The following is a 141055-nucleotide window of genomic DNA, read 5'->3' as shown; positions in this document are numbered from 1 at the left end:
TCTTGTGCTGTTGGAAAAGAGTGTTTGCTATGATCAGCGTGTTCTCTTGGCAAAACTCTATTAGCTTTTGTCCTGCTTCATTTTGTACACCAAGGCCATGCCTGCCTGTTATCCCGGTGATTTCTTGACTTCCTACTTTAGCATTCCAATCCCCTGTGATGAAGAGGACATCTTTTTTTGGTGTTAGTTCTAGAAGGTGTTGTAGGTCTTCATAGAACTGATCAACCTCAGCTTCTTTGGCCTCAGTGGTTGGGGCATAGACTTGAATTACTGTGATGTTGAATGGTTTGCCTTGGATTCGTACTGAGATCATTCTATCGTTTTTGAGATTGTACCCCAGTACTGCTTTTCCCACCCTTTTGTTGACTATGAGTGCTGCTCCGTTTCTTCTAAGGGATTCTTGCCCACAGTAGTAGATATGATGGTCACCTGAATTAAATTCGCCCATGCCTGTCCATTTTAGTTCGCTGATTCCCAAGATGTCGATGTTCAATCTTGCCATCTCATGTTTGACCACCTCCAGCTTACCTTGATTCATTGATCTGACATTCCAGGTTCCTAAACAATATTGTTCTTTACAGCATCGGATTTTCTTTTCACCACTGTTGCTTGCTTTATTGCAACAGACCAACATGGCTACCCCTCTGGGAAATATATAGGATTGTGCTTCACCTGGCAAATGCTTTGTACATTTCAATAGGCCGTTGCGTTGGCCCATAGGAACAAAATTCACTGGAACCATAAAATAAAGCAATCTTTATTAGAGCCAACCAAGATTCACAATAAGGTTTGTGAACATTTGGTTTACAGAGAACTCTTCCCCATGCTGTTTTTAAAAAATAAAGGAGGAAAAGAGAGAAAATATATCTTCTAGAAACATTGCCTTTTAAAAATAATTATTAATAATATCCAACTGGAGAAGAATTCTGTGTGGTAACCTTCTGTATGGGAAGAAAGCTTGCACATTCCTTTGTGAACCTTGGCTGGTCCTAATAAAGTTTCTGTGGGGTGGTCCCGTTGCAATGTGCATGATGAAGACTGGAATTGGCACAATTAGCAATTATAAATGAGATTACACAGAAGACACCACCTAGCCTAATGAGTTCTAGAGAACTTGAAAACTTGCACATTTTTGAGGAAGTTTGGTTGTTCCTAATAAAGGTATTGCCCATGTGTATCCTTCCCGACTTTTCTGCTTCTGTTTCTAATTAACCCTATTCAATGTGCAAAGGTACTTTGCGATAATTATCATGCTTGCTCTCCCAGCAGCCTCTTTTTCAGGGGCAGGATTCTGTTGTCCCCATTTCACAGGCTGGAAACACGGAGGCGGAGAAAGACATCAAGGCCCAAGACTACTCAAGTGAACTCAGAGAAGGAAACGTTTAGAAGCCAGGTCTCCAGAAATGTCTCATTTTGCTCCTTGACAGACATGAACCTGCCTGCAGCCCCTTGACTTGTAAGCCCATATGACTGGGTACAAAACCTTGATCCTTATGACCCTTCCTAGTTTCATTATCCTTTAGAAACTGACCCCCAAGGCCGCATAATCTGATATGGTATTTTGACCCTTCCAAGCCCATAGAATGTCTACAATTCATGACAACTTCCTGTTCCTTTCACACAACCTCCTTGACCTTTAGGATTATGTGCACACAATAACCTTTTGTGATCTGATCATGTATAATGCAACATCACCCCCCCCCCCGGCCCATTTTCCATATGTTGTTCTAATTTAGTCAAGATGGTGCTTAACTAGCTCCTTCTATGTATCTCAATGTACTGATCACCCTACAGTACATTACTTTCCCACCCCAAAAGGGTTGATTTTAGAGGACGTAAGAATAAGCATTCTCCAACTGTACATGGTGTGCTGGACTTCACAGTTTGAGAATTACTAACAGTGTTTGCCAGCAGAATATGATGTGGAGAATCCCTCGCCCTCAGATTCTGGTACTCAGATATACTACGTTTGTACCAAGATCTTCCATTCTGTCCACCTGTGTCCTCAAGGGATTCCCACCTTTTGAGGGCACATGGCATCTGAACACCCCCCTGCTGTACCCAACATGTCCTGCAGGGGGCACTAGCAGCCCATGCCATGGTGAGAGGGGGCATCTGGGAGGGATGTACGAGAATTTTGTACCTGTGAGCAAATCATGTTTTCAAAAAGTGAGAAGGAGCATAATTCTCTGGAAAATGTTGCAATGCCCTGACCTTGTGTTCACATTCTAAAATGTGCATGTCTCCCCCCCAACTGCATTTTCACGCTCCAGCCTATGGGGGAAAGTGCACATTTGGGATGCGTGCTTAGAAAAGTGTGCATTTTCCATGTTAAAAAATGCACACTTTTCCTGTTTGGGTTGTGTATGCAGGGGGAAGACGCTCGCATTCGGAAGTGAGAATGAGGCAAGGCAGGCATTGAGGTTGAAAACGGAGAACTTCAACGAGCTAGAACACCACCTGATCTTCCATCCTTTGGTAGAAGGCTGCCTCTTGTGCCAGTTGCTCAAAGTATTACCCACTGGTTCCTTCCTTCCTTCCTTCCTTCCTTTCTTCCCCTTCTCTCTCTCTCTCTCTCCCGTCATTCCTTCCTCTTTCTTTTCTTTCTTGTTCCCTTCCCTTCGCCCCCCTTCCCTTCCCTTTCTCCCTTCCTTCCTTCCTTCCTTCCTTGTCTTTCCATCCCTCCCTTCCTTCCCTTTCCCTTCCTGCCTGCCTGCCTTCCTGCTTCCTTCCTTCCTTCCTTCCTCTCTTTCTTTCTTTCTTTCTTTCTTTTTCTTTCTTTCTTTCCTTCCTCCCCTTCTCCCCTCATCTCTTTTCGTCCTCCCCTCCCCTCCCCTCCCCTCCCCTTCCCTCCTTTCTTTCTTTCAAAGCATTTTCTGCTCAAGCTGTTGAGGCAGTGGCTCTTGAGACAGGACCGCCAATCAGACTAGTCTAGTAGTTCTTGGTATTTGAGTGGTTTTGCTTTTCCACACCCCTGCTTCCAAAATATGATGCCTGGCTCACTTACTCGGGCTTTCTACATGCTCTGGAAACTGCATGACACTCAGCCTTGCTGTCTGCTTGTGATGTGCTGGGAGCTAGACCCAGGGACTTGCGCTTGGCTTGAGCTGGCAGGGCTGTCTCCAGGGTCTTGAACTGCCCGCCTGAAATCCCTCCATCCAGATCAGGGCCATTGACATGTAAATGTGGAGGGGCTGTACTTCGGTGGGTAGAGTGCCCGCTTTGAATGAAGAAAGTCTCCAGTTCTATCCCCTGCATCTCCAGTTGCATCTGCATCTTGCATCTTGCATCTTGCATCTGCATCTTGCATCTGCATCTTGCATCTTGCATCTGCATCTTGCATCTTGCATCTGCATCCAGTTGCATCTCCAGTTGCATCTGCAGTTGCATCTGCATCTTCTATCCCCTGCATCTCCCTGCATCTATCCCCTGCATCTCCAGTTGAAAGAATCAGGGAACAGCTGATGGGGAAAATCTCTGTGTCTGAGACCCTGGAGAGCCACTTCCTACTCAGAGTAGCCAATACTGGGCTAGACAGACCAGTAGACTGACCTTGTAGAGGCCAGCCTTCTATGCTATAAAGCAGCCTCCCCCAAGCCGGGGCCCTCCAGATGGGTTGGACTACAAAGCCCATCACTCCCAGCCAGGCTGGAGTGATGGGCCCTGTAGTCCAACCCATCTGGAGGGCCCCGGCTTGGGGGAGGCTGCTTTATAAAGTGTATGCTCTACCCACAGAGGCATGGGTGCATAAGCCAAGCTAAGCGAGAGGGTGTTATTCACTGCTGCTATTCTAGTATTTTTTTTGCTTGCACATGGCCATTCTCCACTCCCAACGTTCAGTGAGGAGTGACCTTGGGAAAGGGTCCTGGTGTGGGGGAGGTTGACTAGCTGTCCCTCCAACCCCCCACCCCCAATACAGGGACTCTCTAAATATTGACTTATCCAAGGTTAGGGGACTAAAGTCCACCTGGAAATCCCAAAGCCCAGCTCCAGCACCCATTCCTGCGAAACGTATGCCCAAACGTCCTCATGTGTCCTGGGTTGCCCAGAGAACAAGGCAGCTGGGATTTGCCCCAAGGATCCCTCTTATTTCAGAGGAAGAGCCCTGCTGGATGGGACCAAAGGTCTGGTCCATCTTATCCTGCATCCTGTATCATAGTCTGGCCTCTTGGATGCTTCTGGAAAGACCACAATCAACGCATTCCTGTCACTTGTTCCTTGCAGCTGGTGGTCAGAGGTATACTGCCTCTGAACATGGAGGTTCTGTTTAGCCATCATGGCAGAGCCGGCTCCAGAAGGTGGGCAAAGTTGGGCATTTGCCAGGGCCTCAAGACCAACAGAGGGCCCACCACCCTGACAGTGCTACCATGTCCACTTGGTATCCAAGAAGATCAAATGCAGCTTCTTTTTTTGGCAATGCCTGTGGCCACGCTAATCCTGTCTGTACAGAGAAGAGGGCTGTTCACACAACACACTAACCCACACTCAGTGGTTGAGTGTGGGTTTATTTATTTATTTATTGCATTTATACCCCGCCTTTCTCCCTCTCGCAAGGAACTCAAGGCGGCTTACATTATCCTCCTCCTCACCGTTGTATCCTCACAACAACAACCCTGTGAGGTAGGTTGGGCTGAGAGTCTGTGACTGGCCCAAAGTCACCCAGTGAGCTTCCATGGCCAAGTGGGGACTAACCACCCTGAACAACCCAGCAACAAACCTTGGGTTCTCAAGGTGGTTTGTTCAAGAAAATAAGCCACACCGCATGGTTAACAAGTCGACCTGGCTGCGTTCAGACAACACGATAACCCACAGTTCAACAAGCAACCCATGGTTCAAAACAACCCACACTCAACCACTGAATGTGGGTTAGTGTTTTGTGTGAACAGCCCCAATGACTGAACAGCAGAGGCTGACTGGGTGCCTGGTTCCTACTCAAATTACGGGGGCGGGGAGGAGGGTTCCCCCCTTTACCTTTTGTACCAGCTTCCCCTAGCTAGTGGATGTAGAAAGCTTGGGGGGGGGGATGATTTCGCTTAAATATGAGCCTGCTGGTTTTGCACGCCATCAAGGGTTATCTACACACACACACCGTTTGAATATTGCCTGGCAGAGGATAGAAGAGTATTGTGTGATCCCATCAAGGGTGTGTCGTGGGGGCTAGAGAGCAGCGAATGCCCCCCACTCCCCCCCCCACAAACAGGCCAGAGAAGAGGGGGAGTGAACCACACTAGACCAGCAAATACTGTATGCCAAAACAGAGGCTGCGAACACAGAAATGGATGCAGACAGGCCCCTTTCTAAATAGACCAACAAAATATATTAGACATATATGGTAAAGAGTACTGTGTCCAGTTCTGGGCACCACACTTTAAGAAGGATGCAGACAAGCTGGAGAGGGTTCAAAGGAGGGCAACAAAGATGATCAGGGGACTGGAAACAAAGCCCTATGAAGAGAGACTGAAAGAACTGGGCATGTTTAGCCTTGAGAAGACTGAGGGGAGATAGGATAGCACTCTTCAAGTACTTGAAAGGTTGTCACAGAGAAGAAGGCCAGGATCTCTTCTTGATCATCCCAGAGTGCAGGACACGGAATAATGGGCTCAAGTTACAGGAAGCCAGATTCCGACTGAACATCAGGAAAAACTTCCTGAGTGTCAGAGCAATACGGCAATGGAACCAATTACCTGGGGAGGTGGTGGGCTCTCCCACACTGGAGGCCTTCAAGACGAGGCTGGACAGGTATTTGTCAGGGATGCTCTGACTTGGATTCCTGCATTGAGCAGGGGGTTGGACTCGATGGCCTTGTAGGCCCCTTCCAACCCTACTATTCTATGATTCTATGATTCTAAGAAACTTTAACCAAAAAAAAAAGATTGAGTAAAATATGTAAATGCTCAGTGTGTCTAAATTTAAAAAAAACAGAGGATCACCAAAAAATATTATAAAGGCCACCCAGTCGTTCTGAATACAGTCGTTTCAAAGGCAGCAGTGCCCCACCGTATGCAGTCTGTGATGTTACTTAACCATATACGTCTAATCTCGACAGTCTGTTTTCAAGGGTCAGTTCAGGGTCTCTGTTTTCAGATATTTTCAGTCACAAATCGGGGTTGCCACCTCGCCTCCCACCAGCTCTGCTCCTGTGCTTTTTGGGGGTGACCGCCACCCGCCATGCAGAAATGTAGCTTTGTGAAGCTTTCTCTCACCATGGTCAGGAAAAACTTCGCCTGTAGAATTTCTGCATGGTAAAAGCTGCTTGCTTTATTTATTTATTTATTTATTTATCGTATTCTTATCCCACCTCAGCCAAAAAAGTCTCCTGGAACAGCATACAATCATTCAGCAAACAAGACAGTCTCTGCCCCACAGGCTTACAATCTAAAAACAAAACAAAAACCACAACACACAAAGAAAAAGGGATAGGGAGGGAAGAAGAAAAAATTAAATAGACTTTTGGCAGGGCTGGTGGAATAGCCCTGATTACCCCCTCATTGCCCAAGGTGGGTGGGTGGGGGAATTCCAACTGGAGCAGGCCCTGACACTCCTTTGCCTGCTCCTCTCCCTCACTCCAAGAAACAGGAGGAGAGCCTGGAGAAAAGATGACAGTAATGGCAAGCCGCATCCACCAAGAACTTTGGCCATACAATTCCCTCCTAGAAGGACATCCACCCCCAAGGGAGGCTGGTGGGATGAGGAGAGTGTCTTACATATGTGTGTAGCATGTTATTCAACCTCCATCAACTCCGAACTTTACCTCCTTTTTCAGTAGCTCCTAGAAACCTAGCCAGGGAGGAGAAGGCACGGGTGGGCAGCGGGGAACAGGTTGACTTTTTGACCGCCAAATCAGCTGCTGGATGGACAGCCAAAACAATCCTGTGGCCTGTTTGTGCATAGATAGATAAAGATGGCACTATTGCAACATTGCAGAGAGGAACTGGAGAGGAAGGCTTTGAGGTTACGAACAGGGTGGAGAGAGAGAGAAAACATTTTCACTGTGTGTCGTCATAAACACTAGAACTCCTCAAGAGACACCACGCATGAAACGGAAGGGCAGTAGATTCAGGACACAGGAAAAAGCAAAGTCCTCCTTTACACAACACACATAACTTGACTTAACGGCATTTGCTGCAGGAGCCACTAGCTGAAATGGTTGTTAGAAAGGACATGGACAAACACAGGGAGCAGGGGTGCCAAACATCAGCTCTGGGGTCCAAATCCAGCCCTGTCTGGGGTCCTCCAGTGGCCCTGCCCCCTACCCCTGCCTCCCCCCTTTCTCCTGACCACCGATTGTTTTTTGTGCAATTTCCCCCCATTCTGAAAAGCCAAAATGCCTCTCCTACGGCGTAGCAACTGGCAGTAAAAGCTTTAAGGTACAATTCGCTATTTTTGGCCCCTCTCCTTTTCCCTTCAGCCCTGCCCACCACTGGAATGTGGCCCATGAGAGCGTCTCTGAAATGGAATTCAGCCCTCGGGCAGAAAGAGTTTCAACACGCCTGGCATGGAGGATCATTCTGCAACAGCTATATAAGCCACAATTGCTCTGGAACCTCCATCTGAAGACGCAGTGTACCCCTAAATACCAGACGGTGGGGACGAACAGCCTCAGCAGCAGGACCTAGCATCCTATGGTGGCTGCCAGGGCCCCAGCAGGGCCTACCCATGCTGACACTTGTTCTGGGCCTGCCACACTGGGCCGCTGGATCTCTGAGCCTCCATTTTAATGACCCACAATGCTCTGGAATGACATTACATTGGGGCATTGTGGGAAAATAAACATTCAACTCCTAGACACCACCGCCACCCAGTAAACCTGAGGAGGCCAGTCAATGTAAGCAGGGCAGTGCCCAGGTCCCCCTCAAGCCCTTGGGACAAATAACAGAGGAGGGTGGCTATTGCCTTCATGAACTGCTTGCGAGCTTCTAGAAGCATCTGGTCAGACACAGCTGGAAGGAAGTGGGGATGCTGAATGGAGTATCAAGTTCCATCCCAAGCTCTGGGAGAGAAATGTGGTACTATGGCTAGAGTGAGGGAGCCTGGGCTCCCTAGGAAGCTAGGCCAGTCTAGTCTCTAATTTGTGGCTCCTGGGCAGGGCAGAGCAGGCAGCCGGGTACCTGCCAAGGGCCACACCCCAGCAGGGGCCCACAGACAAGAGACCCCTGGACTTGCTGCTCCTCTTCCCCACGGCAGCCTGCTTGTTCAGCCGTCTCTTGCTGTGGCCCAGGCAACGGTGGTGGTGGTAAGCAGCAGATGCCACTGCTGACTTGCTGGCCAGCTCTGTGCCTGTCAAGCAAGCAAGTGGGAGCCAGGATGAGGAAGAAGATGAAGCGCAAGAGCAGCTGGTGACGATGGTGGTGAGAAGGGAGACTCCCTCAGGGAGGGGGCCAAGGGCCCTCCGAAACCTGGAGCCTGCACTAATCCTAGGAGCTGGGGAACCTGAGCCCCAATTTCAGGCCCTTGGATGGGAGATGTATGGTAACACAGTCTGCTGAAGCAACAGGGTATTGTTCTCCTCAGTGTTGGGAGGGGAGTGGGTACAGCGGTCAAAACACAGCTGGAACACAGCCTCCATTGACCCAAAATAGGGCTGAATTGGAGATGGGGGCAGGCTTAGCTCCAGAACCTATGCTGAAAGCTGGGGCTCAGTGTGAATGAAGCTACAATCACTGAGCACATGCAGAGTGCATTTCCATCACACTACTGAGTTTTCAGCCCAATCCCACACAGGCTCAGGATTCAAAGCCTCCAGATCAGAGAATGTGTGGCTCCCAGACAGGGAAGGCTTTGAGCCCCGGCACCTCTCTGTTTAAAAATAAAATGCTGAGCCTGCTCTTGCGATGGGCCCAGCTGCCTGTTCTACCAGTCACGGGCGCTCCCGAGATCACACACACACACACCAGCACGGCCTGGGGAATCCATGTAGAGCGGCACGTCTCCGACTGGCAGTGCCAGCGCTGGGCATGGCTGGGCCCATTCAGGCAGCCTGGGAATGAAAGGAGCGACTCAGCAATTCACAGGGCTTGGAAAGAGAAAAGGGGAAAATCGAGCTCCACCGGCTGCCGGCTGGGGAGGGCCGGAAGGATGCTGTGTAGCAGTAGCAACAGCAGCCAGAGCAGAGCAGCAGAAAGAGCTAGGCTCTTTTTAAGGTGGCCGTGTGTCCTCTTTCACAGAGGATAGTCCTTCATTTGAAGGGCTGCCCCGTCCAAGGCTGCCTTTACTCTAAAGAACCCCCCCCCCCGCAGTCTTCCCATTCTGGAGCCTTGCTGTGTTCATCTCAGGCTCCCAGACAGTGACCACATGATTGCTGAGAGGGGAAGCTTTTAATTTTCAAGGTTCCATAGAACACGATGAAACAGCGCCATCCAGTGGCTGTTTCAATTGTGTTACATTCCGACTGTAAAAAATGGTTCATTTGTTCTGGATCTTTTTGGAGTGAAATAACCAGGAAACACCTCTGGATGTGCCCTGGAGGTTGACGACGGCATGAAAAGGACCCACAGACTTCCGCGAGTCAGCAATCTCAATAGCGGGATAAAAGCTCCATGTGAACGAGCCCCAATTCCGGTTTAAAGATAAGAAGTGTTGCCCATCCACAATCCCATGGATTTCTATTTAAATTCTACTAAGTATTTCGGAATTTGCGTCTCTACATACTAATGAGCGTATGCTGCATTTATGCAAAGCTTATGCAAATCACTGCCCTCTTTTGTGGTGGTGCGTCTCCTCTCTTCTGGCAATTCAAAAGTGGCCGCCATACTCCCGTGTCCTCGCCCCCATCTTGCCAAGCTGTACACCACTTTGCATTAGCCACAATAGCTAAAGAAAACAGAGGAAAGCACATTCACCACAATAGCTGAAGAGAAGCTCTAGATCTGTTTTCCCTGATTTGGCGCCAGTGGTGCAGCTGGGGGGGCTGGGGGGGTCAAAGCGCAGGGCCTCACAGCCGGGGGGGGGGGGCGCACACGAATGTCCACCCAGAGAGTGGCAGGTGATGAGAGCAGCAGGGCAGGCGAAGCAAAGTCCCAACTGATTCCAATAGTCCTGGTGGTGCTATGATTTAAGTCGAGTTGAAAATGCAAAATTGCACCTGCTCAAAGATGGTTCCCCCCCCTCCAATACATCAGGGTCGGCAAACGTTCTAACACAGCAGGAATGTAGAAGCAGTTTTAAAGCATGAAATGGCAGTGGGAGGGCGGAGAAATGTGAGTTGTATGCTTTGCAAATGAAGTAATACACATGGCTGTCTATCCTCTGTAAGACCGTTATGTCCAGTGTCTAAAATGACCTAGCTGCACCACTGTCTGTTGCCTTCCAGATGTGTTGGACTACAACTTCCATGCCCCCCAGCAAGCCATCTGGAGGGCAACAGGTTGGGGAAGTCTGCTCCAGATGTAGAAATTGTGCACCAATGAAGACTAGGGGAAGGCTGTTGATTTTGGATCCTGCTTCTGGGCTTCCTGGAAGCATCTGGCTGACCTCACCGGTGGAAACAGGATACTGGGGCTAGATAGACCTTTCGTCTGCTCCACTAAAAGGCTCTTCTTCTATTCTGAAAGCTGCTGGGTTTTACATCTCTGTTGCCACTGGCCTCTCTGGACAAAACAGGCATTTCCCCTCCAGATGCTATTGCTTAGAATGAGGCAGGGTAGAGTAGCTCAATTTCCTCCCACCGATGTCTCCCACCCCACAACTCCACCTCTGGTCTAAATTTAGATTGTAAGCTCCCAGGGGCCAGAGATCTGTCTTTTGCTGATGTGACATGGTCAAGGGCCTGCACGCACTACCAATGATGCTATACAGATGAAGGATAAATCTGGGAATGACGTTCTGAGAGGTGAACAGCAGATACGCATTGCCCCGTGGCTGCATCTTAAGAGGGAGATTTTTTTGGATATGAATATCAATAGGAATTTTCCTTATAAGAACTGCAAGACAGGAAGAACAAGCAGAGATAATGTTGTCACCATCACCATAGCTTAGAAGAGTGCCTTTTCTGCGTCTTCTTCAGCCTGGAAGGGGGTGGAATCTTGAAGCTTTACTACCACCTCCCCAATGCAAATAAATGAAGGAAATGAATGTAAAAACAAACAAACCCCAAATTGCGGGTGGTTGGGGGAAAAACGGCAAAGATCCCTAAATGGAGAGAGGCCATTAAATTAAAAGAGACATGGGTAGGCAAGGAAGAGAAATAAACCCCATTTAGGGGTTTTAAATACGGACGGAGCATTTCTCAACGTCTCGAGGCTGGGGGAGGCCTTCATGCCTTCGGCGGGAGTGTGGTACAGCTCTGTGTGACACAGCCTTAGCATGCTGCAGAGAGAGGAAATCCAAAGTGGCGTAGCCAAGGTTGTTATGTCATGCATCTCTCCTTTCCTAGCATCCAACGGAGTCCCCTGGACGAATCACCCATTCCATTTCCAAATCACAGAGTGAGCTCATCGCCAACCAAGAGGAGTCTGAGATCAAAGTCCTTTCCGTCCTGGGTTCCAATCCAGCTACGGTGCGATTTTCGTTCCCCTGTTGGCTGATCGTCTGCGCAGTCCCATGCACCTATGATGAGATGGGGGAGGGGGGAGGCACTGTTGTTTAAAACTCTTTGAAAATGTGCTTAGGTTGGTTTAAGCTGGTTTCATCTGAAGAAGGCACAGCAGGTACAAAAAAAATCAGCAGTGCATCTGCATACCAAAAGAGGCTCCTTTCAAAATGGAACCAAGTTGCCAATGAGAAAAGCAGCATTGTTGGCTTGAGTCCAGACTCTCTAAAGCAGGAGTGGGCACAAAGCTGATCTCCAGATGTTTTGGACTGATTGCTGGCTGGGAGTTTGAGTCCAACAACATTTGGAGGCCCGCAGATTCCCTTCCCCTGCCTTAAGAGTAATGACACAAAATTTTTTTACTATTTCTATACTATTTTCTATTTTCTATATTATTTTCTGCTGGTCAGGAGGTAACACTTGCATGGAAGGGAAATTACATTTTTCATACAGATGTTGGAATTACCAGCGCATTTGAAGCTTAGCTCCAAGACGAGAACTTGACAGAACACATTTGTGCAGCCAGTAGTGACGCTCGTCCAGAGAACTGTGTAGCTCAATCGTTTCATTCAATAAGGATTCCTCAGCACAACATCAACTCAAGGCTTCACAAATAACCCTGGAGTGATCTGATCGCCATGAAATATTCGTAGCCCACCTCTGCTGAAATGCCACGAACGTCCCTGAATGCTGTTTCCTCTTGGCATCGTGTCACTGGCGGCACTGCAAACTCTCCCATTTGTCTGTCCCGTTTGGCTTCTTGACTTTGTAACATTAGGAAACCTAGGAAGCTGCTCAACACTAAGTTAGATCATCGGGCCATCTAGCTCAGTACAATCGGGCACTGACTGGCAGCAGCTCTCCAGGGTCTCATTCAGACAGAGAGGGCTCTTTCCCAGCCCCACCTGGAGATGCTGGGGATTTGAACCCGGGACCTCCTGCATGCAAAGCAGCTATTCTCCTTGTCCTTCACCTTCAGTGCTCTCTGTGGGCTTGCCCTGAGCTTTCTCTCTTCCTCTCTCTGCTTTATGTGTTATGTTCTTGTATTTTGGGGGGTTTCGTTTTTGTGAACCACCCACAGAGCTTTGGCTATTGGGTGCTATAGAAATGTAAGAAATGAATGAAATGAATGATATCCTGCTGATGACATTCTCCCCTCCGACTCCACTGCCCTCAGCCAACCTGAAGTCCTCCCGGCTAGCAAAGAGAGGTTTTTGTGAATTAGGTGGGCTTTGAAACTCAGAAGAGCTTTTAAGAACAACCTATTATACAAGCCAGTATGACTTTCTGCTGCTTACCCCATCCATGAAGCTCAATATTTTCTACACCAGCCTTCCCCAGCCTGGTACCCACCAGTTAGGTTTGTTTCTTTGTTTGCCATTTGTTATTTACATCCCGCCTTTTCTCCAAGAGCCCAAGGCAGCATAGATCAGAGGTTCTCAACACAGCACCCATAGGCACCTCCAATGGCACCCACACAGCTCTTCACTCCCTACTCCCTTAAAAAAAAAACTTTGAATAATTAACTGAAAAATGTTAGGCCACCAGGTTCTCCTTCCTGTTCCTTGAACCTGCTGTGGATCATCTGTTCAGCGGGCAGAAAGAGAAAGCAAGGCAAAGGGGGAGAGGGGAAAGAAGGAGCAAGGCTAGGGGCTAGGTGTGGGGAGAAACAGCGAGGTAAAGAGGTGGAGGGGAGAGAAAGAGCACAGGCTAGGAGCTAGGAAGGGAGAGAAAGAAGAGGGCTAGAAACAGGGAAGGGAGATAGACTGCAAAGCTGGGAGTGGAGAGAGAACAAAGGGATAAAGTCTGTGTGGATGGAAGAAGATTGGGTGGGCTGGGAAGAAACTCTTTCCATTTCCCCCTCCCTCCCAGCCTCGCTATTTCATTCTCTGCCCGCACCTCTTGACTAGCTAGGCCCCCACGGCAGCCATTATGTGTCTAGCCACATCCTCCATGGAAACCATTTTGTGGTGGTGCCCATGGCAGTTTCTCAAATTCCCAAAATGTGCCCATGGGTCCAAAAAGGTTGGACCCCTGGTCTGGATAATCCCCCTCCTCTCCATTTTATCCTTACAACTACCCTGTGAGGTAGGTTAGACCAAGAGCCAATGACTGGCCCAAAGTCACCCAGTTAGCTTCACGGCCGAGTGGGGATGAGAACTTGGATCTCCCAAGTCCAACGCTCTAACCACTACACCTCTCTCTCTCTCTCTCTCTCACTGGACTATATCACCCAGTGTCCCCAGCCAGCATGGCTGCTGCTGATCAACAGGGATGATGGGAGATGTAGCCCATCTGGAAGGCTGCTTTACACTGACTGGAAGCAACTCTCCAGGGTCACAGACAGGAATCTTTCTCCCAGCCCTATGTGGAGATACCGGGGAGTAAATCTGAGACCTTCTGCACTACTAAGAGGCAGCTCTTTTTAAAAATGTGAAATTCAGAACACTTCAATTAAAAAAGAAAGGAAGAGGCAGGTCACTAATTTCACACCATCACCAGACTGATAACAGCAAAATCACTGATCAGTGAGGAAGTCAATAATGGTGAAAACATTCTCTGAACGACAGCATTCTCCACCGCTACGCATCTTCACCCACAGCCTGCATTTTAGGGCACACTCTTGATCTATACAAGTTGTCAGCGAGGTGCTCCCCAGCTCGCATGGACAATGTGCTACGGAACATGTCCCAGAATCCTTTGCAACGCTCTGGCCTTCCACAGCAGGTATGAAGGGGCTTTGTCAGAGGATGAGCTGTGGGAAGTATTCCCTGAAGAGAGAAAGTGTGAAAGCTACAGCAGAAGGGAGGACATATGACGTTAGGGCAGGGGGTAGGGGAGCCCCACCTGCAGGTGGCCTTGCTGAGAACCAACCCACGGGCCATACAATGTTCGGAGTCACGCCGCCGGCAGACGCATTTGCACGTTTGTAGGTTGAGCTGCTTTTTCCTGTTCCGACAGGGTGCACAGGAACGGCTGGTGGGAGATTAGAATAGCAAATGAAGCAAAATTCCTTCCCCTTTCTCCATTCCTACAGGTGTTTGGCAAATTTGTGGGGATGACCCACATTTGCCGTCCTTTTCATAGTTTTCTTTTTGCGTTCCCATCTCTTTAACAGTGTGTGCGTGTGTGTGTGTGTGGGGAGAATGACCTGTGGCCCCGGCCTAAATTCGCACAGCCCTCAGCCAACGCTAGGGGTGGCCACTGATGAGCTACCCCAAAAGAGGGCAAAAGAGGAGTGTGATTTGCATAAATTTTGCATACGCTAATTTTTCTGTATGGACGCAAATGTAGAAATAATTATTGTAATTTAAATAAAAATACAGTACATGTCATCATTGTGGAGAAGACTTTGACCAGGTGACCTGTGTCCCTGCAAGTTCAGTGTGATGCCCAGCTGCTAACTGGGGATGGATAAGAGTTCTTATCATTCTTTATCTTTAAACCAGAATTGGACAGGAAAGCCCTCCAAACAGAGGATGCCTTCAAACAGAGGACAGTCCTCTGGCAACCCTGCAAGTAGAGGACTGTCCTCTGTTAAAGAGGAGACATGGCCACCCTACAGAATGCTGGGGGCCCACTCTTGCTTTCCTATCTCCCCCTCTGGGAATCACATCTCTTCTACACTGTGGAAAGCTCCTGTTGGCCCCATGGTGATGGTGGGAGTGGGGGAATGACATAGAAGTACTAATCACAGTCAAAACCCACACAGAGGGCATCTCTACACAGGGCTTTTATCGTGCGCTTGTGATTGGTCATTCACGGAAGTTTGCGGGTCCTTTACACGACATCGTCAACTTCCAGGACCTCTCCTGTGCTTTATAACCTTTATCCCGTTTTGTTTTGTTTTTTTAAGATCAGGGCAAGTCAGGCATTTTTTTCTAGAAGTGCAATGAAGCGCTGCAACAGTTGCTTGCACTTCTGCTATTCCACTACGTCACAGCACCATCTAGTGGCTGTATAATGAAACATATAGAACTTGCAGAGAAAGGAAATCCCCGAAAAAAGCATGTGTAAGCTTGTGTAAAGGACCCAATCTTAATCCTGCAAAGAATCTGGAATCAGGAGCCCTAGTAAAGGTGCGGGATAAAACCCTGGTGTAGAGAAGCCCATAGAGTCAGGATATCTATGACATGGCCTTTGGTTGGAACAATAAAACTCCTTAATTGAATGCCATGTGATCCGATAAGAGGGCAAAGCTTGTAAGCTGGGGTGGACCCCAGAACCCCCCCCACCTCTATTTTAGAAACAACCTCACAGTGTTGTTGTAATAATGATGTATAATAATTATGTGAAACGTGTTGAACACTCTGATAAGGTGATCTAAATGCCAACCATTATCATGGGTTGGACTCGATGGTCTTATAGGGCGCTTCGAACCCTACTATTCTATGATTCTATGACTAGGTTGGCCATTGGCTTTAAGCACTCCTGAGCAAACTTGTTGATGTGGTGGTGTTGGGGGGAGTGATGGATGGAGAATTCTCTTACCTAATTGCACTGGATCTCAAAAATGTCATCTTTGGTCTGAAAAGTACAAGGGAGAATAACAGCATTAGTATCTTGTGGTTGTTTGGAGATTCAGCTATACACACCAGCTTTAAATTGGTTCAACAGCTGTGCCCTCTTCCCAGGGAACCCTGGGAAAAATAGTCCTGTGGAGGGATCTCTGATCGAGAATTTGCAGCCAAACTACAACTCCCGGAATTCTTTGGGGGAAAGCTAGGAGAGTTAAACTGGTGCGAAACCAGAATATATTTGTAGTATGCAGACACATTGTGGTGAGCCCTATAATTTGAACAGACCAACAGTCTGTCTCCATTAAGAGGGTGGCTTTTACTGGGCTCAGATTTCTTAGAACCATCTAGCTAGGTGACCAAAGATGCCCTCTTTCAGAACATCTTCTCTGTAAACAATTCTGAAACCCCAAATGCTGCTCAAGTGGGTAAAATGTAACTAACTAAGGGTGCAATCCTATGAATGTTTAGACTGAAAAAAGGCCTACAACTCCCAGCATGCCTCAGCCAGCCATGCATAGGACTGTGTCTTAAGTCAGATTGATTTTATGTCATTATTTGCAAGCATGTGTATGTGAGACTTTGTGCCTTCGTTTTCCTTTTCCATCCTTTCCCCCACTTTCCCAAATAAACTTCTTTTTATAACTCAGCATTTGGCTGCACGCATTGTTTTAAAAGGGTATTTCTCTGGAATTTCTTGCTAATAAAACCTTACCCACGTGCTAAGACTGCACAGGTGTTAAGACACACACCCTGTGTTTTGCAGACATTCCTTAAAGTTTTGTGAAGTTTTGCATCATCTGGACTTTGGGAAAGTAAAGCCAAAGCTCTTTACTGTTCAATATTTCTAGAGCTGGACTTCAGGGAAGGGTCTTTGGCAGTACAACACAGAAACTCCCCAAGTTGCTGGACAGCCTATAGCAGGGCTGGGCAGAAAGTAGATCTCCAGATGCTTTGGAAATCTCCCCGCATTCCCTGGCCACTGGCCATGCTTCCAGGGACTTCTGGAAATTGAAGTCCAAAACATCTGGAGAACTACCTTCTGCCCACACCTGGCCTAGAGTGTACAGACTAGGATCAACCTGTGGGGGGAGCCTAGTGTGTGTGCATGTGTGTGTGAGTATCTATATATATCTATGATAGATTAGAGACAGACAGACAGGCCGATACAAACACACCCACATATCATATCATATCATATATATGACAGGGTGCCACCAGGTTGATCCTAGGAAGTACATCTAGGATACGGGTGGGCAGAAGGTAGAGCTCCAGATGTTTTGGACTTTAACTTCCAGAAGCCCCTGTCAGCATGGCCAATGGTCAAGAATGCTGGGAACTGAAGTCCAAAACAGCTGGAAATCTACTTTCTGCCCTCCGCTGCTCTGTATCATAGGCCTGCCTCCAGGCTGAGACATATTTGCAGCAGCACTCCCAAGACAACTTACAACAATAAGATAGGCCGATAAAGTCATAAAACAACACAAATGTCATAAAACCAACAATCTAAAAAAGCACACCCAAAACACACAATCAGGGAAAGGCCAGGGAAAGTCTTCACCATTCTCCAGATCCATAGTTTATTGTGAAGGTATTCATAAGAATGTAAGAACATAAGAAGAGCCCTGCTGGATCAGACCAAGGGTCCATCTAGTCCAGCGTTCTGTTCACACAGTGGCCGACCAGCTGCCCACGAGAAACCCACAAGCAAGACACGAGTGCAACAGCACCCTCCCGCCCCTGTTCCCCAGCAACTGGTGTGCATAGCCATACTGCCTCTGATACTGGAGGCAGCATATAGCCACTGTGACTAGTGGCGTGAGCTCACTGAATTGAAAAGAAAAGAAATACATGCTGGGGGCCAGCCCTGCCATCCGTCTCTCCGCCAAAGGTCTTCCCCCTCCTGAAATTCTCACCTGCATGCACACTGAGCGTGCTCCACAAAAGTCAGTTGCTGTAGATGGGTCTGTGAAAACCGGATGAGCATCACCTAAAGAATGGAGGAGGGGGGCGGGTGAGAGGAAGAGCACAGCTGTCCTGCTGGGGAAGAATGTAAGAACGTCAGAACAGCCCCGCTGGATCAGGCCGAGGTCCACCCAGTCCAGCGTTCTGCTCCCACAGTAGCCGACCAGCTGCCCCAGTGGGAAACCCACAAGCAGGACAGGAGTGCAACAGCACCCTCCCGCCCATGTTCCCCAGCAACTGGTGTACACAGGCAAACTGCCTCTTACTGGAGATGGCATATAGCCATCAAGACTAGTAGCCATTGATAGCCTTCTCTATGATCAAGAGTCCATCTAGTCCAGCTATCTCCAACTTCTGAGTCCCCAGAGGTTGGGCTACAACTCCTGTCGTCTCCATCCATCCATCAGTGCTGGCCAGGGATGATGGGAATTGTAGTTCCACAGCAAATGGGGGGGCAAGGATGGGGAAGGTTGATCTGGGTCCTTATCAAACAGTGGCAAACCTGGGAAGCCCACAAGGCCCACAGCCCTTCCTTCCCCTGTTGCCTGCCACCAGTGTCTGTTGTTCACAGGTATACTGTACCTGAACAAGGAGGTTCCATTCCTAGCTACCATAACTTGGCCTTCCCCAGCTTGGCGCCCACCAGACGTGTTGGGGAAAGCTCCCCTGCTGAAATGGTGTTTCTGTTTCTTGCCCCCTTTCAATTACCTCCATGAGGAGTTTATGAGTCTGGGCAGGCACACAGGCCAGCATGTCGTCAGAACAGCAGCCGGCGCAACGCTTCAGAAGCACACACGAGGGCACTGCAATGTGGCTGGCCAGGTGCGAGTGCTCAGCGGCCACAGACACCATCGTTTCCCTGGGCTGGCAGCTGCTGCGGTTGTACACATCTAAGAACGGGATCACTGCAAGGGAGAAGGCACCAGCATCATCAGCTGGTTGGTGGGGACACAGGAAGCTGCCTTAGGATGAGTCAGACCTGAGGTCCATCTAGCCCGGTATTGTCGATACTGATTGAACCTGGGACCTTCTGAATGCAAAGCGGGGGCTCTACCACTGAGCTACAGCCCTTTCCTGGGCCCCAGTACCAGAACCTGGGCCCCAATTCTTTTGCAAGGGCACATGCCCTCAGCAGGCCCCTCACCCAATGGCCCCCACTCCTCCATGCTGCCCATGTCACTTGCCTTTGGGCCCGGTCTGCACAACCTCACCTAGAGGGAAGGAGCAAACTAGGGGGCAAGCTGCAGAGAACCATGGGCCACTGTGAGGCTGCACCCACTGCCTCCCAGATAAACATCAGGGCAAGGGGGAGATCAACCTAGCCCTACACGTAGGTCAGAGAAGGGACAGTTGCAGGAAGCTTGTTTTGCCCTTCTCTACCAGAAAGTACACTTACAAGAGCTTTGAAATGAAGAACTGGTACCTGAGTTTTGCTTCTTTTTTTCCCCTCCTCCCTCCGAATCCCTTTTCCTTTTGTGTCATGTCTTTTAGATTGTATGCCTAAGGGCCAGGACAGTCTCATTTTTAACCTTTATCAACTGCTCTGGGATTCCCCCCCCCCTTTTAACTAAAGAGCAGGGTAAAAATACTGTAAATAAATAAAAGGCATGAATTGGTGATGTAGTGGTTAGAGTGATGGACTAGGACTGGAGACAGCTGGGTTCAAATCCCCACTCAGCCATGAGGCTCCCCTTCAGCCAAGTCACTGTCACCATCTCTCAGCTTGACCTACCCCATAGGGCTGTTATGAGGTTAAAAGGGGGAGAAGAAGGACGTGGTGGAAGTGGAGGCAAATAATGTAATTAATGAAAATAATTAAGGCATGGAACTTTGGTCTAGTGCAGGGGTGGGCAACACAGCTGTTTTTGCAGGCCCCCTGTCCCTGCTAATTTTGCGGCAGTAGCATCAACCAAAAAAGTGGTGTTTTTGCAGAGAAACAAGCCGTGTGGGGAGTCCTGGGTAAAATCGAGTATAAGTCCTACTTAGGCTTAAGTCCCATTCCTTTCAGTGGGTCTACTCTAAATAGGGCTTACATTGGATTTTACCCCTTCTTTGCAAGCAGAATTGTGCTCCCGCAACATTCCCCGTGCGCCTTGTTTCCTTGCAAAATCAGCACTTTTTTGCTGTTGCCGCTGTGGGGAAACAATTCAGCAGTGATTTTTGGTGGCGGCTGGGTGCACCCCCCACCCCAACTGCTATATGTTGCCCACCCCCAGTCTAGTGGTTACATCAGAATGGACATGAGGACTAGGGAGCTGGACTTAATAAATAATCAGTAATGTGGAGTATTTGCATAAACACATTCAAAGCACTTCACATACACTTCCCCCTACAACAGCTCCATAAGGTAGGCCTTTGTTATATCATCCTCCTACGGCAGATTGGAGAGCTGAAGCAGAGAGAACCAGGGCCTGCCTGAGGTACGAGCGAGCGTGTGACTGAAGTGAAAATCTAAAGCTCTTTATGCCGCTTTGCCACTAAGCTACACCAGCTCTTTCCTTTGGCTTTCTCCTCTGGAGACGGGAATTCCAGACATAACTTGCGATTACTTGGATTAACAAAGGGAGGTTTGAAATACAATAACACAGAGGCCAAAACAGAGGGGTGTGGGAGACCCTGTTTCTGGATGGCTGGGTAGACCCGTTCCTTCTGCAGTTCTGCTTAAACTTTGTTGCGTTGTGGGATCATGCATCTGGACTTCCACGCCATACGCTCAGCTAAAGACTGCTGCCCAGGTAGCCTGGCTGTTTTTGGAAGCTATCTTTTTGACTGATGATGCCATACTGGGGTGAAACCGTTGCTCCTTCCTCCAGATTGACTCTTTCCTCATCCTCATTCGAAGGCGTTTCTCCGAGGAGCAGATCCCCTGCCACAAAGTGCTGCTCCAATCCAGAAGTGGCAACATCACCACCACGACTCTGACACAATCATTTTTTCTTCACAGACAAGGAACAGACGTGACAACGATCACATCAAAAACCAACGGCTGTGTGGATTGGGGAGGCTGTGTGGATTGGGGAACACCAGGGGTGTTCAACCTCTTTCAGCTCGTGGGCTGAATTCCATTTCGGAGAAACTCTTGGGGGCCGCATTCCAGTGGCGGGCAGTTTAATCTATGGATCGTGTTTTTAGCATCTGTATCTGAAATATCTTAGGCTATGTTTTATTCAGCAAAAAAATCTTGTCTTGTGTTTACTGGGCTCTACAACCTCTTTTTAATAAGGGTTTGTCTAATTTGCCTAATTACTGGAGATACAATACACCTAATTCTTCTTTCAACCACATGTTTTGACAGTGCCCAACAGTCGCCTCCTTTTGGCAGGAGGTCATAATACGGATAAACTTTGCACTGGGACACTACTTAATATTTAATGATGTACATGTTCTCCTAAACTATTTTCCGGTTTCCTGGAAGTTAACATATGGTCAGATTTTTCGAGCCCTTTTGACAGGCAAAAGACTGATATTACAACATTGGATGGATAGATGCTCTCCTCCTGTAATGCAATGGATTGAGGACCTAACAACGCTATCAGCATTTGAACAGGTGGTATATATAGGCACCACTCGTGAATGGACAAATATGCAGACATTTGCTCTGCTTTTGTTGAAGCTTATGCATAATCTCCTGTCTTTTGTAGAAAGTTATACTTAATGTAATATTGATATTTTTATGGATGTAATTTTTTGCTTTTTTTCTTCCTTTCCCCCCCTTTCCCCACAATTTTTGTTTTCTTAAAACCTATTCTTTAAAAAAAAATCCAGTGGTGGGCGGGGCCAATGCCAAAGGGGGTGGGGTGGGGCCAGAAGAGGAGGGGCCAACCCCCCCAAGCATATTATAGCTTAAAGCTCTTACTGCCAGCCACTCAGTCTTAGAAGAGCATTTCAGTATTTTAGAAAGGGGAAAAAACTGCACCAAAATCAGTTCAGCACCAAACGGTTGGTGGCTGGGGGAAAGGGGGTGGGGCCAGGGGAAGAGGCGTGGCCACCTGTGGAACCCCAGAAGTCTGGACTGGGACTCCAGCAAGGCTGGATTTGAACCTGCAGTTCCCTACCCTGAGCTGCAGCATCCCTCCCCTAAAGGCCAGCTTTCATCACATGGGTCCTTAAAGCCCTTGGTCTATCTTGCTCACTCTGACTGGGCTCTCTGGGGTCTCAAGCCTGCTTTTTAACTGGAGATGCCATGGAGTGAACCTGGGGCATTCTGTGTGCAAAGCATCTGCTTTGCCACTAAGCTCTTAAACAGCCTTCCCCAACCCAGTACCCCTCAGATGTAGAATCAGAGAATCAGAGAATAGCGGGGTTGGAAGGGGCCTACAAGGCCATCGAGTCCAGCCCCCTGATCAATGCAGGAATCCAGGTCAGAGCATCCCTGACAGGTGGCTGTCCAGCCTCGTCTTGAAGGCCTCCAGTGTGGCGCACTGCCTCCCTAGGGAATGGGTTCCATTGTCATATTGCTCTAACAGTCAGGAAGTTTTTCCTGATGTTCAGCCGGAATCTGGCTTCCTGTCACTTGAGCCCATGATTCCGTGTTCTGCACTCTGGGAGGATCGAGAAGAGATCCTGGCCTTCCTCTCTGTGACAACCTTTCAAGTACTTGAAGAGTGCTATCATATCTCCCCTCAGTCTTCTCTTCTCATGGCTAAACATGCCCAGTTCCCTCAGTCTCTCTTCACAGGGCTTTGTTTCCAGTCCCCTGATCATCTTTGTTGCCCTCCTCTGAACCCTCTCCAGCTTGTCTGCATCCTTCTTAAAATGTGGTGCCCAGAACTGGACACAGTACTCCAGATGAGGCCTAACCAGTGCTGAGTAGAGGGGAACTAGTACTTCCCAGGATTTGGAAGCTATGCTTCTATTAATGCAGCCCAAAAGAGCATTTGCCTTTTTTGCAGCGACATCACCTTGTTGGCTCATATTCAGCTTGTGATTTTGTGAACCACCCAGAGAGCTTCGGCTATTGGGCGGTATAGAAATGAAATAAATAAATAAATAATAAAAATAAAATTGTGATGTACAACAATTCCGAGATCCTTCTCGCTTGTAGTGTTGTTGAGCCACGTATCCCCCATCTTGTAACTCTGCATTTGGTCTCTTTTTCCTAGGCATTTAACTTGGCATTTATCCCTGTTAAATGTCATTCTGTTGTTTTCTGCCCAGCGCTGCAGTCTATCCAGGTCACTTTGAATTTGGTTTCTGTCTTCCAAAGTATTAGCTATCCCGCCCAATTTTGTGTCATCTGCAAATCTGATCAGCATTCTCTGCACCTCCTCCTCCAAGTTATTAATAAAAATGTTGAAGAGCACTGGGCCCAGGACTGAGCCCTGCGGTAACCCACTCGTTACCTCTCCCCAGTTTGAGAAGATCCCATTGATAAGCACTCTTTGAGTCCGATTCTGTAGCCAACTGTGGATCCACTGGATCGTTGTTTCAGATGTGTTGGACTACAAGTCTCAGCATGCTGGCTGGGGCATGCTGGGACTTGTAGTCCAACATATCTGCAGGGCACCAGGTTGAGGAAGGCTGCTATAGGATCTTCCCTTAGCGAGAAAGGATGCGGGACTTATTGCTAGACAAGGATGGCAGTTGGGTAAAATATCTTCCCTCTGCCCATTTTTCAACCAAGTCGCCCCTAAGCTTCCCATGTCCTCCTTTGACCCTCACCTGCCTCTGATCACACAAAGTCATTCCTCACCATCTATGTTTCTTTCCCCCCACTCTCAAACCTCTGGTGCCTAGATCAGGGCTCTGGTTTATATGCATTTTTGCTCAGGCTGCTCTGTAAAATACCAGGCCCACTGATACTGCTGTATGGTTTTTATTAGGTATTTCTCACAAGGCAGTATTACATGACAATCTTCCCTTCCTATTTTATCCCCACAACAACCCTGCAAAGTAGGTGAGGCTGAGAGATAGTGACTAACCCAAGGTCGGGAGTTAGTCTAACCTAGTCAGTCCTAGTCTGACACATGCACACTCTGCGCAAGTCACAAATTGGGGTGGGGGAGATTTGGGGATGATTATTCCAACTGGTCCCCTTCCCCCCCACCTCCAGCAGCGGCCCCCAACCACTGTCTTCCTCCCCCATCCCATCCCACCCCACCCCACCCCTTACCTTCCCCAGATACGTTTGTCTTGTCACGTGGCAGAATCACGAGCTGTGAATAAGTCAGAAATAGAATCAGATCAGAAAGAAAGAAAGAAAGAAAGAAAGAAAGAAAGAAAGAAAGAAAGGGAGGGGACCGGTCTCCAAACACACACTTTGAAGGGTCCATTCCAAACTTCTCCATTCCTAGTTCTCTGGTGGGCAAACATGGGGTGCCTGTACTGCTTTAAGTTTAGTCTGGCCTGCTTGTTTTTCCTGCACACCTCTCAGAGTCAGCATACTTGGGCCCACGGTGGTGGTCCACACACCAATAGGGTCCCGCTGATGAGAACCCCTCGGGCTTGCTCCTCCTTTTCAGCATTGCAACATGCTTATTCACCTGTCTGTCGCTCTGCCCCAGACACCAGGGGTGGTGAGGAGGAGGAGCAGGAGATGCCCCACAGCCTGTTTGCTCCCTGGCTCTGTGCCTCTCAAGCAAGCAAGCGGGAGCCATGATGAGGAAGAGGAGGAGGAGCAAGGGAGCTGGTGAACATGGTGGTGAGAAGGTGGACCCACTGAGGGAGCGGGACACTGGGGGTGCCTGGCCCAAGGGCCGTCTGAAATCTGGAGCCAGCATTGACACCTGTGCTCTGTTTTCAGCGTCACTTTGTTTTGTGTTTTTATTGTATTGTATTTGCGGCATATTTTTGTTCTTGCGCTTCTGATGGTACCTTGGGATGAAGGGCAGGTTAAAAAAATACTTTTGAAAAACAATAAACAACGAACTAGGGAATGCCCTCCTAAGGGAGACTCCACAGGCCTCCATCTCTTCTACTGAGAATAAAAACAAAATCCGTAGCTTTTCCCCACGTTTTGAGATGGGCCCATTTGACGGTAACCGTGCTGCGCCTTTGAACGGGATGTACTTCTTTGCCACGTTGATTTATTCTCTTTTGATTTCTCAGTTTATTGCATTTTAGGGCAAGAACTTGCAGTCTTGGAAGAACATAAGAAGAGCTGTGCTGGATCAGACCGTAGGCCCATCTAGTCCAGCATTCTGTTTAGGGCGGCCACTGACGAATCGCCAAAACAGAGGGCAGTGCTTTGCATAAGCTTTGCACAAGCTTTGCACATGGGAATTTATAGGTACAGATGCAAATTTAGAAATATTGATTAGAATTTAAATAGAAATACAGTACATCTGTAGTAGGGAACACTATCAGCAGGTGACCTGTGTTCCTGCCTGTTCATTATGGTGACCAGGGGCTAACGCTTGATGGGCAACCATTTTTTAGGGTTCTTTATCTTTAAACCAGACTTGGGTCTGTTCTTACAGTGGCCAGTCAGATGCCCCAATGAGAAGCCTACAAGCAGGACATGAGTGCAACATGTTCCCGCCCATGTTCCCCAGCCACTGGTGTATGTAGGCATACAGCATCTGATCCTGGAGGTAATATATTGCCATCCTGACTAGATACATATATATTGCATATATATACAGGTAATATATTGCCATCCCGACAGTTACCACAGATTAAGCTGCCCCCGTGACTGACCACAAGGTAGTTTACTTCTGAGTAAATGTGCTTGTTAATGCTTGATTGTGGATGTTTAAGTTGATGGCCAAACACCTTTGATGTGTAAGGGTTTAAGTATCTTAATTAATTAGTACAATAATAAAAAATACATGAAGCATATGGATTTCTGAGTGTGGCCATTTTAATTATGGTGACATCCACAGTCACCAGAAAGGCACTAATGTGAACTGCGGTAGCATGGTCAGAGTGGCTTTAAAATAAATAAATTTCATTTCCTTTAAAACATCAGCATTTTATACCAAGGTTAACTGTGGCCTGCCTACAGATTTCCCAATCTGATGTCTTCCAGATGGGCTTCTGCTCCCATCATGCTGGCAGGGGATGATGGGAGTGGTAGTCTAACACATTTAGAGGGCACCAGATTTGGGGAAAGCTGGCCTAAATTATGCAAATCAAGCCTGATTGCATAATTTCTCTTATTTCACATAACTTATTCTACACTTGGTATTTAAGCATAATTAATACTGCTTCTGCTAGTAATGAGAGGCAAGGAGCTTGGATAAAGGACTTTGGAGTGCCACCTCCGTCAGCGCTAGGAATTTTGTTCACCAACTCCTCTGGTTTTTAAGCTTCACCAGGCATTGGCTACCTTAAGGGCTAGAAACTTGCTCTCCTTCAAAATGAAAGTTGGGATTCTCAAGATGACCTTCAAACAGAACTTCACACCCGTAAGAGCTAGAAGCTTTACTCTGTTTAAGAATGAAAGCAGAGATTCTTAGGAGGCTGGATTTGTCACATTCTCTGTGTTTATCATGCTCCTCCTAGAATTATGAGATACACATACGGCCCTAGTAGCAACGTCCCGCTGAATTGGAGAGACTGAAAATCTTGTGGAGCCAAGAGTCCAAGTGAGCTGAAGATAAGCCCCCAAATCCCCAACCTTTTGAACAAGCATTCCTCCTACAAATTGCTCAGATGACAACATAAGAGGAGCCCTGCTGGTGCAGACCAGTGGTCCTTTGCTCTGTATTTCACTGCACACCATGAGCCATGCGCTGTTCAGACAAATACAAACCAAATCCGAGTTACTACAGATCAGAGATTCCAACACAAAATGCTCAGCGTGGCCTGTAGAGCTGCACAAAGTCCTGGCCAAAAGGCAGCCAACCAACAGTGCCATTTTACAGGTGAGGAACACCTAAGCTAACGAGATGTGCAATTAGCACAAGGCCAGCCATGGCAGAGATGTTTTTTTTTTTTTTAAAGCTTTCAGTTTCACTTGCTCTCATGTTACAATTGGGAGCCAGCAAATCCTTACTGATCTACTGCAAATCTAGATCTACCAGTAGACCCTGATCTACCTTCTGCCCACCCTGGATCTAAGCCAGTGGCCATTGCTATATCTCGCAGCAGCGAATTCAGGACACAGAGACCACGCAGTGTGGAAAGAAGTGCTGTCTTTCTAGCTGGCACTGAAAGATCCCACATGGGGGCAGAAGAAATCCAGGATAAGGACAGTGGGGAAGGGAATTGCCACTCGATCGACCTCCACCGAGAGCGATTACGTTGGAGGCGATGTCAGCTATGTCCTGGATGATGTTGGATCCGTGGCTGCCTGCATACATCACCACTTTACCCATGTGCAAGGACAGAAAATACAGATCCACGGTTGCACGGGGGCCCCTGCTGGGATGGAAGAGGGAGTGAGGCGAGAGAACCAGTCAGGAAGCAGCATTCACTTGTGGGAAACCACGTGGCCACAATCTACAGTCCTTGAATGACAAACATGTACGTTGCCAAAACCCTCAGATGGCTCAAGCTGCCAATGTTCCTGAGCTGTGTGACCCAGGACATGCCGATGTCTGTAGTGTGGGGATAGCTATTAGTGGCTTACCTTACAGGGCTGTTGTAAAGTTCATTCCACATGTAATGCACTGAGCATTTGAAAATGTTTCATAAACACTGTCTTTATGTCACACTACCCCACCTCACCCCCTTCGAAGGTTCAAAGAGCATAACTGCTTATTTTATAACAGTGAAATCCTTAGCTACTATGCAGACATCACTGGAGGGAAATCCAGAAGAACAGGGAGAGAAGAAGAAGACTGCTAGAGTGGAGGGGGATTTTTAAGGATAACAGAAGAATGGGTGTAGAAAACTGGATTAAAACAGGGACCCGGAGGGTTGAGAACCAGTATTTTTTGACCACTGCAACCAGGAATATGGAAGGGTGGTAAATTTATGCTGCGGTTCAGTTTCAGAATTTGGTTTCAGAACCAGGGCTGAATCTTGAAAGGCCTGCGAATTGCCTCTGGGCACATGCAGAGCACAACTAGTTCACTTCAACAGTAGATGACCACTTTATTAGCTGTGCATTCAAAAGTGCAAAAGGATTCTCCTGTTTTGCCCATAAGCTCCCACCCGAAGTGGGACACGCGCACACAAATAAAACCACACTTTGCCATTTATTCCTCATCCTCAAACCATTATTACAAGTGAACATGGACAGCGCGGTAAAGCGCATCCAGAGGCCATGAAGCCGCTAGCAGGTGACCTTGAGCCCACTGTCTCTTTCACAACAGAAACTTTATACATGCAGGCATGTAATGAGTTGGAGGGGGTGGTTACTCTAGGGGTCCCCAAAGCCCAGTGAACGGCGAGGGGCACCTGGCAACTCTTCAGGTGTGGAGGGGCGAGCACTAAACTTGAACTGCAGGAAGTTGGATGACTGATTATCTACCTATCTAAAATTATTTCTAGGCCAGCCAGGACTGATATTATTATTATTATTATTATTATTATTATTATTATTATTATTATTAGAGGCGAGTAGGAGAAATGCCATGCAATAAACTCAGCAGCTGAACCACGGCCAGCTGCAATATAGCTTCCATGGTCCCATCCTAAAAGGTGTCACCTGCACCCAACATTTGGGGCCCCAGACTCCCCCTACTCCAGGAAGGATGAACCACATCCCTGCTTGACATCCCATCAGTGCCCCTAGCCTCCCCCCCTGCCCCCACAAGAATCCCTCTCTTTGCTCCACCCCATCAGATGCTAGTCCAAAAAACCACCCAGCCCTCTGCACTTTATTTATGAAATGCATTCCCTGCTTTACGTGATGAAATCATCCCAAAGCACAAAACCATTAAAACACAGTAAAAATATCAACACACATCATACATATATGTCTTTGTCAACGGCAGCCCCCCAAGTGACAGCCAGAGTGGTGTAGTAGTTACAGTGTTGGACCGGGACTCCGGAGATCCAGGTTTCTTGTCCCCACTTGGCCACGAAGTTCACAGGGCGGCTTTGGGCAACTGACTCTCAGCCTCACCTACCTCACAGGGTTGTTGTGAGGATAAAATGGAGAGGAGGGGGAGGATCATATATGCCAGGAGGCGGGCAGAAAGCAGATCTTCGGATTTTTTGGACTACAGCTCTCAGCACCCCTGACGTTTGGGCATGCTGGCGGGGGCTTCTGGGAGCTGAAGTCCAAAACTTCTTCTGCCCGCTCCTGACGTACCCCACCTCGGGGTCCTTGGAGGAAAAGCCTGGATAGAAGTGTAACAAATAATAAGCGTGCCCACCGGGGCCAGCTTCCCTGTGCCTCCAGGGAGGTGCTTCCCCTGCTGCCGGCTCTCTCTCCCCCCAGCTCTGCCCAGTGCCAGACCCTGCTCAGCGCCGGCTCCCGGCCGGCCCGCACAATTTGCCCACCCACCTACCGTCGCGGCGCAGCACTGGAGCTGCAAGGTTGTCGCCAGGAGGAGCGGAAGGGCACGGCAGGGGGCGTTCATGGTGGTGCCAAGGTGGCTTCCGCCGGACAAGAGGCTTTGGGGGCCGCCCGCCGCCCCGAGCGGGCTCGTCCGGACCGGAGGGAGGGCGCGCTTCGCCGCGCGAGCTCTTCAGACTCCGCGCGCGACGAAGGCGGGGGGGTTCCAGCCCAAGGAAGGGCAAGTCAGGCCAGCCGCCGTCGGGGCGACGGTGGCGGCTCAGAGATCGGGCACTGCCCGTCGGCCACAAGGGCACATCGCGGCTCTCAGAGCCCGGTGCCCGCAGCTGCCCCGCTCTGCCTTCTTAGGTCCATGCTGCTCCCGCCCGGGCAGAACAGGGGGAGGCTACAGGTGCATCGTCGCGGCCGCCCAGGAGCCCGGGCAGAGCAGGAGGAGCCGGGCGCCGAGCAGGCGTGCGGCAGACAGTAGCTGCTGGCAGACGGCGCGCGAGGAGGGCTCCAGCGGGCTCATGTGACCGCGCAATCCCACCCTGCGCAGGGGAGGGAGAGCCCGGCCGCTGGAGCAGGCAGCGGTGCTGGGGACCGGCCGGAGGCCGACCCCGCTGCAGGGGATGCTGCCTTGTGGAGGAGGCATCCTCCCCCCACCCCGCCGCCAGCCAAACAAACGGACCCCAAGCTGAGGGTATTAAGGAGGGTCCGGTCATCCCAGCACCTTGTTCTCCTGACAAAACGAAACGAAACAAAAGAACAGCCAGCTGGGTGCTTTGGGGAAGCCCGCCAGCACGAGGGCCATGGAGGGGGCCGTCACCCCTTGTTGGCTGTCACCAGTGGGTGGCGTTGTGAGATAGCTTGTTCTTGGACATGGAGGCTCCATTCAGCTGTCATTGCTAAAAGCAGCCAGCATGGGCTTCTCCTCATTAATGTGTCTAAACTCTAAATGCTTCCCCTTCGTTTTAAGAGCCACAGAAAGCCACGAGTGGCCGTATCATGCCCCCACTCCCCCGTCTTGTGGCGCCAAAGCCAAAAGAGGATAATGATGTGCTGCCCGGGGAACAGAGGGCGGGTTTCAAAGAGAGAGAGAGACTCCCTCTCTCCCCCGTCAGGGTTAGACAAAGACTTTGCAAGGAATGGCGCTGTCAGGGTAGGACTTCAGGGCAGATATTTGGGATCCCATTCTGCAGAAAGAGCAGGAGGGCCAACAAAGACAGCAGCAGCAGCAGGGCTGGCTTGCCACGTTTGGAAGGAAGTGATGCAATGCACATCACCACACAAGAGGATTCAGAAATGGGGCATATGATTGTCATTGTGCCCCCTGCCCCTGTGTGCATAAAAATTAAAAAGGGGGTGGAAGAGATGCTGTGAAACTGTTGACAAGGTCCATCCAAACCCTGTGCCACCGGGTGTAGGACTGACCAACTTTGACAAGGCACCGTGTCCTCAGGTTGGTCACACAACTCGTGCCTGGCACAAAAGCCTGGCACTGGGATTTTACTTGACCAAAGGGAAACTGAGTCAAGGGAGTTCCAGTCAAACTCAAGAAACTAGAGCTCAAATCACCAGGAAATGAAATACTAGAAATCAGCAACTTTTATATTTTAAGTCAGCCTTTCCCAACCTGCTGCCCACCAGAGATGTTGAACTCTCAATGGTCATGCTGACTGGGGATGATAGGAGTTGTAATTTGACACATCTGAAGGGCACCAGGTTGGGGAAGGCTGTTTTAAGCTTTGATACTAAGGGCACAATCCTATGCGTGTTTGGACAGAAAAAAGTTCTACACCTCCCAGCATGCTAGCTGGGGCATGCTGGGAGTTGTAGGACCTTTTTCTGTCTAAACATGCGTAGGAGTGCAACTTTAGTGGCGGCAAAACTTTTTGAACCCCCAAACACAAAGGTTCAACCCTTGGGATGTGTAAAGGTGAGCGTATCTTTAAGCATGTGCACAGTGCCTTTCCCACCAACCCCACCATGGTCTGTCACGTATATTTTTGCATTCTGGTACAAGAATACACACTGCCTATATCGGCTGCTAAGTGCACGCATATTTACTTATCTGAAATTGCTCCTTTAAAATAGAAAGGAGAGTGCCCCCCACCTCTCCCCAAAGCATATATTTTATTGTAAAAATTACAGGTAAAAAGACCCCCCAAACAAAGTTCCAACATATGCAAACATCCCCCCAAGACGTGAACTTCGTAACTAATGTGCAATGCGTACATATCTCCTTAGAAGTGACCCTTAGAAAGCAAATCACAACCTGAAACCTACAGTCCTGGCCAAAAAAAGAGAGTTCCCCTTCCAGGTCAGGGGGAATATTTTCCAACTAGACTTCAGCCCCGGCACCTCTCAGTTCAGCAATTAAACACAGATTATGTTTCGATGACTGCTAACAGAATCCAACAAATGGGAGAATTGCTGCATCAAGTCAAGGGTTGGATGGGGGGGGTGAGAAAAACATGTGCCAAGTCAGAATAGAGTGCTTCTTCCTATCACTGCAAGCCTTTTTTCTGTCTGGATTCCTCAAGCCCCTTCCCCATCTCTTTCTCCCCTCCCCCTCCATTAAATCCAAGATAAATTATTATAAATTTATTTAGACTGCAAGCCTATGCATGTTTAGACAGAAAAAGGTCCTACAACTCCCAGAACGCCCCTGGGAGTTGTAGGACATTTTTCTGTCTAAACATGTATAGGATTGCACCCTTAATGATATTTATGAATCACTTACATTAAAGAAACAATTAACAATTCAAACATATGCAAGGCAAAGCCCAGATTTAGTGTGGTGGGCTTTAGCCCCAACTAAAGTTATTTCTGGCTCAGTTTGGTTCCTGAGCCATCCAGCAGGGGATGCTGGCTGTATAATGCACCACTGCAGAGAGATTCTGTGTGCATGTGTGTTCAAGAGGGCCCATTTTATACATTACCCAGAGTCAGTCCTTGGAGTGTCACCAAAATGGTTCATTCAGCAGGGTGTCACACAGCTGACCACAGTTGCACATGGAAAGCTAGCAGGCTAGGGAGAAAGGTTCTTGTTTAACCCTGACTTTCCCCACACATGTGTGCATATGTGGGAGGGAAGCAGTCAAAGCATTTTTCCTCTTCCCTCCCCATCCCTTTTTCTTTGTGTGTTGTATCATTATAGATTGTAAGCTTGCAGGCAGGGCCATCTTGTTTAACCGATTTTTTGTAAGCTGTGCTGGGAGCCATGGGATAAAAACACTTTATTTAAATTATTTTTTTAAAAGCGCCACACACCCCATCTGCATGCAGAGGTGGTATAGCCCTGTGAGGCCTATACCACATGCTTTCCATGAGCAAGAGGGCTCTTTGTACCTGCTGGACAACCCCCTGGCCCTGCTCCCACTTAACACACCCTCCACTCTCCTTGCTTCCTGGCCCTATCAGCGGCTACTAGGCCCGATAACTATATGCAAATGCCCCGTTCCAAAGGCAGTGTGCTCTTCAATTACCAGTTGCTGGGGAGCAACAGAGGGAGAGGGGGCTTGTCTTCATGCTTCTTTACAAACTATCTGGAGGCATCTGGCCAGCCCTAGCGGGAATGTGGAAAGCTGCCTTAAGCTTTCGTATTTTATACTGTTTTATGCTGCGCTTTGTGGTTTTAATTTTTGTGAACCGCCCAGAGAGCTTCGGCTATTGAGCGGTATAGAAATACATACATACATACATACAGAGTTAGACCATTCATCCATCCAATCCAGAACTGTTGACAGTGACTGGCAGCAGCTCTCCAGGGTATCAAGCAAGATTCTTTCCTAGCTGTACCTGGAGATGCCGGGGATTGAACCTGGGACCCTCTGCATGCAAAGCACGTCCTCTACTACTGAGCTATGGCCCTGCCCTAAGAAAAAAGGACACTGGACTAGATTGGCCTTTGGTCTGATCTGGCAGGACTCTCCAATACATCGGTTTCTCTGATGATCCGTTTATTTTTAACTGTCTTGCTACGCTCCTCCCTACGCACCATGCACCCCATCCTTTGCTTGAGCATGTACACCCTCCCAGGTGCTGGGGGACACCACACCTATGAACTCTTGGCCATGCCCAGACGTTGGGGAGTGCATGTGTGTGCTCTCCCCTCCCCTTCCCCTGCAGTTGTGAGCAGGAGCCTCGCAGCTCAGGGCCCTGCGCACAAAGAGATTAAACCAGCATTTCACACATAGTTCCCGCTGCTGCTGCCGTGGTCTTGCTAATCCTCCATGCACATCACTTGGAGCAACCTCCAAAGGTTCTGCCTCCTCCCTCCCCCAACCCCATTTGCTGGAGTAAACAGGGTGCAAGGGGAGAAAAGCACCATCTTTGTGTGCCCTTATAGTCGCAGAATGCAGCAATTAAGTGTCTGCCACAGGGGGATTTATGCCATCGTCTTCCCCCACACCCTCTTCCCACAGCCCCATTTGCCCCGGCACAAAGCATTTGATCTCACTATGTGCAAAAAGAACAACAAAATTAAAAGCAAAGCACCCACCCACAGAGAAGGCTGCTCCATAGCATCTCTGCATGATCTACTGGTCTGGATCTTGCTATCTTCCAATCAACCCCTACCTGGGAATGGGGACGTAATTTTGCCCTTTCCCTACATTGTGAATGCGACTGGATCACTTTCCACTGCAGAAATACAGAACCACGAGCCTTCAGAAGAGGATGCCCAGCTCATCTCAGCGTGAGTTACCATCCTGGGCTATCTTCCTCCAGTCACATACGGAACACTGACCATGCAGGAAAAAGGGAAGGAAGCTTCTCCCCCCCCACCCCCCGGGTATGTGCAATTCTTGCTCTTGCAAGCTCGAAAAACAAAGAGTGACTTCTTCCACGTGGTTCAGAAACGCTGCTTCAGACAGCACCTGGAAACAAGGTGAGAGGGGTTTGAGCAGACAGTGTGGCTTGGCTGCCTGGGGTCAGCCATTTCCTGGCAGACAGACTCTCTGCCCGTTCATTTACCCTGCGCTTCAAATCTGTGAAGGGGTGTCACACAGAGGCTTGCTCTCTGCTCTTGCCCCATGGGGCAGGACTAAATCTAAGGGACTGAAGTTACAGGAGGGGAGATTTCAGTTGAACAGTAGGAGAAAATTCTTGATGGGGAGAGCAGTTTAATGATGCAACCCCATGACCTAGACGGTGGGTGGGCTCTCCCTCACTGGAAGTTTCAAGCAGAGGCTGACAGCCATTCAAGCTCTGAGTTCCCTGCATCGAGCAGGGGGCTGAACAAAATGGCCTGCAAGACCCTTCTGGCTCTATGATCCTGAGGTCAGGCTGCAACACTGAACTGGGGGGTGATTGAAAGTTGCCCCCAGGATCTAAGGTTAGCTGAAAGGGACTCCGCTGTGCGAGCTGACAGAGCGAGAAGCCCACCGGCCCTGGCGGCGTTCCTGAAAAATAGATCCGGCTGGCTCCAGCACTTGAAATGCTCCGCATGGTCCCATCAGGGATCAGCGAGGGAAGGCACCCTAGAGCACAGCTCAGAAACACAGGCCGTTGCAGATCTTCGCTCCCAGGCCAGAGGCAGGGAAGCTTTTTTCTGTCAAGGGCTTCATTGCCTCATTTGAAACCTGTCGGGAGTCTGCGTTCCAGCAGTGGGTGTGGCCAGAGCCCATTGCAGGCAGAGTTTATTTGATTTATACCCCACTTTTCTACCAAAAAACGACACTCGAGGTGTCTTATGGAGTTACAGATGTATTTCTTATGCATGGGAGGAGAGGACATCTGCATCCAGGCCAAGCATGAGTAACCTCTTTCAGCCTGAGGGCCAAATTCAATTTTGGAGAAGCTTGAGGCAAAGGGGAGGGGCCGAAGGAAAAAAGGGTGGAGCTAAAAATACAGCCTATTTTAGCTTAAAGCTATTACTCCCAGTAACTAAGCCACAGGTGAGGCATTTCAACCTTTCAGAATGCAGGAAAAACTACATAACATCCAGGAAACAGCCAAATAATAGGTGGGTGGAGGAAAGGGGGTGGGGCCAGAGGGCATGGCCTATTGGGGAACCTGGAGGACTGGCTTTGGCCCCTGGACCTGAGGATCCTCACCCCTGAACCAGACATTCACCTTACGTGAACAGGGGACACAGCAGGAAGGGGTAAATGATGCTGGTAACTCACAGCAGGCCCAGTGAGGGTGTTTTACCTGGGGTTAGTCCACAGGTCGGGAGGTTCACATTCCGCCCAGAGGTGAGAGGTTCCCCACCCCTGCTTTCAACCCAACTCCTGGGCAGAGGGGCCATGACAGAGTGGAGTAGAGGGAAGAGGAGGGGCTTGTGGCACCAAAGGCAGGTCAGAGGAAGCATTGACAGGAGTCCTATTTTTATTGTAGGAAGATGCTTCTATTGGAAAGAAAGGGCAGTGGAGAGGTTGTGGGGGTGGGGTCAGCCACCAGCACCCTCTGTGCAAGAAACACGCTTGCTCTCCTCAGCAGTCGGCCTCAGCAGCCAGCAATGTCTGCAGGAAAACATCCAGGGCTCAGGATTTGGGCTGCATCTCCATTCTATTTGGCAGTGGAGGGGGGAGGAGCCGGGCCCTTTACAGAGCCTGAGAGGCGTCCAGGGTGGATGCGATACTGCTGGGTGAATTCGGCGTGCTTCTGCCGCAGCAGCTCCTGCTGTTTCTGGAGGCCCATGGACCTACAGGCAAACACATAGGCTGTGGTGAGCGCCAGGCCTCAGGTGTGCAAGCTCCCTGACTTTTCCAGGCTCAGGACTGCTAAACTAAGAGCCTCCCCAAAAGCAGTACCAAGCTTAGCACAGTGTTCCATTCACATATTTGTATTGCAGGCATGCAGTGCAGTGCTCCGGATGCTTACTCAGAAGCAAGCCCCACAGTTTTCAGTGGAGCAGTCCTAAAATGTGGTGGAAGTGTGCAGGTAAATTTGAAGCCCTAAAGTACTTTAAATGTCATCCCTTCTCTTTAGGGAATCCTGGGGACTGTAGTTCTATGGCTGAGCTAAGAGAGAAGCCTCAGCTCCCAGGACCCTTTAGGGGAAGCCATTTATTTCCATCCCAGTCACTCCTCCAACCCTCCTCCATACACCTTTTTAAATGTTTGCGCACATCCACCTATTTGCCAATGATTTGCACACATGATCAGCTATTTGCCAATAATCACTTATCGGATCTCTCTCTCCAAATATCATAATCAAGGGCAGCATGCACTCAACTCCATGGAGAAAAAGCATGGACTATGGTACTGCATGCAGAAATCATCATCTCTGGGATCTCAGATATAAACACACACACACACACACACACGTTTCTAGTCCTCACAGCCATAAAGAAAGGCATCAGAAGGAAGGCTGAACCCTAGCCTTTGATCACTGCCAGAGTTCCTTGTCTCTCCTCACAATCAGGAAGAACTTAAAAATAAATTATGTAAATTAGACAAAGCATGTTTATACTGTCATATGAATGTGGCACACACCATGATCTGTGAAGGGTCATCATCTGCAGGGAGAGAAGATGAGGCAGAGAGTCTGTTAATTTCTGCAAATCCATACCTGGCTCGCTCCTTGTTCTCATTATATATCTGGGTTATGACTCGATCCTTCTCATCCATAAAACTGTTGTGTACATCCTTCAGCTTCCTGCAAGAAGATTGGGGAGGGGTGTGTGGAGGTGGAAGAGAAGCAGTAGAGACTTAAGCGTAGGGGCTGGCGATGCACTTAAAAGAAACTAGGTGCAAAGGAATTTAGGTACAAGAACAGTCTGGCTCAGCCTCCTTCACCTACCTCCCCCTGCCCCACCACCCCTGCTGGAGAAGGGGTAGTGACATAAGCCAGGGCAGAAAATGAATCTGGCTGGGTCCCCTCAAGGGAACAGGAAATGTGGCCCTGCTCTGCCTTTTGTCCCCCTGCTCCCACCGGGAAGACCTCAGCCCTGGCCCTTCCTGTCTGCTTTAAAAAGGCAGTGTCTCTCACTCACGCCCTTGACTTCCACAATATAGTACTGGCCAAACACATCAAACTGTGGACAGCACATTGCTTTTATGTTGAGGGCGGACAGCTTGGTGGCAGAGCACTTGCTTTGCACGCAGACAATTCCAGGTTTGATCCCTGGCATCTTCAGCTAAAAAGATCTGATAGTGAGCAAGGGAGGGGGAATGACTCTTCTCTCCCCGAAAGCCCAGAGGGAGCGGCTGCCAGTCGGAGTAGCCTACAACCTTTTCAGACCCAGGACCCACCTGTAGCCAAAGCATGTATTTGGGAGCCCACTTTGTCATTTTCTTCTTCCACCAGTTGAAGACAAATAGCTCAGTCAGAGGTGGGGAGCTCATTTTTCTGTCAAGGGCTGCAAATAATCTATTGGGGGCCACCTGTTGACGGTGGGTAGGGCTGAAGCCAAAAGGGGGTAGTTCAGCCCTTTTCTTTTTCTTTCACCTCCTTTTCTCTCTGCCTTTCCTTCCCACCCAGTGGGAAGGGACAGATCACTCTTGCCAGAGGTCTGAACTGATTGCATACAGAGGGCTTTTGAAAATAAGCAGAGGGCTGCATGAAATTAGGATACATGCTGCCCGCCCGCCCCCCTGTCCTCCCAGGCTAGAAGGACAAATAATATGACCTGGTATAAAGCACTTTATCAGCTCACTTTCACCCATGGGTAAAGGCAGAAACAGAGGAGCCAACCAAATGGAAGCACACCTACAGGCTGACATAAGAGCAGCCCAGTGTGCGTGCGAAGTGATCAGACATCTTCCCCACTGACATACACACATGAGTTGGCGTTGGCTGTTGCTTCCCTCTCCCATTTGGCCAACCGCCTTCCCTCTCTCCCTGAACGCCCCAAAACTATATACAAAGCATGTCAATGAGATGGGTTAGTTTCCCACCACCACCACCACCACCACCCCTCCTGAAAAAGCAGGCCTACAACACAAAAGATGGCATGTCCCTCATCTGAGAAATACAAGCTCTATCAGTGGAGAAGGAAGAGCTAATTAGGGATGTTCCCCTCCCCTCTTCCCAATTTCCATAACAAAAAGGGATTTAAAATATGTTTTGCCCCTTTTAGCCTTCTTGTGTGTTTACACTGGGCTCTGCAAAACAGAGGCGGAGGAGGAGAAGGGGATTCGGCCTGCTGAGTAGGCAGGCCGCATTGTTCATCCCAAAATCCTTTGCAAACATGTTCTTCTTTCTTAGCTAGCCAAAAAGATAAATGTTTGGGGACTGATTGATGAGCACACTTTCCAACTCCCAGCTCTTTATCCATGGGGAAACTGCTCCAAAGATTTGGGAAAGAACTGAAAGCTGGCTGCAGACCTCCTGAGAAAAACTGCTGCCAAAAACAATCCTTGTGTCCAACATGGGGTATTGTGGGCAGGGGCATATTCTGTCTTAAGATCCTCCAGTTTTGAAATGGAAGGTGCCTGCAAGTGCAGCTTTGTCAGAAGCTCCCTTGTTTACCTGGAGGGAGCTTGGGGCAAAGACAAGGCTCCCTAACCTGGGTGGCATTCATGACATGGGAAACTTCCAGGACACAGGTCTTCCTTGGCACGCCGTGGTAACTATTTTGCCAAGAGATGCTTTGTGCAAAGTGAGGAGGATGCTTCCTTACTGACAGAGGAAGCTTGCTTCAATGAGCACTGACGGCTGGTGGCTCCTAGCTAAAAAAACAAGCCCGCCCCACAAACAACTGCTTGGGATGAGGGCTGGAGAGGAAAGAGTTGAGCAGTTGGGAACATAGCCCACGAACATGGGAGACGTCTCAGCTTTTGCGGTTAGTTAGGAACACAGAAAGCTCCTTCATACCGAGTCAGGCCCTTGGTCCATCTGACTGGCAGCGGCTCTCCAGGGTTTCAGGCATGATTCTTTCCTAGCCCTACCTGGAGAAGCCGGGAATTAAATATGGGACCTTTCCGCATGCGAAGCAGGTGCTCTTCCACTGAGTCATGGCCCCTCCACAAGCTGGCAGGGAATAGGTGAGGGGAATAGGAGGGCTCCAAAAACACGTTTTGCTTTGTGGGGGAGAGGAACCAATAATGCAACAACAACAGCAGTAGTAGTAATAATAATAACAACAACAACAATAATAGACTAGCTTGCCTGCTCCCCATGTTCAATTGGTACATGTGTAATTAAAAGCACAGTACTGTCCTCACTTCACAACATATTTGACGGATACAAAGCGACCCTGGAACTTCACATGACGCACTTGTGAGGAGGCCTCCCGTTATGCCAGATGGCGCCAGCAGGCCTGTCCCTGGATGCCGCAGCAGGACGCTCAGCAGGAGTGGGGCAGAGCCCTCCGCCCTCTCTTGCTCATCTCCTCACCTGGCACGGGATTCGATCGGGCAATGCCACCCGTCCTCCCGGGTCCCTTTAAATGCCCCTCCCCTGTTCAGACTTAAGTGGGCATGTTTAATTGCATTAGGCTTGATTAAAGGCTGCTCACGATTAATCTCTCCCTGGTCACGGCCAGCTAATTAGGCAACGGATTAGAATTAGAACTGCCTGGTTGGCAGCCGGGGTTGGCAGGCTGTGTTGCCCGGGGGGGAGAAACTAAGCCAGGAGGTGGGGGGCAAAAACATCTCAAAACCCAGCACCAGCCAGGCCCAACAGTCACACAAGGGTTTCCAAAGCTACAGAGACTTGGGGGCCTCCATCCCTTCCTGGGTTCAAGGGGCAACATGGTCTGGAGCTTCCTCTTCATGATGTTCACGTAAGCATACCTAGAGATGGCAAATCTGTCCGTTTTGGTTTCTCTCAGGTTCTCATTTTTCCAATCTTAAGTACGGTTCACCCTGAATTTTGAAAATGTGTGTTTTTTTTAAGGTGTCATGAAAATTCACACTCATTTTTGTGCACATTTCTCTCAATACATGCATATTTGTACACAGTTTTGCCTAATATACACATTATTTTCAAGCAATTATATGTATAGAACGTTATTTCCACTAATATTCACTTTTTTGGTGAGTGCTTTTCCCTAATATAAATATCTTTTGATTGGAGAACTCCATTGCAAAATTCAAAGAAGTACAAATTCCTTAGGGTAATTTTGAAAGATAATACTCCATGTGCACTGTCTTCTTGATATCCTTAAGAGCCAATGTGGTGTAGTGTGCAGAGTGTCGGACATGGGAGACCCAGGTTCAAATCCCTGATCAGCCGGGAAGTTCACTGGGTAACCTTGGGTCAGTCACACACATGTTCGATCTTGTTCTCTCAGACTAAGCTTCCTCACAGGGTTGTTGTGAGGATAAGATGGGTGGAGAGAGAAGGGGAGGATAAAAATGTAACAATGATGACAGCAACATATCCCACAATTCTCAGACATCACTGGAAAACAGCACTTTGAGAATCTAAGTGTAAGTTTTTGGGACATTGCTTTAATGGCAAAGCTTACGAAGTAAATGTGGGACCAACATACTTCACAGACAGGTAACTTTTATGCAGCTCACAATCAAAGGGATCTAATTTCCCTATCTACTCACAGCAGCTTGCAGAAAAATCTCTTGGGATAAACTGTTGTGCTACCTTATCCTGTTCTAAAATTTACCTTCTCTCTTACTTCAGTGTACCTTTCACATATATGGTGAATTTCTCTGTGCTGATGGTTATGTTGTTACCTATGTTGAACAAGTTAAAATATATGTGTGTGTTTTTAAACTTGCATGGGGGGGGGGGGTGTTGTTTAATTAAAACTAAGTTTCTACACCTTAAGGTTAGAACATAGGAAAAGCCCTGGATCAAACTGAAGGTCCATAAAGTCCTGCATCCTTTTTCACATATTGACCAACCACATGGCTCGGACAAGCCCCCAAGCGGGGCCACAGTCCACTCCTGCAACTGGTATTCAAAGGGAGATTGCTTCTAGATATGGTGGTTCCATTTAGCCTTCACAAGTAACAGCCATCGATACACCTCTCCTCACTTGTCCATCTATTCACCACAAATCTGTCTGAACCCCTTCCAAAGCCATTTCAACCAGTAGCCATGACCACATCTTGGGCCAGGGTTGCAAAAAGAAATCTGAAAGTGTGTGGGCAATGTTTGCTGAAACTTCAGCAGTGAAGCGCAGAGGTTGGAGAAGTGGGGTCATCACCAGCAGCCATTCTGGCAGGCTGTACAAAAGGAGATGAGAGGGGAAGTGGGCCACTTCACCAGTCCTGCTGGAAGACAACTTATTTTTATCTTCCCTCCCCATCCCCTTTTCCTTGTGGGTCATGTCTTTTTAAAATTGTATGGCTGTGGGCAGGGACTATCTTCTTTTACTGATTTCATGTAAGTCACTCCAGGAGGATGTCAGGGTTGGATCGGAGCCCATAGAGCCCCAAAGCAGTTCTGATTCTGAGGAAGAGGTAGAAACCGTGGGAGAGGAACCCGTGCGCTGTTCAGAGGCACCACCGGAGGGAGAGCCCCTCCCTGCTCACATCCCTGAGAGTGGCAGTGACCCTGGCAGGGAGAGGGAGGGATAACTGGAGTTTCAGGACGCGAGGCGCTGGCACAGGGACAAGCAGGAGATGGAGGGCACCGAGAGGAGGCGCTCAGCCCGCTTGGCGCGATGACAACAGCTGCGCCCCGATGTCCCATGGGAAAGGGGTGGACTCTCTCCTCCTAGCCCTTATGTTCAGAGGCTTCCTGCCCTTTCCCTCCAAATGGAGACCAACTGATTCCCTAAGGCTAGAAACCCCTGGTAGGCAGCTCTCTTAAGTTTCCCTCATTAGGCTCAGGCAATTAGCATCTGTAAGCGTCCTTAGGTTGAATGGAAATAAAGCCTTGGAAAATCTATTTCAGAAGGCAGCAAGGGTGCTCCTGACAGCGGCTTTTGGCTAAGGAGCTGGATAAAAATACTTTAAATAAAAATAATTCTTTTTAAAGGATCCCCAGTACTCTGCTTAGCTATTTGTCCCTCCTTTGGATTACCAAAAACAGAATAAGCTATAAATAAAAATGCAAACACACAAAATCTATATGATGTATTGTCAGGGTCACCTGGGGGATTTAAACCTAGAACCTTCCGATCTGCACTCCAGCACCATTTTCTGGGGGGGCAGGAGAGAAGGGGGCAGCCACATACCTGTATACTATGTAGTGAACAGTCAGGCTGCCCAGCATGATGAGCAAACAGTAGCCAAAGAGCCTTTTGTTGCGGCCATGCCTTTTCTGGAGCTCGGGGCCAGAGTATGACTCCGGAGAGGGCTTGTGGAACTGTTGCCAGTAGCCCGCATTCTCGTTGGGCTCCGACTTGCTCCTGCAAAGGGGGGGGGGACAAGGACAGATTCACTGCAAGACCAGGGTGAGGGAGAAGAGGACAAGCCGTGATGCATATCTGTTGGGCTGCTACTTATGGAACCAGGCAGACATGTGACATCTTGGTGCCCTCTCAGGTGTGGAACGGGGGTGGGGGGATGATTAGGGGGTTTAAGGGGCTTTGAAGGCAGGGCAGTCTTCAATTATTATTTATACCCTGCCCTCAAGTAGCTTACAATCCATGATAGACAACTGAGATAAATGAGGCAGGGACAAAAACAGGTGAGGGATGAATGTGGGCAAATGCATTTACAGGAACATGAAACTTGCTTTAATGAGGCTCAAGCAGAGAAGGAAAGGAGTGCAGCCCAGTGGCCAGTGGGGTCCAGGACACGGGGAACACATGCACACACCATAGTGCCCTTCAAACGTCTTAAGGTCTGTCATATAGAAGATGGAGCACGCTTGTTCTCGCTTGCTCCAGACGTCAGAATGTTGCTGGTACCAAAAACGTTTGTACGTCACGCTTTTAATATTTAATAAAAGGAACAGCGGTAGTCCGCTACCTTCACAGCTTTGCTTTACAAAAACATCTGGCTGCCCCCACTGAAAAGAGATAGCTAGACTAGACGGGCCCCATTTCACATGTCTTGCATTCATGGCTGATTCCGCTTTTCGTCGAGACTCATGAATTAAGTGCTACGTACAGCACTTAGCACGCCAATAGTTATAATACTGGAGGGCCTGGGAAGGGTGATGCTTAAGAGCGGCAGCCCCTGGTGTGAAGCTGCTCTTGGGAAAGGGAGCCTTGTCCCTCAGGGAGTCCCCATCCGTACCTTGTGCCAAAGTCGGCAAAACCAAACGGGCTCCTCTTGGAGCTCCTGCTGTGGCTGGCTGGGGGCCCCCAGGCTTCTTGGGCCGCTCGCAAGCTGTCGTAGCGCATCCGGCTGCTCTCCTTACTCAGCACCCTGTAGGCCTCGCTGAGCTTCACAAATTGGCCATGCAGGTCAGGGTTAGCCGGGTCGCTGTCAGGATGGAGCTGGAGAGAAGAGAGGGATGGGAAGTGGGGGCAGGCTGACCCGACATATACACACAGATGCTCTCCAACTCTGGCCCGGAGAGCTGAGGCTGCAGGATGTCCCTTCTGTTGTGGGTATGTTTTTGCGATAGCATCACATACACATTGATGGGCTCTGAACTGGCAACGGCTAAGCAGGAAAGAGATCACGGTGGACAGCTCCGCTGAAATGTCGACCCAGAGTACGTCAGCTGTGAAAAGGGCAAATTCCATGCTAGAGGTTATTAGGAAAAGGGGCCAGAAATAAAACTGCCAGAATCATGAGGCCTTCAGACAAACCTATGGAGTGAGCAGACTCAGAACGCTGTGTGCATTGCTCGTTCCCATGGGTCTCTCCATTGCAGGAGGAGTGCCCAGCGTGTGTCCGTGAATGATGCTCCCCTTGCTGCTGCTGAGCCAGGCAGCCTGAAGTTCTCCCACACAAAGCCTACTGACATGGCCAGGAGTGCTAAAGCAGCTGCCACCAAAGGAAGTGAGAAAAGGCAGCGTGTGGTATACATGAGGCGGGGGAGGGGGAGATGAACCAGGTGCGGCTAGTGTCAGCCAGCCTTCCCCAACCTGACTCCCCCCGGATGTGGTGGATTACAACCCCCAGCATCCCCAGCCAGCTAGGGATGCTGGGAGTTATAGTCCAACACATCTGGAGGGAGCCAGGTTGGGGAAGGCTGCTGTAGGCAAAGAGCATTACATTACGCATTACGAAAGACCAGAGCAAAGGAAGAGGTCTTAGCCGCCTAAGGAATTTAACATCCAGCTGGGAACATCAACCAGGCCTATTCACAGCCCCCTGTCAAACTGCCTGTCTGCTTTGAAGATCAGGGGACCAGGAGGACTGGGCTTGTTCCAAGCTGGAGGTGTCGCAGAGGGCCGCAGCCCGGCCTGCGGGGCAGGGGAGGAACATTAGGAAGAACCCTTTTTATTGTCCCCCTCCCTCTCCTGTGGCAGGGTAAGACACATATCCGTCCCATAAACCTGACTAAAACTGCAAGCTGGTTGGATTCCATCACCAAACACATTGGCATTTTAAGTCTCAGGAGCACCCACAGCAAGTGTTTTTTGCACACGCTTCCTTTCAACCATATCTTAAGCTTCAAGAGGACTAGCAACTTGCTGTTGATTGTTTTAAAAATGAGAACAGAAATCCTCAGAAAGCTGACTCCTGTGGCCAAGACAAGATTCTGCACTGCCGCAGAATCACGGCATAGGCACACACTGGGCAATGCTGTGCAGAACCACCTTAGACTTGCTGTTGATTGCTCTTCGACAATCTTCTCGTTTTGGTACAACACTAAAGTGGAGCAATCAAAGCTGCTATTTAGAATCAGACCAGTGGTTCATCATCTAGCTTAGTCCTGCCTGTTAAATCAGCAGAAGCCCTCCAAGATCTCACCTGCTCCCACTGGCGCCTCTTAACTGGAGGTGCCAGGGATTGAACTCAGGGCTGTCTGCATGCAAAGCAGGTGCTCTGATACTGAGCCACAGCCCTGAGCTAGTCTAGTACAGGGGCTAAAAGGCTCATCTGTGAGCCAAGAAGTGCTCAGATAAAAATTCCTCCTGCCATGCACTAACTCCCTATATGGCAGGGGTGGACAACTTATGGCCCTCCAGATGTTTTGGCCTGCAACTCCCACGACCCCTCACCATTGGCTATGCTGATAGGGGCTGATGGGAGCTGTAGGCCACAACATCTGGAGGGCCACAAGTTGTCCACATGTTACATGGGCTCGTGTAAGGATCTTTTTGCTCTGGTTCGCAAGCGGGGTGTGTGGGTGTAACAGGACTGGCCTACCTTACCAGATCGTTGTGAATAGTTACTGACATAATGGATCCAAGCTCCAAACACTCAAAATTTGTTATGTAAACGCTGGTGCTATTATTAATAATAAAATATATTAAATTTGTTGTGTAAATGGTAATGCCATTCTATCTATCTATCTATCTATCTATCTATCTATCTATCTATCTATCTGTCTATCTGTCTATCTATCTAATCATTATTACATAAATAACTGTATTAGCAACACCCATGTGCTTGCAAGTGGGGATATGCATCTGGGAGACCACAGGACAATTTCCCAAGGAAAGGCTCAGCTATCTGCTCCTGCACTCAAGCCGTGCTTGCGCCTGCCACCTCCTCTGCAAACCACTGCTCTTTGGCCTGGCTGCTGGGGAGGCGCTGGACTCGCAATCTCCTGTTCCAGCTGGGCAAGCTGTCATTGTCTCCTAGAGCAGCGATCGCAAAAGGCTACCAACGGAGGAGAAAAGGCTTGTTCCAAAAACAATAACTGGCTACAGAGGCCTCAGCCTGAGGCTGCTGCTGCTGCGTTGGCTGCTCCCTTTGTTCCCATGGGATCATCCATCACAGACCTGCACACCGCAGGTGGCAACAAAGAGGTGTCCCGAGCCAGTGTCTTCCCCTACCATCCTGCCGCCGCTGCCTTGTGCCGAGGCCAGAGGCTCTGTGTTTCTCTGATCAGAGAGAATCAGTTCACTGCACAACCAAAATGCAAAGGACAAGAGGTGGAGGGCTAGAGAGATGCAGCACCCCTGGAAACAAGCTTTAAGCTGCTTGCTGGGGAAGCCGGCATTTCAGGTTATCCCAGAAGCTGAAACAGCCTGTCCAGTCCTCCACCAATTGAAACAGGACACAAGGCCCAGAGAAGTTCTCCTGCACAAGCCTGCTGAAATGAATGGGAGCTGCACAAAGGTTCGGCACTGGTCACAATCCCAATTTGCAGCAAGCCCGGGTTAGTGGCGCAGGCCTAATGCTACTGTTATGGTGGCTGGGTGGGCGCCTACATGGAGGAGTAGGGGTCTTCCCCCACTGTTGTTCCCCAGCCACTGGCATTCAGAGTCATGTTGCTCCTGGTCCTGGAGGTAGCCCATAGCCATTACGATAAGTAGCCGTTGATAGCCTTAGCATCTTTTAATTTCCTTCTTGTGGTACCAAGTTCCATATAAGTTGACTATGCACTGTGCAAAGAAGTCCTTCCTTTTTCCTGTCCTGAATCTCCTGCCATTCAGCTTCACTGGCTTGGGTTCTAGTACTAAGAGAGGGGGAAACTTCTGTTTATTTTCTCCACACCAGACATCATTTTACATACTTCAGTCATCTCACCTTTTTTCTAAAAAAAAAGCCCCAAAATGTTGTAATGCTGTCTACAGCCTTCCCAACTATAAAACAAGGACATCCGATGGGTACCTATAGGTACCCAGGGAACAATGCAGGTTGCAGAATGCCACAAAAACCGCGAGGGCAAATTTGCCACAAGAGAACACTGCCTCCTCACCCCAATGCCGTTCAACTGATCTACTCGACAAGCTCTCCTGATTGAGCATTTAGTACAAGCAATTAAAACAGTCCTCAGTTAAAACCATGGAAGGGGCGGGGGAGAAGAGGAGGGTGAGAGAGAAGGAATTTTCTGGTGCAGAAAGAAATGGGGGAATTTAGAATGGAGCATTTATTCTCCTAGGAGGTAATCCTTCGGCTGAAATGAGTTCCCACAGACTACTCAAATACAGGCTTGGCGACGGGTGTGCAGGGAGAGAAGGGCATGGATGTTACAGGGAATTTGCTCCACATCTTACGCCGCTGCCATCGCAAAGCTCATCAAGACCTGGAAAATCCAAAAGAAGCTTCCTCTTCCTCCTCCCCCTCCCTGGGACTGTTCAAAGTGTTTTAATATTTGAAACTGAATTCCTAACTATCCTATTTTCACACAACTGCTACGAAGCCACAGCACAAAACTTTTGCTCATCCTTGTCCGCTTGTTTGCATAATCGTAGCTTACAGACCGATTCACTGGCAAAGAAAATGAGGCCAGAAATGGGCAAGAGTTTCAAAGCAAGTTGAAAATAGAGAGGCATCGCTTCCCAGCATGCTGTGTGCATGCATCTGGGTCAAACAGATTCGGCAGGTTTTCGAAACCAATGCAAAACTCAAAAAACCACACTCCATCCTGCACAGCCTATTTAACCAGAAGCCATGTTTAGAATGCATAACCCAAGTCGCAACCCCTCTTGCAAACCACCTCCAAGTCTCAGGAAATGTTTTTTCTCAAACTCCAGTTTCCATGAAGGAACAATGCCTTAATGCAGCACCTAGGCTTTGTCACAATGCTTCTCTTGATTATCCATCTTGACTTGCAGAGGATATAAGGCAGGAGTGCAGCACTGCTTTCAGCTGGAGGGCTGGATTTCATTTTGGAAAAGCTCTCGGGGGCCGCATTCCAGTGGTGGGCAGGGCAAAAGGCAAAGGGTGTGTGGCCAAAATACCAAAAACACCAGCCTGTTTTAGCTTGCAGCTCTTACTGCCATGAACTAAACCTCAAGAGAGGCATTTCAGCCTTTCAGAATGGGGGGAAAAACTACATAAAAGCTGGGAAACCACCAGTTGACTGATGGTCAGCGGGAAAGGGGGCAGGGCCAGGGAAAGGGGGCATGACCATCTGGGGAATGCTGGAGGGCCAGATTTGGTCCCTGGATATAAGATAAGGACATAGGAAGAGGCCTGCTGCGTCGCCATTTTTCACAGTGGGCAGTCAAACGCCTCTGAGAAACTCAAAAGCGAGCCTTGACGGCAAGAAGCTTTCCTTGGTAACTCAAAGGTTAGACTGCCTTGGAACCTGGAGGTTCCATTCAGCTGTCCATCATTAATAGCCACCAAGAAACCCCCCCCCATTCACGAATTTGTCTATTCCCCTTCTAAAGCCATGTAACCAGTGGTGCTGCCAGGACAGGACTTTGGGGCAGAGGCCCAGGGCCCCACTCAGCTGAATGAACACACCGGCGCTCAAGTGCAGCAGTGGAGCTGGCTCACCACATTGTGAGGTGAGTAAAGTAATACACGTTACCATCTGGAGAGCCTCTTCCTCCTCTCCCCAGTAAGACCCTTAAGTCCAGTGTCAAAAACTGGCTAAGTGCACTACTGCACGTAAACCAATTAGCCATCACCGCTTCATGTAGCAGCGAAATCCCTATGGATGGTTACATCCTGAACTTCCTCTGGGCTGCCCACGGGCCCCATAAGGACAGAAGAGAGCTGATCAGAGGTTTTAAAGTTACATTCTCCACAGTATCTCTTTTGACTGCCCCAACGCCAAGAGACAAGTTAGGGCACAATCCTATGCAAGTTGAGACAGAAAGAAAGTCCTACAACTCCCAGCATTCCCCAGCCAGCAAGGCTGGCTGGGGGACACTGGAAATTGTAGGATGTTTTTCTGTCTAAACATGCATAGGATTGTGCCCTTAATTGCTTTATAATGGATTATAGTTAACCTTTTAGAGGTCGCTTTAAGAATCAAAAGGATGTTTAAATCTTCACACACACACAAAAGGTTGTCAAACTGTGGCTGCTAGCGGTCCCTGAGCTCCATTCAGGTGGTCTGCAGAAAGGTTGCAAAACCGTTGAGATTATCTGGCCTTGGCTCTACACTTTTTTTTTTCCCCTGATGATGGAGATTAAGCTGATTTTGACCAGGGCTGGATTATCAAACAGGCTAACAAGGCTACGGCCCTTTCATAATACAGCACTGATGCAGTCTAGTTCCCCCCCCACCACAAAAAATTAACTAGTCAAAGGTAAAACTATGGTTATTAAAATATGAGTTCAGTATGTGCTTTGATCAGTAGAGCCAAAAACAAAGTTTATTAAACAGTTCACTGAGACTCCCAGGGATTTTCAAGTGGTCTGTTTGAGAACTGCTGCTTTGAAATAAATAAATAGATACGTTAGTTACATGTTATGTGAAGAACTGCTTCTCTTCGTTGGTCTCGAATCTGCTGCCCATCAATTTTATTGCATGACTCTGAGTTCTAGTATTAGGACAGAGGGAGAACAATTTCCTCCTCTCCACTTTGTCTGCGCCATGAATAACTTCAGGAACCTCTATCACGTTCCTCACTGCCTCCTATGGACTTTTTTCTGAACTAAAGGAGACCCAAAGATTGCAGTCTTTCCTCAAAGTGAAATGTTGGGGCAGTGTGCCCTACACTAGAAACTCCGCTTTTGCAAAATGTATTCCGTAACCGTGTTTTTTTTAAAGCATCTATTTATTTTTATCAAGAAGTAATTGACACACACACACACAGTGGCTGCAAAAATCAATCCCATTTGCCTTGGTTCCAAAACACACAGCACGTGCCCTCAACGGCTGAACAGAGGGGTGGGGAAGGAATAGCAACTGCAGAACACTGAACGCTCAACAGCAAGCACCCCTATAAATCTCCTCTCTGAGCAAAGCTGGCATTGCTTAGCAGAGGCCACAGTGGCTGACAAAAAGATGTTCTGGAACGATAAGGGGGCTGTGTAAATTTGAGGCTGCTTGCACATTTTTCCCTTAGAGGGGGAAGGGGGAAAAACCCAGAAACACCTTGCTAATTTCAGCCCCACTGGCAGTACGCCTGCCAGGTTAATACGTTTGTCAGAATGCTGAAGAGTTAAGAAGATGAGATCCCTTGCCTCCCCTCAGCTAAAAAACTAAATGAAACTAAACACCCCTGTTTAACTGAACATCCCTGTGCCTGACAAGCCAATACATCCTCCCTAATGGTTAATTAAGCGATTTGACGCAAGAAAACAAAAAGGCCAGAGGGGGAGGCGATTGTTTTAAAGCAGCGGGTCAAACACGCACAGACGGACATTATTCTCCGCTCCTTAAAAATGCTAGGGCAGCTGGGAAAGCAAGAGGGAAGGGAGAGCTCAGAGGCAGGAATGTGCAGAGCTCACGAAGGCCCCAACTGTGACCCAGATTCCCCCCTCCCCCCTCCTGGAAAAGCCTGGGACAAGGCCACGAGTTCCCAAAACGTGTCTCTGCTCCCAGGGCTGGGGGCCTCCCATCTCCGCTCCGAACGCTCTCCCAAGCTGCCCCTGGTCATGGCTAATCCACTGAGACCAGTTTGCACAACCTGAGAGAACCGCCACCCCACCCAACCAGGGGATCAAGCAGCCAGAGGCAGGCTGGCCTGGCACAAGGTGGACTGTGAGCGCCCAAGGAGCCTTGCCGGGACCGGGCCCCCTTTGGACTGTTATCAACAGGGCGAGGTCCTGAATCTAGACCTGCAGGATATGATCAAGGGCCCGGAGGTCAGTGGCTGGAGCTGGGAGCTGCGGCCTGAAATGCAAGAGGCAGAAGGGACTGCTCTATTGACCAGGCAAGAGTGGAAGGCCGAGCCTACCAGTCACAGGGGCTAATCCTGCACGTTTCTGTTGATTCCCTTGAGACCACACAATCCTCACTAGGCTCAGTGCTGTTCAGGATGCATAAGCGCCCCGAGTGAAAGAGTTGCGTGCTCCCGAAAAGCTCAAGCCATTTGCGAGCGCCCAGTTTGACAGCTCACAAGGGGCTTGTGGGCGGCTTGAAGCGCCTGCCACCGCTGCCTCTCCCTGCCCCAGCTGGAAAAAACAGCTTAATTTGGGGCCAGGGAAAGCGGAGATGGCAGTGGTGATAACTGCAGGTTCTTCCAAGGCTCCGGCAGAGCATATCTCTATGCGACAGATGGAATTGGGGCTATCGGTCCCATCATCCCCAACCAGAAATCTTCCCACCTGGGATGATGCGACTCACACTCCCAATTTCATCCCTGGTGTGCAGACGTGTTCCACCAGGGCCTCTGGAGTGCCCGCGGCCACTCATCTCTTTCCCCACCAAGGTATGTCACTAGGCCCTTGGGGCTGGGAGAGCAGCAGCAAGCCTGCCTGGACTGGAGATGAGCGATACCCGGCTCACCTCAGATCTGCTTGTGAACGTTAGAAGGGGGGCGCTCGTTTCTCAAATGGTCACGACCTTCCTTCTCCCAGCTGCGGACTGCAAGGTTCCATGGGTAGCTGGTTCCTCATACTGGGGTCTGAGCACTCTGGGACCAACACAAGGGAGCAGCGGCACAGAAGCTGGAATTGTGGCATGGTGCACGGGTGTGAAGGCAATGGAGATCATGTCTTTAGTACAAAGGGCCCCAGGCCAAGGTTTTGCTACCGGTTGTTGAAGGCAGCAGCATCCCAGCTTTAAGGAACTAGTGGTGTAGTGTAGGAGCGAACACTACAGGGCTTGTAGGAAGGGAGCGAACAGAGCAGTTCTACAGAGAACCGCTGACAGGTTGCCATGTTGGTTGCGTCCATCTTGGCTGCTTGCGCAGGGCTGTTCTAACAGTCTTGAACAGAGCAGGGGTGAGGAGAAAGATCTAGTGGCAGATCTCTGGGCAATGTGCAGCACTGGCGCCGCAGAGCCAGGGCTCGCGGGGGTGTAGCACTGGCGCTGTTTTATTAGCAGGGGCACCGACGTCATTTGCCACCCAGGGCAGAATTCCCTGTTCCCTCTGAGTTTGGCTGCAATCTTCATAGCAGCTGGGGGGAAACTGATTTTCCCAAGAACAATATACTTTTCCCCATTGCAATGCGAAGTATTTTGAGGTGGCTTGGTCTTGAATGGGCAATTCAGACCTATCAGCTTTACAAAAGACCTACTCCACTGCTAGAACCCGTTTCCCGTTTGTTAACATGGATCAACGCAGCCACCTGCATGTTGGGACTCTCCCTTGGGGCATGACTATGGGGACATCACTATGAGCACCTGCAGTTTAGAATTTACCACTCTGTCACTGCAAGTCCCTCCTTGCTTTTCAGGGTTCCTCCCTACAACCCAACCCGGATGACTAGGTGACGTTTTGTTTTGTCCCCACATGGCACTCGAGAAGTTCCTGGTCAGCCCCCAGGCATGGGCTTTCTCTGTATTTACCTTGCAAGTTGTGGTTTTGGGGAATGGCGCTGGAGAGCAAACACTGACAATTTGGCCGATGCTAACAGGAAGCCTGGCACGCGGGGAGAGAACTTGTGCACGCACAGCTTAGCTGGCTTTAACTCCTTCAGAGAAAGGTTCCTGCTTCCCCCCAGGCCTGGAGAGGTTTCCCATGTTGGGTAACCAAAAGGGCATCATACCAAGGACTGTGAGTCCAATTCACGCCTTACCTCCCTCCTTTGCTGCAGGCCATGCCACACTGTACACAGAAGGCTAGAGCACAACCACTCCCTAACCAACCCCCACGCAGGTCCTTTTCCAAAGACGGCAGGCACCAGAATGCTGTGCTGTTTATCACTATGTTTGTTCTCTGTACTCTCAACTGGATTCTTATTTCATGTCCTCCCCTAGAACTAGGGCTGTGTGTGCCGCAATTCTACACAGAGTGCAGCGCTGGGTGTGGAAAACGGCTTCACAAACTTTTCCATTTTCATTTTAAGAAAATTAAGTTTCTAGGCCTTAGGGTGGCAAAGACGTTTGAAAGTGTTTGGCCAATGCCTGAAGGAAGAAAGACTCAAAAGCCAGAGGGGTGGTCATTGCTGTGGTCAGTGGTGGTGCTTTTGACTGTCCCTTTGACACTGGCAAAACCAGAATAAATTATGGAAAATAAAAGACATTGTGCAAATGTGATTAAATTGCATCATATATATTATAGGGGTCACAGCATTCAGCTTCAGATCAAGGATGGAGCCTGTATGGAGCTTGGCAGAATCTGAATTTGCTGGCTGTTCAGGACCCAGAAGCCACTGCCTTTTCTTTTTTGCTGGTTGAGCCCTAGGTATTTCTTACACTTATATCCCACCTTTCCTCCAAGGAGCCCTACACAAACCCCCTACTCTCCATTTTATCCTTACAACAACCCTGTGAGGTAAGATAGGCTGAGAGTCAGCGACTGGCCCAAAGTCACCCAGTGAACTTCATAGCTGAGTGGACTAGAACCCAAGTCTCCAGAGCCCCAGTCCAACACTCTAACTATTGCACCGCACCAGCCCTCATGGAGAGATAGCGAGTCTCTTCTGATGTCTTGGAATTAACAAATTTCTCCTTCTGGATCCTACATGGAGAATCCTCTGTCACTTCTACTGCAAATCATCCAAACCAAACAAAATATCACTGTTTCTACCTAGGGGCACGTTCACAAACATTATGCAAGAGGAAAAGATCCCTCAGCCTGATAAACGGATGATTTTTGTGGGGGCTATATTACAAATCTGGGGTGGGGGGAGATGTTACGAATACAGAAGATGCAGTTTCCCAAGCCAGAGGAGCCTGTCCCTTGCATCAAGCCAGCTCTGAAGCTTTTGCAACAGTGCCTGGAATGCCCCCAATTGTACAATATTTGGTCTGTCCTGATCACTTTCCAGCATCGTCTCTCCTGCTGGCCTGGCTCGCCCTCCCAACACGTGCTGTGCAGGAGCCACTGCAGGATGATGGAGGAGAGAATTGGGAGTGGGGGTGGGAGGGGAGCTGGCTAAGGAAGAAGAGTGTGCCCCTAATGGATAACCTCATGTTAAAAATCTACTGGGGATGAGGTAGCTAAAGAAAAAAAGAAAGAGGGAAAGGGCCTTGGTTAAAGATTGGTCAGGCATGCTGCTAGCTAGGCGGGCATTTCAACATCGCCTCTCACTTCAGCCTGGTTACTTTCCCACGCGTGTTGGAGAGGCAAGCAAAGGTGCTCCATATTGGCGGGGATGATGTGGCTCTTCCAGCCAGCTGGACAAAACGATAAAAAGATTTCCAAGGCTAAGATGCCTGGGCAATTGTCCAACACAGCTAAGGCTGGGGACGGGTTCAGGAAGGAGCTGGCCAGCAGCAGACAACCCTCCCCTAATAAGCAGCGGCCACGTTTGGGGGCTGTGGAATGCAATGGAATGAGGGCAGGGGTTCCCCTGGAAGGGAGTCTAGGAAAGGGAGACTGTACAGAGTGGAGAACAGGGAGTGTTAATAGCTGTGCTTCACCTTGTTAGCCCATGGAAACAAGGTGGAAATTTTCTGGTGCCCGATTGTTTATTTATTAATTATTACATTTATATCCCACCTTCCTTCTTCTTGCAAGGAACCCAAGGCAGTTTACATGGTCCCCCTCCTCTTCATTTTATCCTTACATACATGCTGTGGCTCTCAACCAGAAAGAAATGAAAGAAATTAAAAGCTCCTGTGAATTCCATATCACCCACCCGCTGAGGAGCCTGTCTGGTGCATCTCTGCATGATTCACTGCTCAAAACAGCCCCCATTGAGGGCGGGTCGTTTTCTGTTGTGTTTTTGCTCATGGAATGTTTGAATGAAGACTCATGCTTCCTGGAGAGAGACAGCAGGACTGCCCAGACATGGTCACTTGATCTGGGCTCACTTCCTTCCAACCCAGGAGGCACGTCCAGATCGGGAAGAAGCATCAGAGGTAGTAACGTTCCTCTGAGGGCAGGTCATTCTTAACTCAGAGGTGGGGTTGGAGGACTCTGGTTTAAAGGATGGGGCAGGATGTGCAAAATGAGCCCAGTTAAAAGAAGGGCAAATCACTAGACCAGGACCAACAATACAAGAGATCCCCCCATCCTCAGATTCCAACACAAAATAAGTCACCTCCATCTCTGACTTGTCACACCCCTGCCTTGACCAGAGCTGGGCTTGACGCCCTCTTCCTTACTGGTACAAGAGCTTAGTCCTGAAATAGCATCAGCCTCTCCCGTTCCCTATATTGCTACTGGGGTCCTGACCTCTTCCAGAAGCTAAGAGCATCCCCTTCACGGCAAGCCAGGAGGGCCAAGGGCTACTTGGAAGCGATCACTTAAATACTGGGGCCTCAGTGCCGCTTTGCAGAGGGAGTAGGGGGAGAAGAATGGGCTGAGGTCCGGGGTGTTGCTTCCTGCAGAGGCGGAGGGACCAAAACAGCTGCATGCAGACGGTGTGAGTATCCCTAGAACGCCCTTGGCCCTGGGCTTCTGTTGGATGCACCAGTTTCTGTAATGGCTGAACAAAAACAAAACTGGAAGTGCTGCAGGAACTGCTACTGCATAGCTACGTGCCCTGCATCTCTTCTCCCCACCCACCAGGCAAAACAATCTAGATGGAGGGAGCCCAAATCTGGCACTCTACAATTCTTAACATTGTACATGTAAGCAATTAACTTTTCTCCCTCTCTCATACACTGGAAACCCGGGGCCATCCCATGAAGCTGACTGGTGGGAGATTCAGGACAGATAAAAGGACTTCTGCACAGGAATTCACTTCCATACGAGGTAGTGATGGCCACCAATGTGGATGGCTTTAAAAGGGGATTGGATAAATTCATGGAGGAGAAGATTATCGATGGCTACTAGTCCTGACGGATATGTGCTACCTCCAGTACCAGAGGCGGTATGCCTGTGTACACCAGTTGCTGGCGAACATGCCTAGAGGGTGTTATTGCACTCATGTCCTACTTGTAGGCTTCCCATTGGGGTAGCTGGTTGGCCACAGTGTGAAAAGAATGCTGCTCTAGGTGGATCCTTGGTCTGATCCAGCACAACTCTTCTTATGTTCTTAACTTGCACAATATAATCCATTTAGAATGGATAATATACAACCACCAGATTTTTTGCACATTTCCTAGCATTTGGGGCTGGGAGGCAAAGGGAGAGAGATTTGATCCAGAGAGGTGAAAGGCAGAGTATTATGTGGGGCATAAAAACTAATTCCCAATCCCACTTGTAACTACTCTGGAAGCCCTGGAAACCAGACATTGCCCCAACGTCTTTGGCAATCATAAGCTCTAGAAACCTTTATTTTAAAAAATTAAATTAAGGCTGAGATTTCTGGTATTTGGTTCCCTTAACTAAGTTCTGTATTTGCACAGTGTGTGGTTGTGGGTATTAAGAATTACACCATGCCTGAAAAAGCAGTTCTCTGCCTTGTGTAGGTTTCTGTGGCACAACAAAGAAGATAACCAACTGTACTACCTTAACAGGCTTAGTTCTAAGAAGGGGAGGCTTAAAACACTTTGCCCCAGTAATCCAGTAGCCTCCGCCTTCCTACACACCACTTGCCCTGAAACCAAACAAACCCATCACAGGAGATGCAACCATTCCCAGCTCATCCACACTAGAAGTTAAAGCAACAACCAAGGGGGATTATGAACCAGCATGCAAAAACTCTCGCAACCACATCTAAAGCGTCTGAGTACCTCCCCCGGCATTAAGGGGGTTCTGCTCCCTCCTCCGTGGCGCCTGCACAGGCTGTGAGAAATACCCAGGGGGCCACTTCACCTGGGACACAGGAGGATGTGCAAACGCACCCGTCAGTCACTTGCCAAGCACCTTCAGGTTCTGCTCCAGAGGGGAAAGTCTGGGGCACCCTAAATGCTTCTGGCAAAACCACACTAACTACACGTACTGAAAGTATGCCCGCACACATAGAAAACTCTGCTGGAGTGTGTTCTTGTTTTAGCTGGACATACTCAAAGCAGGCTGCCAGTCCCAGACTGTTTCCAGCATGGTGGGCACCCCTTGAGGTCTGCCCTAAGCAGCAACTTTGGCTGCTATATGGTAGAGATGGTTCTAGGTCACCTTTGTGCTGAAAGCATGAATGACTGTTTGTTATTAATCAAAGGTTCTCTTCCTCTCTGGCTCCATTCACAAATCATGGCAAGCCATGAATCCTGGCTTATTAAACCATGATGTGCACAAGCAGCATGCTAGTGCAAATAGTCCATTTGCTCCTTATTTCACTGGAGCAGGTCACCAAACAAAGAAGCCACGATTAAGCATTGTTATGACCAAACCAGGGATCATGGTTAATTGCTCCCAAGCAAGTCACGATTAGAAGCTTGGCTTTAAATTGGCTTATGAATCCTGGCTTGTTGGGGAGCAATTAACCACAGTTCTGGGTTCAGACATAATGGAAAGCTATGCTTAACTGCAGCTTCCTGGTTTGTTTACCCCGTGTCACAAAAGGTGGAGCGAACAGGCTGTGAGAACCAGCAGATTACTCATGTGCAACATGGCTGAATAAGCCAGGATTCATGCCTTACCATGAACTGTGAAGTTTCTTTCTTCCTCTCACTCACGTTCACATGCACACACTCTAAATTCTATGGGTGAGGCTTTTATGGCACCATCCTCCTGCCTCATTCAGAGAATTTTATGGGGTCCAGACATCATGGTCTTCCACATGTAACCCTCCTGTGTTTTCCCGCTGCTTCTTCCATCTTTTTTCCTACCTGAGAAAATCTGTTAAGAAAGATGCAATAGCTGCACAATGCCTTCTAATTATTAGCGCCAGGATCCCTCTGTCTGGATGCACCTCTGTTGCTATCAGTCAAAAGGCACTGTGCAGATATCCCATGTTTCCCTCCCTAACGGACTGTTTTTGTTAAGAAAAAAGACAGAAGAAGCGTTGGGAAGACACGGGAGGGTTACAAATGGAAGACGACGACGTCTGAACTTCATGTAGAATTCTGTGTCTGAGGCAGGACAATTGCCTAATAAAGGCCTCATCTGGAAGCACCCTAAAACCACAGGGGGATTCAACTGAACACACTCCTGCGAAACACACTGGTTTTCCTTAGGGAAGTCCATCCAGCACTCTTTTGGCTCAACGCTGCCCTCTTCTGGAAGAAAGGGAGAGGAGAGAAAAATACAGGACACCGCATGCTCCAGGATGCAAAGGAAGGTTTAGTGAGGTTTTAATATGTCTCTTTTTACAACATACCCAAATGTTCCTTGCTCTCCAAGTACTTGAAAGGTTGTCACAGAGGATCTCTTCTCGATCATCCAGAGTGCAGGACACGGAATAATGGGCTCAAGTGACAGGAAGCCAGATTCCGGCTGAACATCAGGAAAAACTTCCTGACTGTCAGAGCAATACGACAATGGAGCCCATTCCCTAGGGAGGCAATGGGCTCTCCCACACTGGAGGCATTCAAGACGAGGCTGGACAGCCACCTGTAGGGGATGCTCTGACTTGGATTCCTGCACTGAGCAGGGGGCTGGACTCGATGGCCTTGTAGGCCCCTTCCAACCCTACTATCCTATGATTCTATGATTCTCTGCCCATCCAAGACACTCTGCTGTGTTTCCTGACATTATTCCCTGAGTCACTCAGTTCTGTTTGGTTAAAGTTAGAGCCTGGGAGGAGGGTGGGACTGTTGACACTTGGGTGTGCGCTTGGGCAGGTGAACTTCCTGCTGGATCGAGCCCTTCATTTGCACTGGCATTTTAGCTACGGGAGAGGCTGCAGCAATCCGGCCCCAGACTCACACTGTCTCACCTGTACACAGAAATCTGTGTAGACCCAATGCAGGTTTGTCAAACAGCCACTGGCCTTGTTGCCTGGGGCAAGTGAAAAGTGCCAATAGGACAGAGATGCAGAACGTCTTTCAGCCGAAGGGCCGAATTCCATTTCAGCAAAACTCTTGGGGGGCCCATTCCGAAGGCAAAACAGCCAGGGCCAAAATGCAAAAAATACCAGCATATTTCCACTTAAAGCCCTTGCTGCCAGGAACTAAGCCTTAGAAAAGGCAACACAACCTTTCAGAATGAGGGAAAAACTGCAAAAAGATGGGAAACCACCAAACCATCAGTGGTTGGGGGGGGAAAGGGACGCAGCCTTTTGGGGAACACCAAAGGGCCAGACTGGGACCCTAGGAGGGCTGGATTTGGCCCCTGAACCTGAGGTTCTGCACCGCTGCTTTAGGAGACCAAGCCAGAGGTGGGGCTTTAACCAAAGTTGTTTCCTGGGTGAGCGTATGCTGGCTGGTTAAAAAATATTGTGGACTAGCATCTTGTGAACTTATGTGCCATACTGATCTCATGAACCCTTCCTACACCTGTAGTACTTCTGCTCTAAATTGCCCCCATCTCCCAGGTGCAGGATTCAAGACTTTGGATTGCATCCTGCAGTGATGGGAGGAAAGGGGACATGGGTTGGAGTGAGGAAGTGGTGAGTGGCTGCTACACAGAAGGCCTTTTCTGCGGTGCTGCCCAAATGTAGGGAACTGTCTCCTCAAGCACATCCACCTGGCATCAGCTCAGTTCTCCTGTGAGTGTTAGGCAGCTCCCTCAGGCTTTTAATGGCATACAAGATCTTTTTATGACCTCTTACTGCAACTTTTATATCTTTCATCTTTTCACCTGCTGGTTTTGACATTCTATCTGGAAATTAAATTGGTTCAGAGTGTGGCAACCAGATGCAGAAAGTGCACCGAATTACTCCAGTCTTGCATTGGCTGCCTATCTGTTTTGGGCCTCAATTTAAAGTGCTGGTTTTTTATCCTTTCAAACACTAAGATGGCTTGGGGCCACGTTACATTAAGGAATGTCTGCTCCCAGAGGACCCTGCCCACCATGTAAGATCGGACGCTGGCACTCTGCTCATGGTCCTGCTCTTATGCAAGATTAGATGGGTGGGTACCCATGACAGGGCCTTTTCAGTGGTGGAACGGAGACTGTGGAATTCCTTACCCTGGAAGACATATTGTGCCTCTTCACATTTAACATTTAGACCAGGGGTGGGGAACTTGCGGCCTGCCAGATGTTTTGACCTACAGCTCCCATCAGCCCCAGCCAGCAGAGCCAATGGTGAGGGACCAAACAAGTTGCAGACTAAAACATCTGGAGGGCCACAAGTTGCCCACCTGATTTACACGATTACTGAAAACAGTTTTGTTTCATCACGTCTTAGCCCTTGAGTATCATTTGCCAGGCCTGTCTTCCTTTAATCTGCTGTTTGGGATTTGGTTTGAACTGCTGCGGCCTCAAATTGTTTGTTTTTATGACGACTGGATTCCAGTTTGCCCGTGACCCATCAAAAAGCAGCTGTGAACAAGCCTTCCTTCCTCAGCAGCCTCGCTAGACATTCAGCCCCCCCTTGCCCTTGCTCCCTTTGTCAGCTCCAGAGACAGCCATTTCCTCCAGCGAGTGGTCTGACCCAAACAGTGCTTTCATACACACACTTTCTAAGGTACCTTCTTTGACTTGCTGAAGAAGGCCTGCTTGATCTCCTCCAGGGTTGCATCTGGCTTGATCCCCAACAGGTCATAGTAGCTGCTGCTCCTGGCTGGCAACCTATGACGAGGACGGCACAACTGCTGTTACTCTGACGACACAGAAGCATAACGTTGGAGGGGACCTTGTAGCCCAGCCCTCCCGAACCTGGTGCCCTCCAGATCATTTGGGCTTCAGCATCCATCAGCCCCAAGCATGGCCAGGAATTATGGGAGCTATAGTCCAAATTCTCTGGAAGTCACCAGTTTGGGGAAGGCTGGATTAAAGAACGCTCATGCACATTTAAAAAAAGAACAACGAGCCTTCTAAGCCAGAGGCTATCTCCACATCTGGCAGCAGTGTGTTTCTCCACAGGGATACGGACAGGATAAAACATGATATATTGCAAAACTCCATGAAGAGAGGCAGTCTACCTCTGAGCAGCAGATGCATGGCATCATCAACAGGGGAAGGCAATATGACCTGCTTGTGAGCTTCCCACAGGCACCTGGCTGCCCACTGTTAGAAACAGGAACGCAGAGCCAGACAGATCTTTGGCTGGATCCAGCAAAGTGATTCCTGTGTTCCATTCTGATGGAATAATATCTATGTAGACCATTTTGCAAAACAGAAAAGATGACCTAAAAGGATGCTCCAAGAAGCAAATGGGCCAAGGATGGCACTAGGAATTGACATCTGTGGTTCTTTCATCCCCCTCTCATGGTATACAAGATTCAAGAATAATAACATAGAATGCTGGGCAAACTATGTGCTAGAAGGCACGTTTCTCTCTCTCCATGTGTGTGTGTGTGTGGTGTGTGAGAGAGAAAATAAAAGAACAGGAGATTTGTTAGAAACTCAGGAAGACAGGGCTGAAAAGAACATGTATAACATCCACCAGCTGTGTGTATAGTATCTCCTAAAACCTGCCAACCAAAGTGTCTCTCTGTTATCAGGAAGACTCAGAACGGGGCAAACTGCCAATGGAAGGGGATGGATATTTTTTCCCTCCCTCTTCCATCCTCTCATGCAGTTCCCTTTTGTTTTGGGAATGAATCTTGACAATTTAGCCAGAATAAATAATGTTTTTAAAGGTTTAAACAGGTGCGACCCCAGGGAATAGGTGGCGTTATGCTTTGCCATTCTTTTGCCACTGAGGACAGCCAAGGATGGGAGGTTTAATACACTGGAGAAATGGAATGGAGCAATTGCCTGTGTTGGGGACTGGCAGTGGCTGTGGGTGCCCATATCTAAATCCAGCATTTGCTAACACAGTGTCCTAGAAGTCAGTTGATGGATTTGAAGGAGCAAAGGACCAGTTCCCAGTATTTATACCAGGCCCAGCCAATCCAGAGGTTTTTGTTCTGCTGCCAAGCATTAAGGGGTGATCTTGCACACACCTCCACCCCTTTTCTGTGCCAGAATAGGGGTCTGAAGATCAAGAACATGCTCAAGTCTCAGGCTAAGACCACATGGTTCCTGGTTTTCCTGAATGAGCTATGAGAAGAGAGTACTCACCAGCTGTAGAGGGTTGTAGAAAATGCCCGGTGCCTGGCACTTTGGCATCGCTGGCAGCAACGGCAGAGGAAGCAGGGAATGGCAAAGGTCATATTCAGACCTCTGGAGGAGCACCGCACCCTGGTCCTAGGAAGAAGACACGGACCTACAAAAGAGAAAGGGGGGAAGCCATTGGGATTTAAACCGGTAATATGGAGAAGTCTCACTTCCGTTCACAGCACTTTATACACATTACTTCAGTAACCCCCTCAGTATCCCTGTACGGGAAGACAGTATTATTAATATCCACCATGTTCTAGGTGAGGAAGGTGAGGCTTGGCTAAGGCCACCTAGAGAGTTTTGTGGCTGAGGCGAGATTTGAACTGGGGACTTGGCAGTTTGCATCAAGAGCCACTATAACCTAGCACGAGACTAGGACCACCGAGATTTGAGTTCAAATCCCTATTCAGCCATGAAGCTCACTGGGTGACCTTGGGCCAACCACTCATTCTCAGTCTAACCTACCTCACAAGGCTGTTGTGGGGATAAAAGGGGGAGTGGAGAACTATGTACAGCTTTTCTTGGAGAAAGGGCAGAAATAATAATACTAGTAGTAGTAGTAGTAATACTATCGCAAGTTGGCTCCCACACACCCCTGCTTCACCACTCAAGAGTGCCTGCGTGAACTACAGAAGAAGGAGGCCCTCATTTATGAATAGCCACTACAGAAGCTCTTAACAAATGAGCTGCACTGTTGTTTGGGGGATGGGGTAGGTCAGACAGGGAGTCCTGGGTTCAAATCCCCACACAGACACGAAGTTTCACAGGGTAGGTCTTCTTGGCTCATTCACCATCTCTAAGCCTAACTTCCCTCACAGTGGCTGGGTTCACACAACACGACAAGCCAGAGTACGGGTTCAGTGTGAGTGGTCATTGAACCATGGGTGGTTGTTGAATCGTGGCTTGTTATGTTGTGTGAACCCAGCTGCGCTAACAAACTATGGTTTCTTAACCACAAACAACCCATGAAGAGAACCCACGGTTTGTTTGGTTGTGAACTGTGGGTTGTTCATGGCTAACAAACCATGGTTTGTTAGTACATTTCGGTTAACATAACACAACAACCCATGGTTCAACAACAGCCCACACTCAACCCATAGTTAACCCATGCTTTGGCTTGTTGTGTTGCATGAACCAGGTCAATGTCATTATCAGGACAAAATGGGAGGTGGGTGGGAACCCTGTATATGTTGCCCAGAGTTCCTTCAAGGAAAAGTGGGTCTATACAGGATGGAAGAAAATGCCATTTGCCTTCGGTTCACAGTACTGCAAGGGCCAAATTCTACCCGAGTTTTCCATTGGCTGTCTCTGGCTGATGGAACAAGAGGAGGGCTTTGTAAAGTATCCACTGTTGATGCAGCAGCAATGCCAGAGAGACACTAAGCTGACAAAACCAAAGGCAGCCAAGAATAACACAAACATTTTGAGTTCCTGGCCCGAGCTCAGTAGATCCTGGAAGGATGAGGAAGGCTTGCAGTGCCACCCCGCTGGCTCCCACAGATGAAGGCCCTCAAATCAATTGCTGACTGGCAGCAGCACTGCCCTGTCTTGCTTTTGACAAGGCTGAAGGGGTGCAATCCCAGCACAGCCCTACCACACTTCCAGTCTAAAAAGACACACTTGTTTCCCCACCCTGTTTTCCATTCCAAAGTATACAGGGCTTTCGCTGTAGAGATGCTGAGGCGGGGTGGGCAACTTGTGGTTTTCCAGATGTTTTAGCCTACTACTCCCATCAGCTCCAGCCAACATGGCCAATGGTAAGGGATTATGGGAGTTGTAGGCCAAAACATCTGGAGGGAGCTGGTTGGGAGAAGGCTAGCCTAGAGTGATGGTGCTCTGGAGAAGGAGCTTTTTACACAAGGCTGCTAATAGCTGCTAATCTACTTTCGGTTTCGTCACAGAACTGAGATCTGAGTGCGATACGAGGAGTGTTTCTTTTCCTGCTTGTCTGCTACATAACCTCTAGCTGGCACCATGGTAGAGCAGAATAGCACAAATACACAAGAGGAAACTGCACTCTCTTTTGCTTCCACAATTAAATGCCACATTTTCCCTGCTCTAAAAAACTCGCCCAAAGTGCTGATTATGCACAGAAACAAAACTGGAGGGTCACTGCATTGTCTAAAGAACCTGTAAACAACCATGAGTAGGGAATGAGGAGCACACGATAAATGCCTCGTGTAGAAAACCCCAAGGACAACCTAGAAGCAAAAATAATAATAAAATAAGCACAGAGTCCAGTTTATACGATGAGCGTACCCCAAGGGGGTAAAGCCTCTGTGTTGTACTTACACTTCCGGCTGCATGTGGAGGAAGGGAGGGCACACAGAGTTGGGTTCAGCTTTGGATGGGGTGGGGGGGAGGCCCTCAGGCAACCTGACCTAAGGGGAGGGAAGGGATCACAGTTTAGTGGCAGAGGACAAGTGGTGCATGCATGAGGTCCCAGGTTCAATCTGGCCTCTCCCTGGAGAGCCACTGCCAGTCAGGGCAGGCAGTTCTGGGCTAGATGGACAAATAGCCCAATCTGGTCTAAGGATCTGGTCTAGCAAGCAGTGGCACAGCCAGAGGAGGAAATGTACTGAGACAATTTCCCCAGACGCCTTTGGGCCAACAAAGGGAAGCCGTGTACACTCTATTAGCTTCTAACCTGGTTTAATATCATCATTATTATTGCTATTTGTTGCACTTTTATCTTGCCCTGCCCTTTCCTCCAAGGAGCTCACAGCAGTATGCATGGTTCTCTCCCCGCCACCCACTTTATCCTCACAACAACCCTGTGATGTAGGTTAGGCTGAGAGTGACTACCCAAGGGCACCCAGTGAACTTCAAGGCTGAGTGGGGATTTGAACCGGGGGCTCTCCAGTTCTACCCCGACACTCTTAACCACTGCACCACACTGCCTCTGGCCGGAGTTAGAGGCGAGAGATTGTCTGTCAAGATGGCAGCAACAAACCTTGGTTTGTGGGACGGTCAAAAGGCATGGGCCCTGCCCAGTGTTGCCAAGTTCTGGCGTTGGCCACAAGACCTTACGTTTGAATGCTCCACCATTCTCCACTCATAGGAAAAAAAACCCAGCATGCCAGGCAGAAGGTAGAGCTGGCCGAAGTGTTGCCTTTGATGTGCTTGATTTGGCGCAGGGTCTGCTAGCTGCCCACGAGTGCTGCCAGGGCTCATTCAGTGCCAGTCGCGATAGCACGCTTCATATAGACACACATTTGTCAGGACCACAGCGAACCTCAGGAGAACATGGCTGTCTCACATGCTGACCTTGAAGTGCCTGGAGCAAACAAGTGGCCAGTGCCTGTTGGGCGCTACCTTAACCTAGGGCCCGGAATGATCAAGGATGCAGTCTTCCATCTGCATCCCTGCCAGTCGGTTTGTTTGTTGCTACGGCAGCCACCCCGTGACGCCCTTCTCTGTCAACCACGGATGTGTCTGCCTTGCCCTTTCTTGCGAGAGGATGTCCCGCCATCTCCGCCGGAGCCAAGCCCCACTGGCTGCCCCAACCTTCCTGGAGCTGGCAGGACGAGGAGTTCAAAATCAGCAAGCTGCCCCAAAATTCATGCATGGCTGGCCCTCAGCGGCTGCAGTGCTAGAGCGAACAGGAGAACAAGGCAGGCCTGTCAAAAAAAAGGGGGGGCTTATGTGTTGCTGTCATCTTCCTGCCGTTTAGCACCAAAAGAGGAGCTGTATCATGGGGTCTTTCTGAAGTTAAAAATATAATAACATGACAGAGAAGTGGAAAGGCCTGGGATGAGGAGGGGAAAACAAAATATCACAGGGAATGGCAGAACATTGTGTCCCTGGGATGCCAGCTTGCAGGCGTCATCTTCTCCCCTTCCCCTATGTAGGATGAGAGGATGGGTGGGGGAAGGTTACAGGCAAAGGTTTAGGTTAAAGGGAAAAGTTTTTGCTAAACGAGTTGCATTTCCTTGCTTAAGCAAACTGCCCTTAGAGAAAAGGGTAACAGCCGACTGCTGGGATGCTGCTGTCAGTTTATTTTTAGCAAGTTGCTTTGAGGCCCTAAGCTCAAAGCCCCCGCCCCCACCCCCACCATGCAAGGTTAATTAATATTATTAAAATCATTTCTGTGTGCAGAGTGCTTTACAATCCTTTTCCTATTAATTTATTAATTACATTTTTCTCCTAGGAGCCCAGGGCAGCATATATGGTCCTACCTCTGCTCCATTTTGTCCTTGCACCAACCCTGCAAGGTAGGCTAGACTATATTCAGACATCACAACGAACTATGGTTTCTTGTGATGGGAATGAGACTAGCCTCATTCATCCCCCCACTTCGCACTCTTCCTCCCTCTCATCCTCTAGCATGGCCACAAGATCAGAAGCTTTCGCTTCCATTTTTTAAGGAAACCAAACAAACTGTGGTTAACTTAAACGACAGTTTGTTTGAAACAAGCCACGGATTATGAAGCTGGCTTTTTCAGCAAACTGTAGTTAAGATTAAGCACAGTAGAAGGTTCCTGGGCAGATGTGAAATAATCTAGTACCTCATGATGGTCTCACGGGCTGAATCCCTAACTGTTAAGGTTGAAACTTAAAGCCCTGAAGCTTCCAAAATTGTTCACCACTGTTTAACATTGGGACTTCTCAGAGAGCGGTCTAATCCCTCTTGAAATCTTGATACATTTTAATTCATGGAAGCAGCATCATGTGCCATGGAGTTCCACAGGAAAACTGCACACAAAGGTTTGAGTTTTTCATTTGGCCTGAGAGAATTGCATTTATTTTATTAGAACCTTATACACAAAGACAAAGAAATTCAATAGTGCAGGCCATGTGAAGGTTAAGGGTGTTGGAGGATTTTTTCCCCTTGGTCACACTTGATGCTATTATACTTTTTTCATCTGCACCTTCTTGCCTATGGGCCCACCATGGGCCTTTACTAGTGAGGCCCTGCTCCAGGTTACTCCCTTTGTGGAGGTACAGTGGTCATTTACTGAGAGCAGGGTCTTTTCTGGGATGGCCCTGGAGTTGTGGCATGCTCTCCACAGCTACAGCCTTATGCATGATTCCCTGGTCTCAGTGTACAGACAGCAGGGGATATTTTCATTCTGCCAGGTATTTAGGGATGAGTGAAGATTTCTGAATCTTGCCTTGATGTCATTTTAAGAAAATTGTTTTTAATGATTTCATAAAAGAGCACTTTAATTTGTAGGGGTTTGCATTTCTCCCCTTCCCCACAACTATTGTAAATGGCCTTGCGAGCAGATTTCAGTTGGAAGATGACTTTTTCCACTTTACATTAAATGTAATTGATAAAATATTTTGCTAGTGACACTGATCCCTTCACCCAACTTGGTGCTCATTTCCAGTCAGCCAATACTCTTATGGCCCCTGAGGTAACAGAAGGGCCAGCTGCTTCCCCACTGCCCACTGCCCCATCCATCCCCCCATCCATCCCCCCATCCATCCCCCACCACTCTTTTCTGCCACAGTTCTGCCCACTCAGCACCAGTAGGTGTTTATTTGTCCTTGTTTCGGAGTTTGTAAAAACACCATATGGCTCATTACGGTGCAGAGTCCACTAAATCAATTCTACACCATTAACCAGGACAAACCCCTGCAAACAAACAGATAAAAGGAGGCCAAGCGGAGAGTCCCCAAAAGGCCGGTTGTAGGTGTTTTGCAAGCTTTGGTGTCTCTACTCAAAAGGAGAGCTCAAGATTTGGGGTGGCAAGCGCCTACACTTTGATTTGAGCTAGGCCTGAAGGGCCAGTGGTATTTATTATTTAGGGCGAAATTCTATGTATGCTTAGACAGACAAAAGCCCTATAATTCCTAGTGTTCCTCAGCCAGCATAGCTGGCAGGTGTAGGACTTTTTTCTGTCTAAACACATATAAGATCATGGCCTTTTTTATTTAAATGAATTTTATTTAAAATCCCACCCCACCCACCCCCCGTCCTGGGACGTAAACACAGGATCATGTCAAACCAGACCCTCCCTTTGGGGAGGGCAGGCACTGGAAAGTGCAAATCAAGGCCAGCCAAAATGTGTGACCGGTCAAATCCATGCCTGTTTTGCTTCAGCAAAGCTGCTGCATCAGATAGTCCCAGATCATTAACTGGGCCCTCCATTTTCTCCATCTATAAAAGCAAGGTTAAGAGTCACTGATTTCCCATGGTTGTTGCAATGGCAAACACAATGAAGACTGCAATATATTTTGCCAATCTAAACAGTTTCAGAAGTGATAACTAGTAGGAAAAGTGGCCCAGTACAGATATAACACTTAACCATGGTGAGGTCTAACCATGGTTTCTGGCCTCAATTCTGTTAAGATCTAACATAGAGGCTATTCAAATGTAAGCTAAACCATGCTTTAGCATTCTGGCACGAGCCTCCCTTCTCTCCTCGTGTGCCAAAATTAGTAATTCTTTATGTTGGTTTGCAGCCAGCTACACAGCCAACTATTGTGGCTGCAAGCCACAATAGTGAAGGCATAACCATGGCTAATGCAAACCATGGTTTCACATCCTGGTTTGTGGCTAATCCTTAATCACAGGTACTCTGAACATCACACTTAACCATGGATAAGGAAAGAAGCAAACCATGATTAAAGATTTTGTCTGCACAGGGCAAATAAGGTGAGAATTGGGGAAATGGGGGGTGAGTGGGAAAATGAGCTTACATGTTGGCAAAGGCAAAAAAGATTTGGAACAACTTGCTTGCCACCTCCCAAAGGAGGAATTTCAATTGAATGGCATCTCACAAGCTGTTTGGAACTGCGCCTGAGGTTCCCAATCCCTACAGCAACTTTTACAACACTACTCAAAACTAATGCTAATTAGAATGGCTCGCACAGAGGCAGTAGCTCATTTTTAAAAGCTCACCATTTCTTTGGCTCAGCGGAGCAAATGGGAACCAATCCATCTACAGCTTTATTGCCGGAATTGTTTCTCTGTCTCCCCCACCCCACCCCATCTTACATTTTTACAAGCAAACAAAGCAGCTGCGAACGACAGGCCATTGTTTTCACAGTAACCCTACCACTTATGAGAAAGCACCAACTATTAAACTAGGCCAGGTTAGTCCTGCCCCAGGAAGAGCATCCACAGCTGAGCAGAATGCAGGAACTGAAGACCAAAGAAGCTCAAGCAATTGTTGCTTAAAATAAAACAGAAATAAAGATAGTGGGGGGAAAGGAATATTTTGACTACTTTTAAAAATGTGCAGGCGTAGAACCCTGCAGGGCATGTACTGGTGCACGCACATAATGTTTAAGCTTTCAGTTGTGTGCTGCATTTAATTCCCTGCCTGGCCAGAAATATCAAATGCACAGGGCCTGGCCTACACAGTGTTGCTTCTGTGCAAAGCTTGTTCAAGGAGAAGGGCTCTTAAGTTGTGGGTTCCTGGTAGACAGTTGGTTACCCAATTTTTCCCAATTTTTCCAATTGGGTAATTTAGACAAGAAAATGTTCAGCTTGCATTAGAAAATGTTCTGTTATGTTCTAGAAAGTGTTCTAGAGCAACTGTCTCCAACCTGGTGCCTTCCAGATATTTTGGACTATAACTCCCAGCACTCCCGACTATTGGTCATGCTGGCTGGGGGTTGATGGAAGTTGAAGTCCAAAACATCTGAAGAGAATCAGGTTGGGGAAGGCTGCCCTAGAGAGTGATGTAATTTAGAATGTTTATTTTACTTGCATTTCGTAAACAACAAAGCTAAAAAAAAGCATCCATGTTAATTTGTTGTCCCACTACACTATAAATATTTGGTCTGATATATTTTGGGGGAGGAAATTAAAGCACGCTTAATGTAGCTTAAACATTATATTATGTAGAATTGGGGGGGGGATACTTGTAAAAATTACATTACAATCCCTTACATTGTTTAGGTTTAAGGAAAAAACCCTGAAAGCTGTTGATTATCAACTGTTGATGCTCTAAGAGAGCAATCCTATGGTCCCTGGAAAGCAATCCAGAGACCATAGGATGGCTTGGAAAACCACTCCAAGATTGGAGACAGTGCTCCAACCTTGGATGGGAGAGTCGGAGATCCGCCCCCACTCCCCTGCCCCTTGCAGCCAGCATGGAAAGAACCGCGCCAGCTGCCCTCCAAGGGCAGAAAAATGACCAAGGAGGAGGAGGAAAGGGAGTGTTCCAGTGGACAGGAAGGGAAGGAGACAGGAGAGGTTAGGATACAAGATATCTTCCTCCTCTTATCCCCCTCCTTTTCAGCCCATCTAGCAAAAATCATCACAGACGGATGATGGGGAGGCAAAGATTGCCTCCACCACTCCTCCCACCCTGCTGGCTTCAGCCCAGGAGGACATAGGAATCTTTTACACCCCCAAGGTCGGGGACTCCCAAGCAGTGAGGGCGCAGACCACAGGACTGCACCCTAATAAATGTGAGCAATCCAAAGAACTGTGCATGATATACTGACACCCACTCATCTACAACCGTGAAACCGCCAAACTTGCCTAATATTGTATATGCAATTGGCATCCGTTCAATGCTACTAATGAACTTATGAACTGGAAAATTTTCTGTGGAAAAATAAAGCACACTGGAAAAAAACTCCAGAAATTTTTCTGGCACACATCAATGCTTTTAAGAAGGATATAAACAAGCTGGAACAGGCTTAGAGGAGGGCAGTGAAGATGGTCAAGGGTATGGAAAACAAGTCCTATGAAGAAAGGTTGAAGGAACTGGGTATGTTCAGCCTGGAGAAGAGCAGCCTGAGAGGGACATAACAGCATTCTCTGAATCTAAAGGCTGTGATACAGAAGAGGGTGAAGAGATGTTCTTTGCTACTGATTTAGAGGGCAGAACTAAGGGCATTTCTATATGAGGCTTTTATTGTGTGCTTGTGATTGGTCACCCACAGTTTTTTGTGGATTCTTTATATGACATCGTCAACCTCCAGGGCCCCTCCCATACTTTCTTGCCATTATAGCGGCGTAATTCTCAACGGGGATAATGCAATAAGAAATTTTATCACACTCTGAAGCGTGATAAATTTCCAGTGAATTTCTAGAATCCCACTTTATCTCAGTGCCATCTAGTAGCTGTATAATGACACAATGACACATACAGAACTTGCCCAGAAAGAAAAAACCCAGAAAAAAACCACATATAAAGGAGGTGATCTTAATCCCGCAAGGAATCAGGAACCAGAAGCCCCCGGTAAGGGTGTGGGACTTTAACCTTCTGTGGAGAAGCTCTAGCTCTAATGGGCTTAAGTTACAGGAGGACAGATTTTGGTTGAGCATTCTTGACTGTAAGACCAGTTTGGCAATGGAGCCTAGTGTGTGGGTGGGCTCTCCCTCACTGGAGGTCTTCAAGCCAAAGCTGGACAGGGGATGCTCAGGCTCTGGTTTCCTTGCATCAAGCAGGAGGATGAACGAGATGGCCTAAAAGGTAATGATTCTAACACCATGATTCTACCTTCTATTCACTGCCTGGCTTATGAAGGGAAGACCCAGCCTCAAACTGTGAGGATCTTGACAGGCACTAGGTGCAGCTGGCTTGCTTCCCGAAAGCTTCCTTTGTAAAGGCAGGAGGGGCAGCCATCATACTACGCCCAAGTGTGGCAGACGTTTGTCATAAGCACCCTTATCATCATGAACAGGAACTTATAATGGGAGAGCTAACACTGCCCTCCCCCTCCCCCAAAAAAGAGGCAGGGGTGGGATACACCCACGGATGTACTGCCTTCCCTCAAGGGGCCTCTGTGCCTCTGTTTGCTGCTGTGTTTGTACAGCACTTGAGAGAGATGTCACATGGCAGGTGTTCGCAGTTTAGCATGCTCAGTTACCCTTTGGTCATCAAGGTGCACAACTGGACAACAATACTGTTTTGTTTGCTATGTTCGATTCCTGCCCTTCCTCCCCAAAGCTCAAAGGAGGCAAGGACAGGGAGGCAGGGAGTCTGTTGGTCGTTTCCCATCTACGTGTAGGCCAGGCCTGCTTGGCAGAGGAGGTAGGACAAATATTTAATTCAAATGCCGTTTTGGTGCACAGCCACAAAAAAACCACGACCTGCCATGCAAGGGGAGACAGGAAGGTCCCTATCCTTGCTGGGTGTGATGCCGGGCCTAAGAAGGCCTTTAGGTCCCATCCTGTTCCTATCTGATGGCATCATCTGGAGCCAAACGGGGTCAATTCAAACCCTACATTAATTTGTCTCACTGCCATAATATATCTGAGGTACTGAATAAAGTATTCGTATTTATTATCATTCTTATTATCACTGTCATCATCATTTGCAAGCTCTATGAGGTAGACCAACTGGTACCTACAGCCGTAGCCAGCCACTAGCTCTACCTCAGTTGAAGAAGGGGAAAGGGACTGATAGGCTGTGGGCCTGATTTTTTATCTCCAAACCCCTGGGGCCTGTTGCCAAGTCCCACTGTCACAAATGCTACTTTCCAAACCTCTCTTTTGCCTCTGGATTGGGTTGGTAACCCCCCCCCCCGGGGGGGCAGCAATTCTCAAAGGACTGGATTTGGCTCAGGGGGGCCTAGTTTCTAATCCCTACTGTATAGTGATTCACTGCTATAATGGTCTCCTGACCCAGGGGTGGGGACCCAGGGGACTCCAGAAAGCCACGCCCCCTTCCCCATGCTCTGCCCCCTTTCCCCAACCACCTATCATTTGGTAGCTTCCCTGATTTTCTGCAGTTTTTTCCCCCATTCTAAAGGGTTGAAATGCTTCTCCTAAGGCTTAGTTATGGGCAGTAAGAGTTTTAAGCTACAGTATGCTGCTATTTTTGGTGTTTTGGCCCCACTCCTTTTGCCATGCCCACCACTGGAATGTAGCTCCTGAGAGCTTTGACTAAATTGAATTTGTCTCCCGGGCTGAAAGAGGCTGCCCAGCCCTGTCCTAAAACTCTTTTCGTAGCAGTAAATTCAATGGCTAAAAACATGAGGCAGTAAAAGCTTCCAGCACCTGCCCCACAAGTCATTCACTGACAAACCCAGTGTGGTTCAGGCTCCAATCCTATGCCCACTTATTGGAGAGTAAACGCCAATGAACTCAGTGGGGCTTCCTTCTGTGTAGACATGTACAGAATTGCAATGTCAGTGGCTACTGGAGCTGGGAGACCCAAGGCCAAATTTCACATGAGCCACAGACTCTGTTGATGGCTTTGGCTAAGTCACATCCTCTCAGCCTCAGTTTCTCTTCATTGAAATGGGAATCATGCTGACATACCTTATTTCAGAGCATGAGAAGGGTAGTGCTCTCAACAACTTCCATCTGGAGACAACTAGAGAGCAGGAAATAACATCACAGCGGTTCTTTGCAAGGGTGACTCTTGCTGATGAAGACTAAAAGGCACTGCACAAATTAAAACGGTACGGTGTCACTGGACAGCATATTTAAATGTTACAACAGCAACTGGCCCTTCATCGGGTTCCATTGCCACCTGAGATACAGCATACAGTGACTTGAGGGCCTTTTCAGTAGTGGCAACCTGTCTTTGGAATTCCACCCTCACAGGGGCTCACTTGGCACTGACTCTTATCTTTATAGCATCAGGTGAAGTCCACTTTTCCCACCAGGAGTTTTAGAGGAACTGATATTGTTTTATCTTGCCAGTATGGGTTTTTAATATCTTTAACATCTATTTTAAATATTTATACATTTTCTGAACCAAGTCCACCGAAGGCAGCAAACAAAATACAAGTATATCAATAAAAATACTATCTATCTCTCTATTTATCTATCTAAAATATAAAAAGCCAACAATACACTAAAATATAGTTTATTACCACTGTCATTAATGCTCTATCCTGTTCTGTTGTTTTCATGAGACAACTGTAGTTTTAAATTGTTGGTTTTAATCAGCCACTCTGGAAGCATTCAGAGTAGAAAAGCAAGGAAGAAGTGCTGCTAAATAAACAAACAAACAATCCCACAAAGTCATCCTCTAGATTTAGTGAGCTTTTTAATAAAATGTATTATCAATTTAACAAAAATCTCCTTGTGTGTCATAGTAAAGTGCAAATCAAAATCTGTGACTGATGGAAGGGCCAACATAAACTACAATCACTGGGGTTTAAATTCCAAAGAGTAAATAAGTGAGAGACAGAGAAAGTGAGGGAAGAAAAATGTGCATATATGTCCCAGAGTTCCAGAGAACAATTTCAGTCCTCCCAAAAAGAGACAGAAAAGGGTCACTGCTCAGTGGTAGAGCCCCTGCTTTGCATGCAGAAGGTCTTAGGTTCAATCTCTGGCATCTCCAGATAAGGCTAGAAAAAATCCTGCTTGAAACCCTGAAGACCCACTGCCTGTCAGTGCTGTCAGTACTGGGCTAGACAGATTCCTACATCCCTAGTTGGGTGGAGCATGTATTTACAGCAAAGCTGCAAACTTTAGATTGGTAGATCAACTAATATTTTAAAGGTACAATCCTATGCATGTTTAGACAGAAAAAAGGTCATATAACTCCCAGCATTCCCCAGCCGGCATGGGAGTTGTAGGATTTAGGATTGCACCATGTTAATTAACTGGTGAGGGGGAAATTAAGAAGGTGGGCTGCCAGTTAAGGATACCATTTGTGAAAGGGGGCGGGGCATTTATACTATTTTAGGTTTAGTTCTGTGCCCAGGATCACAGCCTTGGATTTAAATCTACCCTGTAACATATTCCTGCAAACAGAATAAACAACAATTTTCTAAATGCAATTTGTACAACTGGAAAAAACCCCAGGAACAGTTAAATGATATCACAGAACTGTGCCTACAGATGCTATTAAAGTGCTTAACACTGACATAACTCTGTGTGTATAGTAAAAAAATAAGTATTATCTCCAAACGCAGTAAAACAAAAAAGCCATACACTTAAAGAATGTCATCAGCTTCTCTTAAATGCTTGTTTCACGTCACAATCCCTGACAAACTCAACCTGACCTACAAATGTCACATCTATTTTCATGCACTTTAAGCCCAAATTTAGGCTTCCATGCAGTTAAAAAAAAAAAAATTAGGACTCTCAAATAGCGGTGAGGATTCCTGGCATTTAACGAAGAAGGAAAAAGTAGTACAGCAACAGAAAACAGCAATCAGATCACTGAGACAGGTTTTGTCTTTGGCTTTTTATACTCCTTTGGTATGACTTGCTCATCCCACAGAGATTACTTGGAAGTTGAAAGGTTTCTGTTCCTCTATTCCATATATAGAAAAGGGAGGCAGAAAACCTTTGGGCTCCAGTATAATCTCATCCCTCCAAATGATGTTCACATATGCCACTTATTATCCATGCCTTTCCTGTCAAAATCTAAATAGTAAGGCTGCCATCCTTTACCCACTTTCCTGAGAGTAAACACCACTGAACGCAGCGGGGCTTACTTCTGAGCAGACATTTACAGGATTGCACAGTAAGCTCCTGGGGCAGGGTCCTGACTTTCACCTATTCTCCATGTACAGTGATATCACTATATATAAATATTAATCTCCCCATGCAAACAATTACTTCTGTTGGATGGACAGGCAGGCAGACAGCTTGCAACCGAGGGCAATAGTGGCAGGACCACAATCGATATGGGAAAACGGGATAGCCTGCCAAAGGTCAACCGCCAATGGTGGAAGTGAGTGTCTATGAAGCAGTAATGGAGGAAAGGTCTATTAAGGCGCAATCCTATGCATGTTTAGACAAACAAAAGTGTCAGACTGGGACTCAGGAGATCCGGATTCTAGTCCCCACTTGGCCATGAAGCTCACTGGGTGACTTTGGGCCAGTCACTGACTCTCAGCCTAACCTACCTCACAGGGCTGTTGTGAGGATAAAAGGGAGAGGAGGACCACCATGAATGCTGCCTTGGGCTCCCTGGAGGAAAGGCAGAATATAAATGAAACAAACGACCCTACAAGCAGGACATGAGGACAAAAGCACCCTCCCACTTGCGTTGCCAGTGGTACTGAGAAGTATACTGCCTCTGATACTGGAGGCAGCATACAGCCATCAGAACTCATCATCATCATGGTGATCACTTGTGACTGAGTAAGATTGTCTTCCCCTTCGTGGATCACTGCCTTGTTGTGGCGAAGGGGCTTGCGTAACTCAGTGAAGCCATAAGCTATGCCGTGCAGGGCCACCCAAGACGGACAGGTCATGGCGGAGAGTTCTGACAAAATGTGGTCTGCTGGAGAAAGAAATGGCAACCCACTCCAGTATCCTTGCCAAGAAAACCCCATGGAACGGATCACAAGGCTAAAAGAGATGACGCCGGAAGATGAGCCCCTCAGGTCGGAGAAGCTCTATAGTCAGTAAAAACAAGACCTGGAGCTGACTGTGGCTCAGATCATGAGCTTCTTGTTGCAAAATTTCGGCTTAAATTGCAGAACGTCAGGAAAACCACTAAACCATTCAGGTATGACCTAAATCATATCCCTTATGAATACACAGTGGAGGTGAGGAATAGATTTCAGGGATTAGACCTGATAGACAGAGTGCCTGAGGAACTATGGACGGAGGTCCGTAACATTGTTCAGGAGGCAGCAACGAAATCCATCCCAAAGAAAAAGAAATGCAAGAAAGCCAAGTGGCTGTCTGATGAGGCTTTACAAGTAGCTGAGGAAAGAAGGGAAGCGAAAAGCAAGGGAGAAAGGGAGAAAGCAAGGGAGAAAAGCAAGGGAGAAAGTTGCAATATATCCAACTGAATGCAGAGTTCCAGAGAATAGCAAGGAGAGACAAGAAGGCCTTCTTAAATGAACAATGAAAAAAAATTGAGGAAAACAACAGAATGGGAAAGACTAGAGATCTCTTCAAGAAAATTGGAGATCTCAAGGGAACGTTTTGTGCAAAGACGGGCATGATAAAGGACAAAGAAGGCAGGGACCTAACAGAGGCAGATGAGATTAAGAAGAGGTGGCAAGAATACACAGAAGAACTATACAGGAAAGATCTCAATGTCCCTGATAGCCATGATAGTGCGGTCACTGAACTTGAGCCGGACATCCTCGAGAGTGAAGTCAAGTGGGCCTTAGGAAGCATTACTAACAACAAAGCTAGCCGAGATGACAGTATTCCAGCTGAGCTATTTAAAATCCTAAAAGATGATGCTGTTAAAGTGCTGCATTCAATATGCCAACAAATTTGGAACACTCAACAATGGCCACAAGACTGGAAAAGGTCAGTTTACATTCCAATTCCAAAGAAGGGCAACGCCAAAGAGTGTTCAAACTACCGCACAATTGCGCTCATTTCACATGCCAGCAAGGTGATGCTCAAAATCCTACAAGCTAGGCTTCAGCAGTATGAGAACCGAGAACTACCGGAAGTACAAGCTGGGTTTCGAAGAGGCAGAGGAACTAGAGATCAAATCGCCAATGTTTGCTGGATCATGGAGAAAGCAAGAGAATTCCAGAAAAACGTCTATTTCTGCTTCATTGACTACGCTAAAGCCTTTGATTGTGTGGATCACAACAAACTGTGGCAAATTCTTAAAGTGATGGGAGTACCAGACCACCTTACCTGTCTCCTGAGAAACCTGTACGAGGGTCAAGAAGCAACAGTAAGAACCAGACATGGAACAACCGAGTGGTTCAAAATTGGGAAAGGAGTACAACAAGGCTGCATATTGTCACCCTGCTTATTTAACTTATATGCAGAGTACATAATGAGAAATGCTGGGTTGGATGAATCAGAGGTCGGAATTAAGATTGCTGGGAGAATTATCAGCAACCTCCGATATGCAGACGATACCACCCTAATGGCAGAAAGCGAAGAGGATCCAAAGAGCCTGTTGTTGAGGGTGAAAGAGGAGAGTGCAAAAGCTGGTTTGAAACTCAACATTAAAAAAACGAAGATCATGGCATCTGGCCCCATCACTTCCTGGCATATAGAAGGGGAAGAAATGGAAGCAGTGACAGATTTTACTTTCTTGGGCTCCAAGATCACCGCAGACGGTGACTGTAGCCATGAAATTAAAAGACGCTTGCTCCTTGGGAGGAAAGCTATGGCCAACCTAGACAGCATAGTAAGAAGCAGAGACATCACCTTGCCGACAAAGGTCCGTCTAATCAAAGCTATGGTTTTCCCAGTAGTAACGTATGGCTGTGAGAGCTGGACTATAAGGAAGGCTGAGCACCGAAGAATTGATGCTTTCGAACTGTGGTGCTGGAGAAGACTCTTACGAGTCCCCTGGACTGCAAGGAGGTCAAATCAGTCCATCCTAAAGGAAATCAACCCTGAGTGCTCATTGGAAGGACAGATACTGCAGCTGAAGCTGAAATATGCCACCTAATGCAAAGAGAAAACTCTCTGGAAAAGATCCTGATGCTGGGAAAGACTGAAGGCAAAAGGAGAAGGGGACGACAGAGGATGAGATGGCTAGATAGCATCACCAATGCAATGAATATGAACTTGAGCACACTCCGGGAGAGAGCGCAGGACAGGAAGGCCTGGCGTGCTATGGTCCATGGGGTCACGAAGAGTCGGACATGACTGAACGACTGAACAACAACAACAAGACTGTCTTCCAAGAGTAGAGAACAGTGGGTCTGCAGGTGGCTGTGAAGGCCAATTCTGGATCCACACAGCCTCTCACAGTGAGGACATAGGTTTCCAGGTGGAAGACGATCACGGTGAGGGTTTGCTTGACGTGCCTTCCGTTGAGCTCGTTTCTCCCTTTCGCCCTGTACTCGTGCTTCTTCAAAGTCCATAGTGCCTCCAGTTGGAACGCTTATGGGTTAGAGCTTCCCAGTTCTCAATGCTTATGTTACATTTTTTTAGATTAGCTTTGAGAACATCTTTAAATCTCTTTTGCTGTCCGCCAATATTCCGTTTTCCATTCGTAAGTTGGGGATAAAGTAGCTGCTTTGGGAGACGATGATGAGGCATTCGAACATCGCCAGTCCAGCGAAGTTGATGTTGGAGAATCTTTGTTTCAACGCTGGTGATCTTTGCTTCTTCCAGTACGCTGACATTAGTCCGTCCGTCTTCCCAAGTAATCTGCAGAATTTTTCGGAGGCAGCATTGATGGAATCTTTCGAGAAGTTGGAAGTGGCGTTTATACATGGTCCATATTTCACAGGCGTACAGCAAGGTCGGTAGTACAACAGCTTTGTAAACAAGCATTTTAGTCTCCCTGCGAATGTCCCGATCCTCGAACACTCTACGCTTCATTCGGGAGAATGCTACACTCGCAGAGCTCAGGCGATGCTGAATTTCAGCGTCGATGTCAGCTTTTGTGGAGATGGCTGCCAAGATATAGCCATCAGGCCTAGTAGCCATTGATAGCCTTATCCACCATGAATTTGTGTAATCCCCCTTTAAAGCCATCCAAGTTGGTGGCCATAATTACATCTTTTTGTTGTTCAGTCGTGTCCGACTCTTCGTGACCCCATGGACCATAGCACGCCAGGCCTTCCTGTCCTGTGCTCTCTCCCGGAGTGTGCTCAAGTTCATATTCATTGCATCCGTGATGCTATCTAGCCATCTCATCCTCTGCCGTCCCCTTCTTTTGCCTTCAGTCTTTCCCAGCATCAGGGTCTTTTCCAGGGAGTTTTCTCTTCGCATTAGGTGGCCAAAATATTGGAGCTTCAGCTTCATTATCTGTCTTTCCAATGAGCAGTCAGGGTTGATTTCCTTTAGGATGGACTGATTTGACCTCCTTGCAGTCCAGGGGACTCGTAAGAGTCTTCTCCAGCACCACAGTTCGAAAGCAGCAATTCTTCGGCGCTCAGCCTTCCTTATAGTCCAGCTCTCACAGCCATACATTACTACTGGGAAAACCATAGCTTTGATTAGACGGACCTTTGTCGGCAAGGTGATGTCTCTGCTTCTTACTATGCTGTCTAGGTTGGCCATAGCTTTCCTCCCAAGGAGCAAGCGTCTTTTAATTTCATGGCTACAGTCACCGTCTGCGGTGATCTTGGAGCCCAAGAAAGTAAAATCTGTCACTGCTTCCATTTCTTCCCCTTCTATATGCCAGGAAGTGATAGGGCCAGATGACATCTTTACATGGAGTATAAAAACTAAAAAAAAAAAGTTTTGACCACACAATTGTGCCTTCACAGAAAAACAAACGAACAAATCAGTTTTGAACCCAGATTTAGGGTGCAATCGTATGCCTGTTCAGACAGAAAAAAGGTGCAGGCCTTTTTCGTCTAAACATGCATAGGATTGTGCCCTTCGTCATGAAATCAGCGAGACTTAACTTTAGTCATGACTTAAATCCCACCGATTTCAGTGGGTCTAACTGTAACCTGGGGCCAGCCCAATATCCATAGTTCATGTTTCTAGCCCATTTAGAGATACTGATGAACCTCTATTATGGCTGGAGCTCTCATCGATATTAGCAGCCCACACAAATTAACTAGGCAGGGGAGGGGGGCAAAAGCTGAAGGGCGGAACCATAAGGTCAGCAGATACTTCTAGGGGTAGGAAATGGGAGCGACACCGGTCCCAGAAGCAACGCGGGGGGGGGATGAGGCAGCAGTAATGGTGAGGCGAACATTCAAATAGTAGTTTAGAGCGGCAACGGGTGGCACGGTGGGGGGGGGGCACCATTAAAAGGGACATCAAACTACCCCAACCCGCCAAGGAATGGGGGAGGGCAGCGTTGAAGGGAGGGAAAGGGGCGTGGCAAGAGCGGGGACACGGCGGTTGCCATAGAAACTTACAGTGGGCGCGCGGGGCGCAACCGCCATTTTGCGGAGAACTGCCGCCGCCTCTTCTCCAGCGGCATTAAGGCACGCCCCTTTCGCAGGGGAGGGGCGACATCCGGGCACTTACCAGCTCGCCTTTGGCTGCCTGGTCCGGGTTGGGGCGTAATCCTGGGGATGATGCTGGGGATTGTGGGAGTTTTTTTTTCCTGTCTAACCGTGCACGGAATTGCGCCTTTGGTTTTTTAAGCTAAAGCCACTGGCTGAGGGCGCGATCCTATGCATGTTTATACAAGAAGCCCTATAATTCCCAGCATGCCTCCAGCTGGCTGGAGGGATGCTGGGAGTTGGAGGCCTTTTCTCTGTCTAAACGTGCATAGGAATGCGCACTAAATCTGTGTTGTGCTACTCCTCTTTTTTGTTGTTACAACTATATCTGGAATATTATTATTATTATTATTTATTTGATTTATATCCGGGCTTTTGTCACAAGGAGCCCAGGGTGGCTGGCAACCCCTATTAAAAGTACAACATACAGACTCCATTAAAATAATATGCCTAAAATTACCTACATAATACGATGAAGCCATCACTAAAATGGATAAAACCAATATCTCAAAAGCCTGTACAAAGAACTATCTGGCTGGTGCCTGAATATATATTTGGGTGGGGGGCAGAACAGGTACTGCCAACATGAATTTGGCTGGTGGTTAGTTAAAAGCTATGCTGAGACAAGTTGTATTATGTTGTATATAAGTTGTATTATATACATACACTATTCCTCCCCCACCACCCCAAACATTACAGAATTTGTGTGCCCTTCACACTTGCGTGGAAGGCAAAAAAGCAGGAAAGAGAACTCTTTGCCATTGCTAGAGACCTGAGTTCACATGCCCTCTTAACAAAGCTCACTGGGTGACTGTGGGCCATTTATTTATTTATTTATTTACATTTATAACCTACCAGTCCTCCAAGGAATGTTCCCCACCTCCCATTTTATCTTCACCACAACCCTGTGAGGTAGGTTAGGCAGAGACAAAGTGACTGGCCCAAGGTCCAAAGTGACTGGCCCAAAGGTCACCTGGCTGGTGACTGGCCCAAAGGTCCCAAAGTGACTGGCCCAAAGTGACTGGCCCAAGGTCACCTACTGAGGTTTTTAGCTAGGAGGAGATTTGAACCTGGATCTTCCTGCTCCTAGTCTGACATTCTGATCAATACCTACCTCACAGGGTTGTTGTGTGGATAAAATAGAGGGAGAGAAGAACCATGGGCTTATGAACATAAGAAAAGCCATGCTGAATCAGACCAAAGGTTTATCTATTAAAAGCACAGGATCAGGAGCCAGTTCAAAAGCTGGCAACCTGAGGACTGTGGCATCAGGTACTTCTCTCCTTCAAATGAACTACTGTCCCCTATTTATACGCATTGAAGATTGTTTTCCTGCTAGTGGCCACAGATATCTCAAGAGAACAACACACAGCCTCTGATCCAGACATGCAGTTTAGGGCAATAACCACTGACGCAAACCATACTTGCGACATTCTGCGGAAAACACACACCATGCAGATGAAATGCAACCACAATCCAGGGGATTAAAAGACAGGAAATGCCAGGGCCTCTGCCAGACCTGTCTGCCTTGATGTGAGAAGTTGCTCCAAGGAAAGTAGTGTTCTCTGCAAACAAGGGGGAAGGAAGGGACAACAACTGCTCAACAACAGAGGTTGTGGGAATGGTGCCAACCGCCAAGGGAAGAGGGTGCTCGCCAACAAAACCCACTTTTGTCAAAGTTGCTACAGTGACTTCACCCTTTCGGTGGGGTGAGGATAATGGTCCCTTTTCTCTTGACGGGTTCCCCCTACAATGGGCCCTGTTTAGTGGAAGTGTCAGAAGGGCTGGGGACGGTTGCCAAGTGAGCTGTGATGGTGGTGGGACTCATGAGGGGCAGGACTTCCACATGGTGTGAAGGGGAGGCTAAAGAATAAAGAAAGAGGGAGTGGAACATATTGCTACATGCTCCCAACTTCCCTGGGAGCAGGGAGAAGATACAGGAGCAGCCTAAAACAGCCCATGGGCTCTGGGTAGCTTGTCAGCCACCCCAACAACACACCCTCGCTGGGCTTGCACGTAATAACAAACTACAATACTCCCCCCCCCCCCCGCCGCTGCCGCAGTTCAAATATTCAGAATGGCGGTGGCTGTTCCAACTAGAAGCCCCATGGGAAGATTCATCCATGGTAGCTTCTTGTTACATGCAAACCGGGCCATTGTGATTTTGTAATACAAATATACAAGTAGAGCACGAACGGAGGCAAGGAGCCTACACATTCCTGCCAGACAGCAGCTCCGCTACCAATGAGTTCGGGTGTGTGGGCCTGGACCGCTGCTCAGACCCACTGCAAGTCTGCCCACAAATCCCTTGATTGGGCACTGAGCAAAGTTCTGAGCCGTTGTGTCTGAACCCAGGAAGACATCACAGCAAGGAGACCAGCCTAGACTCATGCATTGGCCAGAGAAAGAATGGCTCCAGGGAGCTTCCCTGCCAGAAAGAGCACCTATAAGAACTTTGAAACTAAGAACTGGTACTGGAATGTTGCTTTTGGAATTTTTCCTTCTCCCTCCTCATCCTTTTCCTTTTTGTGTTGTGTCTTTTAGATTGTAAGAATGTAGGCAGGAACTGTCTCATTATTCATCTTTGTAAGCTGCTCTAGAAGTCTTTTTTTGGCTGAAGAGCATGGTAAAAATCCTGTAAATAAATAACTGGACCTAAGGTTGCCAACTGACCAGAAAAACCACCCCACCTCCTGGCCTGCTGCTGTGTCTTTAGCAGCTGTTTTGAACTAAAGAAGATTCAGCAGGGGAAGTTTTCCCACACCATTAGCACCAGCTACACGCCTACAAATATATACTGCCGTTATAAGGAAGAACAAGGGCAGGATGAAAAGTTGGCCTCCCCAGTTTATGGATTAGTTATAGTGCCCTGTAAGAATACAGAGAGGGACTGATCAGATACCTTTTGCACCCCTCCCGCCAATTATTATCTGTGCCCATGAAGTGTTCCCACTGAGATTAAAATTAGTTAGTGCCAATTACAAATCAGATTATACACATCCTCCTGTGGGGTGGGGGCAAATCTCTTACTGAATGGAGCTATTGCCAGAGGGGTGAGCAAGTATTTAGCACAAAAGGATGGAAAACAACATTAATTTTCATGCATACCAAACCGACATAATCCCCTCCTTCGAGGACTGGAATGAAACTCAGGATTTATGGGTTCTGCTGCTGTGTAACCACTGAGCACAACACCTCGGAGCTGGAAATGCCATCTGAGTGACAGACAGCCCAGGCAGGACCCTTGGAAATGCCATCCAAGGGTCCTGCCTGGGCTGTCTATCACTCAGTCACCCTGCAGTATCACAGAACCTTGGAAATGAGCTTTTATAGATATCACTACTATTTCAGATCAGCCTTCCCTGGCCCAGTGCTCTCCAGAAGTGTTGCGACTACAATTCCCAATAGCCATGCTGGTTGGCATGGTGGGAGTTGTAGTCCAACACATTCGGAAGGTGCCAAATTTGGGAAGGATGTTCCAGAGCATACAGCACCTAAAAGAACACCTAAAAAAGGATACTGAGTTGGAAAAAGGGCAACTAAAATGATCAAGGGGCTGGAGCAACTCCCTTATGAGGAAAGGTTACAGCATCTGGGACTGTCATGCTTAGAAAAAAGGCGAGTAAGAGGAGAGATGATTAAGGTGTGCAAAATTATGCATGGCGTGGAAGAAAGTGGAGAGGGAGACATTTCTCTCTCTCGTAATGCTAGAACCCAGTGGGCTCATCCCACGAAGCTGATTGGCAGGAGATTGAGGACAGGTAAAAGGAAGGACTTCACACAGCACACAAACTGTAGAATTCATGACCACAAGAGGTAGTGATAGCCACCAATTTGGATGGCTTTAAAAGCGGATTAGACAAATTCCTGGAGGAGAAGGCTATCAATGGCTACTAGTCCTGATGGCTATATGCCACCTCCAGTATCAGAGGCAGTGTGCCTATGTACACCAGTTGCTGGGGAATGTGATGGGGAGGGTGCTGCTGTACTCATATCCAGCTTGTGAGTTTCCCATGGGCAACTGGTTGGCCACTGTGTGAACAGAATACTGGACTAGATGGACCCTTGGTCTGAGCTAGCGTGGTTCTTAAGTCGTTAAAGAAAAAAAGGGGGAAATATTTACAAAATCAGGCATGCAGCGACCAGCACCTATAAATGGATAAATCTCTCATATGCACTTTGGCTAATAAAGCATTGGGCCAGCCAGCTCCTTGGGTGTTTTGCCTTAGAGGATCTTTTTCTTTATCTTTTTTGACAGCTTCATCTATCTCCTTGTTAATGCTGTCGTGATCCTAATCAGATCCATCAGCCTCTCTTTCTCCTCTACTTTTGAATCCCGAATGAATTCTTCAGTGGCTGTTTTCTTATCTCATCTTAAGACATAACTAGCATGCTACTGAGCCAGGGAAACTGTCAATCAGCTTGCTTGCATGTGTTCATTTTCCTAATATTCAAGAATGGGATTTATTGCAAATGGGTATATTCTGCAGAGGCAGTCAAACTACGGTAGTCGCTTGATCTAAAAGAAAAAGAACGAACCCAAAGTCAATTAAATTTATGAGTTTTTAATTGATTAAATTTGCATTTTATTTTTAAAAAATCTTTCTGAATGGGGAAAACGCATTATTTACTTTTAGGTGTTGACATAATTTTGGATTGAGAGGCATGCCATTCTGGATGTGACAGAGCTAGGACCTGTCCACACAAACTTTTTTTTTACTGTTACTGATGTCTCACTCGCTCATAATCCATATAACACAATAGCCAAACTGCTGTGTTCCTGTGAATTCCATTTATTTCATCATTCCCCTCCCTGCTGCCCCCTGAAAGTGTTTTCAGCCTGCAGGAGTGATTTGACAGTGACTTTTCTTCCATTTCCTGGCTTTCCTTGACCTGGCTTGAACATGCACCATTTCATGTTTATTTCCAACGTGCACCTACACGGTGATGCGCACGTACACATCCGTGCAGCTGTGGACAACTATGTAGACTTTTTTTAAAATTCTGTAAACACACATTTATGCAGCTGTGTGCAACTTTGCAGAAGGCTCTTTTGATTAAGTTTCATACTCTTCATAATGACAGGAGCAAAGGGCAAGGACTGGCAAAGGACCAGGAGACTTTGGATCTTTTGAGCATTTGAGGGGGAACAGAATATTCAAGCACAAATACGTACAATAAAATAAAACAAAATCTATGTGCAGAGAAAACTAGATGTCAGGGTGAATGAATCTTTAGGGAATGTTTGTTGTATAGAGGAGCAGTCAGCCATGTGAGTCCCCCATCTCCAAGTTGAAGTGGTGCACTCCAAATACAGGTTTAACCCTTCACTGGGAGCCACGCGAAGCCTAAGATGGTACCTGCTGTACATACCTTTTTGGAAGTATTGATATAAAAACAATCTTTAAAACCCCTGCTTCATCAGTGGCACTTTTTTAAATCAAGAAAAAATATCTTTAATCAGTCCATCCAATTAACTACCCTTTGCAGGCAGCAAAGATCACACACTCATTTCTCCACCACCGCAGAACGTTTTTTCCCATTAAACTGCAAAGATTGCATTCTGCGTTGTAGTAAGAGCAAACAGGCAAGCCTTTGCTCTATAATTAAATTGAAGAGCTATAATCTTATAAGTCTTTGCCCAAGGGCTCACTTGTTTTCATGTCCTTTCAAACTTCCAACATCCATTATAAGGTGAAAAGCAGAATCAGATTTAATATCGAAAAGCTCTTAGCGTTATGCATTAGTTGATGGCTTGATCTCCGCCGCCCCGCCCCGCCGTAAGTTTCTGTTATTTCCTTCTGTTCGGCTTTTGTATGTTCCCAAGTTCTTTTGTATGTTCCCTGGACCTCTGCCTTTAACATCAGTTTGATCTACAGATGTTAGCAGTGTGATATCATCTTCCAAAGCTGCAACAAGCTTAGTTGACTGATATGTACAGATTATTGCATGACAAGTGACACCTGCTGAAATGCCTTATTCTACATAATTTGTTAAAAGGGCAGGAACCCTGTCCTCTTCTGCATCTGGCCATCTAGATCAAGTTGCCATTAAAAGTATAGGAGCACAGCAGAACTTTTTTTTCTTATCAGTTGGCAGCCATACATGGAATTCTGTATTCTCTTAGCCTCCTGGCTAAACCCATGTGATTTAGCCTTGATAATTCTCCCATGCATGGGGGTGGGGGGAGGGTTTACTAGCACTGCCATACGTCCTAACTTGGGGTTGCCAACTGGCCAGAAAAAAAGGGCTAGTATGCTCTTCTACTCCTCCTGGAGTGGTTGGACCTGGCTTCAGTTATCTATTCTCTGCTTACCTCCAAACTGGACTGCAGCAATTAATTCTTCACGGGGCGGCCTTTGAAGACTGTCTAGAAGGTACAGCTGCTACCTGGATGCTAATTGGGGCCAGAAAGTCTGAAAACATAACTCCAGTTCCATGCCAGCTGCACCAACTGCCTATAAGATTCCGGGCCCCATTCAAAGTGCTGGCCTACAGCCCTAAACAACTTGGGGCCAGGTTTTATATCAGCCTTCTCCAACCTAGTACCCTCCAGATGTGTTGCACTACAACTCTCACAATCCTCAGCCAGTATGGTCATCTGGAGGGCATCTGGTTGGGGAAGGCAGCCCTACACACATACAATTCTACTGGTACTTTAACATCTGCCCCAGGAGTCTTTCTTGAGTGCCTGCCTGCCATTAAGATTGGTCAGGTTAGCATTTAAGAGAGACAAGGCCTTCTCGGTAGTGGCCCCAAACTGTGAAACTCCCTACTGATTGACTTGCTCTTTGCTGTTTCTGTCTAGGTGTTCAGGCAAGCCTTGAAGACTTTGCTTTTCAAGGCTGCCTTTAACCTAAGACAATTAGCTTACATAGTTTATGTATTATTAGCTTATGTATCTGAGACCAGTTCTCAGTGTATCCTGTACGTTTGCTAAGGTGGCAATTATTGCCTTTGTTTATTGTCTTTCTTCTTGACTGTACATTGCTTTGTGAGGGCATAGCCCTAAAAAAGAGACTTAAAATGCTTTAAATTTCTTCAACAGGAAAGCGCATCACACTACAACATTCTGTTGCAGCACCCACTTACTAACAATTATAAATATATGCCTTTAATTTCCTTCCAACCCCAAGGTTTACAGTTCTCCCACCACCACCATTACGTACTGTATATAAACATGAAAATATCCATAATACTCCATGCATCCGATGAAGCGTGCTCTATACCCCACAAAAGCTTACAGCAAAGAATACATTTGTTATGCTTCAACCCTATACACACTTACCTGGGAGCAGGCCCTACTGAACTCAGTAGGATCTGCTTCTGAATAGACATGTATAGGTTTGCACTGTTAACTCTTTAAAGTGTCACAAGACTCTTAAGGTGCAACCCTATGCATGTTTAGACAGAAAAAAAGTCCTACAACTCCCAGCATTCTACCACCAGCACTGCTGGCTGGGGAATGCTGGGAGTTGTAGGGCCTTTTCCTGTCTAAACATGCATAGGATTGTGCCTTAGTTGTGTTGCTGCAATGGACTAACATAGCTACCCCCTTAATAATGTTTATTTATTTATTTTACAATATTTGTATACTGCTCCATATCTAGAACAGATTTCAGAGCGGGGAACACAAGAGATAAAATAGGAGAAAGATAAAAATATTAAAACACTAGTTTAAAATTATGCTATTTTTAAAAACAGAATACTAATAGAACCATGACTGGTCAATTAAGGAATGCCTCCCAGAACAGTGGTGTTTTCAGGAGGCACAGGAAACAGCAGTGTTGGTGCCTGCCTGACCTCCAGTGGCAGGGAATTCCAAAGAAAGGGGGCCACCACACTGAAGGCTCTTCTGGTGGACTCCAATCAGGCCATAGGCCCATGTGGAACCTGGGGAGCATGTCTTCCGATGACTTCAGTGACCCGGCAGGTTAGTAAGGGAGAAGATGCTCTCTCTTGGGTATCCTAGTCCCAAGTTGTTTAGGGCTTTGTATGCATAATACGGATTGTGTTAAAGTTGCAGGAGCAAACTAAAGCCGGTTGGGATTTATTTTTCTGCCCACCCTAATCGTGGCCAGGGGGAGATGTTACGGTGGATGTATCGGCATTAAAATCAGGGCAAGCTGCTAAGGGTGCAATCCTAGCATGCTTAGACAAAGCAAAAAAAAGTCCTACAGCTCCCGGCATCCCCCAGCCATTCATGCTGGCTGGGGAATGCTGGGAATTGTTGGCCCTGTTCTCCTTCGCTCTGCCTAAACACGCCTTGGATTGCGCCCAGAGGCAAACATCTGCTTCTGGGGCTGTCCGGAGCCGCAAAGACACACAGCAGCGCCGGGACTTGAAAGAACAGCCGACTTCCTTCCGGGAGGCGGCGGCGGCAGAAGGGAGAAGAGGAGGGCGGCGAGGGTCCGGCTCCCCAGAGCGGCAAGCCGAGCCCCGACCGCGGCGCGCCCCTGCGCCTCTCCGTTGCGCTGCAGGCGCGCCGCGCTCTTGCCCGCGGGGCGTTTGCAGCCCGACCGGATCGCCCGACGTGGCGTCCTCGGCACAAACCCGCGAATTGAACGAGCCGACCGCCAGCGACGTGCCGGGTTAGCGGAGCTGCAGGCGCGGCGCGGATTGGCTTGCAGTGAGAACAAGCATACCCAGCCTCCCCCGACGGGCTGTCTTCCAGACGTGCTGGACTACAACGCCCGCGCTCCTCGGGCTGAGGGCTGTGGGTGTTGTAGTCCGACAGATCTGGAAGATACAACGTTGGGGGTGGTGGCCATGCTGGCTGAGGATTGTGGGTGTTGTAGTCCGACAGATCTGGAAGATACAACGTTGGGGGGGTGGCCATGCTGGCTGAGGATTGTGGGTGTTGTAGTCCGACAGATCTGGAAGATACAACGTTGGGGGGGGTGGCCATGCTGGCTGAGGATTGTGGGTGTTGTAGTCCGACAGATCTAGAAGACACAACATTGGGGGTGGTGGCCATGCTGGCTGAGGATTGTGGGTGTTGTAGTCCGACAGATCCAGAAGACACAACGTTGGGGGTGGTGGCCATGCTGGCTGAGGATTGTGGGTGTTGTAGTCCGACAGATCCAGAAGACACAACGTTGGGGTGGTGGCCATGCTGGCTGAGGATCGTAGGTGTTGTAGTCCGACAGATCTAGAAGACACAACGTTGGGGGGGGTGGCCATGCCGGCTGAGGATTGTGGGTGTTGTAGTCCGACAGATCTGGAAGATACAACGTTGGGGTGGCCATGCTGGCTGAGGATTGTGGGTGTTGTAGTCCGACAGATCTGGAAGATACAACGTTGGGGGGGTGGCCATACTGGCTGAGGACTGCGGGTGTTGTAGTCCAACTCATGTGGACAGCACCAGGTTGAGATAGGCAAGCAGGGCAATTCATGCGCAGGTTAAGCCTGCTGGGCGTAACATCATTTCACTCCCATCAAGAAAGGCGGGACAGGGAGCCAAGCAAATCTATTTGTTGTGCCCGGGCCGGGCCAGAGTTTCGTCCTTGTTCGCCTACGAAGGACCAGAAGGAGCAAGAGAAGGGGACATGGGGTTTTAATTGCAGTGAAACAACAACAAAATATAAGATAATAGAAAGGCATGTGTGTTGGATGGAGGACAGAGCTAGGGCTGTTCAGGTGGGATAGGTAACCTATCTTTGATTATGTTATAGTGGGCTTCTGCTTCATGCCTCACTCATATGCTTCCTAGAGGCATCTGGCTGACCGCTGTTGGAAACAGGACACTGGGCTAAACATGCTTCTGGGGTTTTGATGTTGCATAGTAATTCCATGGCAGAGATTAGAACTCAGGAAGCCTTTAGGAGCCCAGCCTCTTGCCTTTACCGGCTGAGCTGCTGTGTTGTTACAGAATCACAGTGAACGTTCCAGTTGCTCAAGAAAAGTTCATAGCCCATCTTCTGCGAGGAGGGATAGTTGTCAGTTTGGCTGGGTTTAAACCTTCACACTGGCTTGAGGGAAGGAGGAGCTATGTGAGGAAGGCTAGGGCTGGAAAGCTGTCTGGAAGGAGGTCCCAGGAGGCAGGAAACTCAAGAGGCCCTCGCTCTAACCCATAGTCACTACTTCCTATGAGTGCATTTTTAAACTGCTTATCCCTCAGGCAGAAATTTAGCAGGTATTTATTTCTCCAGCAGTTATATGGTGATAGGAGAAGCCTGTGTACACTGGAATGTTTGACTTTTTTATTGAATTAAAGACATTTCTTGACAAAATTGTTAGAAGCTATGATTATATGCAACAGACTCAACGGACTGACAAAGGAGTTAGGTTGCCATTGTCTTTACTGGCTGTGCTCTTGTGCTTTTAGCAGCCAGCCCAAACTGCTTCCAAAATGCTCCCTGTCTTTTCATTCCCATGATGCTGGGAAGAAATTCTCCTCTTTAATTTCTGTGTGTCAAGCTGCTTTTAGAGGCAGAGGAGCAGGGTCCATTAAAAAAGGTGGCAGCTGTCCCATGCCTACTAATTTCTGTGTTGCAGGCAGCCATCAAAGGCACGGGAGCACAGCCAGGGAAAAAGCAGCACCCTGGCAACTCTGCCATGACCAAAAGCATCGGGACTTGGACTTCCCTGGCACGGGGGTTAGATGTAACTTTGTTCTTTTTACCTTCCAGGTGCCCTTACATGGACAAGGCAGGGAGAAGATGGATCCCGATATCACCCTCTTTTTCCAGTGCCTGACTCCCGTGGGCATCTCAGAAGCTCAAGTCCAGGCCGAGCTCTCCCCGCTGTACGACCGGCGGCTGCTGCCCGGCGATCAGGTCGAGATCGAGACCACTTGGGCAGCCCAGTGCAAGCAGAATCCGTGGCTCTTTGATGAGCCCAAATTCCGACTCCATTCGATCGTGCTGGAGGGGACCATTTTGACTTTCCGTCTCGGGCTCACCTGCTACAAGGACTTTGTGGGCACCAACCTGGCTGAGAGAGCTGCACACCTCCAGGAGCGGGGGCATCAGGACTTTGGGAACAGCCAGGCATATCTTGCAGAGCCCCTGGGGGTGGGCGCTATGCTGCTCACGGCAGACGATAAATTTATCTTCTTGCGACGGAGTCTGCGCGTTGGGGAGGCGCCGGGAAAGATTGATGTCCCTGGGGGTCATCCTGAACCACTGGTTGGTGCCCTTTGCCTGGTTTGGGGCGGGGTGTGCGTGTGGAGAGAATGGGGCAATTCGTAGTCCTGTCACGGAAGGTTTCCAGCGTGGCGGCCTTGGGCACCAGTGTGCCTGCAGACACCTCTCTTGGCACGCACCAGGCTCCCTGCCTATGCTGACTTTTTTTTCTGAATATATACTTTTTAAATTAAAAACGTATTTTTAACTGGGGGTCTGGCTTCTTGCAAAGGGAGGTACTGCCCTCCGGCACCATCTTTATTTGGGTTCATAATACTGTTTCTGCGTTTTGGAGCTCTGCCCCCGCCTCTGCCTTATACTTGGATTCTTGGGTAAGGCTTGCTTGCTTTTTAGTCTTGCCAGTTTGCTTTCTGGAAAAGGAGTGTTTCGTGGCTGGCCCTGGCCACCCTGGCAGCCATTTTATGAACAGGCAAACCAGCCTCCCCATGGCTGCCATTTTGTGAGAGTGCCTGTGACTCATTCAACATTCCAGATGTGCCCACTGGTTGGGGACCTGTCAGGATAGGATATTCCTGCAGGGGAGGCCCCAACTGTTCTGCCTTGGGGCTCCGAAACATCCAAATGCCCTTTGCCTCCAATTCCCTCATTAACCAACATGGAGCCCTTCTGAAAGTTCCCTTGCAGACTCCCCACTGAGTTTCACATAAGCTATAGAAGCAGCTGTTCCAAGTAAAGCCCATCACTGGCCGCGTCGGCCACAGAGAACGGAGCTGCATCCCTCCTCCTCTCTGTTGCCTCGCAGGCCGTGACAGGAAACGCCTCGAAGGATCCCCTCCGCCATGAGGACCTTCCTGGGAAATTCGTGGTCCAGGAGCTGTTCTCCTCGGCGCTGCGAGAGATTCAGGATGAGGTGAGGGACCGGAGGAAAGGGACGAGGCGGCTGTGGGGCTGCTCTCCCTGCTGCTCGCTGAACCAGCCTGTTTGTCCTTCCTAGGTGAACCTTCCGCCGTCCAGTCTGAGCAGTCCGGTGTTGCTCGGGATAGCTCGGAACGAGACCAGTGCAGGCCGGTGCAGCGCTGAATTCTACGTCAGGTAGTGCATCAAACCCCGGGGGTGAGGGAAGCGGCCTTCGGCCTACCTGAGGTCCAGGTACTGAGTTGTGTTTGCTTATGAGTATATGAAGCTGCCTTCTATCAAAGCAGACCATTGGTCAGTGCTGGCTCCCAGGTTTTCGAGGGCCCTGGGCAAAGCATCCTCAAAGCCCAGATTTCTTCCTCTGCATGCAAATTTCCCAAATCTAGGGTCTTGCTGTCAACTGATATCAGCTCCTAGTTTTTCTCCTTGCTGCTGATGGATCTCTTCTCAATTTTGTCACTCAGGTGCAGCCTGATGTCTGAGCAAGTGAGGCTCCATTATGTTATTGGGGGCGCTGAAGCCCAAGAGTCCACTGGCATCATCTTTGTCGACAGACAGGTACATGTTGGGGCTACTGGCCTGGAGACAGACAAAGCAGGTGTAGGAGTCTCTTGATCCTTCCTCAAAGAAAGTCGCTCGGGTTATAGAGCCAAGCCAGGCGGAATCTGGAGCTTTATAGCGTCAAGTGGAGCCCTATTGGCCCCCTGGTGTCACCTGACAACTGCTGAGCCTGAAGAAGCAGTATCGCCCCCTAGCCAGCTGCCTTGGTAGTGCCTAAGCACAACAGAAGGAAGGCCGCTACCTCTCTCTCCTGGCCGGTTGCTATGATAACACACCGAGTTATAGCCTGTTTTGAGAGGTTTGCTCAAAATGAAGCCCCATTGAATTGGGTGGGGCTTACTCCAAAGTAAGTGTGCGCAAGACTGCAGCTTAGGCCAGGTGTCTGAGTCTTATTCTTGAGTTCTCGTTACCCATTCAACAGGAGCGACATACATTCTCCACGCCTGCCCAGTAAACGGGGGGTGCCATATTGGCTTGCTGTGCGGAATGGATTCATGGAGTGGAGTTTGGCCCTGGGAGTTGGGAGGCCAGACTGGTTCAGTGTTTCCCGGCTGAACCATATCTGCTTAAAAGAACCAGGCCTGGCACCAAGGATTGGAACCATTGGGCAGTTGCCAAAGGCCTGAGATCTAAGGACGGCCCACCACCGACCCCAAATACTGGCTACAGCCATCTAGGCCCAGCACTCATCTGAGCCCTGGCAGCTGTGGCTGGTGCATGCCATTTTAATTCTCCCACAGTGCCCCTGGGGCCCTGTCATAGCATCACTCCAGAGCAAAGCTGTGTTGCCCCAGAGGCATTGTGGGGGAATTAAAATAGCAGGCGGCAGGAGCAGCACTTCTCGGCTAGATAGGCCTTTACTTGCTGCTGCTGGGCTCGTCTGCCACGACCAAGGTATGGCGAGGGGAGGGTGCCTGGCGCTGGCCCTGAAAAGAACACCCTTGCCTTGCCATGGATATTTCTAAGACTACAGTCCAAACCATCTAGCTTCCCTATTTGTCGGTGCTGGGCAAACTGCGACCCAGCCTGATTTCAAAAGCCCTCTGCAAGTGATCAGTTGAGGCCTCTGGCAAGAGCAATCTGTTCCTTCCCCTGGCACCTTGTTGGGCAAAGAGGAAGAGAAGGAGAGAGAGAGAAGGGGGTGTCAGGGAGGGAGGGAGGGGGAGAGAGAGAGAGAGAGAGAGAGAGAGAAAAGAAAGAAAGAGAAAGAAAGAAAGAAAAAGAAAGAAAGAAAGAAAGAAAGAGAAAGAAAGAAAAGAAAGGGTGTCAGGGAGAGAGAAAGGGGTGTCAGAGAGAGAGAGAAAGGGGAATGGGTATCAGAGAGAAAGAAAGAGGGAGAGAAAGAGAAAGAAGGTGTCAGAGAGAGAAGGTGTCAGAGAGAGAAGGGAGGGTGGCCTTGCCAACTTTGGGTTTTGTCTTCACCCACCATTGGCCTGGAGCCCCTGACAGGTTATCCTGAAGGAATGTGAACCTCAAGAGAGCAAAAGTTCCCCCCGCCCCGCCATATGCAGTGCCCATTAATGCCCCCATCCCCCTTCTAAGTAACCACACGCCTATTATTTTATTTATTTATTATTAAATTTATTAATCGCCCATCTGGCTGGTCAACCAGCCACTCTGGGCGATGTACAAAGTATATAATAAAACAGTTTAAAACAATAAAATTCTACAATAAAAACGTTTTCTAAAATACCCTAACCCACCCCAAATGCCTGCCTGAACAACCACGTTTTTAATGCACGACGGAAGCTTATTAAAGAGGGGGCATGGCCGCTTTATCAATTGCTTTATACACGATTCTGCTGTTCAGGGGAAGCAAGAGTATTTATTTTATTAATTAATTTCATTTCATTTTTATACCGCCCAATAGCCGACGCCAAAATAATATTTCTTGGAAGGGAAGGGATCATTCCACTGTGTGTCTCTGAAGTGCAAAGAGGGGCAGGACTGTTGTACTTTCAGTGGTCTCAACCAATTCCGCCTCCCCCCTTCCCAACATTCATAATTCCTGTTGACAACAAGGCCTGGGGGAGGTGCCCTCCACCCCTGCTGGGCTTTCTCCTATGTCTGTATCTCTTTGAACGTGTGACTCTCTCTCCGCTCAGGATGTCCTAACGATGAAGGAGAGCAGCGACTTCTGGAAGGAACTCTGCCCATCAGCCAAAGGGGCCATAAAGCTCTACACAGGGGTGATGGGTGCATGCCAGTGACGTGCCCGCTTGTGAGAGGTGCTTGGAGGAAGTTAACTACTCTCAGGGACTGCGCAGGGCTCCTTTACAAAGCATCGCAATATTGCCAATTGTGTTTTGTCAGAGCAGGGATTATTACGCCAGGGGTACGAAACATGAGCTATATTCTCCTACATGCACCTCCCTTGGAAATGCTTGATTCCCACCTGAACTCTCAGTCAGCCCTGCTGCTGTGTCAATTTGTGATCCATTTCTCAATAAAGTTGTTTAAAAAAAAAAACTCACTGGGTGGTACAGTGTCAGTTTCCTAGTATGCGGTGGATCTGTGTCTGTATTTCCTCTTCCCATCCGTATTAATAAGGGTGTTTTTTATAGCAGCTTCCCACTTGCCCCCACTCTTGCCCTGGGATATATGGATTCTGTGCTTATGTTCTGCAACCAGTGTTAATCATTTACAAATGGATTCTGTAATGAAATGTTGCAGCATGAAGCATTTCTGTTTGGTGGAATGCTTCTCAAGATACTCCATTCCATTTTCGTTCATCCCCGCACCACCCCCCAGCAAGCATTCTGTGGCCACTGAGCATACTTAACCTTTGTTGGGCAGCTTTGGGTATCCGTCCATCCCCCCTCCATTGGGGGGGGGGGGCATTTCCCTTAAATGTTTTTTTGTACTTCTGCAAACCTTGGGTTCCCTCAAGCCTGTTGCTGCCTCCCTCTTACGAATGGATGGTGCTGTTTTGACTTCATCAATGTTAGTACTCCCCCAATGAGCTCACTTTTAGTATATATGGTGTTGGTATATACTTCAAGTCCACGTATTTACTTTTTATTACATTTCTGTACAGCCCAATTGCCAAAGCTCTGGGCGGCTCACAAAAGTTAAAACCAGAAGTACAGTACAAAAACAATATAAACTATCAAAGCTTAAAACTACAGTATAAAGTACAACCAGAATAAAACCTAGTAGCAATGCAGAGATTTAAATGACAGTAACAAATTTAAAACAGAGCTAAAAGGCTAGAATACTAAAATGCTAAGATTCCAGATAATTTTTTTTTAAACCCTCTCTAGGGAGCGCGTTCCACAACTGGGGAGCCACCACAGAGAAGCCCCTCTTCCTGGTAGCCACCCTCCTCACTTCCTTTGCTAGGCTCCTGGAGAAGGGCTGCTGAAGATGATCTTAGGGTCCAGGCAGGTACATATGGAAGGAGATAATCCTTCACATAACCTGGCCCCAAGCTATTTAGGGCTTTGAATGTTAATCTCAGCACTCTGAATTGGGCCTAGACATGGACTGGCAGCCAGTGCAGCTGGAAAAGTGCTGGCATAATAAGGCCACATTGGCCAGTCCCTGTTAACAATCTCGTTGCCCTGTTTTGGATAAGCTGAAGTTTCTGGACCATTTTCAAAGGCAGCCCCACATATAACGCATGGCAGTAATCCAGATGAAAGGCTACCAGAGCATGGATCACTACAGATAGGCTACCTTTGTCCAGATAATATTGCAATGCAAGTCCCAAAACTGAATTGTTCCCCGAGACTATGGGATGTCCTGGTGTTGGATATATGCCCCTGTAGAGTTTAGGAAGTGTGTAGAAAAGCGGAATCCTGGAATTGCCGTTGTGCAAAAACTTGCATTCTGATGCAGAGATCTAGCCCATTGTGAGACCCTCTTCCAATAGAATGTGAACGTTGCCCATTTCTTCTTTTGCTGGATCCCTTAGGCACAGCTTCACCTGATCACTGATGATTGATTTTGGCCTCATAATCTTCCTGATTTTGTATGGCAATGGCTCCTCCTTTCTCAGCTTCTTTCTTGATGAAACACCCCAGCCTGGTCCTCTCCAGGTTGGCTAATACTGGCTGGAGATGATGGGAGTTGTATTCCAACACATCTAAGAGGCACCAGGGTGGGGAAGGCTGACCCCATTTCCAGGAGCCACCTGATTATGCTCTGAAAGTGAGGGAATCTGGGGCAGGGACTCTGATGCTGATGTTAATAACTGGGCAGGTTTGTATGGGCAAAAGTGGTCCTTCAGATTCTCTACTCCTAAACCGTTGCATGCTTTGGCATAATTTATTCACAGGGAGGGGCAAGGAGAGCACAGAAGCATGCACACGAGGAATGTTCTTCAGCAACACTTCTGAAAAGTCTTTGAAACCTTAAGGACTAGGAACTTGTTTGTTTTTGTGAAAGCATAGGAAGCGGGCTTCTGCACCCAGTACCATAATTCTGCGCTTCTGTATCATCACAGCCTGTCCAGACAGCCTTTAGGTGCATCCTGGGAACAACTTGATTTTCAGGTCATTCCCGTGTTTCTTTTGCACCTGCAAATCGCAAGCATGCAAAGAACAAGCAAACAACACACGGAGGGCGAGAGAGACAAGGCGCAGTAAAGCTTGTCTCCTTCGCCCAAGAAATAAACAGGCCCCACAGCCATGATGAAGGGGTGTCTTGGAGTTATGTGAAGTCCAGGAGGCTGAGAAACTCGAGTGGGCGAGGGTGGCATGACAGCAGCTGCATTTCAGGGATTTAGCTGATCTCCCCTAGATTATCTGGATTATTGGCAGCTTGGAGACGATTAATGGCCTAGGATCCAAGTTCCCCCAATCCAGCTAGCCTTTTGCCCAGCGCCTGAGCAGATTAGTGTCTGAGCTGTGACCCAAGGTGTTCAGCTGCTGCAATGTACTCAGTCATTTCTGTTTATAGGGGGGCATCCTGCCATTGGAGACTGATGAGTCTAATGTCAGTGGGGTGGCGAATCCACCCTGAGTTTCAGTCAGAACTCTGAAGGAGCTACTTTGGATAGCTCCTTTAGAGTTCTAATTGAAACCCGGAGCGGATTCATCTGCCCACTGAAATCGGAGACACCAGCCTTCACTGTATCCTGCCCACCCACCCTTTATACAAAGGATGTGGCTTCGATCCATGGAATGTTGCCAGCTGTTGAGGAAAAGAATGGCCCAGCCTTCTCCGGGGTGCTCAACAGAAACTTGATTTGCAGGAATTGGCAGATGAAATGTTGGCAGCCTTAAATCCAGTTTGTCAGAATCCTAAAGAGAGTGAGATTAAGGATGGCTTTGCACGTTGTATTTTTTTTCTTACACCAAGATTTTGAACAAATCATTTATTTATGTTATTTATTTATTTATTAAATTTATTAATTGCCCATCTGACTGGTCACCCAGCCACTCTGGGCGATGTACAACCCACCATAAACAATTTAAAACAATAAAATTTTACCATAAATTTTTTTTTAAAAAATACCCTAACCCACCCCAAATGCCTGCCTGAACAACCACGTTTTTAATGCACGACGGAAGCTCATTAAAGAGGGGGCATGACGGAGTTCCCTAGGGAGGGAGTTCCACAGAGTGGGGGCCACCACAGAGAAGGCCCTCTCCCTCGTCCCCACCAGTCTAGCTGTCCTGGCTGATGGGACAGAGAGAAGGCCATCCGAGGCTGATCTTGTTAAGCGGCCTGTCTGGTGTTGCTGGAGGCGCTCCTTAAGGTAGGCTGGGCCGGAACCATATAGGGTTTTAAAGGTCAAAACCAACACCTTGAATTTGGCCTGGAAAACAACTGGTAACCAGTGCAACTCCTTCAGCACTGGAGTGATGTGATCTCGCCGGCGGCTGCCTTTAATCAGGCGAGCCGCCGCGTTCTGTACCAGCTGCAGTTTCCGAACCGTCTTCAAGGGTAACCCCACGTAGAGCGCATTACAGTAGTCTAAACGAGAGGAGACCAGGGCATGTACTACCGATGGGAGCAGATGGTCGGGAAGGTAGGGGCGCAGCCGCCGTATCAAATCATGGTTGATATCATGTCATCAACGCACTCTACACTGTGCACATCCGAAGAATTCCCTGCCCCAAAGAACTTGCAATCTAAAGTCCAATGGTGGAGGGGACAACTGGGAGGCAAAATTCCCAGAAAGAATCTGGGAAGGTTATTACACACACACACAATTTGTTTGTTGTTTTTTCCCGGGGGGGGGGCATAATTTGAGCCTCTAGGACGGTATACTGATCAGGTGAAATATAGATATAAATTCAAAGAAATAACGTAAATAATTGTCCCCATTGAAAGACACCCTTGGCTTAAATTGCTGCAGTTTCTTCATCCTGCCTTTCAGCACCACCCATGTTTTGCTTCTTGGGGGTACTGCAGACTGCTTTCCCTCAGCCCTCTTAGACTCATCCCCCTTTGCCCTTGAAATGACTTTCCAAACACTGGGAGGCAAACGCAGTTGCACAAACCATGCAAAAAATAAAGAGGCATGAAAAGAAGGAGGACAGCGCCACCTCGTGGTAGTCCAGAAACATCTCTGCCTATGGTTTCTGTGGTTTGTGTTACCATATTGATTCTCCTACAACGTGTGGATGGGGACTCACTTGAATGCTAAATTCGACTAACACACAAGCACACATGCATGCACATTGATTTCAGACCTGCAATAATGGCACAACAGAATACATAAGTGTTGCCAAAGTGAACCAACCTTGCAATCTTACAGGAGGGATGCTATGAAAGCAATAACTGTTCAGCACCACGTGGCTGTAAAGAGAGATGTCTAATACCCTGATTCTCCTACATCTCTCCTTCCTCCCTATTACACAGGGATCAAAGCTGTACTCCATATGCCGGTTACTGCGTTTATGTTGCGTTTATGTTGTAATAGCCATGCCCCCTATTTTAATTTAAAAGCCAAGAGGTTATGGTGGTTAAAAATTCCCTAGAGAAAGTAGAATTGTCCTGAATAAGGTAGTCGATGGTTCAAAAAACCCACAGTTCTGACGTTCAGGCATCTTCTTCAAACTCCTCTTTTTACAGAGGCTTTCCCTGAACTGTGACCCAGACAACTATGGCTTGTAGCACACAGTGGAGTTTTTAAACAGCAGTTTTATTGCTGTTTAATTCATATTGTGTTGTTTTTTAGGGTGATATTTCTTGTTTTTATGCCATTGTATTTTATGTTCGGGCCGTGGTGGCTTAGTGGTTAAGACGCTGAACTGCAGACTGGAAGGTCGGCAGGTCAGCTGTTCGAGACCCAAGTACTGCATGACGGAGTGAGCTCCCGTCTTCAGTCCCAGCTTCTGCCAACCTAGCAGTTCGAAAGCAAGAAATTGCAAGTAGATAAATAGGTACCGCCTCGGTGGGAAAGGTAACAGCGTTCCGTGCACCTCGGTGTTCAGTCATGCCGGCCACATGACCACGGAAGCGTCTTGGACAGCGCTGCCTCTTCGGCTTAGAAACGGGGATGAGCACCGCACCCTAGAGTCGGACACGACTGGTTGGGGACACCTTTACCTTTTTATTTTATGTTCACTGCTTGGATACTCTTGTGGAAAGCGGTATATAAATCTGAATAAATAAATAACCATACCATTGTACCTGCCATTTATAAAATGACAGGTTGTGCATTAGAATTGTAGACTTGGAAGGGACCATTGAGATCATTTAGTCCAACCCCCTGCTCAGTCCAGAAATCTTGCAATGACAGCACCCCTGACAGATGGCCATCCAGTCTTTGCTTAAATATCTCCAGTGAAAGAGAGCCCCCCACCTCCTAAAACATCTGTTTCATTGTTGTACAGCTCTTACCACTAGGCAGTTTCTCCTGAAGTTTAGCCAAAATCTCCTCCCCTGCCATTTCTACCCACTGGTTTTAGTCATGCCCTCTGGAGTGACAACTCTACTCCATCTTCATTCATTTACATGAATGGGCACTGGGGACAAAATATGGCCATTCCCTGCTCACAGATTTAACTTCGACTACAACTCTCATCATTTCCAGCTAGCACGGGCACCCTCCAGATGGGCTCGACTCCAATTCCCATCATCCCCAGCTGCTGGGGGTGATGGGGGCTGGAGTCGAGCCCGTCTGAAGAGCTCTGGGAAGGCTTGAGAAGGAGACCTGTAGATGTCAGGGGAGGGGAAACTACAACTCCCAGAAGCCTTTGTGGTCCATCATGTCAGATGACTCCAGTTTTTCCACCCTCTTGCCTGCCATCCATGCTGTGGCAGTGCTGGAGATCGAGAGGTTGTGGGGGATATCAGAAGAGGAGCCCCTTGAAGGGATGAGGGCAAGGAAGAAGACACAGTTTGGAACGACGTTGTATTAGGAAGTTGCTAGGGGGAATCAGGATTCTTGGAAATCAAGAGACTAATCAGGAGGAGGAAATTGGGGGTTTGTTTTCCTCTTCTCCCCTTCTGTGACACTTCTTTTGAGTTTTTGCATTCACCTTTATTATGGATGCAGAGGGATCAAATGTTGGGGGAACTCCACAAAACCCTACAAGAAGAGAGAGAAAACAGGCAAGACGGAGAAGATACAGAGATCAGGTTAGGAACACACATACCCTTTTTTTTAAAACTCCCTGGATCACGGGTTCTCCTAGCTTGCATGGGGTCTGCACCACTTGGTCAGAGCTTTACTCCCTGATCAGCAGCGCCTTCCAACACAACTCCCACCTGGGTAGGACTGCCAGCTACACAACTTCCTGAACTTTTAAAGAGTTGCTTAGAAAAAAGAGTCTATATATTTTATATCGTAAGCCACCTTGGTAAGACTGCGGTCTCCAAAGACGGCTAGGAAATGCATTCAGTCAATCAATCGATGTATGGACGCAGCCAAGGAAAATGCACAGGTATGTTGTAGTGATGCACTCTATGCAGGTGAATGAAAATCACCTCCCACTGCATAGTTCTACATTTTCCTTAGGAAAACCTTTGAATAGGAGAAGGGAGGGTGGGGGGAGAACCACGCTGGTTGCCTTGAATCCTTGGAGTAAAAACAGCATATAAATGTATGCGTATAAACAAACATTTATACTTGCCCACGCCATTGTTTGTCTCCAAACTTTGTTCCAGGATGCAGATGTTCGCCTGTCCAAATCCCTCTCTTATGCTTTGCGTCACGGTGCGGACAAGCTGGGGTTGCACATGGGGACAGGTGAGTGTTTCTGCCCCCTCTTTGTCTTTTCCTCCAACACGGCTTGGAAAATAAAACATCGCCTGCTTTTTTTCTGCCAGGTGTGGGACTGTGAAAAGGCACCAAAGCCCTGCCAGAAATAAATGCTGTCAGTTTGTCATTTTATATCGTAAGCCAGCTTAGTCGGGCAGCAGCAGGTTATAAATAAAACCTAGGCTAAGCCGCTGTCCAGAGGAAAGACATCCCCCCCCCCCCACACACACATACAGAACCTTTCTACACAAGGCATTTATTGTGTGCTCGTGATGCCTCACTCACAGTAGTTTGCGGGTGCTTTACACAACACCGTCATCCTCCAGGGCCTCTCCCGTTCTTTGCCACCATTATAGTGGGGGGTTTCCTAACGAAGACAGTTTAGTATTTCTGTGAATGGTGGCATGAAATCCCCGGGGAATTTGCGCAATTGTGCTATGCCATAGCACCACCTAGTGGGTATCTAATGGAACATAGAGAAAGGTAGAGAAAGAAAAGTCCCGGGAAAAAAACTGTGTGTAAAGGAGCTGATCTTAATCCTACAAAGAACCCAGAAGCAGAAACCTCGGTAAAGTGGTGAGTTAAAAGCCTCATGTAGAAAAGCCACACATACATATACACATTCACCAGCCCAGCAAGGATCTGCCTAGACAAACCCAGGCCTTGATACACAATCAGAGGAGAGCAAGAGCTTTGCAAGAGGTTACCTGCAGACAAGTTCCAGGTGACTCAAGTGACAGGGGAGTTGAGAAGAAGATAATTTATTAATTAAGTGGATTTACTTTTAGTTTCCTGACCTGCTCCAAAAATTGGCTCCCCCCTGCTTGCGTCAAGATTGCCCTTGCCCTGTTACAGTACATTCTCATGACTGGATCACGGGGATACCTTAAAGCTTGGTTTGGTTTAGCCATGCTTTCGCTCAGGACAGTTTACAAGGCTGTAGAAGAAGGGAGCCCCTGACCATCTTGTTTTTCCTGAACCGCAGATGGCTTCGTAGACGTGGCGGAGGTCCTTTGCTTGCCCCAGTTTAAAGCTTGGTGCCTGGACGACGTGCAGCGCGTCGTGGAGACAAATGAAAAGCAGCGCTTCGCTGTGCGCCCACACCCTTCTGGTGGACACCTCCAGATTCGTGCCAATCAGGGGCATTCACTGCAGGTGAGCTGTGTGGCATCGCTGCAGGCGAGGAGGTGCCATGTTCAGGAATATGAATGGGGTGGGTGGGACTTGGACCCTAAATAGAGCCGGCGCCAAGGGTCGGCATGGTTGGGCACCTGCCGAGGGCCCACACCCCAGCAGGGGTCCACTGACAAGAGGCCCCCGGAGTTGCTCCTCCTCTTCACCATTGCAGCCTGCTTGTTCCCCTGCCTCTCGCTCTGGTCCAGACGATAGCAGTAGTGAGGAGAAGGAATAGATGCCACGGCCTCCTTGCTCCCTGGCTCTCTGCCTGCCAGGCAAGCAAGTGGTAGCAGTGAGGGGAAAGAGGAGCAATAGCAGCTGGGGATGATGGTGGTGAGAAGAAGGACTCCCTGAGGGAGGGAGGGGCCCACTGAGGGTGCCTTCCCCAAGAGACTTCAAAATCCTGGAGCTGGCACTGACTATACGAACAGGCAGCATAGAAACCTACACAGAAGACCATGTGTATGTCACGATTCCACAGGAGCACAGGAAAGAACACAGAAAATGCTGTTGGCCACAGAATGTGAGGCTCTGTAGGGCCTTAGCTCTGTAGCACCAGAGAGGGTGGCTGACACAACATTTCTGTGCCCGCTGGCCAGCGAACACAGAGAGCCGGTCTGCTTCTGGTCGGGTGACTCCTTGCGCTAATACCTGTGGATGTTGTCTTCTGTGAATTATTTGCATTCATCACTCGCTCTTCTCCTGTAAGCTGTTAGGGGAATTGCAGTTGACTTTCCACATTACCTGGAATATTGTACTTTTTATGTATGTTCCTCCCGCTAGGTTCTATGTGCAGCTGTAGGCGTGACAGAGGTGGGGGAGGAGATGGTCCGATTCATCAGTATGGCCATTTGAAGAAGAAAATAATTCCAAGTGATTCTTTAAAAAAAGGGGGGGTGAAGGAGAGCAGGGATAAGTAGACATTCGTCTTCATTGCCTCCGTGTCTTGACTATTACCCCCACCCCTTACACGTACCAGGTATCTGAACTGGAGCTGATCCCGCTACTGGACTCAGCGGATTTTCCAGAGACTGTGGCCCACGGCACGTATCTACGCCACTGGCCAGCAATCCGTCGTACCGGCCTGTCCCGGATGGGGAGGACGCACATCCACTTAGCACCGGGATTGCCAGGAGATATGGATGTCCTGAGTGGTGAGTACTCCATTCCCCTAGCTGGGCAGAGGGGGAAATCAGGCCTTGAAATGGGTCCCTCCCATCCCAGAGCTGGGCACAGATAAATACCTGCTGTTGATCAAGATCTTCGCTGAAGAGGCTCCTGAGATTAGGTGAGTGCACCTTGGCTGTGGAATTCCTTCCCCAGAGAGATTTTCCCAGCATCATTATTGCTGCCTTTTAGACGCCCAGCTAAGTTCATCATACTTTTATTTGTATTTTTAACGGCATCTAATTCCTGATTTGTTTTAATCTGCTTCTCAATGCTGTTTGGTCACTGCACTTTTGTGGCTTGCCTGGAATTTTAAATTACCTGAGGTTATTTTTTGTTATTTTGTTAGGATGCACACTTCTAACTTTTCCTGTCTGGGTGTTTGTTTTTGTGTGTTTTTCCCAGTGCAAATCTCAGGGTTAACCCAAGAACACACAGATCTCCCATTTCAGCTACATCATGATTGGCACGCACCCCTGAACATCGCTGTTAATAGGAATGATGCACTAGAAAGAAGATGCACCCTTTCCCCACTCAGATTTAATTTAGAGACACTGAGGAGGGACATCAGTCCTGAAAAATGACAATGCTTAGCAACTCAAAAATAAAATTTTAACAAAGCACGACCACACACACACACACACACAGAGGCCAACATCGGGACAGTGATTTTTCTGGGGCAAGGATGAGAAAATAGGGACCGTTTCTGGTAAATAGAGACAGTCTGAGTGTATAACAGAGGTTTCTGCTTTTCAGGAATGAGAAACAACTGTGATATGGCCATAATCATTGATGTTGCCAAAGCACTGGCAGGTGAGTGAAGAAGCGGAAACTCTGTAGGTTAGAGGAGGAAGGGCAAGGAAGTGGCTGACACACCCCATTGTTTGCCTGCTCAAAGAAGCATGTGTAGCCAATTCTCTGTGCCTCTGCTTGAAGAGTGAGGGAATAATCCAATCGCACCCAGTACAGAAACACAAGAGGATTTTACACCTTCATGGAGATTTAGGAGACAGGGCCGGAGCAAAGAATCATACCGTGACACGGCAGGCACCCTCCTCTGTGGGTGTTTCACAGCAGTCATTCATTAATCTGTGTGTCTCATGGCACACATGAGGGTGTCCTGTCACGCAGTCTGAGAACGGCGGTTCTGCCTGCTATACTGCTCTGGTTCTCGTGCGTGAGGCATTACGTTGTACCACCTCGTCATCGGAGATAGTTATGGAACCCAGGCTTCTAGGGACCCTTCCTTTAATCAGCAAAGTTCGCGCAGAGTGGAGAATAAGAGGGCTCCAGGGCCGAGGGTGTTGCCAGTCATTCCTGTCACACAACATTCTCGGGCAGGGGGAGGCCGTGGTTTTGTACATGCCTCGTACTTGACCTGTGGGGTGTCTGTTCTGCAGATGGAATCGTGTTTTACCGCTCCGCTAACGGAGTCATCCTCACTCCAGGTGATGTGAACGGCCTGCTGCTCCCCCATTACTTCCACGAAGCCCTGCAGCTTCGGCCTGCACGTAAGTTTGCACCCTGCCTCTCCCACTTCAGCCTGTGCATACGTTTACAGCAGCCAATGCACACGTTTGCAGCCTGCCTCACCCGCTTCAGCCTACGCGCACGTTTGAAGTGGCCTGCCTCGCCTGCTTCGGCCTACGCACACGTTGGCGGCCTGCCTCGCCCGCTTCGGCCTACGCGCACGTTTGAAGTGGCCTGCCTCGCCTGCTTCGGCCTACGCACACGTTGGCGGCCTGCCTCGCCCGCTTCAGCCTACGTGCACGTTTGAAGTGGCCTGCCTCGCCTGCTTCGGCCTACGCACACGTTGGCGGCCTGCCTCGCCCGCTTCGGCCTACGCGCACGTTTGCAGCCTGCCTCGCACGTTTGTGGCCTGCCTCGCCTGCTTCGGCCTATGCGCACGTTTGCAGCCCACAGAGCCTGCTGCCACCTTTCAGAGCTGAGAACAATACCAGAGTCCCTCCCTGTCTATGGCCCCAGCTTTGACACCGGTGCCCTCACCTACCCAAGCCTGCCTGGGAAGCCTTGGCAAACATCAGAGTGTGGAAACTAAGGTGACCAGATGCAAAAGAAGACCAGGCGTCTGGACCTCTAAGAGTTGTGTAGAAGAGGGAATTCCAGCAGGTGTAGCCCTTTCCCCTTCTGCATCTGGCCATCTTAATGGCTGCACTTACTCAGTGGAGCAAGAAATTGTTGTTGTTGTTGTCACTAACATTTATATTCTGCCTTCGAATTGCTCAGGGTGACATATACATAGTTTCCTCCCATTCTGTCTTCACAACAACCTTTTGAAGTAGGTTAGGCAGAAAGATGGTGACTGGCCGGAAGTCCCCCAGCGAACTTCATTGCTGAGTGGGATTTAAACCTGAGTCTTTCCAGTCCTTGCCTGACACTCGAACCACCGCTCCACACTGTTATCTGTACATGCTCAGGGTGAACTGGTTTTATGATTCAGAGCCATGCCCTGTCATTCAAAATGGGGTGGCGTTGTGGGGGTTGACATCTGTAAACCTGTCCCAAGCATTTATTTCCTTGCTGTTCACTCTTCTTCCCTCACAGGGCGTGTGCTGGCTCTTGAGTGACCCAGAGTCAGACGCATGATCTTCTACTTCATCTCCACGAGACAATAATTTATGGTGTGTGTGGATTATTTGTTACTAAACAAGAAACTTCACTATTTAAATATAGCAAGTGTATTCTGTGTGTGTGAAAGGGTCAGAGAGATTCCCTCACCTTTCCGATAAGGTGGAGGAAACTGATGCACGTCCGTTCATTTACTCACGAGTAGGCTACCACCACCTCCTTATGCTCCCCAACTCTCAAGCAAGGAAGCACTACAGGGAATAACGCGAGGTTAGGGGAATAACGCTTATCCCCTCTGCTGGGTATTGTCAGCTAGGTCCCAACTTTGTTATTCCGATTCATTGGAGACCCGCCATACCTGCTGTTCTCCAGATTTGTTCTCCAGCTGGGAATAGTGGTCTAACACATCTGGAGGGCATCAAATTGGGAAAGGCTGCCTTGGAGCATACAGCCTGAGCAGTTAGGTTCAAGGGAGATATACCTCTAGGTGTTCCCAAATAAACAGCTAACCTCCAGGACCTGAACTGGAAAGGTTTATTTATAAAAATGAGGAAAGGGAGAGACAGATAAGCAGAGTACAGAGAACATCAAAACAGCAGCTAGCTGGTCCTAAAGTTAAGCAAGCTTAAAAGGTTCCCTGCTTACCATGCTGGGACAAGATCTAGTTTAACAATCACCTCACCTGTATCTTGGATGATGGGAGGGAGGATGACGTAACAGCTTGAGGGAGACTAACCAGTGGGAAAGTGAGGAGAGGGTACCAGGTGTGATGATCATATACCTCATGGCTGATGAATCTATGGCCCTCCAGAGGTTGATGAACAACTCCCATTATCCAAGCTGGCTGGGGCTGATGGGAACTAGAGTCCCATCGGCCGCAGCTGGGGAGGTGCAGGTTCCCCAGCCCTGATATACTTATGGGCAATTCTTGCTTTGCTTAGGTCGGAGGGAGAGTTGAGAATCGGGGCTATTTGCCTTTGGCCAGAGCTAGACAGATCTCAGCATCTAATCTCCATCTTTGTGTGTTCAAATGAAACAGGTTAGCTGTCTTGAAGAAAGGGAGTCATTGGCCTAAAGCAGAGGTGTTAAACCTTTTTCAGCCCTAGGAACTCAGTTGTGGAGGATCTCGGGGGCCGCCTTCTAGTAGTGGGCAGGCAACAGGGGCAAGCGGTCCAATTAAAAAAAAATGCCGGCATGTTTTAACTTAAAGGTCTTACGGCTGGTAACTAAGCATTAGGAGAGGCATTTCTATATTTTAGAATGGGGGAGAAATGGCAAAAGCCAGGAAAACCACCAAAAATGGTTGGACTAGGAGAAGGGAACCCCTGAGGGCAGGATTTGGCCTGCAGATAAACACCCCTGGTCAAAAGGAACAGGCAGGGTTTGGGAAGGCCTCTGTGGCACCTCCGTTGCAGGGAACGTATTTCCCCTTCCTTTCCAGAAACAATTTGCTGCAGTTGCCGGGCTCCAGGCAGTCAAGTCCTGGGACCCAGGTGGAGCTGGGTGTCAAGGCCAAGAGGACCCAAAACTCTTGTGAAAACCAGGCAGGGATAAGAGAGCAATGTGGGTGGGCAATCATTCGAAGATGGTGGAAAGGGCAGATAATGGATCAGAGAGGCAGAGGCTGGCTCCAGGGTTTCATGGACAAGGAAGGGTTGAACTCTTCCTCCTCAGAGCTAGAAGGCTGCAGTTGTCATCCCCACACCCCTGCCAAAGAACCCCCACCCATCCCTTCCCTATTGCCGGTGCTCAACTCGCTTGTTCCAAAACTCCTTCTCCTGTAGGCCTCCACTCTTTTGGCTCCATTGGGAAAGACTGATCTCACTTAGCAAGTAATCCCTCTCCCTGGCACTTTCTTAGCTCCTCTCCAAGTTCTTATGGGGCAACCCCAGACTCCAAATTAGGGCCTTTGCCCACCAGTACAGGCTAGAGAGTTCCTTGAAGAGACAGCGGGCCCTGTGTGCATTCCAGGGGAGAGGGTGGCCACGGAAGTGGAAGGTTAGAGGGCTTCGTGACCTCCCGTCAGCTTGTGGAAGAGCTCTTCGTCCAGCGTCTGGCCTCGTTCGGCCGCACGGGTAGACAGAAAGATGTACCCACCAATGTATTCGTGGACAATCTTGCAACTGGCAGAGATGCAGCCGAAGGCCACGTTAATGTGTTCGTCAAACTCTATGGCCACCTGGGGGAAGAAGAAGCAGAGCCTGAGAACGTCTCCATGGATGGTCGCCTGGGGTGCGCATAAGTTTCTTACAGGCGAACCAGCAGGGAAGCTTCAGGGCAGTTCCTTTAGGCCACAGGAGGAAGGGGAAAGAGATGGGCAAGTGGCTGTTTTACTTGTAGTTTGCTAATAAAAAGGGCTTTTGTTTAAGAATTGTGGGACCTGCTGGGGCAGCTGCTGAGGACTCGGATCACCAGAACCCTCACCCTACCCACTGAACAGGCTGACCTGCCGGATATCCCAGTTAACGTTCCACTGACGCATGTTGCTATACCGCCAGGTCTTCACTACATCCCCAACGGCCAGGTCGATGCGGATCAGTCGGTTGTTGGCAATGCCCAAGATTTCGTCCTTCCGGCTGCCCTTGAACCTAGGCAAAGATGGCAAAATCTCTCACTACATACATACATACATATATATGAGCTTGCCCCATTCCCAACCAGGAGACAGCACCTGATTAAAGAACTAAAGGCTGTATCACACCCATCTTCCAGCTCCCTTCTCTGCATTTTCAACTTTCACTTAAAAAAAGGCAAGCAAACTGCTCATTGTCTTGCTTACAGAGTTGATGGAAAAACAGACAAGCAGTGCTTCCACCCAATAACTCATTGAGAAATAATTCTGCTCCCACCTTCCAGCGCTTTGGGCCAACAGGTGTAAAAGTTCTGGGTTGATCGCCGAGCCCTGGCATTTTTGGCAAGTAATAAGAATGGTAATATTCAGGTTGCATGATGGGAAAAGTTAATACATCGAATAATAACCACATAAAGGCTGAGGCTTGCAGAACACCTACAACCCGTCAGTATGGGAGAACAGACCAGGGAGTGGGGAGAAGATATTACTTTGGTACTTTGTTTAGGCGTCATGAAACGTGAGCTGGGACAAGATCTAGTTTAACAATCACCTCACCTGTATCTTGGATGATGGGAGGGAGGATGACGTAACAGCTCGAGGGAGACTAAATAGTGGAAAAGTGCGGGGAGGATGGAGGAGGAAGGACCCTAAACCAACAGATCTCTAAAAATAACAGCGTTGCGTTACCGTAAAGGCCAACAGATTTATTGTGGTTTATAGCTTTCATGGATGAGAGTTTACTTTGCCAGATGTGTCTTAAGTGAAGCCCTGGCCCACAAAAACTTATTATGGCAGAATAACACTCTTTATGGCAGCTTTCTACAGTTCATGGGGGTTGTAATCCCAACACATCTGGAAGGCGCCTGATTGGAGGGGGCTGGCATCGTTCAAGAACGCAGTGAGGGCACCCAACCAGATAAAACACTCCCCGCTAAACTGGGACTACTTTCTCTCTATATGGACTCTAATACACAAATAAGACATAAAGAGTTTTGCTGGACAGAAGCCAGGTTAGTCACAGCTGTTAACTGGGTTTATTTATTTAAATTTATTACATTTATATCACCGCCTTGGGTTCCTTAAGGAGGAAAAAAAAGGCAGGATATAAATGAAATAAATAAAATGGAAATCAGCAAGTGAACTTTCTCTTATCATATGGAAACAGAAAATGTGGGCCTTGCACTAATGGGGAAACTCACTAAATATCTTCAGGTACAAAGAGGCCAAGTAGAAACGGAGACTTTTTATGGAATATGGTATCCATTTATTGAATTTGCTAATACTGAGGAGAATACACGACAACCTCCTAAGACACATGGAACTCCATGGTGCGATCTAAGGATGATGAGTGATAACTTTATCAGATAATCGTGCTTGTACCAAATAGAGATTCTGAACCATCAGAAAGACTGTAAAGGAATTGACTCATATGTGGGGTTCTTAAATTCGTCACTGTTCATTGTTACTCTGAAGAATTCAGTTAAAAAGATAAAAATTAAAAGAACTCCAAAGAAACGAAAGAAAGCAGACCTCCGTTCTCGGTCACGGGAAAGCGGAGCGGTTCCTTACCGGACTACAAAGTAAGTGATGCCAAAATCGGGGAGGGACTGCCAAGCTTGGATAAATTTCATCTTGGCCTCGGGGAGCGAGAGCTGGGCCACGTTCTGATAGGCCTCCAGGATGCGTGGAGTTAACTGTGGGTGTTGCAAATGGAAAGGCACACAGATTAGGAGCATCTCTACACCAGGCTATAATCTCCCAACTTTACCGCTTCTGCTTCTGGATTCCTTGCAGGATTACCGTCAGCTCCTTTCCACATGGTTTTTCCCTTTTTTAAAAAACTCTCTCAGCAAGTACTATATGTTTCATTATGAAGCCACTAGATTGCGCTGTAGTATTATTTGTGATAAAGCGCCATTTCATCAGTACACCATAGATTTACCCTGGTTCATAGTGGGAGGAGGGAAAATGCCGGACTTTCGTCGACATGAAAAACAACATGATAAAGGTTGTAAAGAATGAGAGATGCCCTGGAGGATGACGATGTCATTTATAGGACCCGCAAACTTCTGTGAGTGACCAATTACAAGCGTACAATAAATGCCTCATGTAGAAACGGCCTAGGCCATGTAGCACAGATTGCCGGGGGGCAGAAGGGTTGGAAATTAGGTCCATTTCAACACCCCCCTATGGAGCCATGACCATGTCACACCCACCTAGCAAGTCTCCAGGTCTGTAGAAAGATGCGGGTTAATTAAAGACGACAAGTACGCACAAACCCTAAAAGTGCATTGTGCCGTGATTCCTTCTGATGACCCTTTGGTAGCACACATGTTTCCAATTCAAGGTGCTGGTCTCATCTTGCAAAGCTCTCAACCAGCCCTCCTCAACCTGGTGCCCTACAGACAGGTTGGACCGCAACTTCCATCATTCCTGGCGAATGATGGGAGTTGCAGTCCAACCCATTTGGAGGGCACCAGGTTGGGGAAGGCTGCTCCAAACAGTCTGAGGGGCTGTCTCAGAAAACACCTTTTCTCCCAACATGCGGAATTCTTCCAAATCTGAGATCTGCTAATGCAACCCATCCTTAGGCGGAGCCAGGACCGGTCTCCTCCAGAAGCAGGACTTTCATTGGGTGGCCACCCAAGAGCTTTGAGCTGCCTTCTCGTTGGGCTGTCTTGTTTGGTTCCCTCTCTTGTGGCATTCCAGGAGCAGGACATTCCACTTTTGGAAGATACCCCCTTAAGGAGGGCTTTCTGCTATTCTTAGCTGGTGCTTGTTTCGCGTGTATCGGCTGTTTTAATGCCAGTGTTAATTTTATGCATCTGCTCTCACTGGAAAACAACCTACAAATCCTGCAACTCAGGCCAGCGCCAACACCTTCCCCACCCTCAGCTCCAGCACTCTGAGCAGTGCTAGGTGGCTGGGCGAAACTGCAATTTTGATCCCCCACAATGCCCCTAGCAAAGCGTCACTCCAAGGCATTGTGGAAAATTAACCTGGGGGCCTCCGGCAACTGCCAGGGAAGCCCACTAGGGCCCACTAACAGAGGAGTGGACCCAGCAGACCCATAAACCTGGAGCCGGCCCTACTGTCGAATCAATCGGCCAACCCATAAGGGGTCAGCATGGCACAAAGATACCTGCTTAGGCTTGAATTTCTTCTGGTAGCGAGGGGACACGAGCCACTGGGCACCCTCCGCTTCCGGGGCCAGAGGCGCGTCTGGGTTGGACTGCTGCAGCTTCAGGAAGGACAGGATGTTCTCCACCTCTGCTTGGTACGATGCATCTGCCATTGTCTTCCCCTTCGCTGCCAACCTGCAAGCAGCCATCCAGCGGGCGTACTGCTGCTCCTGGTTGGAGAGAGGAGGAAGACGGACTCAGGAGACTTGGACTGCAGTGAGATTTCTCTACCCACTCCTATAATCCCACCCTCCCAGCGTTAGCCTGTCCAGAGAAGAGCAACCAGGAGGGCAAGGTTTCGGGGGGCCCTGGGTGAGACACCCGTAATGGGGCCCCCCTCTCCGTGAGTGCACCATTTGTTTGTTTGTTTATAACATACCTTGGTCGCCTTTCAGGGCAGAAGCCCTCCCGAGGCGGCTTACAGCAATAAAATACATAAAAACACATAAAATATTAAAAGTGATAAAAACATAAAACAATAAAAGCCAACAATAAAACCAGCGACAATGATAACAGCAGTAACCGCAATGATAGTGGTCCTATCAAGAGAAGGCCAAGGTAAAATAGTATGTTTTCAAAGCCTTCTTAAAAGTCTGCAATGATGGAGCATGGCGGAACTCCGAAGGCAACTTGTTCCAAAGGTGTGGGGCCGCTGCAGAGAAGGCCCTCTCACATGTGATCACCCACCGGACTGCTCTCACTGCCCTTGTCCCCAGCTGCTCCTCCTCCTCTTCCTCAGCATGGCTCCCACTTTCTTGCTTGAGAGGCAGAGAGCCAGGGAGCAAGTTGGCCATGGCATCTCCTGCCCCTCCTTCTCACCACTCCAGTGGGCCAGAGAAAGAGGCAGATAAATGGTTGCAGTGGCGAAGAGGAGGAGCAAGTCCCATTGCCAGTGGACCTCTGCTGGGGTGTGGGCCCTTGGCAACCATGCCCACCCTTGACGTCAGCCCTGGTGAGGCCTGGAAATGAAGCCCTAAGAAGAACAGTTGATAGAGCTGGGTATGTTTATTTAGCCTGGAGAAGAGAAAATTAATGGGAGATAAGATAGCTGGAGATGGGCTGTTACACAGAAGATGGAGTGGAGTTGGTTTTGTTGCTACGGAGGGCATGCATTGGCCCCAGGCGCATAGCCAAGTCATTTATAGTGTTAGAAGGGCCTAGAGATCCATAATGCTTGCTTAAGTTCATTATTGGTACAGTTCTCATGCTAGTAAGCCTCTGAGCATGTGCAGATGAGTCAAAAGGCCGATAACGGCCTTCTTGGTGCATTCCTTGCTAATGAGGAGAGTCTTTATCTCTGATGTGCCTGGGAAGCAAAGCCTGCTTACAGGTGGCTGTGCGTGAGAACCAAACACTTCTAGCCTATGCTGGGAATGAACACTGGGGGTGCTTGCTAGTTCCATTCTGCCTCATTGCTGACATGTATTGTATAAAACTAATTTAACCCCATGGCTCGTGGTTCAGAGAAGCTGTCTGATCCAACCATTGGGTACGCCTGTGTGCTGTAAGTTACCCAATAAAGTACTCCTAGTAAGTAAACATTTGAGTCTGATGTGGCACTATCTTGGCACTTCTAACCTAAGAGTTCAACACCTGCTGCAGGGGCAACACAGGGCAGGAAACTGTAATGGGTGGAAAATGCAGGAAAGCAGATTTCATCTAAACTTTAGGAATACACTTCCTAAGGTAAGATCTGTTCCACAGTGGAACAGTCTGCCTCGGGGGGGGGGGGTGTCTTTGCTGGAGGTGTTTAGGCAGAGGCTTGGATGGACGTCTGTCAAGGCTGCTGTAGCTGCATTTTGCCTTGTAGATCTTTCATTAATGTATAAATTCCTTGCATTTCTGTACTGCCCAGTAACCAAAGCTCGCTGGGTGGTTCGCAAAACATAAAGCCATAAAATACAACAACATAATAAAACGTATATAACAACTTTTAAAGGTTTTAAACAAACTAAAAGCAAAGAAAAAGCCAGAGTGAGAGCCAGCAGCTGGGCAAAGTTCCAAAAATGCATTAACACCATTAAAAAAAATACCCTGAAGGACTAAAAAGCCTGGGAGAATAAAAAGGGCTTCAACCAGCACCAAAAAGGCCACAATGTAAGGGCCAGGTGAGTCTCTCTGGGGAGAGGATTCCACAGATGGGGTGCCAACCACTGAGAAGGCTCTATCTTTAGCAGCCACCCGCCTTGCCCGATTTCGGCAGAGGGGGTGAGACTAGATGACCACCAGGATACCATCCAATTCTACAATTCTAAACAGGGCTTTCCCACCCGCCCCACTCACATCTGTACAGCGCAAATGTACTTCGCTCATCCCATCAGGTGAAGGTACCAACAGCTTGATGCAGAATTTCTGGCCAGATATGTTGACATCTGGTACCGCCTCACAGCCTGGAGTGGAGGCAGGAATAGGGTTAGAAATGGAACTTATCAAGTAGTCTGAAACTGACATGACCCAGTAGCCCATCTAACTTAGCCCAGGCTTGTGAGGAATTGAACCTAGAACTTTACGTATGTATTTATATTCTAACACAGTTATACACCCTCCCATATCTCACAGTATTATCTGTTCCGACTGGCATGGTCCTTTCCCAGCGATCCTTCTCAAGAGCCTTGTAACTGGAGGCACCAAGGATTGCAACTGGGGCCTGCTGCCTGCAGAACAGGTGCTCAGGGCCAGCTGCAGGATTCTGGGAGCTATGGGCTTCCCTAAACCTGGAGGCGTGTGCCGTGCAAACCTGAGAATTCTCTTAGGCTGCATCTGATCTTCTTGGATGCCCTGTGGACAAGGGATATGGGCCCTCTCCTCATCTGTGGGGCCCTGGCAAATGCCCTGTCATCCCACCCTCTGGCACCGGGCATGCATGTCCTTGACCACTTGGGTTGTGGGCTCTACCAATGCTAAATTATGGGGGATCGGAGCTGGACTCACCCTTGAGGCTGAGTTGTTGTACGGGCTCTCCCAGGGCTTCCTCAGGGCTCTTGTAGTAGGAGATGGAGGTTTCCTTGAAGATCACCCAGTACTGCTTATAACCCTTCAGAGTCAGCTTGCGGGGCCTGTAAGGGACAAGAGGGGTGACTGAGGGAAGAAGTTCACAACCGTCTCTGCACAGGCCCCAGGGGAAAACCACTTTCAGGAAGAGAGGCCAAAGGTGGAGTCACTTTTCTCTTCCCTGTGGCCAACACTGCCCCTGAAAGCCATATTGCTGGATAAACTGCCAAACATAGGTGCCAAAATACAAGAGTTCTGGATCTCCCACGTCTCCACTTGCTCTAACCAGAAGTAAAAGTCAGAGCCTTTAAAGCCCAGAATGGGCTGAAGGAGCACCTCCTCCCATATTACCCTGCCTGTGCATTAAAATTTTCAGAGCAGGCCCTTCTCCAAATAACATCAGAGGGAGAAATGCATTACGCATTTACAAAAGAAAGGGCCTTACCTGTGGTGACACCCTGACTTGGGAATGCCCTCCCTCAGGGGAGATACGAGTGGCGCTGACCTCGCTTCCTTTTTGGCACCAGACCAAAACGTTCCTTTTTGCACAGGCATTTTAAACGTTAGCTGTTTTTCTAATGGATTGGTTAGTTTGTCTGGGTTTTTTGCTGGTTGAATAGTTTTTATGCCTCTTGTTTTGTGATTTTTTTATTGTTATACTGTATTGGTCTTTTTATAATATTAGATGCGCTGTTCTGCCAGCCCTTGTAGACGAAAGGTCAGTTAAACATTTTAAAAATAAATCGATCTCCTAGAAGCCTTTCCTCTAGCTAGCTTAGCAGAGCTGCAGCATTTAGTCAATTAGGGTGCAATCCTGTGCATGTTTAGACAGGAAAAAGTCCTACAGCTTCCAGCATTCCTCAGCCAGCGTGGGGAAACAGACGATTTGGACACTTGCCTGAATATTCGGAGGTAATCCTTCAACTCTGGGATAACTGTGAGGCTGTCCTATGGGGGAAACAAGACAAACATTTACTTTATTAACTATATTTACAGACCACCTTTCAGATATAACAGTTCCAAATGCAGCTTACTATTTAAAAAGAAAGATTTAAAAAAGCCATAGTTAAAATAATGTAAGTCTAAAAGTAAAGTTTAATAAAAAAAAAAACAATAGGCAAAGAAGTCTAGCCAAATAGCAGTAGCTACAGCAAGACAAATATAAAACAGAGTGCCAGGATACAAAAGGAAAACTCCAGCAAAAATAACTTGTTATTTATTTATTTGATTTTACCAGGTTTAGCTACCAAGAAGATGGCACTCAGGGCGGCTTACAATCATAAATCAAACTTGATTAAAACAATCATAAAACAGTTGCAATGAAGCACAATGAAAAACACAACAATAACAATAAAAACAATGTCCAACCCAACAGACCTGTTTACACGCCAACAGCCTGCTTGAATAAAAAAAGTCTTTGCCTGCCAGTGGAAGGACAGCAAAGAGGGAGCAAATGTAGCCTCCCTTGGCAGGGAATTCCACAGCTTTGGAGCAGCCACTGAAAAGACCCTTTGTCACGTCACCACCAAACGTGCCTCTAAAGGTGATGGTCTCGAACGAAGGGCCTCTCCCAAAGATCTTAAGATCTGGGCAGGCTCGTATGGGAAAAGGCGATCTTTTCAGGTAGCCTGGTCTCAAGCCACACTCTAATGCAGCTTTCCGCAACCTCGTTCTGTCCAGATGTATTGGACTACAGCCCCAGCCAGCATGATGGGAGTTGCAGTCCAGCACATCTGGAGGCCACCAGGTTGGGTAAGGTTGCTCTAATGGATGGAGGCACAATGGAGGATGTACACTTTTCGTTCTCCTTTGAAACGAGAGGAGAAACTGTGCCTAGCAAACACAGAAGCGGCTGAAGACTGGGCGCTTACCAGAATGCTAGGAGCTGCTGATGACGAACCTTCCAGCTTGACTTCCAGGGTGGCGAGGGCCTTGTCCAAGTCATCAAGCCCAGAGTCACCAGACTGTTCCACAGGGTTGGCATTCAAGGACAGCTGGTTGATGAGATACTGAGACAGAGGCATGCAAAGAAGTCCTGGTTTAGCTTTTTGTGCATGTGGGAGAGCGATGCTCGGGGCTCAGACAAAAACACTGAACACTTATAATTCACCGTAAAAACAGAACAGAAAACATCAGCCAGCTTTCCCCAAACTGCCGCTGTCCAGATGTGTTAAGACTACAACTCTCATCGTCCGCAGCCAACACACCCAATGGCTGTGTTGGCTGGGGGTGATGGGAGTCGCAATCCAGCACATCTGGAGGGCAGTGGTGCAGCTGGGGTCGGGGCTAACGTCCAGGCCCCACAGCTCAGTGCCCACCCCACAAATAACTGCCCAGAGAACAGCAGTTGATGAGGGAAGCGGAGAAGAGGCCTGGCCCGGCATCAGCGGGCCCAGGCCTCGCTGTGTCTGAAGCTGCCTTTCACAGTATCCTTTCTATTTTTCTTTATCATGAAATTGTATTTCCCCCCGAAATAAAGTTAACAAAGGCAGCATAAAGAGGAAGAACGTACATAATAATAAATCAAATTCACTAAAGAAACAAAGGAATTCACTAATTATAAATCTATTTTATTTTTACAAAACATTTTCTAGTCTGGGGTAGCCAGGCAGGCAATAATGAGCCTACAGAGACTGGCCTTCTTTTTTTTTACTTCTAAAGTATGCTATCCTTCTCTACCACAAAATGGTGCTTATTTCCAGCTAAAGATCTATTTGCTTACCCAGGCATTGGATTGAATTTTTCCTCTTTCCTTTTACTGCATTGTGTAAACTGATATTTATCTGTTACTCTGTTCTCCGCTGCTCGATTATGTGTTCTTTGGTCCACGCTGTTCTTTGGTCCATGCTGTATCATTTGACTGTGTTTTATTGTTTGTTGTCCCCCCCACACACACCTTTTGGGATTATTTTATAATGAAAAACGAGCCAGAAATTTCTTAAAACAAACAAATAGATAATAAATATTCCCAAGAAACATGTGTTTAGCAGCAGAAGCAAACTCTGTTTATTCCTGTAGTCATGATGGCACAATGATCTTAAAAGGCACAATCCTATGCATGTTTAGAGAGGGGAAGAGAAGCTCTATAAACTCCCGGCATTCCTCAGCCAGCAGTGCTAAACACGCATAGGATTGCGCTCTAAATGAGCTTAAGCGGTTGAAAAATATGGAGCGGTGGGGAGAAAACAACCAACTTTAGACAAACTCTTAACCGGTGTGTGTGAGAGACCACTGTATCCAAGTCTAAAATTATTAGCTGTACTGCTGTTGGACGGCACTAGATTGGGGAAGACTGCAGCCTTGCCGAACCTAGGTGGTTTGCAGCCCTGCTGAAACTGAGGCCCCAGGACAAAATCTGGCCTCCAGGTTTCCCCCGATGGCCACCCCCTTCTCTCCCCCCCCCCCCGAGAATTTGGTGTTTTCTCAGCTTTTTCTCCCAGCCTAAAAGTTCGAAATGCCCTCCTAAGGCTGAGTTGCCCGCAGTAAGAGCTTTAAGCTGAAATATGCTGGTATTTGGGGTTTTTTTTGGCCCCACCCCATTTGCCACTGGCTCCACCATCCAAAATGAAATTCAGCCCTCAGAGTGAAAGGAGTTCAACACCCCTGTAGTAGGGGGTGAACCCCAGTGTTCTTGCCAGCTTTGGGGAGAAAATGTTACCTGCAGAGCAGCAAACACTACCATCTCCTCCTCGGTGCAATCGATCTCCTCCAACAGGACTGCCCAGCGCGCCTGTTCATACAGCTGGTTGATCCTCACGGCATCATACTGTGTAAGGAAGGAAGAGCTTCAAATCAGGAAGTCCCCGATTCAAATGTCACCTCTACCATGAACATCATTATTTATTATGTTTTCTTTTACCCCACACCCTCCTCCCAAGGCGCTCAAGATGCCATGCACGTTTCTCCCCCCACCTCCTATTTTATTCTCACAACAACCCTGAGAGGTAGGGCAAGAGGTAATGACTGGCCAAATGTCCCCTGGTGAACTTAAAAAACCAACTGGGGGATTCGAACCTGGTTCTCTTTGGTCCTAGTCCAGCACTCTAACCAAGTACACTCTAAGCGAGTACAAGGCTTTCAAATATTTTGTAGACAGAAGAATTCTGAATGCCACTGCTTCTCTCAAGATACCAGCGCTGTGATAAGATGAAATTCTCCTCTCTGCATACTGCTTAAAGACACAGAAACTCTGTGCGGGAACTATATTCGCGAACAGAGCCAGATGATTCTGCAGCATGATGCAAATCGTCCCAATCCGCTATGTGCTTTTCTTTCTCTTTCAAAGGTTTTGGGTTTTTCTATTGCAAAACTTCCTAATTGTGTTCTTTCCCATTCCTGGTTTCTTGGGGGTGGGTTGGTGGGTGGGAATGTCAGATACTGGAACTGCAGCAAGGCATGAACAATTCAGTCTTGTTTGAATATCGAGGGGAAAAAAGGACTAGAGTGAGGATCTGGGATAATCTGAATCCTGAAGTGAAACATGGACTTGTTTCCTATAGGGCTGCTTTACACATTACAAGCGAAGAAACTTTCATTGCAGAGAGACCACGTAAATGGATAGTTCCCTGTATCATGCAAAGATATCTTTTCAAACATCAAACGCTCAGCAATTGCGGATGGGAAGCAGTCCTATGTTTTTATTTATCAATATTTTTTAAACATGCATTTTAGGTTTTGCTTCCCAGTCATGAGGGCTAGAAACTTCTTTTAAAACACACCCAAAGAACTAGACCTGAAATCCTCCAGGAGGATTTCTGGTCAGGAACTACCAGGCTAGAGGACAGGGACGGGGGCAAGGCATATTCTTTCTAGAAACAAGTGGAGTGAAGCTGGGGCTCAGATGAGCAGCACTGACCTTGGGCTCCAGATCAAAGAAGCTGTAGAACTTGAAACGGAGCCATAAACATGCATGCTCTTTCACTTCCTGCTGCAGCAAAGTCTGCGATGAATCCAACCACCTGGGAGGGCATGAAAGAAGCAAAAAGAAGACCTTTTGCCTAAGTAGTATACGCATTATATGGGGTGGGGGGAACAGAGGGCCTTACTTCCCTACCTTTTTTGATAGGGGTCCCTTAGACAGGGGTCCCTTTTAGAAGGCCACAATGGGGAGGGGTGATTGGGTTAAAACTGGGGGCAGTTCTGGGGTGGGGCTTGTGGAATTCATGACCCCCCCCAGTTCCCTCCCCCATAATTTAAACACTGGATCGTTCCATTGATGAGCCATGGGAGCATTAAAAAACTGAACCTCCATATCCAGCGGCAGTATAGCTTTAAGTAGCAGTGACTAGAGGCAAACAGTAAGGGATCGTGTACAGTGGTGTAGTGCTAAATTTTGAAGTGCAGGCACTCATCATGATGGTCACCGTAGCCACACCAAGTGAATGTGCCTTCACTGCCCATCCAAGATCAAGCCACCCCAAAATATTTTGCATTAACACCGGGATAGCATACACAAATCTATTATTGCTGGGAAAACCCATTTCTCCCTCAGCTGCTATAAGGGCTGCAGGTAAGCTCAGAAAGAACAGGGAAGTCTGAGGTGGGTGTCAACTGACATTAGTATCCCTGCTAATGAAAAAGTCCTGGCGCTTTGACGCTGTGAGCCCTGGCTTCATTGTATCACTGTTTCGGTATCTTCCACATGGGCTTCCCCAGGAGCAATTAGGTGCTCCCTCTTGGAGACAGAATGCTGGGGTGAGATGGACCTTGGGTCTTAACTAGCAAAGCAATTTAAGGCACAATCCTAGGCAAGTTTTGACAGAAAGAAATCCTACAACTCCCAGCGTTCCCCAGGGGAATGCTGGGAGTTGTAGGACTTTTTATTGTCTAAATATGCATAGGATTGCGCCCTTGTTTATTCTATTTATTTGTTGTTGTTGTTGTTCAGTCGTGTCTGACTCTTCGTGACCCCATGGACCATAGCACGCCAAGCCTTCCTGTCCTCTGCTCTCTCCCGGAGCGTGCTCAAGTCCATATTCATTGCATCGGTGATGCTATCTGGACGTCTCATCCTCTGCCATCCCCTTCTCCTTTTGCTCAGAACCGCTGTCTATTCTCTTTGAGAAATCATGGAGGACGGGGGAAGTGCCAGATGACTGGAGGAGGGCTAACGTTGTCCCTATCTTCAAAAAGGGTAAAAAGGAGGAACCTGGGAACTACAGACCAGTCAGTCTGACATCAATCCTTGGGAAAATTCTGGAGCAGATGATAAAGGAATCCACCTGGAAGCACCTTGAAAACAATGCAGTGATTACTCGAAGCCAACATGGATTTGTCAAAAACAAGTCCTGCCAGATGAATCTGATCTCATTTTTTGATCAAGTAACCTCCTTTGTGGACCGAGGGAATGCTGTAGACATCATATACCTCGACTTCAGCAAAGCTTTCGACAAAGTGCCCCATGAGATCCTGATGAGCAAACTAGCTCAAAGTGGGCTAGATGAAACAACGATCCGGTGGATCCACAGTTGGCTACAGAATCGGACTCGAAGAGTGCTTATCAATGGGACCTTCTCAAACTGGGGAGAGGTAACGAGTGGGGTACCGCAGGGCTCAGTCCTGGGCCCAGTGCTCTTCAACATTTTTATTAATGACTTGGAGGAGGAGGTGCAGGGAATGCTGATCAAATTTGCAGATGACACAAAATTGGGCGGGATAGCTAATACTTTGGAAGACAGAAACAAAATTCAAAGTGATCTGGATAGACTGGAGCGCTGGGCAGAAAACAACAGAATGACATTTAATAGGGATAAATGCCAAGTTCTGCACCTAGGAAAAAGAAACCAAATGCACAGTTACAAGACGGGAGATACGTGGCTCAACCACACGACAAGCGAGAAGGATCTTGGAATTGTTGTCAGTCACAAGCTGAATATGAGCCAACAACGTGATGTGGCTGCAAAAAAGGCAAATGCTATTTTGGGCTGCATTAATAGAAGCATAGCTTCCAAATCCCGGGAAGTCCTAGTTCCCCTCTACTCAGCACTGGTTAGATCTCACCTGGAGTACTGTGTCCAGTTCTGGGCACCACACTTTAAGAAGGATGCAGGCAAACTGGAGAGGGTTCAGAGGAGGGCAACAAAGATGATCAGGGGACTGGAAACAAAGCCCTATGAAGAGAGACTGAAAGAACTGGGCTTGTTTAGCCTTGAGAAGAGAAGACTGAGGGGAGATATGATAGCACTCTTCAAGTACTTGAAAGGTTGTCACAGAGAAGAAGGCCAGGATCTCTTCTTGATCATCCCAGAGTGCAGGACGCGGAATCATGGGCTCAAGTTACAGGAAGCCAGATTCCGTCTGAACATCAGGAAAAACTTCCTGACTGCAAGAGCAATACGACAATGGAACCAATTACCTGGGCAGGTGGTGGGCTCTCCCACACTGGAGGCCTTCAAGGTGAGGCTGGACAGCCATTTGTCAGGGATGCTCTGACTTGGATTCCTGCATAGAGCAGGGGGTTGGACTCGATGGCCTTGTAGGCCCCTTCCAACCCTACTATTCTATGATTCTATGCCTTCAGTCTTTCCCAGCATCAGGGTCTTTTCCAGTGATTTTTCTCTTCGCATTAGGTGGCCAAAATATTGGAGCTTCAGCTTCAGTATCTGTCCTTCCAATGAGCAGTCAGAGTTGATTTCCTTTAGGACGGACTGATTTGACCTCCTTGCAGTCCAGGGGACTCGTAAGAGTCTTCTCCAGCACCACAGTTTGAAAGCATCAATTCTTCGGCGCTCAGCCTTCCTTATAGTCCAGCTCTCACAGCCATACGTTGCTACTGGGAAAACCATAGCTTTGATTAGACGGACCTTTGTCGGCAAGGTGATGTCTCTGCTTCTTACTATGCTGTCTAGGTTGGCCATAGCTTTCCTCCCAAGGAGCAAGCATCTTTTAATTTCATGGCTACAGTCACCGTCCGCGGTGATCTTGGAGCCCAAGAAAATAAAATCTGTCACTGCTTCCATTTCTTCCCCTTCTATATGCCAGGAAGTGATGGGGCTGGATGCCATGATCTTCGTTTTTTTAATGTTGAGTTTCATACGTTCCATGGGGTTTTCTTGGCAAGAATACTGGAGTGGGTTGCCATTTCCTTCTCCAGTGGATCACATTTTGTCAGAACTCTCTGCCATGACCTGTCCGTCTTGGGTGGCCCTGCACGGCATAGCTTATTGCTTCACTGAGTTACGCAAGCCCCTTCGCCACAACAAGGCAGTGATCCATGAAGGGGTCTATTTATTTAGTACATCTCTAAATGTTCTCCAATCCGCCCAAGCGAGTCAAGTTCTTGCTTCAGTCATTGGCTGGTCTCCCCTAGGTTTCGCAGACACCCGACCCCAACCCACCCGCATCTCCTCCTCACCTGCTGTTGATCTGCGTCTTCTCCATGAGGGATCCTGGCCGATGCATCCGCACGATCTGCTCTGGGGTCAGTCCAGTCTGACTGACCGACAGCATCCGGTAGCAGGCCTCAGTCTCAGCGCTGTCCGAGAAGTGAGCGGGCATCCCGCGGAACTGCTGCTGCTCTGCACCTGACATCAGAACGGGATGGAGGCAAGGTCACTGGTGGGACTGACTCCGTCCTCTCCAAAAAAGGCCGCCGGATTATCTTTACTTTGCCTAAGCGAGCACAGCTGAGCGTCTGTGCTGTAGGACAGGGATGGGAAACACATGGCCCTCCAGATATTCTTGGACTACAACTCCCATCAGCCCTAGCCAGCATAGCCAATGGTGAGGGATGACTGGAGTTGGAGTCCAACAACAACTGGAGGGCCATGCATTACCCATTCCTGCTGTAGGAAGGGAGGCAAAATTGCCAGGGGATGCATTTTCATAGAACCATAGGATCACAGAAGAGTAGGGCTGGAAGGGGCCTACGAGGCCATCGAGTCCAACCCCCTGCTCAATGCAGGAATCCAAGTCAGAGCATCCCTGGCAGACGGCTGTCCAGCCTCGTCTTGAACGCCTCCAGTGTGGGAGAGCCCACACATTTTCTGTGTGGAAGAACAACTCATGCTCCCAGATGCATGTAAGGTGGCCACCTTTGCAGAGGACAGTCCTCTCTTTGAAGCTGCAACCCTCTGCTGGTAATTGCAGGCTTGTCTATCAAATAAAGCCAGGCTGGCTCAACCTTTTGTCCTCCAGGGCGGCTTCTGGACAGAGGGCTGCCAGTGCTTCCAGTCCAAAGGAATCGCACAGCTATTTGCCTTTTCTAGGGATGTCGCGGGAGTCCAGGAAGGGCGTGGAGTCCACCGGACTCTGCCCTGCTCGGCCTCCCATCAACAGACTGCTGCGCTTGCCCTACTCGGAGTGCACTTACTTGGGCAAATGCGGCGGTCCCTGCTGGTCCACCACGCCGCCGTTTTGTGAAAAAATGGCAGTTTGGGGTTTTTTTGGTAAATGTAATGCTGTGTAAATGGCAGCTGTAAAGGGGCCGTTAACGCCTGTTGTTGTTGTTCAGTCGTGTCCAACTCTTCGCGACCCCATGGACCATAACACGCTAGGCCTTCCTGTCCTGAGCTCTCTCCCGGAGTGTGCTCAAGTCCATATTCATTGCATCGGTGATGCTATCTAGCCATCTCATCCTCTGCCGTCCCCCTCTCCTTTTGCCTTCAGTCTTTCCCAGCATCAGGGTCTTTTCCAGAGAGTTTTCTCTTCGCATTAGGTGGCCAAAATATTTGAGCTTCAGCTTCAGTATCTGTCCTTCCAATGAGCACTCAGGGTTGATTTCCTTTAAGATTGACTGATTTGACCTCCTTGCAGTCCAGGGGACTCGTAAGAGTCTTCTCCAGCACCACAGTTCGAAAGCATCAGTTCTTCGGCGCTCAGCCTTCCTTATAGTCCAGCTCTCACAGCCATATGTTACTACCGGGAAAACCATAGTTTTTATTATGCGGACCTTTGTCGACAAGGTGATGTCTCTGCTTCTTACTAAGCTGTCTAGGTTTGCCATAGCTTTCCTCCCAAGGAGCAAGCGTCTTTTAATTTCATGGCTGCAGTCACCATCTGCAGTGATCTTGGAGCCCAAGAAAATAAAATCTGTCACTGCTTCCATTTCTTCCCCTTCTATATGCCAGGAAGTGATGGGGCCAGATGCCATGATCTTAGTTTTTTTAACGTTGAGTTTCAAACCAGCTTTTGCACTCTCCACTTTCACCCTCAACAAGAGGCTCTTTAGCTCCTCTTCACTTTCTGCCATTAGGGTGGTATCGTCTGCGTATCCGAGGTTGTTGATAATTCTCCCGGCAATCTTAATTCCGACCTCTGATTCATCCAACCCGGCGTTTCTCATTATGTACTCTGCATATAAGTTAAATAAGCAGGGCGACAATATGCAGCCTTGTCGTACTCCTTTCCCAATTTGGAACCAATCGGTTGTTCCATGTCCGGTTCTTACTGTTGCTTCTTGACCCTCGTACAGGTTTCTCAGGAGACAGGTAAGGTGGTCTGGTACTCCCATCTCTTTCAGAATTTGCCACAGTTTGTTGTGATCCACACAATCAAAGGCTTCAGCGTAGTCAATGAAGCAGAAACAGACGTTTTTCTGGAATTCTCTTGCTTTCTCCATGATCCAGCGAATGTTGGCCATTTGATCTCTAGTTCCTCTGCCTCTTCAAAACCCAGCTTGTACTTCCGGTAGTTCTCAGTTCACACACTGCTGAAGCCTAGCTTGTAGGATTTTGAGCATAACCTTGCTGGCATGTGAAATGAGCGCAATTGTACGGTAGTTTGAACACTCTTTGGCGTTGCCCTTCTTTGGAATTGGAATGTAAACTGAGTTAACGCCTGTAATGTTGTGTAAACAGCCCCTTTTATGGCCACCATTTACACAACATTACATTTACAAAAAAAAACCCCAGACCACAATTTTTCCCCAAAATGGCAGCTCAGCAAGGGATCAGGCGGCCGCAGGCTGTGCGACATGGCAAACGTGGGCAGGCAGCAGCCAGTGGGGGTTCGGTGAGCAACGTGGATGGAGGTGAGTCCATCCATCCCTAGTCTATTCTCCCTTAATAGATTTTTCATGTGTAGAAGAAGCTCTCCGGAAGATCCATTGTATATTGAAGAGTTAGGGCGATGTTTTACAGATTCATGCCTGAATCTCCTTAAGAACTAGGTCGCTTTAAGAGTCTTCAAGCTCCTTGGCTTAATCCTTTGTTTTTCAAAGAATTAGTTATCTACTTGGGAAGGTACAACCTTGGGAGCTGGGAGGATCTCTTAACTATCTGTGCTGGTCCCCTGCCATGGCTTGTCCTTGGTGACAGAGGAATTAATAAGCACAGATAAGACCTGAGAACATGACCATCACGCTGCATGTTGGCCCTGCACACAGCACCAAGAACTCTCAGGTATACAAGTCCCTAAGGTTTTGACTGAGCTGAACTTTGATGCAGACCTGGACCGTGGAGGTATTGCATCTTGGCTGCTGGCTGGGGTCTCTCCATCGTCGTTTCGCTTGGAGTTCCCGACAACTGAAGAGACAGCAAGCTTTATATCTTGCTTAGTAGAGTTCATCTTTCTTTGCATCGCTTTTGCCTGCTACTTAATAAAATCTGAAACTTCTACCATTCGGGTGTTCTTTGCCTTCGAATCCTCTTAAGAAACTTTGCCTCTTGGCAAAACACCGTGTCAGGAAAAAGTTGGAAGGGGCGGTGGGAAATCATGGGAGGGTTACAAGCGGAAGACGTTTTCTGGACCCCCTGTCAAATCCTGCAAATCAGGCCAGGCAATGGTGGGATTAAAGCTTCATCTGGAAGCACCCATGGTCATTCGCTCAGCCAGCAATGCCAGCTCCAGGTTTTGGAGGGTCCTGGGGATGCTCTCTCACTGGGCCCCCTCCCTCCGTGAGTCCACCTTCTCACCACTATTGTCACCTGATGCTCTTCCTCCTCCTCCTCCTCCTCCTCCTCCTCATGGCCACCATTTGCTTGCCTGACAGGCAGAGACCCGGTGAGCCAGTCAGCTCCTCCTTCACCCCCATTGTCTGGACCGGAGCGAGAGGCAGGTGAGCAAGCAGGATGCAAGGGTGAAGAGGAGCAACTCCAGGGGGCCCTTGTCAGTGGGCCCCTGCTGGGGTGTGGGCCCTTGACAGATGCCCGGCTATGCCTACCCTTGACGCCGGCCCCACTCCCCAGCTACTCACTTGCTGGCAGCCGCACTCCGGTCAGGTCGTAGCTTTCCACCATGCGTCTCTCTTTGTCCTTCTGCTTCCGCTTGTCCTTTTCCTCCGGGGCACGCAGCAACGACAGCTCTTCAGGGTGGCGAATACCTGTGGACAAGCTGCGTTAGTGGAAATCAAGGGGGCGTGAGGGGGAGTTCCCAGGTGGCCGCCCCTCCAGGCACAGACCAGACCCAGGCCTGCTTTGCTTCAGCAAGCTGGCTGCATCATGCACCCCCAGACCACGTCCTGGAGTCCCCTATACTGTGACGATGCCTTGATGCCAAGCCCGAGCCGTGACTGGTACTTGCCACTCACCGAGCACCCTGCAGATGTCGACAACCGTGCGGAAGACCGGCTGGGCAAAGTTGGCCCGGATTCGGACGCTGCAGCGGTTCGGCAAGGAAAGGAGCACCGGCTTGTGCTGCGGAGTGTACCGGAGTTTGGCATCTGCCAAAATCCCATATTTGTCTAGGCTCCAGTTTGTCTTCAGCAGCCAAAGTTTCTTCTGTTCCCACCAGAGAGCGTGGTCTGACCAGTCCCTCTGAAGTTCTGGAAGTGAGGGAGAGAAAGCATCAGCATGGAAAACGCAGATCCAAGGCAAAGTGCATTAAACATAATACCTCTCTTATTTGTTTAAAGCATTTTTACCCAGCTCTTCAGCTGAAAAGGCTCCCCGAGAAGCTTACATGAGCTCGATAACAACCTTACATTCCAAAAGACACAACACAAAAGCAAAAAGGGATCATAGAATCGTAGAATAGCAGGGTTGGAAGGGGCCTGCAAGGCCATCCAGTCCAGCCCCCTGCGCAATGCAGGAATCCAGGTCAGAGCATCCCTGACAGATGGCTGTCCAGCCCCGTCTTGGATGCCTCCAGTGTGGGAGAGCCCCCCACCTCCCCAGGTAATGGGGCAGGTAAACAAGCAGGTTGCAATGGTGAAGAGGAGGAGCAAGTCCGGGGGCTCTTGTGAGTAGACCCCTGCTGGGGTGTGGGCCCTTGGCAGGTGCCCAACCATGTCTACCCTTGACTCCAGCCCTGTCAGTATCCATGTCAGCCACTCCCTAGGGCACCCGTTCTCTCTCGCTCGCAGTGTATGTGTCTAGTCCTAGCTGCACCACATCTCGCCTTCCCAGCCGATCTATCCCCTCAGTTCTCAGAGTCCAAAGAATCATAGAATAGTAGGGTTGGGAGGGGCCTACAAGACCATCAAGTCCAACCCCCTGCGCAATGCAGGAATCCAGGTCAGAGCATCCCTGACGGATGGCTGTCCAGCCTCATCTTGAATGCCTCCAGTGTGGGAGAGCCCACCACCTCCCTAGGGAGTTGGTTCCATTGTTGTATTGCTCTAACAATCAAGAAGTTTTTCCTGATGTTCAGCCGGAATCTGGCTTCCTGTCACTTGAGCCCATTATTCCGTGTCCTGCACTCTGGGAAGATCGAGAAGAGATCCTGGCCTTCCTCTCTGTGACAATCTTTCAGGCACTTGAAGAGCGCTACCCTATCTCCCCTCAGTCTTCTCTTCTCAAGGCTAAACATGCCCAATTCTTTCAGTCTCTCCTCATAGGGCTTTGTTTCCAGTCCCCTGATCATCTTTGTTGGCCCCCTCTGAACCCTCTCTAGTTTGTCTGCATCCTTCTTCAAGTGTGGTGCCCAGAACTGGACACAGTACTCCAGATGAGGCCTAGCCAGTGCTGAGTAGAGGGGAACTAGGATTTCCCGGGATTTGGAAGCTATGCTTCTATTAATGCAGCCCAAAATAGCATGTGCCTTTTTTGCAGCCACATCACGTTGTTGGCTCATATTCAGCTTGTGATCTACAACAATTCCAAGATCCTTCTTGATTGTAATATTGTGGATGAAGAGGGAAAAGGAAAACCAACCAAACAATTAAAAACATGACTTGCATTGTATTTTCATCTTGATCATTTATATCCTGCTTTTACATATAAACCTTTTTTCTAAAGCGGCTCACACAATAAAACAAAAATGACAGAACAATTAGCATCTGCCAAATATCAAAACAAATCAAAGCACATCAACACATTTTCAATGCCCATTTAAAAACAGGAAGAGAGCGGGGCTGGCAGATCTCCCCGGAATTCCACAGTTGCGGTGCCACCACCAGAACGTTCCTGTCTCTGGTACCAACCAGTCGGTTTTCAGCCAGTGACAAGCCAGAAGGAAGAGGGCGAGTTTGCACGTGACCCTGAGAATAAGCCACTATGGATTGGTTGTTCAGCACTAACCCACCAGACAATCAGGTGTTCTGTGGCTTTCTCTGGCTTGTTTCCCCCCTCAGTCCTCCTGCCAACTCCTAGCATGTATCCCAGGCTCCTTTGCGGCAGAACCCGTTTCCTCAGTCCTTATGCTAGCACCCTTTTTGCAATTGGGCCGCTGGGGGTGCCAGCTACTGAAGTAAACTCCCCCCCCCCCCGCATCAGATCACAAAAAGGAAATAGTTTTCTGAGCCCTTAAGAACACAGCAAAGTGATCACAAACTTTCTTTTCTGGGGTCTTGCGCAAGTGCGCAAGGCCGCCTGTCTGCTATTTAGCCCAGCATACTGATTTCCTGCTCTTGTTAATGTCCTTGTCAATTTGGTGCTTCCCTTGCTAGCGAACACCTTTTGTTTTTAAAGGCTGCTTCACCTTACTCCTGAAGTAATTACACTCATCCCCAAAGCTCCTCCTTCTGCAGCTGCAAGGCCTGTTTGGCATACTCCCCTGCCCACCCCCCTTTATGCTTGTCGCTTCCCTCTACTGGTCTCCGTTGTTAGCTGCCAGAGATACAAGTGGGTTACAGAGCAGTGAGGTGGATCGGTAAACGTATACAAATTTCAAGGCAGAGCAGTGAAGGGGATCAGTAAACATATGCAGATTACAAGACAGAGCAGAGCAGTGAGGTGGATTGGTAAACACATGCAAATGTCAAGGCAGAGCAGGGAGTGAGTGGGATCGGTAAACATATGGACATTTCAAGGGAGCCAAGTGAGATGGATCAGTAAATATACACAAATTTCAAGGCAGGGCAGTAAAGCAGAGGGGGCAATTATGCAAATTTCATAGCAGCAGACTTTCAAATGTGCACACCTGCGCAAGACCGAAACAAATGATTACAAAGAAAGTTGAGAATGTATTCAGGACTTTCTCCCGTGTCCTTTTTTCTCGGTTTTTAGGCACACAGGGCAGAGGGCACTGAGAAGGGATGAGGAAGGATGGCGGCAGCACTAGTGAGATCATGAGGAGCGGCGGGGGGCTTTGCTGCATTTGCCAGGCGGCTCTGCAGCCATTCCCGACAATCCACGATGAAATTGCCCTGCCGGGTTCAGACATCGCAACAAGCTACCCTGGAAACAAGCTAACTCCAGCAACGAGCCATGGGTTTTCAGGGTGGCTTGTTTGTGAAAAATAAGGCACCCTGCAGAAACTGCACCAGGTTCGGGTGGCATGACAACCCACCATGGGTAATCACCTATGGTGGGTTGTCGTGTCACATGAACAAATCTCTGATGCCAATCTGGTAGCGTTTGCACCAGGATTCTCGTATCCTTTTCTGTCCAACAGAGAGAGCCAGTGTGGTATAGTGGTTAGAAAGTTGGACTCGGGAGACCCGAGTTCTATTCCCCATAAAGCTATGAAGCTCGCTGGGTGACTTTGGGCCAGTCACTGACTCTCAGCCTGATCTACCCGACAGGGTTGTTGTGAGGATAAAAGTGGAGAGGAGGAGGATCCTGTAAGCTACCTTGTGCTCCTTGGAGGAAAAAAGGTGGGATATAAATGTAATAAACAAATGAACAGCGACCAAGTAAAGAAATAAAATAAACGTTTTGTCTTGAGACAAACTCTGGTTTTAAAGAGTTCTTGAACATTGTTCTACTTTCTCTGCTGCCTTGTGCTTCACACATGAAACTGATGTGGAACAGTCTCTTTGTGAAGACTGTGCCGCCTCAAAAACGGTCATTAAAATGGGTCTAGGGCTGAGTGACTATTACAAATAGCTTGGTTCCTTCCGGCTGGTTATCATCCCCCATCCTCCAAGCAGGGTGAGGGGGGACTAGTATCAGCTCCATGACAGTGACCAGGCCCAGCTGCACGTTGGTTATCAGAGCACTGCCAGGAGCCCGCAAGTGGAGCGCTCTGACCACAATCCCCAGCTGAGTCACAGATCCTTGCCCACATGCGTGACTGGACTCAGGGGTATCCTGAATCTCTCCCGCTGTCATTCCTACCCTTTGGAGCAGAGGACTTTGAAAAACCAACGAGTAGTAGATGGGGGAAGTAAGAGGGGCTATGGCAGGAGCAGGGAACCCTTTTCACTCCGCAGGCTGTGTTCCCTTGTGGGGTACCCTTCCAGGGGCCACGTGCCAGCAGTGGACGGGACCAAAGATAAAAGTGGGCGGGACCAAAGCCACACATTCCTCCACTCACACACGCACTAATTTCCGCTCTCTCGCGCACACACAAATTCATATGCATGTACTTATGCACACATGCACAATCTCATACATACACGCTCACACACCTTATACACACACACTCATATGCGCTCTCTCTCTCCCACACAAATATTTATATGCATATACTTATATACACAATCTCATACACACTTATATGCTCACACACCTATACACGCACTCATATACACCACACACTCATATGCACACTCCCACACACAAATATTTATATGCATATACTTATATACACAATCTCATACACACTTATACGCTCACACACCTATACACGCACTCATATACACCACACACTCATATGCACACTCCCACACACAAATATTTATATGCATATACTTATATACACAATCTCATACACACTTATACGCTCACACACCTATACATGCACTCATATACACCACACACTCATATGCACACTCCCACACACAAATATTTATATGCATATACTTATATACACAATCTCATACACACTTATACGCTCACACACCTATACACGCACTCATATACACCACACACTCATATGCACACTCCCACACACAAATATTTATATGCATATCCTTATACACACACAGTCTCATACACACATTTATATGTTCACATCATACACATATACAGGCTCACACATACACATTCATACACTCATACGCACGCTCAAACACACTACACACTCATATGCTCTCTCTCTCTCTCTCTCTCTCTCTCTCTCACACACACACACACATTCATGCCCATATACACACACTTATGTGCTCACACACCTATACACACTCATACACAGATGCACAGATACACTCAAGCACACCGCATACTCATATGCATTCTCTCTTGGACACACACATGCACACTCATGCACACGCACACACATGCTCGTAAACACGTACACATATACACGCACAAGGGCATCCTTGGGAATAATTCCACCCTGGGGTTGCCTGAGGATTACCTGAGAAGAGTGCAGCAGCGTCAGACTGAAGGCCCATTGAAGTCCAGCCACCGGTTTCCCCCACAGCGGACAACCACATGTGTACGGGGAGGCCGCAAGCGGGAAATGGGAAGCAAAAACCTTTCCCTGTTGCTTGCCTTCCTGCCATGCGTTGGTGCTCAGACATATGCTGCCTCAAAACATGGAGGTTGCACTTAGCTATCATCATAGCTCATAGCTCTCGACAGACCCATCTGCCTTTCTTTCCTCCATACAGTCGGCCAAACCCATTTTAAATTCACCGTCACATCTTGTGTCAGCAAATTCCGTACGTTCATTTCATGCTTCCCCCTATCCTGAACCCACTGCCAGACATTTTTGCTGGGTGGCCCTGAGTTCTTGTGCAGGGTTGGGGAACCCACAGCCCTCTGGAGGTTGTTGGACTCCAGGTCCCATCAGTCAATTGTCAGGGATGATGAGAATCTTACTCTAACAACCTCTGACAGGTAACAGGTTCCCCATTCCTGAGCTAGTGTTATAGCAGATGGAAATAATGAGAAAACCATTGATTTATGATCTTTTTATTCCACACTTCCTCCAAAGAGAGCTCAGGGACAGTGTACAAGATTCTACAATCACCAGTTACTGGTTTTATCCTCACAGCAACCCTGTAAGGTAGATTAGGCTGAAAGAGCGCGACCGCTCTTTCAGCCTAACATTGGTCCCTTGGCAAGCATCATGGCGGAATGGGGATTTGAACCTGGGTCTCCCTGGTCTTAATCTGACACTCAAACCGAGGGGTGGCCAATTTCAGGAGGTCTGGCATCCTATTCCCACTCCCAGACCTGCTCGGGGGCAGTGGCTGCCCAGCTGCCCACGGGAAACCCACCAGCAGGACATGAATGTGACAGCACCTTCCAACACAGGTTCCCCAGCAACTGGTGTACATATACCCACCCCTGCTCTAACCACTATACGTCAGTACAGCTATCCCCCAGACATCTGAGCTTAGAGGGGGCAAAGCCTCTCGTTTCTTGGAAGGATTGTGCCCCTTCTCCAAACTTATAACAAAAATAATGTCATGCACAACACACCAGAACACACATCCCGTTCAAAACAGTCAAGGGAAACCTTTTGGTAGACTTACCTAACTTATTCACAATCTGTAGCATGATGCCTCCAATATGCATGTTGCCGGTAACCCGGAGCGTGACCGGAGCAGCTTCTGGCCCCAAGTCTTCCACGAAAGTGCTGAGCTCCCAGGAGTCATCAATATATTCCCCGCTGGCTGTTTTCAGCCCAGCCATGGTGAGCTCTAGAAAGGCAGAGGGAATACAAGAGGTTGAGAGGAAGCATAAGAACACAAGAAGAGCCCTAAGGCTGCATCTCCTCCAACACCTTGTTTGGAAGAGTGACGAAACAGATGCCTCCTGATGTCCACCAGCAGGGCATGAAGGCAATGTCTCTCATTGGCTACATATCAACATCACGAAGCCAAGTCAGAGAAACAGCAATGCTTCCTGCCCTCACTCTGTTAGGTCTTCATGATGCTGCAACAAGATTTTCTTCCATGCTAACATTTGAACCTAATTCAGAGGGAAGGCAGAGCTTCCTGCCCTCGCTCTATTGTCTTGTGGGTAAAAAAAAAAGGCAGGGGACACAGCGGGGAGGAGGACAGCCACTGAAGCTAGCCGGGAGAACATCATGCCGTTTTTTGCAGTCTCCAATTGCCAAAAGTCTGAACAGTTGTTGAGTGTCTGTGAACAGGGTGGTGACTGTCTTCATAAATATTACCATCCTTGCGATCAGGTGAGTGTGTATATACGATCGAAGCCTTATTGCTTCAATCCTATATACCTGCTCACCTAAGCGCACGTCCCATTGAACTCAATGGCCTTGCTGCTGTGTAGTTATGTATAGGGTTGCACTGTCAGAGTCTGAAAAACCGTTCAGTGCCAAGCAGAGACCATGGGCTTCCTGCCCTCACTCTTTTAGGTCTTCGTGATGCTGCAACGAGATTTTCTTCCATGCTAACATTTGAACCTAATTCAGAGGGAAGGCAGAGCGGGAACTCCGCCATGCCCCCTCTTTAATGAGCTTCCGTCGCGCATTAAAAACGTGGTTGTTCAGGCAGGCATTTGGGGTGGGTTAGGGTATTTTAGAAAACGTGTTGATGGTAGAATTTTATTGTTTTAAACTGTTTTATTATACGCTGTACATCACCCAGAGTGGCTGGGTGACCAGCCAGATGGGCGATTAATAAATTTAATAATAAATAAATAAATAAATAAATAAAATGGGCCGGGAAGAGGTGTTTGTTTCTTGAAAACGCATCGCTGACGGTACTTCCAGGCCAGTTAGCCGTGTTCCGTGCCCTGCTGTCAGGGCTGCCCCTTCCTCCTCCTGGCTTCCTCTTCTGGGCAGGTTGCTCTCTTGGGCCGCTGGCCTGGCCTGCAGCCCCCCTGCTCTTGCGCGTCCTCGGGAGCAGGCGGTCACAGGATGACCAGTTGGCGTCGGGTGCAAGAGCAGCAGCTGCCTCACGTGTGCGGAGCTGCGGATCCGGGCAGCTCAGCAGCCTTGCCCGTGTGCAGACCCCGCATTTCGGTGGGCGGACAGCAGCGGGCGTGCTGTGGAACGCAGACACAACATCTTTGCTTGAGCAGAGTCGAGGCTCGCCTGCAGGAGCAGCTCATTTGGAGCACAAGAAGCTGCCTTATACCGGGTCAGAACATCGATCCGCTTAGCCCAGCATTGTCGACACTGGCCAGCAGCAGCAGCTCCCCAGCATTTCAGGCAGGATTGTTTCCTAGCTCTCCCTGGAGCCGGCGGGGATCGAACCTGGGACCTTCGGCGTGCGAAGCAGGGGCTCCGCCATGGAGTGATGGCGGCACAGCCTCCAAACTCCACCGTAAGAGTTCAGCCCCTCTTTGGCTGCTCCGCGAGCAAGGAGCACTTTTGCTCTTGTGTGCCCTCAGTCAGGCCTTCGTTGCCCGCGGCCACTTGAGCGCCTCTTCGCAAGGAGCCTGGTGGTGTGCAGCGAAAGCTTTTGGGTTTGCTGTGCACAGATGTGGAGGAACTGGACGTTGAGAGAGCAGCAGCTGCGATCTCTTGCTTTTGTTGCAAAGCCTCTGCGGACAGAGAGCTCAGACAAATTGGGGCAGGCCGTCCTGAGCTCCAGAGCGGTTGACAACACCTTGCTGATCTGTGTGGCTGGTTCTGAAACACACGTGCCACACACAGGCCTGGGGATTCCCTTGCCAGCCCTGGCAAGGGAGCCCCTTCCTTATCTTGCTAGCACTAGCAAGGGAATCCCTTCCAGCAGGCTCTGCATTTTGCTCAGTCTTTTGGAGCTGGGCTGAGACCAACATATTGCCAAGTCTTTTACTCACCCTCTCTCTCTTCCTGCCAAACCCTTGTCTAGACTAATGTGATCTCAATCACGTCTTCTTTCCTTCCTGGTACTGTGACCCCTGCCTTCTTCAAGCTGATTCAGAATGCCTCTGCTAAATTTGTCTTTTGCTCATATCATTCTGAATCACCCTGTTGTGAAGCCTTGACCCATGTGCTACGTGTAGCTTTGCCCATCGGGCGTCTAGTCCTCTTCAAACTCGCCAACTCAACTGTATCGTCTTAAGAACATAAGAAGATACGAAGAGCCCTGCTGGATCAGAGCCGGGGTCCATCTAGTCCAGCATTCTGTTCACATAGTGGCCAACCAGCTGCCCATGGGAAACCCACAAGCAGGACAGGAGTGCAACAGCATCCTTCCATCCATGTTCCCCAGCAACTGATGAACATAGGCTCAGTGCCTCTGGCACTGGAGGTAGCACATAGCCATCCTGACTAGTAGCCATTGAAAGCCTTCTCCTCCAGGAATTTCCCTGGCCAAACAATAACATCTGTGCACGGTTCAGAGTTGCTGCATGGGTTTTTTTCTAGAGATGTCCCCGACAAAGGTAAGGAAGCGGTCTTTAAAGCAGGGGTGTGGAAACTTTCAGCCTGAATGTGGAATTCAATTTCAGAGAAGTTCTTGGAGGCCAGATTCCAGTGGGGACCTGCCAAAGGCAAAAGAGGCAAGCCCAAAGGCAAAAGTGTGTGTGTGTGTGGGGGTTGGTTTTTGGTCAAAATACCAGAAATCAAAGCGTATTTTGAAGCGCTTAAAGCTCTTACAGCCAGTAGTTAATCCTTAAGAGGGACATTTCATCCTTTTAGAATGGAAAACATGGAAAAGCCAGGAAACCACCCAATGAGTAGTAGTTGGGGAAAGGGGAACCCCAGAGGGCTGGATTGGGACCCTGAGGTCCTGCACCGCTAGTCTGAGGTTACTGATACAATTACTGAAAAATACTCTTGACAACTGACTCAGTTATGGCTGTGAACTTGTGTTTAAAATGTAACCCACCAATAGCAAGCAATTAATGTACCGGAAAGTCCCTTACATTCATGCTCACTTTCATGTTCCCTTACAAAAGTACCCTACGTTCACGATCACTACTTTCATGCTCATGGTGAAATCAGTGACAGCTCCTTAATGATAAGAAGAGCCAATCAGCAGGTTGCTTCCGATCCCTCTAAGATTAGAGTGTTGGGCTATTTCCTGATGAATGGCACCTAGAGCTACCAATCAAGAGGCATTGTGCAGCTATTTTATACTTCCCTCCATGGTGTGTGCGTTCCCGCGTGTGTGTGAGTGCAAAGAACAAAAAGACGGAAGCGGGTTTACAAATGGAACACCCGCTCCGCCGTAAAAGTCCATGTCGGAGGCACTGTGATTGCAGCAATAAAAGCCTCATCTAGTTTAAGCACTACTACTGCCAAGACAGCCAGTATGACAGTGATGGGCACTGTAGTCCAGCAACGTCTGGAGGACCACACATTCCCCGACCTTGATATAGAGGATCATTTGAATGGTAAGGGGGAAATAAGTGTCTAAATACACAAACAGATCCAGAAGGACTTTAGCTAGCTTTGTTGCTCTGATTCCAAAGTTGTTTGGGTCTGGAAGGACTCTTTGGGGGAAAAGACATTTGAATGCACCATGAAGTCCCTTACAGTGACTGGGTTCGCATGATAGCGGCGTGGTTAACAGCCACGGTGGCTTGTTAACCCTGCCGCGCATGCTGGTTGCACGCTGGCTGGATTTCGCTAATCGCCCTCGCTGGAGCAGCTTGCTGCGTTGTCTGAACCGGGGTGGCACGGCTTGTTTGAGAGAGCAACAACCCTCAAATAACCTATGTATTATTGTTAGGTTATTTGGGGGTTGCTGCCCACCCTGAACAAGCCACGTCGCCCAAGTTCGGACAACACAGCAAGCTGTGCCAGAGAGGTAATTAAGGAAACCCAGCCGGCATGCGCAGTGGGGGAAATAAGCCCCCGTGGCACTCCAGATGTTTTGGCCTGCAATTTCCATCAGCCCTAGCCAGCACAGTCAATGGTGAGAGGTTGTGGGAGTTGCAGGCCAAAACATCTGGAGGAACACAAGTTGCCCATGCCTGAGCTACTGAAAGAGTTAATCTATCCATCTTTGAGATTTGCTAGCTGACAACTTTGGCCTTGCCTGTCAGTGGTGCCATGAGGGCAGGGCTTTAGGGCAGAGGTCTAGGGCCCACAAATGTAGCAACAGGGCCAGCTTAGCACCTGGTGAAGATAGGTAATACACATTCCCTCCCTTGGTAAGATCATTAAGCCGGGTCTAAAATGACCCAGCCACACCATAGTAGTTCCTATTACAGTCACCATGTAATAAAGCATTACATTTAATGTCATAAAATGTATTATTATAAATAAAGCACATACAATATTTCCTATCATGGAGGCTACGCAAGTGGTGTGTGAGTGGCGCCGTTCAGTTGCTAAACTTTGCTGTGCCGAAGGCTGTTCCAGCCAAGGCACAGGAGGAGGGCCAGAAAGGGAGATGGGAACCCACTCCCACTGATCGCTTGCCTCATCTACTGCATCACAGTTTCCAGGCAAACTCACACACTCCAGGCTTGCTATGGAACCAAGGGTGAAGATGCCCCATCTCTTAACAGGCAGGTGGAACAAGAAATTGATGCAGGCATCTCCCTGGCAAGCAGTGGGATGGACACTGAGAAAATTGTGTTTTTTCCTGTTTAAAGAGTGCTCCCTTACATTTGAGAAATGACATACTCATGAATGGGACATAAAAAAAATAGCAATATCCAGGCGTCAGGCAGGAGAGCATTTAAATTTTCTTGTAAGATTCTGCTGTAGTCAACATTCTTTGATAAAAGAACGCTTTAAAAGGCGAGTGCCCTGAACTGCCAAACTAGATAACTAGACAAATGGGATCAGTAAGTTTGATCCCATTTGTTTAGGACTCAATCAGAGCCAAGGCTCTCTCCCCTGGTAGAGCAGCTAAGTTAGCCCAGCAAAGTCAGGATCATTGTTATTACCAATTATTGCTGCTGCTACAAACAGTCATGGTGCTTATACTGGTCGTACGTTTTGCACAGGAATGCCAGTCTATGCCTCTTACATCCCATACACATTTGGTCCCACTCTTAACATTTCCCCCGCTCTATACCGCCCTTCCTCAACTCCCCCCCTCAGATGTGTTGGATGACCACTCCCATCAACTCCAGCCAGCATGTACAGTGGTCAGGGGTGATGGAATTGTACTCCAACACATCTGGGGAAGGGTGTGTAATAATATCACAGCTCTCCTTTTGCATTTGCTGTAACGAACTAGCAGAGGTGCCCATCCAGGAAGAACGTACAGAGAGTCCTGCTAGATCAGACCAAAGAAACATCTAGTCCAGCACTCCTGCATCCCACTGGGACCTAGCCAGATGCTCTAGGAGAACAGACAGGCAATGAAGGCAGTAGTCACCCTCTCTCTAGCAAATGAGGAAGGGGTCTCCCTGGTTTGGCTTCATGGGGCCACCCAGGGAGAGCCATGAGAGTTCAGACAATTAGCTTGCCTAGGAAGTGTTAGGATGGAGTGGGGAACTACTTTCTCACACTGCGCTGGACCTTAAAGGAGGGAGGGAGGGAGAGAGAGGGAGAGAGTGCTCGCCTGCCCACCAGGAAACATACCTTTAGGCTTTGTTCTCACCCAAAAACCTTTTCAGGAGGTGGCCCAGAAAGTGTCTCCTAGATCCTGTGGACTTCTCAGTTGGCTTTCTGACACACTGCTCCCGCCTGCTCAGGGCGTTCCTTCCCACTCGCCGTTATCAACTTCCTCCCTTCTTGTGATACATACTTGCTCAAACATGGAAGACTTTTTTCTTTCGTTCTTTTTTCTTTTTTAAGCCTCATGGGCAGGAAGTTGTAGTTACAGCTCTGGTTGGGCACTGAGCAAAGTCTGCATTTGTAGAGATTGTTTATAGCTGCACCTTACACACACAGCCCCCTCTAATTCAGGTAGGCTAATATATTCTGTTTGAAACACACAACGGCAGCTAGTGGCGGCTGGGAAAGGGGGGGGGTCATCACCCTATGCTGGATAGGATAGCTGGACTTGGATAGCTCCT

General features: G+C 48.4%; 5 protein-coding genes across 12 annotated transcripts; 2 read left to right on the top strand and 3 right to left on the bottom strand.

Moving 5' to 3' along the window:
* Positions 1 to 6235: 6235 nt before the first annotated feature.
* On the bottom strand, positions 6236 to 29894 carry VEGFB (vascular endothelial growth factor B). Its single transcript, XM_084824628.1, has 7 exons — positions 29355 to 29894; positions 24122 to 24164; positions 18718 to 18914; positions 17961 to 18034; positions 16019 to 16054; positions 14375 to 14503; positions 6236 to 11544 (listed from the first exon to the last, which is right to left on the bottom strand). Exons 1-7 carry the CDS (start codon positions 29424 to 29426, stop codon positions 11490 to 11492), a joined length of 606 nt encoding a protein of 201 aa, XP_084680754.1. The 5' UTR covers positions 29427 to 29894; the 3' UTR covers positions 6236 to 11489.
* Positions 29895 to 35659: 5765 nt separating this feature from the next.
* DNAJC4 (DnaJ heat shock protein family (Hsp40) member C4) lies at positions 35660 to 80680 on the bottom strand. 6 transcript variants are annotated; one of them, XM_084823645.1, is made up of 9 exons: positions 80532 to 80616; positions 73117 to 73242; positions 64233 to 64321; positions 61902 to 62046; positions 60365 to 60464; positions 43390 to 43592; positions 42381 to 42554; positions 36863 to 36949; positions 35660 to 35993 (listed from the first exon to the last, which is right to left on the bottom strand). In XM_084823645.1, the coding sequence occupies exons 4-9, from the start codon at positions 61991 to 61993 to the stop codon at positions 35858 to 35860; spliced, it is 792 nt and encodes a 263-aa protein (XP_084679771.1). In that variant the 5' UTR covers positions 61994 to 62046; positions 64233 to 64321; positions 73117 to 73242; positions 80532 to 80616; the 3' UTR covers positions 35660 to 35857. The 6 variants fall into 6 exon arrangements, with proteins under 6 accessions (XP_084679771.1, XP_084679770.1, XP_084679768.1 ...); XM_084823644.1 differs by lacking the exon at positions 64233 to 64321; XM_084823642.1 differs by lacking the exon at positions 73117 to 73242.
* An 8311-nt stretch (positions 80681 to 88991) lies between these two features.
* On the top strand, positions 88992 to 95643 carry NUDT22 (nudix hydrolase 22). 2 transcript variants are annotated; one of them, XM_084823640.1, is made up of 6 exons: positions 88992 to 89212; positions 91253 to 91750; positions 92511 to 92618; positions 92703 to 92800; positions 93088 to 93181; positions 95290 to 95643. In XM_084823640.1, exons 2-6 carry the CDS (start codon positions 91283 to 91285, stop codon positions 95392 to 95394), a joined length of 873 nt encoding a protein of 290 aa, XP_084679766.1. In that variant the 5' UTR covers positions 88992 to 89212; positions 91253 to 91282; the 3' UTR covers positions 95395 to 95643. The 2 variants fall into 2 exon arrangements, with proteins under 2 accessions (XP_084679766.1, XP_084679767.1); XM_084823641.1 differs by lacking the exon at positions 88992 to 89212 and adding an exon at positions 89690 to 89749.
* Positions 95644 to 101394: 5751 nt separating this feature from the next.
* On the top strand, positions 101395 to 107793 carry TRPT1 (tRNA phosphotransferase 1). 2 transcript variants are annotated; one of them, XM_084823638.1, is made up of 7 exons: positions 101395 to 101722; positions 102251 to 102332; positions 103330 to 103499; positions 104500 to 104674; positions 105444 to 105500; positions 106088 to 106198; positions 107253 to 107793. In XM_084823638.1, exons 1-7 carry the CDS (start codon positions 101630 to 101632, stop codon positions 107273 to 107275), a joined length of 711 nt encoding a protein of 236 aa, XP_084679764.1. In that variant the 5' UTR covers positions 101395 to 101629; the 3' UTR covers positions 107276 to 107793. The 2 variants fall into 2 exon arrangements, with proteins under 2 accessions (XP_084679764.1, XP_084679765.1); XM_084823639.1 differs by having other exon boundaries at positions 101395 to 102027; positions 107253 to 107373.
* Position 107794: 1 nt separating this feature from the next.
* FERMT3 (FERM domain containing kindlin 3) lies at positions 107795 to 140804 on the bottom strand. Its single transcript, XM_084823636.1, has 15 exons — positions 140619 to 140804; positions 134707 to 134874; positions 128488 to 128721; positions 128155 to 128280; positions 124375 to 124543; positions 120877 to 120979; positions 119680 to 119787; positions 117893 to 118030; positions 116920 to 116969; positions 115962 to 116086; positions 115314 to 115420; positions 112991 to 113200; positions 111418 to 111542; positions 109723 to 109864; positions 107795 to 109455 (listed from the first exon to the last, which is right to left on the bottom strand). Exons 2-15 carry the CDS (start codon positions 134864 to 134866, stop codon positions 109276 to 109278), a joined length of 1977 nt encoding a protein of 658 aa, XP_084679762.1. The 5' UTR covers positions 134867 to 134874; positions 140619 to 140804; the 3' UTR covers positions 107795 to 109275.
* Between the last annotated feature and the right edge of the window lie 251 nt (positions 140805 to 141055).

This window comes from Heloderma suspectum, chromosome 17, assembly GCF_057233095.1.
Source record: "Heloderma suspectum isolate Gila_16-S chromosome 17, 16-S_ref, whole genome shotgun sequence".
Lineage (NCBI taxonomy): Eukaryota > Metazoa > Chordata > Lepidosauria > Squamata > Helodermatidae > Heloderma > Heloderma suspectum.
This window is presented reverse-complemented; position numbering and strand designations above follow the sequence as displayed.

What these genes read in the sequence shown, in the direction of transcription:
- VEGFB (XM_084824628.1), bottom strand. Translation starts at nt 29,426, where the DNA reads ATGAACGCCCCCTGCCGTGCCCTTCCGCTCCTCCTGGCGACAACCTTG. An exon ending in GACAAACGTATCTGGGGAAG is followed by an intron (nt 18,915 to 24,121) that starts GTAAGGGGTGGG and finishes TCTCCCTTGCAG; the next exon opens with TGATCCCGTTCTTAGATGTG. An exon ending in CACGCTCAGTGTGCATGCAG is followed by an intron (nt 16,055 to 17,960) that starts GTGAGAATTTCA and finishes TGTACTTTTCAG; the next exon opens with ACCAAAGATGACATTTTTGA.
- DNAJC4 (XM_084823642.1), bottom strand. Translation starts at nt 80,596, where the DNA reads ATGCCGCTGGAGAAGAGGCGGCGGCAGTTCTCCGCAAAATGGCGGTTG. An exon ending in CTCCACATGCAGCCGGAAGT is followed by an intron (nt 62,047 to 64,232) that starts GTAAGTACAACA and finishes TCTCTTTTGTAG; the next exon opens with GTCCGTGTCTTCTTCCTAGG. An exon ending in TCTTCAGCAAGTCAAAGAAG is followed by an intron (nt 43,593 to 60,364) that starts GTACCTTAGAAA and finishes TCTTCTCTCCAG; the next exon opens with CTCCATCCTGACAGCGACCC.
- NUDT22 (XM_084823640.1), top strand. Translation starts at nt 91,283, where the DNA reads ATGGATCCCGATATCACCCTCTTTTTCCAGTGCCTGACTCCCGTGGGC. An exon ending in TGCGAGAGATTCAGGATGAG is followed by an intron (nt 92,619 to 92,702) that starts GTGAGGGACCGG and finishes TGTCCTTCCTAG; the next exon opens with GTGAACCTTCCGCCGTCCAG. An exon ending in TCATCTTTGTCGACAGACAG is followed by an intron (nt 93,182 to 95,289) that starts GTACATGTTGGG and finishes CTCTCCGCTCAG; the next exon opens with GATGTCCTAACGATGAAGGA.
- TRPT1 (XM_084823638.1), top strand. Translation starts at nt 101,630, where the DNA reads ATGGATGCAGAGGGATCAAATGTTGGGGGAACTCCACAAAACCCTACA. An exon ending in AGATATGGATGTCCTGAGTG is followed by an intron (nt 104,675 to 105,443) that starts GTGAGTACTCCA and finishes TCTGCTTTTCAG; the next exon opens with GAATGAGAAACAACTGTGAT. An exon ending in TGTTGCCAAAGCACTGGCAG is followed by an intron (nt 105,501 to 106,087) that starts GTGAGTGAAGAA and finishes TCTGTTCTGCAG; the next exon opens with ATGGAATCGTGTTTTACCGC.
- FERMT3 (XM_084823636.1), bottom strand. Translation starts at nt 134,866, where the DNA reads ATGGCTGGGCTGAAAACAGCCAGCGGGGAATATATTGATGACTCCTGG. An exon ending in ACAGATTGTGAATAAGTTAG is followed by an intron (nt 128,722 to 134,706) that starts GTAAGTCTACCA and finishes CCTCACTTCCAG; the next exon opens with AACTTCAGAGGGACTGGTCA. An exon ending in TTAACTGGGATATCCGGCAG is followed by an intron (nt 109,456 to 109,722) that starts GTCAGCCTGTTC and finishes TTCTTCCCCCAG; the next exon opens with GTGGCCATAGAGTTTGACGA.